Below are 144,179 nucleotides of genomic sequence, written 5' to 3'. Positions count from 1 at the left end.
GTGCAAAATTTGTTCCTAAGCACTTGGGGAGGATACTCCAGGACAGGTTTTGCTGAGACCTTTATAGTCTTAACTGCACTACAGCAGTCTTTCTCCCCTCCTCGATTTTTTTACTTTCTTCTTCATAATATTCTAACCTAGTGGAGGCAACATGGGCCTGGGAGTCAAGGATCTGGGTTCTTAATCCTGGCTCTGCCGCTTGCCTGCTGCATATCGTTGGGCAAGTCTCTTAATTTCTTTGTGCCTCATATCCTCATCCGCAATATTCCTGTTCTCCCTTCTCCTTAGACTGTGAGCCCCAAGTGGGAACAGGACCGTGCTTGACCTGATTATCTTTTATCTATTCCAGCATTTAGAAAGGTCTTGACACAGAGTTAACTCTTCACAAATACTATCATCATTATCATTAACTTGTCACCTTCTAAAATAATCTCACTGTCCTTTCATACCCCACCTCCTCTTCTTCATCTATTTGCTCCTGGCAATCTAGTTTTCTTACTCTTGCCTCTCATGTCCTTCCTCTTTTCAGAACCTCACTCTTCCACTCTCACATCTCAGGTGTTTAGAATCCTAAAGTCTAAGCGCTTTCCTCCTCCTCTCAAGATTCAGCTCATTTTAATGGAAACTATTCTAAGTAATGGTCAACTTTCCAAAGTGTAAGGTGAGGACTGAATGAATGCACTCCTCTCTCCCACTGAAACTAGCATTTAGAAGTCATTTATGACTTCCTGATTTCAAGGACTTTATAGATCATGCTAGCACCAGGGAAAATGCTAAAGTGGTTTCTTCTTTAGTCCTTAATGATTCCATTGACATATCACCCTCTCCTTACTCCTATGGACAAAAGAAATGGATGGTATGAAAATAGAGGATATAACAAAGGAGAGAAAGAGATAAAGAATCTCTGAAACAGGGACAGAACATCTTAAACTCCTTTTATCATTTTTCTGCTGATTCAAATAGATGGGTGTTGTACCAATGTCACTAACTGGAGAGTTCAACTCTTTGTAAAATCATTTCTCCACTGTATTTTCTTTTTTTCTTTTTAAAAGAAATTATTGTGGTTTTCCATCTTATTTTTGTACCATGATCTTTATTCTCCTGAGACCAGTTCTTTGAAGAGAAACCCAGCTCTCCGTTAAGTGACTCTAAATCCACTAGAGACCACCCAGAAGGCTGGATTCTGTCAGCAGCTTTGTGAACAATTAAAATGCCCTGGTACAAATTAAAGAACAAAGATTTTATTGTTTTTAAGTATTTGCAAATGCTTGAACTATTCTATGTTGATATGAAATCTTATAAGATTTAATGTAGGCATCTTTAACATCAAAAGTTGAATTTTGTTTTACATCTTTACTTTCAGGCTTAATTTTATCCCCAGTAGATTTTCTCCATATTAGTGTCTCTCTGGGTGTCCTTTGCAAGTAGCAAGCCCGGTTGGGGATCCAGAACTTCTGATTCCCAGCTTGGTTCTTTCTTGCTTGCTGTGTGACTTTGGGCAAATCACTTAACTCCCCTCTACCTCCTTTTCCTCTTCTGTAAAATGAGGATTCAATACCTATTCTCCCTATAATTTGGTTTGATTATTGGTGGCTTGTCCCTAGTAAAAGACATTATAAGAAAGGATAAGGCCTTATTACGGTTGGTTACACAGTTCTACTGATACCTGAGAAATAGCTTGACCTAGAGGAAAGAGCCCAGAGGTTGGAGTCTGGAGACCTGGGTCCTAATCCTCATTTTAACTATAATAATAGCATAATAATGATAATAATGATAAACAGTGTTTGTTAAGTAAACACTATGTTCCAGGCACTGTACTGAGCACTGGGGTAGATAGAAGGTGATTGGGTCAGACAGAACCTCTGCCTCTTGCTGAGCTTACAACATGAGTAGGAGGGAAAATAGTTTTAATCATGATTTCACAGACAAGTAAACTGAGACACTGAAAAGTTCAATGACTGGCTCAAGGTCACAGAACAGGTAAGCAGCAGAGGTGGGATGGGAATCCAGATTTGACTCCCAGCTCATGGTCTTTCCAGTAGGCCCCACTGCCGTAGTTGCTTGCTGTGTGACCTTGGGCAATTCACTTATCTTCTCTGTGCCTCATTTTCCTCACCTGTAAAGTGAGGATTCAATACCTGTTCTCCCTCTTATATAGACACTGATACCTATGTGAGGCAGGGACTCTGTCTAATCTGTATCCTTTATGCACCCTCCCTCAGCCCCACAGCGCTTAGGTCCCATATCCATAGTTTATTTATATCAATATCTGACTCTACCTCTAGACCGTCATCTCATTGCAGCGGGAAACATATCTACTCTCTTTTGTACTCTCTTAAATGCTCAGTATGGTGTTCTGCACACAGTAAGCACTAAATAAATGACCGATGGATTAACTGATTGATCTGATTGTTGGGTCAGCAACCCAGTACAGTGCTTGACACATAGTATGAGCTTACGAGCTTAAGAAATACCACTTTTTTAAGCAATTTACTTTAGTATTATTGGCTGGGGAGAACAATTTCCTCTTACTTTACATGTGCTCATTTCTTTGGTATGTGGCTATGTGCCGGTTTTCATTTTTATCAGTTATATGTATGGTCTTGTTCTTTTACCCACTGCATATTTGTAATTTATGCTCTTCAATTTTTCCCATAACATTGTAAGCTTCTTGAGGCTGAGATGGGCTTTTTACTTCTTAAGCATCTAATATAATGGTCTTCACCCAGAAGGGGATTAGCAACTACTGAGGATGACATTAGTAATAATAATGACCACCGGCAATTAAATCTGATCATTCATAAATCTCAAAAATTCTTCACCTATCACCTGTCATGGCATACAAAAGTCACAAATATTAGTTGGTAGACAGGAAGCAGTAACAAAAATAAGTAGTTTTCATTGCTATTGGAAAGAACTTGCTTTGAATTAATAAACACTCAAACAGCTTTCACTGGTATCACTACAGCGCCAAAATCTCTGACAGGTTGTGAATTTTCTAACACAATTTGGAATTACTTGTTTCCCAAGTGAATCCTAACAACCCAGGGCTCACTGATGGCTGGAGATTCAGTTGAATGTTGTCAACAGTATTTTCAATCAGGTTCAAATGCAGGACGTGATGATCTAGATGAATTACTTAGGCTACTCGGTTAGATATGGGACATAAATAATCTGCAAAATTACAGCTACCATTTCTCTGCCCGACATGTCAATGTCCAAGGGGGCATCATGCTGAGAAACCCTACCAGACTGGGGGGAACATGTGTGCTGTATCACCGTGCTGCATCCATGGACTTCATGCTATTATTACATCCCATGAAGTTTGACCTCCAACAAAGACAAATCCAGCATTGTTTATGTGAGACAGAAAACATTTTTCCGAGATAATCATCTTGACTTTAATCCCCTTGTTTCCAGTCTTTTAATAAAACTTGTCCCTGACTTTGAAGTGCCATCTCTCCACAGCTTTCCCCCTCCTGGAACACTTATGAACTTATTTTAATAATCTGTTAATTCCACCTACCTGCAATTTATTTTAGTGTTTGTTTCCCCCACTGGATTATAAGGATCTTCAAGGCAGGGATCATGTCTTTTAACTCTATTGTACTTTCTCAAGCACTTACTGCAGTACTCTTCATAGACTAAGCACTCAGTAAATGCTATGATTGATTGATTCCATATTTACCCCAGTCAATGTAAATGAATAAGAACCTGGAATCAAAACCATTTGAAAGCCAGGAGTTTTTGCCATAGAAATACTTTTGGCTTCAGTTTCCATTTATTTATTTTTTTCCAACTCGAGACATAGTGTTTCGCTGTTGCACGCCATGGAAATCCCCTCAGATCAGTGATAGGTGGAATGCAAGGATGTGACTTTATTTAATGCTTAACCTAATCCCCTTGGATAAGTGATCAGAAGGGGACTCTGTCCTTCTGAAGCCTTTAATGTCTCCTATATTCATGACCATCAAAACAACAGAGGGTAGTTATTATTGCTTCCAAAGCTCTTATCAACATCTGTTGAGCTCCTGCTGTGTGCTGAGTACTGTATTGGATAATTTGGGATGCACAGAGGGTGACCTGAAAAGGATGGGAGAGTAACAACTTCTCTTAATGGCTGGAGATGCCAAGAAATTCACCAACTGGGGAAGGAAACCATGTCCCTCTCAAGATAGGTGAAGTGGGAGAATCTCTGGAGATAGGAGTATCTGTTCCCTTCTAAACTATTTCTAAACTATTAAACAGGGAAGTGACTCATCTAGAAGGTTATTATAGTGGAAAGGCACTTAACGTCATATTATGATGCCCAGAGATGAATCGCACTAATAATTCACTGCAGCTTCTCTGAGTGAGATAGTTGTCAGGTGAAAAAAAGGGAAAAGGTTTGAGTGTATCCCACATGCTGTTTCAGAGCTTCAGTGCTAAAACTGATAATAAATTATTCTTCAAGCAGCAAGCTAGCTAGGGAATCATGAGGTCCCTTGATGATGATTATGGAAAGCTGCACGGAGATGAAAGGTAGGGAACTGTAAAACTGGGAGAATTCTTCAGCTCATTCTCCATCGAGAATGACAGTAGAGAAAGCCCCTTACCACAGATGCTTTTCACAAGGCCAAGGTCAGCAGATATGGATGATATTATAGTGAGTCTGTAGGATGGTTATGCTGAACTGACAAACTGGTTGGAAACGCAGCACCAGGATCAGATGGCTTCCAATGAGAATTTCTGAAGAAAGCCATCTCAGAAGGGATTGGGGCTACAGTGGGAAACCACCTACTGTTATGAAAGGCCACTGAACCAGAGAGTCTGCCAACTGCTAATATAACATTCCAATCGTGAAGTGCTCCAGAGTCAAAGCTCAATTCTGGGCCACTTCTCTGTGTGGCAAGTTTCCTCCTGAAATTTCAGTCACTATCTTGTGTAGGTAACACCATGATCTGAGACAACTTCACGGCACGTGAGTGTTTCTCTTTCCAACGAGAGCACATGCATTACTACACCCAATAGCTACTAATCAATCAAAAGTATTTTTGGAGCACCTACTGTATGCTCAGCGCATCAACAAGCACTTAGGAGAGTACTACAGAATTAGTAGACATGAATCCTGCTCTCAAAGCGTTTACAGTGTAGCTAGTGAGACAGTAAAATAAATTACCTGTAGAACAACGTAATAGCTTACTGTGGGTAGGGCATACGTCTACCAACTCTGTTGTATTGCACTCTTCCAAACACTCAGGATAGTGATCTGCACACGGTAAATGCTCAATAACTACCATTGATGATGATGATGACGTATATGAGTGCTTGTCAATGAGTAAGTACTTCAGACCTCAAATGACTCCAAAGAGCTGAAGTACCAGTTGCAGAGGTAGGAAGTGGGGAGATTAGAAATTAATCAGAGACGGTGTCTGCTCAGGGGATGTGTAATACATTCCTACTGACCTACAATATATTAAACTATTTCTTTATTGACTCTTCTTGGCTTTATGTTGAAAAAAAACCACCTCAATTTGTGATTTTTTTTATAGTGCATATTAAGAGTTTACTCTGTGCCAGGCACTGGGGTATACAAAAGATAATCAGGTCAGACACAGTTCCTGTCCCAAATGACTCAAGTCTAAGTAGGGGTCTTCTCATGCAAATCTTCTCCACTACTGAGTATCCATCAGGCTAGACTGTATCCTTAATTTCTTCATCTTCTACACACTCAAACTCCTCAGTGATCTTTTTCCTTTCTCATTCCCCAATCTTGTGCCCATTTTCCTCCTTTTACTTTATACTTGGAAGGTCTGCCTCTTAATTCTCAATATAAATCAATTCTTCAACTTCAAATTTCCTACCAAAATTTACTCTCCTGAGGGATAATTTTAGGTTTTCCACTCTAGACATCCTCCCTCTCATCTTGAATTTTATCTTCTAGACTGTGAGCCCATTGGTGGGTAGGGATTGTCTCTGCTGTCAAATTGTACTTTCCAAGCACTTAGTACACTGCTCTGCACACAGTAAGCGCTCAATAAATGCAGTTCAATCAATTTACCCCACAAGCTCACTAAGAACAGCACCTTGTCTTGGCCTGTAGTTCAGGATCCCTTGTCTGAGGCCAATCAATCAATTAGCTCTAATGAGATATATCTCTGAGTACGTTTTGAAGAAAATCAGATTTCAGAGGGGTACTAGAGAGACCTAATCAATAGTAGCAAAAATAGCCTAGAATAATATAGAAATGAGGGCATGTCAGGATGCAGATAAATGAGTTATGAGGGAGAAGTCAGATCAATGAAAAAGGCATCTTATATTTAACTAGCTCTCTACTCAGGGAGAACACTTCAAAATAATATTTTCCTGTTTAGTCACGAATGTTTTTCTTCATCTTTCAAACCATTTGAATACACTAAGCCTGGGAAGGTGTTACTGGCTACTGACAAGACGTGAGGAGAACCTACCCCTTGCAGATACCAACATGGTTTTGAGAGAGATGGTTGATCATACATCTCCTGCATGCAGTGAAATGCCAACCTATTGACATTCTTTAATGTGAACACAGTCAGAAAGCTCATACAGTTTGCCAGGAACTGAGAAGAATCTCATTATAATTTTCTTCATATCTTTTTACATCACATATTCCTCTAGACTGTAAGCTCGTTGTGGGGAGAGAACATGTCTATCGACTCTGTTATGTATTGAACTCTCCCAAGGGCTTAGTATAGTGCTCTACACATAGTAAGTGCTCAATAAATGTGATTGATTCACCATATATGGAAACAAAATGGTCATCATTTTGATCGTTTGTACTCTGTAATAATAACTAAGATATTGCTTAGGTGGCTTGCTGTGTGCCAAGCACTGTACTAAGACCCGGGGTAGATACAAGGCAAACACAGACAGGGGCTCACTGTCTCAGGGGGAGGAAGAATAAATGTTTAATCTTCATTTTACAGATGAGGAAACTGAGGCACAGAGCGGTTGTATGACTCACCCAAGGTCACACAGCAGACAAGTGGAGTGCCTGGGATTAGAATCAGACCGGTGCTCTTTCTGCTATGCAATATGTTATTTTAGTACCGAATACCAAAATGAGAGCTAGTTGATTCAGGAGGCTGCAAACAATTTTCCAACAATCAATTTCGGTGAAATACTCACCTTCCCTTTAACATCAGCTCATTTATCTTTGCAAATTCCACCTCACTAAGACTCATCTGTTGCTTTAATTATATTTCCCATTATTAAAACAGAACCTTCTGAGAGAAATGTCAGATTTATTAAAATAATTCCATGCTAAGACTTATTTCCAGGGCGAAAGAGAATTATAATACCGGGTCACTGGCAGAGGGAAATATATCTACATTTTTCGGCTCTAGCTTGTGCCGGAACTGGATTCATTACAGCGATTCTTCTGCAGTATATTTTCTTTCTAAAAACAGAATCAAAGTAAAAGTTGCACTTCAGTAATGAAATTAATTTCACAATGGGTCGGGGTACTATCTAGCTGACAGCCATTTCCTCGCTGTGCAACTGTTCTCGCAGATGCTCATTGTAAATGGAATTCTGAGCCACCCACTCCTCACTGTGCAAGTTTTATAAGAGGCCGAGAGAATTTGCGGGCTCCCACTAGACCAGCATTACTGGAATAGCATGGGCTCTTCCTAAATTCAGCAATCTAGATGGGACGTTGTGCTGTTATTTGCCTAAGTCGACTTAGAAAGATCCCGGGGGGCACAATACCATTAACGGAAAAAACTACCGAAAGAATGAGAAGAGAATAATCATGAGCATTTTCCTTTTCAACGGGTCCCAAGGAGATCAACTCTTAGAAGCACTAGAATCCCGACGAAGAAAATCAAGGATTAGCCAACTCTGCAGGCCCGGAGATGAATGCCACCTTCCCCTCCTGCTCCAAGCCCCGATCCAAACTAATCCCAACACTATGGATAATTACGGACTAATAACAAGTGAAACCTCCAAGAGTGAGGGGTTGTTAGAGCCTGAGCTGGAGCAAGCCTCCGTGATTAATGAACCCCAATTTAAACTGAGGATTAAAGTGATGTGTCACAATGGCACTAAGAGCAACTATTTGTTATCAGTAGATTTAATGCAATGAGATTGGGAAATAAAGTCTCAGAGTCTAGACCTGGAAAGAATAAAAGCAACTTTCTATCCTGAGCATCTTCTCCGTGGCAGCGGACATGTCAGTGTGCCATCTGAACCTATGGAGTTGATTATTAATAATAATAATGGTACTCGTTAAGTGCTTGCTATGTGCCAAGCACAGTTCTGATTGCCGGGGTAGAGATAAATTAATCAGGTTGTGTACCCTATCCCACAGGGGGCTCACACGGCTCACACTCTTAATCCCCATTTTACACATGAGGGAACTGAGGCCCAGAGAAGTTGTGAGGTCACACGGAACACACGTGGGAGAGCCGGGATTAGAATCCAGGTCCTCCTGACTCCCAGGCCCATGCTCTACCCTCTAAGCCATGCTGTTACCCACGAAGGAAAGGGTGCACGTGTCTCAAGTGATCAAAATACCCTCCGCTCCACCACACATTTGGACTTTTACTATACATGTTTTGGCTGGAATGGCGTGAACATTTAGGGACAACCCCTGCCTGTCTGAGTAGAATGCACTGAGACAATTTCAATTAAATGACATTATAATGTTCATCTTTCCTTAGAAGACAGAGGAATCAGGACACGTGCCATTGCTAACTCGTTACAAGGGAACAGGGTGCTTGGCAACAATAATAGCAATCCCAGGGATATTTGTTGAAAGCTTATGCTGTGCCAAGCACTGTGCTAAGTGCTGGGCTAGATATAAAATAATCAAGTCAGATCACCCCATGTTGGGTAGGGATTGTCTCTAATTCGTTGCCGAATTGTACTTTCAAAGCGCTCTGCACACACGGTAAGCTCTCAATACATACAACTGAATGACTGAATCAAAGTCCTTGTCCCATACAGAGGCCATAAGTAACTGCCATAATGACAAATACTAGTCAATCTGGCAGCATGGCTCAGGGGAAAGAGCACGGGCTTGGGAGTCAGAAGTAATGGGTTCGAATCCCAGATCGTTCGAATCCCGGATCTGCCACTTGTCAGCTGTGTGACTGTGGGCAAGTCACTTCACTTCTCTGTGCCTCAATTACCTCATCTGTAAAACGGGGATTAAGACTGTGAACCCCACGTGGGACAACCTGATTACCCTGCATCCACCCCAGCGCTTAGAACAGTGCTCTGCACATAGTAGGCGCTTAACAAATACCAACATTATTATTATTATTTTTCAGGTCAATTATTTTTGGTGCCCAAATGAAGCCCCAGGAATGTTCCATTAAAATCACTGTTATATCAGCAAACGCTCAATGTTAGTAGAAGTAGTAACAACATTTATCAAGTACTTTCTGTATGCAGAGCACTGTACTATGCGCAGGGAGAGAATTCACAACTGAAAATTCGACAAGGTCCTTTTCCCTCAGGAGGCTCAAGTTAAGAGAGGGCTCCCAATCCATGGCTTTTGGGCCACTGCCACTGAATGCAGGAAAGGTCAGCTTTCTAATTTCAATTCATCCTGTATTTATCTAAGTCATCAAAGGATCCAAAGGGAATGTGGGCTTTTCTTTGAACTTCAGTTTGAGATTTTTTCACTCATTTTCAAAAATTTTCAAAGCTAGGTTTTTTTGTGCTCACAAACCTATCCAAACATCAAACGGGAGGGATAGTTAGCCCATTTCTGGGTCACAGGACAGAGATCCCACACTGTGTCCCAGATTGTGACCTCCCACATCGGCAAGACTTTCAGAGGGCAGCAGCTCCCAGCAAATAGTAAACACTTGGTTGCATTGTCATCGCAGCCTTTCAGCCTTCTTTTCTTCCTTTCAGCATTTAGGATGCCCAGGGATTCTTCACTCTCCATAAGGTTAGAAACCCAACCATCTTGGAAAAGAGCATTCATGAACATACAACCAACCATCTTTGGTGGTGTGGGTGTGTGTGGTGGAGGGGTGGTGAGTGAGAAAGAGAAACTGAAAAGATGAAAATATCCCCCACACTGACCTCAGAGGTCAATTCCTTTGCTATCATGTTCTGTAATAATAATAATGTTGGCATTTGTTAAGCGCTTACTATGTGCAGAGCACTGTTCTAAGCGCTGGGGGAGATACAGGGTAATCAGGTTGTCCCACGTGAGGCTCACAGTCTTCATCCCCATTTTACAGATGAGGTAACTGAGGCACAGAGAGGTTAAGTGACTTGCCCACAGTCACAAAGCTGCCAAGTGGCAGAGCTGATTTTACCTATTCTATTCACTGATTTATTTGTATAGTCACAGAGCCATTCATATATTTTTTTGACTTTAAGGTATATGTTAAAAACTTACTATGTGCCAGGCACCGTACTAAGCATTGGGGTAGATACACGCTAATAAGGAAGTTGGACACAGCCTATGTCCCACATGGGCCTCACAGTCTTAATCCCCATTTTCCAGATAAGGAAACTGAGACCCAGAGAAATGAAGTGACTTCCCCAAAGTCACCCAGCAGACAATTGGTGGAGCTAGGATTAGGACCTAGGTCCTTCTGACTCCCAGGCCTGTGCTCTATCCAGCGGGCCACCCTACATCTCATAAGGCTTTGGGAGAATTGGACTCATCACATGGATTTAAGTTTAGGGGTTTGTGAGTGATGAGGAGAAAGCTAACAGTAAGTGGGTGGACTTCAATGGAGCCTTTTACCATTCACAGCCCTTCTCAAACTTCAGGGCTCGTAGTGCTGGTCACGATTTACTAGGCAGCGATTTCTGCAAACAGGAGACAACATCATCATGTTCTCTTCTCTAGCCAGCACTGCCGCTAGCCCATTAGCCACTGAGAACAATAGTTTCCATTCAAAAGGCCCCTGCTCTGCTAATAGGCAGGAATCATCATCTCTTTGTTCTTCTTCCTGCTCCTACTATTTGTAAATCTTTTGCATCTGTCAGTATCCTCCATTATATTAGAGGGTAGGGACCACATTTCTTTCCTCCTATTGTACTCTCCCATGTGCTCTGCACACAGTAAGCGCTCAATAAATACGACTGAATGAATGAATCTATCCAGTGGTCTACTCGCAAAGAGTGTCCGATAATTCTCTTCCCATTCATTCATTCATTCATTCAATAGCATTTATTTAACGCTTACTATGTGCAGAGCACTGTATTAAGCGCTTGGAATATATAATTCGGCAACAGATAGAGACAATCCCTGCCCAATGACAGGCTTACAGTCTAATCGGGGGAGACAGATGGACAAAAACAAGACAACATAATCACGATAAATAGAATGAAGGGGATGTACACCTCATTAACAAATTAAATAGGGTGGTAAAAACAAATACAAATGAGGGGAAGAGAGAGGGGGAGGAGCAGAGGTAAAGGGGGTTCAGTTGAGGGGAGGTGAAGGGGGAGCAGAGAGGCAGCAGAGAGAGCAAAGGGAAAACTCAGTCCGGGAAGGCCTCTTGGAGGAGGTGAGCTCTCAGTAGGGCTTTGAAGAGGGGAAGAGACCAAAGACCTTACTGAGGATACCTCACACTATGCCTGCTGTTAAACAATTTGAATAGGGACTTGAATGATGGGGAGAAGTACACAACTTGGAAGGTCATTTCTCCTCCCAGTATTTTATTGCCACCAAGTACAGTGCTTTGCACACAATAAGCACTCAGTAAATGTGACTGAATGAATGAAGCTCTAAATGTAACTGGTATCAATACTTTGAGCCTTGTTCTCTCCTCCAGGACACGTCTCCGTACGAAGTGACCTTTGGTTCTAATACTGGTGCCACTGAGAGTGGATATTGTAGATATAGCCCTTTTTATTGAGCACCTTTGCAGAATACTGCGCTCTGCTTGGGAAAGTATAATGGGGCTAGATGAGAAGCCCTGCTTTTAAAGATCTTGCAGTCTAGCAGCCATGTGAGAATATCTTCCCCTTGAGGGCAAGTTAATTGGCTCTGTCTCCACTACTTGCTGTTTTTCTCTTTCTCCTGTTAGTTCCTTTTCCCCCTCACTGGTTTCCCAGTCTTCCCAAAGCCTCTGTTCCAGTCAACCCCAACTAAACTAGCCAAACTCGACGCTCTTGAAGATTGGATTTGTTAAAATAAGACATTCTCTTCCTTGATTTTCACTTTGCCACCTGCATTTATTCATATACTTATGAAGTCACGATGTGGATCGATGGGGGAGAGCAGGGCCTGTTGGGTATATTTATTAACTTAAACTCAGTGGTTCTGCTCAAAAATGATGACTATCAAAATCCCGGCTCTGCCACTCGGCTGCTGTGTGACCCTGGGCAAGTCACTTAATCTCTCTGAGCCTCAGTTACCTCGTCTGCAAAATGGGGATTGAGACTGGGAGCCCCATGTGGGAAATGGGCTGTGCCCAAACCGATGAGCTTGATTCTATTCCAATGCTTAGTAGAGTGCCTAGCACATAGAAACCACTTAACAAATATAATAATAATAATAATACCAATAATTATAATAATTGTATTTGTTAAACTCTTGCTATGTGGTTGGCACTGTACTAAACACTGACGTTTAGATACTTAGATGTACAGTCCCTGTACATAAGGATCACAGTCTAAGTGGGAAAGAGATGATGAGGAAATGGAGACACAGAGCAGTTAAGTGACTCACCTACGATCACACAGCAGGCGAGAGGCGGAGCCAGAATTAGAACCCAGGTCCTCTGACACCCTGACTTATGCTTTTCCCACTAATCAATATCCTGTGGATTCTTGGAGATAGTTTTGTAGGCTATCTGGATATCTGTACTGCTCTGAAAGGCCAATCAACCACAGAGAATTCTGATAAAATCCCATGTTACCCTGAAGCAGAAATCAGTTCCTCCAGCTACCTTTCGTCCTACAATCCACGACTGAGTGAACTGGGACTCCGGCTCCAATGAAGGAAATGGAGAGATCGTTAAACCTCTCCCGGTAATGCTGATGGATGTCTAGAACCCTCTGAACCCAGCAAGCCCGTCTTCAGTGGTTGCACGGTCTCTTTGAGCAACGGCTTCCTCCAGTGCCTGGGCTCTGGACTGTCATGGACCATTTATTGAATCAGTAAATTATGTCTCTCGGCAACTCTCTGCAGAGACCATGGCTACTGTGTCTGTTCTGCACAGAAACTTGCCTGTGGAGATTTCAGCTCTCTCACCACCTCGGTCGTATCTTGCAGATTGAGAGAACTGCCTTCATAGACTGTGAGGCCTGTGTGTGTCTGCTCTGATTATTTTGCAATCTCCTTCCACATCTAGTCTTCACTGGGTGCTTCAAAAACACTGTCATTAATAAATGTGGTTGGAAAAGTTTTTTTCTTTGTTTTTTAGAATATTTGTTTGTTAAGCTCTTACTATGTGCAGGCACCGGACTAATCTCTGAGGTAAATACATGCTATTTAGTTTGGATACAGCTTTCAGGTTGTATACAGTTGATGTCCATATGGGGCTCACAGTCTTCATCCCCATTTTGCAGATGAGGTAACTGAGGCACAGAGAAGTTAAGTGACCTGTCCACGGTCACAGAGCAGATAAGTGGTATACAAGAGTTGGGAACCTTTGGGCATCTTGGTGCCAAAAAATTGGAGAGCTCATCAAGGATGCAAGTTTAGAAGAGGATTCCTTTGTTCCCTTAGGGTTTTCCACCCCTTCCCTGCCCTGTGCAATCCAGATGTCCTCACCACTCCCTTAACCCAATTTCCCCACCATTTTCTCCCCACTGCACTCGCTCCATGAGAACATAAGACCACGAGCAGCATCATTTCCCACCGAGGAAACAATCAGTGAGTCAATCTTGTTAGTGAGCGCTTACTGTGTGCAGAGCACTTTACTAAGCGCTTGGGAGAGTAAATACAACAATAGACACAGTCTCTGCCTTGGGAGTCAAAGATAGTGGGTTCGAATCCTGGCTCTGCCACTTGTCAGCTGTGTCACTTTGGGCAAGTCACCCAACTTCTCTGTGTCTCAGTTACCTGATCTGTAAAATGGGGACTAAGACTGTGAGCCCCACATGGGACAACCTGATTACCTTGCATCTACCCTAGCGCTTAGAACAGTGCCTGGCACATAGTAAGCACTTAACAAATACCATCATTTTTATTATGAGCTGACAGTCCTGTTGTGAGTCTGATGTGGGTGACTCCCCCCCACCCAACACCATCCAAAAAATCAATCAAGGATGATTTGGATCCCAATATTTTGGGGGGCCAGAGGGCCACCAGCTTTGGGACGGCCACTGGGCTGGGCATCCGGAGACTTTTTCCCAGTTCTGGTTGCTGCTGACTAATTTTCCCACGTGTGGCACCCTGGCCTAATTGCTCATGGCTCTCTGTCCCCTCGGAGGGAACCCAAATAGCAGTGAACTGCCAGTCTAAGTGGCGCTGTGCCAATCCCCGGCACTAGAATCTATTCCTCCACGCAGACTTGTAGCTCTGAAGTCTCAGGACCGAAGCTCGTCCTTTGTTCTCGACGGAGACTTAGTCATCCTGGATTTAGTGCTCACCCCCATTGGTTCCCCACTACCCTTCCTCCTAAGACCCCCCTCTCCACCTCAAATATCTCCTGAAGTGTAACTTGCGTATGGAGATTTCTCTAAGCGGAAGATAACTTCTTTCCTCCCCCAGAGCCAATTTCAGAGAGCACTTTGCACGCTTCGGAGCCCACGAGTCTCCTAATTGGTACATATTTCGTTTATCTTAGCAGTCTGACGTTATTCCGCTGCAGTGTGCGTTTCTCTGCTTTGCAGTGATACCATGGCACCTGTGCCATGGGGAGGCCTGAGTTTTCTAAATATCTGCCTAGACTAGCTGGCACTTTTTCCTAAACTATGTGGAGAATTACCTTAACTCTCTGCACTCCTAAAGCTTTGAAGACTCCCTAACAGTCGGAGCGCTCTGAGATAAACTGTACCACAGATAAGCTAAAAAGCAGGAGCTGAGCCACCAAGGAGGCAAAATGCCGAGGTCTGGGGGGAAGAGGAGCCCGCCGGGCCTTTCCTGACGAGAGGTAAGCTCAGAAACAGATCCGCTTTCAAGCATTCATGGTGGGAAGGGGCCATTGACGGCATAGTGATCTATTCTCTCTCAATAATATTTACTGAGTGTCTACTCTGTCCAGAGCATTACAACCTCAGAGGCTTTTCCAGCCTCACTCCTTTGTACTAGAGGAGCGGATCTCACCATCACCACTGCCACCTTTAAAATGAGAAATATCATGTGTCCCTCTCTTCCTATCTCCCTCTTTATCTTCTACCCTCCTCTTCTTCTCTCCATCTTCCCCTGTCTCTTTTATTTATGGTATTTGTTAAGGACCTCCTATGTGTCAAACATTCTTCTAAGTGCTGGGGTAGATAGAAATTAACCAGGTGGGACACATTCCCTGCCCCACATGGGGTTCACCGTCAAGTAGGAGGGAGAACAGGTATTGAATCCTCATTTTAGGGATGATGCAACTGAGGCACAGGTTAAATGACTTGCCCAGTGTTTGTGAGCCAGGTCTTCTGGCACCCAAGCTTTTCTACCCTCTCTACCCTATCTCTTCCCTTCTATTTAAATATATATACGCATAGTTTCAAAGCAAACTTTTCCTCGATTGATAGCTAGGTTTCTTCCATTTGCATGGGTAAGAAATGTGACCGATGGGGTTTGCTTCGTTTTGAAGCGGGGTTTGGCCTGGCAGATTCAGCCATTCTCTATCCGTGCATGGAAGTGCCTGACTAGCTCATCTGACCTCTGGTAAATTGGGGTGAGCCACAGAGAGTGGCTTTCCTGGCATCGGACCCTGGCAGTGCCCTCGGTCAGACAGGCAGGGCAGGCCATTGGATAAGGCCCAATTGATGGGAGATCTCTGGGCTGAGGATTGAGGGACTTTGCAGAAACAAGTGAGCCTGGCATTCCTGCAGAGAGGTGCAGATTGCTGGGGTCTAGTGGCAACAGCCTGGCTCTGGGAGTCGCGATAGTAGTAACAGTATTCATCAAGTGCTTACTGTGAGCAGAGCACTGGGAAAGCATGCACAGGTAAGCATTAGAGAAGGCCCCCATCCCTTACGGGACTCACAGTCTGCTTCTAGTTCTCTTTGCTGTAGGCCCAACGGAAAGACGGTAGCTCTGGGAATCAGGAGTCTTGGGTTCTAGTCCTGGAAGTGCATGTTGTCACTGAATTGTTACCTCAGTAGCACTCTGGGCGACTGACAAGATGGGGGAAACACAATGAAGGTCAGAGTGGCCTTTGGGAAATTTAAAGGCACTGTGGGCAGGAAATGTATGTGGTTATTGTTGCATCGCATTCTCCCAAGCGCTTGCTACACCGCTTCTCACACAGTAAGCACTCAATAAATGCCACTGAATGAATGAATGACCAACCTAGCCGCCAGGAATCAGTTCAAACTGAAGACACCCAGAGCAATTGTAGACCCCAATTCATTCATTCAATCGTATTCACTGAGCGCTTACCATGTGCAGAGCACTGTACGTTATGTATGTTGTCGAGACCTGAACTCACTACATTCAGCTGTGGAGTGCTTCCACCGATGCTCCTTCCTATAATAATGAAGGGCAATCAAACAGATAATAGCATTTGTTATTGGCTTATGATGTGCCAAGCACCATCCTAAGACGTAGGATTCATACGACATAAGCAGACTGGACCCAGTCCCTAAGCCTCGTGGGGTTCACAGTGTAAGGGGATCACAATCTAAAGGGGAAGAGCCTAGGTATCTTATCCCCATTTTTCCAGATGAGGAAACTGAGGCACGAGAAGTTAAGTGACTTGCCTTAGGTCACACAGCAGGGAGGTGGAGGAGCAAGGATTAGAAGTCAGGTCTCCCAAACTCATGCTCGTTCCACTGGGCCTCTCTGGTTCTAAGTGACCGTCCAGGTTCAGAGTCAATGAGGGACTTTAACTCAGATCATCATCAGCCAAATAATTCTCCTCCACTCACCCCTTTGCTGGCTGTGATACATGAGCCGATGGATACCGCCTCAGGATAGTCAAGTGTCTGCTTTATGGTGAGCTGAAACGGGGTTACAGTAGACAGGGTGGAATTAAGCATTAGGGTAAAAACACCAACAAAAAGGCGCAGCAGTGGAGCGCCGGAAGCAATTGAATGTGGATCAGCCAGGCTTAGAGGATTCAGAAATGAGGTGGTCTTGGAGCATAAACTTGCGAAAGATATGATGTCAAATGAGAGAGAAAAACACTGGCAGCTACTGAGGGTTATAAGCTTGTCTGTGTTGAAGGGGCCAATCTCCATATGCACAGGAGGCAGAAGGGATTGGCAGCTGTTCATTGGTCTATCAGCCTGACCTGCACACACCAATAAACGTCTCACCATGGGCAGCTGTCATAATGAGAGCATTCATCCATCTACATATATTTATAGATAGACAGCCTTCCAAGGTGATTCACTGATGGCCCTCAGTCAACAAGCTCCTTTTGGAAGGGAGATGGCAAGCAATTTCCCTGGGGTCTCTCTCTCTCTCTCTCTCTCTCTCTCAGTGTCTATTTTATATTGCTTTAGGAAAAAAAAGAAGCCTCTTCCCCCTCTGAAATATTGCAGCAGACACTACGGGCAAGAGGTTTTGACATAGTGCAGTCGCCACCGCTGTCATAAAAAGTGAGGGAAGCGGGTTCATCTGGCTAAAAACTGGAAATGGCAGGGTGGGAACTTAGCAGAAACACACAGACATCTTTCAGCAGATAAATACTGCATCGGTAATGAGTTGGTCATGGAGCAGAGCACATCAGCATGAGCACCAATATCATGTTCAGATTGAAACCAGTGCACGTAGGCATAGAGTGTGACTGTCTAGAGGGGATTTGGCATCAGTGTTCACAAGTCTTCCTTCACATAGGGGACATCGGGGTTGTCACTTCTGCATGAAAAGACAACTGAGTGCATAGAAAGAGATTTCTTTTAGGCTTGTTGGGGGGCAGGATTGTATTTACCATCTAGTGTACTCTCTAAGAGCTTAGAGAATAGGAACTTGATAAATGCTATCACTCCGATGCTCAGATCATTTTCCTAAAAATAAAAAAAAAAGATTCAATCCTCATCTTCCCACTGCTCAATAACCTCCAGTGGTTGCCCAACCACTACCACATCAAACAGAAATTTCTTACCATTGGCTTTAAAGTACTCAATTAGCTAATCCCTTCCTACATTATCTCAGTGATACCTCTGCTTCTGTAAAAATAGTATTACATATTCATAATATCTTATTACATATTTTATAATAATGCCATTTATAAAGTGCTTACTATGTACCTAGCATTTTTTAAGCACTGGGGTAGATATAAGATTATAATGAGGTCCCACATAGGGCTTACAATCTGAGTAGGAAGGCAACAGATGTTGAGTCCCCGTTTTGTAGATGAGAGAACTGAGGCACAGAGAAGTTAAGGGACTTGCCCAAGATCACACAGCAGGTAAGTGGCCAGGTTGGAATTATAACCCAGGATTAAGCTCTCCTTTAACTCCAGTTTATTCACTGTACCTCAGTATCGCAGATGTTGCCACCAACCCCTTGCCCGTTTCCTCCCTTTCGCTTGGTATTCCCTCTCCCTTCAGATCCAACAGTCCACTTCACTCCACATCTTCAAAGCCTCATTAAAATCACATCTCCTCCAAGTGGCCTTCCCTGATTAAGACCTGATTTCCCCTACTACCTCTCTCTTCTGCATCATCTTTGCAGCTGGATCTGTATTCTTCAAGCACTTGACATACACCTCACTCCAGCCCCACAGAATTCATGAACACACCCCTAATTCATTTTAATGTCTGTCTTCCGCTCTAGATTGTAAGCTCACTGTGGGCAAGGAGCATGTCTACCAACTCTGTTACACTGTGTTTCTCCCAAGCCATGGCATAGTGGGCCTATCGAGCATGGGCCAGGGAGCCAGAAAGTCATGGGTTCTAACCCCGGCTCTGCCACTTGTCTGCCGTGTGACCTTGGGCAAGGCTCTTCACTTCTTTGTGCCTCAGTTACCTCATCTGTAAAATGGGAATTGAAACCGTGAGCCCCTCATGGGACAGGGACTGTGTCCAACTCGATTTGCTTGTATCCCCCCAGCACTTAGTACAGTGCTTGGCACATAGTAAGTGCTTAACAAATACTTTCATCTTATTATTAAGGGCTTCGAAATAAGCTCTGCACACAGTAAGTCCTCAATAAATACCACTGATCGATCGACTGATTGATTACTGGAAAACAGTTACATTCTAAACCCATCCAAAAGATTGAACAAGGTAGGTTTTTGGCTGGAAGGAAATCCAATTCCACATTCCTTGCCGCCAAAGCAAATCCCCCCGAAGAACCCCGTGTCCATCTTCCACAAGAGTACATGAATATAAAACTAGTTCAAAGCAATTATTTGCCATTTTAAAGAGGAAATAGATTTTTCAAGATGGAACATGTTTGTTCCAACCTGCCCTTTGCGTTAACCATCAGAGAAGGAAGATTAAACAAAAGGGTGGCTCTTAATTAATGCATGCATTTTCAAGAGGAAGAGTGAGAATTGGGAAGCAGGTTCTTCGGTAATCATTTCTTTAAGCAATTCCTCATGGGGGTTTTGCAGCTAAGTGAAAGGTAGAGTGAGAATCACATTTGGTATTGACGATATTTCCAGAGAAAAAACAGAAAAAACAATGTGGATGATGTGGGAGATGTTCTTCCACTTTTATTTGCACAATTTATCCCTTATGAAAATGGAAATGAAAAGTTGGAGGATGAAAAATGTATGTCAGATGGTGACAGATTTAAAGTAGAACCTTTCCATATAATGGCACACAGTAAAAATAATTTGGAGGGTGATGATCTTAGAAGAAAGTCTTTCTCAAGGCATTCGGGACTCTATGTAATTCTATTCAGGATGCCTGTGCTTCGATACTGACAGAGAAAGATGAAAACATATATTTTATTAACATCAACCCTGGGTTTTCTGCAACACTGATACTAAGCCAGCCCTTCCATGCAACCCTCACACTTAGGTGCCATTTCAATGCATGAAGCTTAGTCACTTACTCTCCTTTTTAATTGCCACCTCAGCTACCTCTGCATGCATTTTAAAAGAAATTAAAATAAATACAAAGAACGTTTCATGAGCTGCTAAAAATGAGGCTAATAGTCTCCCATAGGCCTTCATTATGCTTCATATCTGGAGGTAATGCTAACAGGAGCAAAATTAGAAAATGTCAGATTCCTGAAAAGGTGAATCTTTGTTTGGAAAGAGATGGAAATAAATTCCCTAACTAGGGATTAGTAGCAGGCCCCTTTAGCTGCTGTCCAGTGTACAGATGAGTAACCAAGCTACTTGGTAGTTTACGATTCATTATATTTATTATTTTTTCAACACCACAACCTAAAGTCCTTTTAGAACTCTATCTGCAAACGCCACTTCATGTTCCTCTGTGACATTTCTGAAAGAATAGTGAAAGAAATAAATGGCCTCACTCGGGGGAATTGAAGTGGATGTAGAATAACACTACGTGTAGAGAATAATTCTCAGATCTAGCGCTCTAAAGATGGTATAGGGGGATGATGAAATCACCAGGTGAATATACAGAAAGGTAAAATCCTCTTAACAAACTAGATTTTGTACAGTGTCTAAATCAGCCCTCAGGAAGAAAGTTATGGTTTTAGGGAGACACATTCATTCTTCGAGGCCATTTCGGTACCATTTAGTGTTCTGCAGACATAGTCCAATAAATGATAGTTGAAAGAGTTAATGCAACTCCCTAAGCATCTAATTTGCTACACGGGGACTAAGTTAGATCCTGGGAAGGATAGAATCTGATGTATCACCAAAGTCCCTTGCAGACGCTAGAATAAAAATGCATTAGTTAAAACACTGAAAGAGGAATTTATTTATTCACAGACGACTTCCTCTTAGGCACCCAGTACATTTTTGCAAGGGTGACTAATAGATGTAAATGCTGCATCAGAAAAAAAAATATTTAACTGTTGGTATGAAGTTCCAGTGCCTTGTATGTGATAGCTAGGGTTCTATCAGAGCAGAAACTCCCTCACTTCAAATGTAAAAATAAATAAATAACCACCAAAGATATACTGTCTAAACATACAAGAATAATAATGTTTGACTGTTTCAAAATTACTTCTGCCCTTAATAGGTGGAGCAAAGTAGCTTTTAAAATAAGAATGGTAGAGAAGCAGCAAAACATAGTGGATAGAGCATGGGCCTGGGAGTCAGAAGGTCATGGGTTCTAATCCCAGCTCTATCACTTGCTGTGTGACCTTGGGTGAGTCATTACAGTTCTCCGTGTTGCCTCGCGTGTAAAATGGGGATTGAGACTGCGAGCCTTACATAGGACAGGGACTGTGTACAACCTGATTTGCTTCTCTCCACCCCAGTGCTTAAGTACAGTGCTTGGCACAGAGTAAGTGCTTAACAAATACTATTACTATTATTATTATATATCACAGCATGTCAGTTGAATCATTGTTTATGATATTTGTTATACACTGGCTAGGTGCCAGGCACTGTTCAAACTGGTGGGGTAAATACAAGCTAATCAGGTTGATCACAGTCCCTGTCTCACACTGGACTCAAAGTCTTCATCCCCATTTAACACATGAGGTAAGTGAAGCCCAGCACACAGGTCACACAGCAGACAAGTGGAAGAGCTAAGATTAGAACCCAGGTCCTTCTCACTTCCATGCCCGCTCTCTATCCACTAGGAAAGAGCATGGGCCTGGGAGCCAGGAGACTGGCGAGCCAATCCCGGCTCCACCATTTGCCTGCTATGTGACCTTAGGAGAGTCATTTAACTTCTATGAACCTCAATTTCCTCATCTGTAAAAACTGGGATAAAATAATCATTATCCTTCCCCTTTCATTTGTGAACCCCATGTGGGATGAGAAATTCATTCCTTCACTGTGTCCTTCCTGCTCATAGTGTATCTTAGTACCTAGGATAGTGTTAGGCACATAGAATGCCCTTAACAAATACCCCTCATCATTAAAGAAGTTGAGGTTATACCGGGGTTAAACCAGCAACCTCCAAGTCCCATTATTTGGGGATGAATAGGTCACCAACACCAGTGATCAACCTCTTTGCCATTGACGCAAAACAATGACTGTTTTCTGGGCATACTGTTTAGCTATCATACTGTCCTGTTGTTTCCCGTTAGCAGCAGTGACACCTCAGAACACAAGGACACTTGAAAAGCAGCATGACCTAGTGGATAGAGCATGGACCTGGGTGTCAGAAGGAGCTGGGTTCTAATCCTGGCTGTTCCACTTGTCCGATGTGTGACTTTGGGTATGCCACTTTAGTTCTTTAGCTCTCAGTATCTTCATCTGTAAAATGGGGGTTAAAACTGTGCGCCCCAAATGGGATGGCAACAGTGTGCAACCTGAATATCTTATATCTACCTCAGCGCTCAGTACAGTGCCTGGAACACAGTAAGTGCTTAACCACCAAAATCCAGTTTGGGAAAAAAAAAAGACCCTTACGTTTTGCATTTTTGCATCATCCCTTATCCCCGTCTGTGTCTCCAAGCCACTGATTTGCAGTTTGGGACATATACCTCAGGTTACAAGTCCTTTGCGAGCCGGGATTGTTGCACCTATAGAGCCCCCCCTTTCCCTCTGCTCCCCCTCACCTCCCTCCCTCTGCTCTTCCCCCTTCCCCTCCCCTCAGCACTGTGATCATTTGTATAAATTATTTATTACCCTATTTATTTTGTTAATGAGGTGTAGATCTCCTTGATTCTATTTATCTTGATGATGTTGTCTTGTTTTTGTTTTGTTCTGTTTTGCTCTGCTGTCTATCTCTCCCATTTAGACTGTGAGCCCGTCGTTGGGCAGGGATTGTCTCTATCCTTTGCCAAGTTGTACATTCCAAGCACTTAGTACAGTGCTCTGCCCATAGTAAGCGCTCAATAAATACTATTGAATGAATGAATGAACCTTTCGTTTTGTTTCCCACACGTTCGGTTCTCCGCACAAAATACGACTGATCGATCAGCCCCAAAGAATAACTGTGAGGATTCACAACCAGCAGAGATATGCATCCCTGTTTGCTAATCTTAAAGTAAAAAACCTCAACCAGGTTTCATTCCCATTCAAGTGGATGCCGAACCCAAACTGATTTGAATAAACTTTTCAAAACAAGCTGATAAATAGACGGAGGCTGCTGTCAATTGTTTTCACCAGCTCTGCTATTCTAATGAATTTGCAAATTATCAACAATTGAGTTTTCTTGGCAAATCTTGAGTAGTCATCCAATTTCTTTCCTTGACATCTAAATAAATGTACAACTTCAGTGAACATCTTCGTTCCTCGGCTGAGATTGCTGATAGATTGCTAATTATCGCACAGCTTGTGAATGTTCTTTTTATCACCAGCTCATACTCTAACTCGTGGGATAGGTGATAAAAATATTGATCGTTAGTCAGTGGTATGATATTATGAATGACATGATAAAATAGTCCCTTCTCCGGTTATGCCGTTCTCTTACCAGTGTGTGCTTGCAAGAAATCATCTAGATGTGATGTCTCCAAGACAGCATCAAAGGTCAGTGTGAACACAATGAATTTTCCCGAAACACAAATTAGCCTTGGGGAACCTCATGTTCAACCAAGACAACATAGCAGTATTTTCCTTTGAAGGGCAATAAAACTTTCAGTGTAGCTTTTGCACTGAATCTTGAATTCACAGACTAAGAACCCGGTAGGTTTGAAATTCTCCTTGTTCTAACTTTATGTTTAAAGATTAGTCGTAGTTAGTTCTCGTACTTATTAACCATCTCCAAGGGGACAAGCACCGTGCTAGATACTCAGGTAAGCACAGGATAATCATATTGGATTCAGTCCCTGTCCCATACAGGGATCACAGTCTAAGAGGTATCCTTCCCCATTTCACAGCTGAGGAAACTGAGGCATAGAGAGGTTAAATGTCATATAATAGGTCAGTAGTAGATCTGGGGTTAGAGCCTGGTTCTTCTCACTCCTAGTTCCATGAGGCTATCTTAAACATTAAAAGTATTATTTATTATATTGATTGCCTACTTCACTTCTTTTTGGGGGGGGCTATGTGACGTTCTTTTGAATAAGCGCGTTCAAACTGGAGTCATATATCCTGGGTTAATTTTACTATTATGTGGATTGGTGACTTCCAAAGTCATTCATAAATCCACTTGCATGGAGGGGTCTAATTGGTGTTTGTAACATTCAACACTATTTCATCTCTCTCACATTTGGCCCCTGGCTCACATGCTCTCCTACCTGGAATTCCCTCCTATTTCATATTCGACAGACCGATCAATCACTCAAACCACGGCATTTAGTGGGCGCTATGTCCAGAGTCCTGACATCTCTCACATTTCCAAGCCCCGCTAAAATTATATCTTCCCCCAAAAACCTCCCCGACTAACCTCTCATTTCCCCAACGTATTCGCCTTCCGCAACATCAACTATATTTATTGAGCGCTGTGTGAAGAGCACTGTACTATATGCTTGGGAGAGTACAATATAGCCGAGTTGGTAAGACATGTTCCCTGCCCACAGCGAGCTTACGGTTTAGAGGGAACTAGATTACACTCTTGGATCTGAACCCCTTGAGGACTGCCCAGCCCCACAGCACTTACATACTTACCCTCTGCTGCTTCCCCATGCTATAATTTATTTTACTGTCTCCCCCACTAGACTGTAAACTGCTCCAGGACAGGGATAGTGATGCCAATTTTATTGTATTGTATTCCCTCAAGCACTTACTACAGTATTCTGCACACAGCAAGTGCTCAGTAAATATTATTAATTCATTAAATGATTGAACCAAACCCTAGCATAAATGAAGTTGTCTCCTGGTTATTTTGCTGGAGTTATCTGCAGCCCTCTAAGGAGAGCCACACGGTTGGGGATTGGGCTTCAACAGATCTTTAACCCATTTCTTCGGGCTTGCCACTGCCCAACACCAGTTCACCATTCAATCAGTCAATGGGGTAGATGAATTGTATTTATGGAACACTTACTGTGTGCAGAGTACTGTATCAAGCACTTGGGAGAGTACAATATAACAATATGACAGACACATTCCCTGCCCACAATGAGCAGTTGGGTCTACTGCCCACACCCATCCTCTGGACCTCAAGACCTCTAGACTGTAGCTTGTAGTGGCCAGGGAATGTCTCTGTTCATTGCTGTATTGTACTTTCCCAAGAGCTTATTACAGTGTTGTACACAAAGTAAACGCTCAATAAATACAACTGAATAAATGAATGAATCCATCCCATCCAGCAACCACCAAGATACAGGTAGCACAGCCTTGCTACTCCTGGCTGAACATTGCCGGTCCTGCCGACTTCTATTCAATCAATCAGTGGTATTTCTTGAGCACTTACTACATGTGCCGTGCATGTACTAAGCACTTGGGAGAGCATAATACAAATGTGTTCCCTGTTCTCAATGAGTTTATTTACCGAGAATAAGCGAAGCACGTCGTAGTAAGTGCTTCGGAGAAGGAAGATACAAATCCTCTGCCGTCAAGGAGCATACAGGCTGAAGGATGATATCATCTTCAAATAAGGAGGACTATAAGATTTTTTTTATTGGGGATAACTATCAGTGGGATTTTAGTTGGTGAAAGTCAAGTCACCTTAGTGAATCGGATTTGTTTCTGAGTACAATTCGACTGAAGAACAATCAAGCCAGAAGGCCGGTGACACCATGGTTGTTTTCTTTCTCACTTGCATATAGGTCACTCCCATACAATAAGAGTTGAAGAATAACAAATAAACCTTACCACCCATTACCATCAGCTTTAAAGTACTCAATCACCTCAACCTCACCTTTTTTAAAAAATGGTCTTTGTTAAGCACTTACTCTGTGCCAGACTCTATACTAAGCGTTGGGGTAGATACAAACTAATTAGGGTGGACACAGACCATGTTCCACGTGGGGCTCACACTCAATCCCCATTTATAGCTGAGGTAGTTGAAGCACAGACAAGTTAAGTGACTCACCTAAGATCACACAGCAGACAAGTGGTGGATCCAGGATTAGAATCCAGGTCTTTCTGACTCACCTGCCTGTGAACTGTCCACTAGGCCATGCTGCTTCTCTACCTCAATCTCACTACACTCCTACTACAATCCAGCCCACACATTTTCTCTTCTAATGTCAAACTACTCAATGTACCTGTATCTTGTCTATGTCTCCACTGACCTTTCGCCCCATCCTGCCTCTGACCTGGAATGCTGCCCTCCCTCTTCATATCCTACAATTACTCTCCCCTCCTTCAAAGCTCTACTGAAGGCAGATCTCCTCTAAGAAGACTTCCCTCACACTGAGCCCTCTTTTTTTCCACCCCCTTCTGTGTTGCCTTGACTACCTCTCTTCATTCATCCCCGCTTCCAGCCCTACAGCACTTATGGACATAATCCATTATTTATTTATTAATATTAATAATACTTTTAATCATTATCAATAATTTATCAATATCAATGTCTGCCTCCTACGCTAGATCGTAAGCTTGTTGTGGGCAGGGAAGGTGTCCATTATATGGTTATAGTGTACGCTCCCAAGAGCTTAGTGAAGTGCTCTGCAAATAGTAGGGGCTCAATGAATACGACTGAATGATTCACTGAACCCATCAGTGTGCACGAATTATATGCGGAACATTGTTCTAAGCACTTGGGCGACTTTAAAAGAGAGTCTTGCTTCCTTCCCTCAAATAGTTCAAAATCTAATGTGAAACTGCCAACCTATCTGTTCATGCATTGAAATTATTTGAGAATTCTTTGTCCTAGAACTCATTTTTGTGCCCAGCCTGAACTATGTCTTGATCGATATTCCAAATTGCAAAACAAACGTGAAACTTGATACCGGGCTTATGAATGCATCATTCTGATCTTTTTTCATTCCCATAGGAGGTGGCCATTGAAAGACGGAAACGAATGCGAGGAAGGCTTGTTCATCAGAGAGGAGGTTTTCTTGCTGCCTTTAATAATATTGAAGTCTCAAGTCATTGCAAAAAGGTAAGGTATTTGCATATCACAGGAAAGACATCTTTTTATATTACATTTTCCTTTGAGACTTACTTTCAAGTGAGATTTCAGTTCAAAAGCAATGAAGAATAGTGCTTTCATTTTAAGTTCACCAAGTTATCACAATTTGGGAGATATGCTATTATATAGATATAACCTGACAAAGGAGATAATGATTTGGTGTGAGCTTACAAGACTTTCTCGTTCAAGTATTCCTTCCTCTCTTTTTTTGTTGAGACTAGGGATGAAGAGACATAATCTTTCTTGAATGACAATTACAGCAGTGCTTCCTTGAGGCCATAATAATTACTTGGGGATCCTTGCTTGAAAGGTCCTCTTCTACCTTTTCCAATGGCTCTCGAGATTGCCAGCGGGAGGGAGAGATTGACAGTGGGGCCCGAGGTAGTTAGGCTGTGGGGTCAATTCCGCATAGAAATAAGATCAGCAGGAAGAAGACGGAGAAGGGGGATGCTGATTGTGGAAGGGAGCTGGTGATGGTGTCAGATAAGGTCAGATCCAGTGGCCAGAAGCAAGGGCCGGGCCCAGAGACAGTGGGAGCGATCAAATTGCAGTGAGATCTAATTGAAAGTTGGAATCAGTGTGGCCTACAGGAAAAAGCCTAGGCCTGGGAACCAGAAAACCTGGGTTCTAATCCCAGCTCTTCTACCTTCCTGCTCAGTGACCCTGGGCAGTAATAATCACAATATGATTAATTAAGGTATTTGTTAAGCACTTACTATGTGTCAATCACTGTATTAAGCATGGGGTAGATACCAAATAATGCAGCCCCACATGGAACTCATAGTCAAAATAAAATAGGATGGAGAACAGGAATTTATTCTCTGTTTTGCAGATGAGGGAACTGGGGCACAGAGATGATAAGTGACTTGCGAAAGTCCCCAAGTCATTTACCTTCTCTGCGACTTAGTTGCCTCAAAGGTAAAATGACGATTTAATACTTGTTCTCCCTCCCACTCTGACTGTGAGGCTGGAACTGTCTCTGATCTGATTAACTTGTATCTACACAGTGCTTAGAAGAATGCTTGACCCATAGTAAGTACTTAACAAAATACCGCAATCTCGGTGTCATCCTTGACTCGTCTCTCTCGTTCACCCCACACATCCTATCCGTTACCGAGACCTGCCGGTTTCACCTCTACAATATCGCCAAGATCCCCCCTTTCCTCTCCACCCAAACGGCTACCTTACTGTTACAGGCTCTCGTTATATCCCGGCTAGACTACTGTGTCAGCCTTCTCTCTGACCTCCCTTCCTCCTCTCTCGCCCGGCTCCGGTCTATTCTTCACTCCGCTGCCCGGCTCATCTTCCTGCAGAAACGATCTGGGCATGTCACTCCCCTTCTTAAACACCTCCAGTGGTTGCCTATCAACCTCTGCTCCAAACAAAAACTCCTCACTCTAGGCTTCAAGGCTCTCCATCACCTTGCCCCTTCCTACCTCTCCTCCCTTCTCTCTTTCTACCGCCCACCCCGCACGCTCCGCTCCTCCGCCGCCCACCTCCTCGCCGTCCCTCGGTCTCGCCTATCCTGCCGTCGACCCCTGGGTCTCGTCCTCCCGCGGTCCTGGAACGCCCTCCCTCCTCACCTCCGCCAAACTGATTCTCTTTCCCTCTTCAAAACCCTACTTAAAACTCACCTCCTCCAAGAGGTGTTCCCAGACTGAGCTCCTCTTCTCCCTCTACTCCCTCTGCCATCCCTCCTTTACCTCTCCGCAGCTTAACCCTCTTTTTCCCCTTTTCCCTCTGCTCCTCCACCTCTCCCTTCCCACCCCCACAGCACTGTACTCGTCCGCTCAACTGCATATATTTTCGTTACCCTATTTATTTTGTTAATGAATTGTACATCGCCTCGATTCTATTTAGTTGCCATTGTTTTTCGAGATGTTCTTCCCCTTGACTCTATTTATTGCCATTGTTCTCGTCTGTCCGTCTCCCCCGATTAGACTGTAAGCCCGTCAAATGGCAGGGACTGTCTCTATCTGTTGCCGACGTGTTCATCCCAAGCGCTCAGTACAGTGCTCTGCACATAGTAAGCGCTCAATAAATACTATTGAAATAAATACTATTGAATGAACAAAAACCATTCAAAAAAGAAGAAGGTCTGGGGTTTGGAGTCAGAAGGCCTGTGTTCTAAGTCCCATTCACCAGCTATTTGACCTTGGGTGAGTCTCTCAACTTATCTGTGTCTCTGTTTCCTCATCTGTAAAATGTTCTCACTCTTTTTTAGTCTTGGATCCCCATTTAGGACATGGGCTCTATCCGATCTAATTATCCGGATAGATAATTAGCTTGGCAAACAGTGAGCGTTTAATACGTACCAGAATCACATTTTCTGCTATCAGTTTTATAACTAAAAGTCCGCTTTGAGTTTTCTGTAGGATTGTATCCTTGGGTTGATTCATTGGTCTGTGACCAATTAGCATTAAAGATGGTGGGTCCTAGAGTGTGCGGGATGGTCCAATTAGCAGTAAAGCCCATGGGTATTGACCAATCAAGACTAACTGTAGGCCAACTAACACTCAAACTATTCAGCTACTGTGATTTTTCCCTACTCCCATCACTCAACCTAAAAACCTGTCTTCTACCCTGCTAATGTGCCAAAGAGTTCATTTCACTGTATATAAAATGTTCCCTTCCTGTTGTCAGTGGGAGAATAATTTTTATTGGTCTCCAATGACCAGGCATTCAGCAACCCCTTTGACCTCCAGGTTGATAATAATAAAAATAATAATGTTGGCATTTGTTAAGCGCTTACTATGTGCCAAGCATTGTTCTAAGCGCTGGGGTAGATACAAGGTAATCAGGTTGTCCCTCGTGAGCCTTAATCTTAATTAATCCCCATTTTATAGATGAGGTAAGTGAGGCCCAGAGAGGTTTAGTGACTTGCCCAAAGTCACACAGCTGACAGGTGGCGGAGGTGGGATTAGAACCCATGGCCTCTGACTCCTAAATCCGTGTTCCTTCCACTGAGCCACCCTGCAAACCTCTCCCTCTCTCCTGGTTTAATGACAAAAGACAGGACGAACGATATCCATTCTCAAGGATGCTGTGGTTCAGTTGGAAACAAATCTCACTCCTTTTCAGTCTGACTGTAGGAAGCTGCATGGCCTAGTGGGTAGAGCATATCCCTGAGAGTCAGGAGGACCTGGTTTCTAAACCCAGTTCCGCCACTTGTCTCGCCGTGTGACCTCGGGCTAGTCAATTAACTTCTCTGTACTTCAGTTACCTCACCGGTAAAATGGGGATTAATACTGTGAGTCTCATGTGAGACATGGACTGTGTCCAACCCGATCAACTTATATCTTCCCCAAGACTTAATACAGTGCTTGGTACATAGTAAACATTCAAATAACAAAAAGAAACAAAAAAACTCTACCATCGTACACTGTTACCATGTTGATTTCGCATAACTTCCCTGGGGGTAGTAGTCATGGGAGTTAGTGGTATTCGTTATGCTCTTACTATGTACTAAGTGCTGGGATAGAAAAAGAGAATCAGATCAGACAAAGTCCCTGTCCCTCACAGAGGGGATTGGAAAAGCTTGGCTTGCAGTCTACCCGCCTGGCATATTGATGGGCATTGAATCGTTGGCAGGGTAAGCGACATGTGACTCTGAAAACACTCAGCATAATAGCTTGCTGGGTAAGATGCTGGTACGAGGTGTCTGCCAGGTAAAATCTGATTTTAAAAGTACATTTGTTTCTGCTATAATATGGCTGTTGTGTTGTGGAAGAGCAGGGTGATACGGGAATATAACACTATGATAATTTATTCAATGGGAATCAACTGTTTGTGGATATATGGTTTGAAGCTATTGTCATCCCTGACATATTTTTCATTACAGATTCCTATATTACGGTTCCGTCCACCATTAGCAGGATCCTTTACGCCCCTGCCACCCACTGCTGATTTATTACATTAAATACTGCACATTTGCACAAACACAAAGAAACCCAAAGTTCGCTTCAGTTCAGCGAGGCGGAAGCCGAAAAGTGGAGCGGCAACCCTCCTTGACTGACAGGCGCACCACCGTTACTTTCTATTACAATTCTACATGTTCCCTTGCATTATATCCCCAAACAGACCTGTGTTATTCCTGGTAGAATGTTCCCTAATTCCTCCTAGATGTTAAATCCCAATCATGCGCTGAAAACATGTGTTATAAGAAAAAGGACAGTAGTCATTTCCAGTGGAAAAATCCTCCTGAAGATGTATGAACGAGCTCTACTGCTAATGATTTTCCATTATTAAGTCCCTAATCCCCTCCTTAAATTCTAAATGTCACCACCCTCGATGATGCCTGTAAGATTTTTATCCAGGTGTGTGTGTGTGTGCACGCGCGTATACACACAAAACTGCTCTAAAGAAAGCTCGGGAAGGAGGCTTGGCATAAGTCAGCGTAACTAGCTAAATGTCTGAGGAAACCCAAAGGGCCACAGACCCAAGAGGAGACAGCAGTTCACTGACCTAACATCAGACAACAGTCAGCCCAGGCAGAAGAACGTGATGTAGCCTGGAGAACATGAGGACACTTTAAATCACCGCAGCTGTAAAAATGGTTTGGTGTGCCTGGGGAACAGGGGATCTCTGAGACAGAGGGACACAGTACAGTGATCTTGCAAAGACAAATGCTGACCATTGTCTCTGGAAATGTAGTGATAATTGATTTAGAATATCGAACCAGTATGTCTCACAAAATAACACCAGAAAGTAATTTATGTAAAATGTTTTCCTATATATCAGATCTCGGAAAGCAAAGTAGATAATTACATTTTACAAATGAAAAACTTCATTGAAAGCGAGGGTTTAAAACTAAAAGCATCTCTCAAAACAAAGTCATGGACAAATGGCCAGAAACTGATCAAATGACCAGAAACTTGACTAAATTGTTCAAACCAATGGTCGAGTAGTCACGGCCCCTGCCCCACACGAAGCTCACAGTTTCAAGGGTAGAGAGAACAGTTATGGTCTCTCATTTTGGAGCTGGAGAAACTGAGGCCAATAGAGGTTAAGTGATCTGTCCAGTGTCACCCAGCAGGCAAGGGGCAGAGCTGGGACTAAAACTGCATCTCCAAGTATCCACTTCCATCCTCTTTTCATTACGCTACTTTGCTTTCTTGGTGTTTTTGACTGTATATAAGGATCTTACATATATAAAAAAAAATTCTATTACTAATCTCATGCGTTATTATTGTCCGGGGGTCCAGGCCCCTAAAACATTTACTATAAAAGGAGTACCATCTTTAAAACTTAAATCTAATCAGTTATCATCTGAATCGATGACTTTCTGTTGTTAAAGCCCAAATGCAGCCTATGGATTATCGTTTAGTTTGTATGTCGGTTTTGAAATTCCTTGGGGATTAAACAAAACCAAGGATAAAATGGATATTTCTATGGTTGTGAAAGATGGGGGTAAGCAGGACGGTTGCATTGCAAGTAGAGAATACTAAATAGAAAATATGGGCTAATGGAAAGCATTTTAATCACAACAAAGACATTCAAAGTTCAATTTCTGCAAATCAATTCATCATCATCATCATCAACAATGGCATTTATTGAGGACTTACTTTGTCCTGAGTACTGTACTAAGCACTTGGAAAAGAACAATATAACAAAGTGTATAGATAAGTTGCCTACCCACAACCGGGTTGTAGTCTAGACCAGGGAGCAGACATTTATGTAGCTAAAGAAATTATGGTTATCATACATAAGTGCTGTGAAATTAAGGGTGAAGTGAAATCAAATGTTTAATGGGTACAGATCCGGTGCATAGAGGGAGTTAGGGAAAGAGGGCTTCGTAGGGAAGGCCTCTCGGAGGAGATGCGATCCTGATAAAGGGAATAAATGTGATGAAAACGTGTTATAAGAAAAAGGACAGTAGGCCTTGAATAAAGGGAGTATTTCAGGCCAGAGGCATGACATGCGCACTACAACTCCAGTTTTCCTTAATGCGGAGTTTTGAGAGAATACAACCCGGTATTTCAAGAGACCTGTATAGCACTTCAAAATGACATGGATTTCAAACTACGCTGTTGTCTCTACTTGAAATGTAGTCTTCCATTAAAAAATACATCCATATTGTCCGTTCTTTAGCCCTCTACCTAGAGAAAAACATGTTTATGCCCAAATGATATTGTTGGAACATAATTAGCTGCTCTAGAAAACAGACATGTGTCAGTGGTGATCGTTTTCCATTTTTACCAGGCTCTGTTGTACTTACGGTGGTCCCACAGCCAAACGCTACATTGGAGAAGCTGACCTTTCACTGATAAATGCATTCAACAGCTTGTGATTAGGCTAATGCATGGGGAAATCTAGTCACAGAATTCTTTCCTTCCTACGTCTGTTGGGAGTGCATTTCTCCATCTCCCCTCACCCCAGCTGTAGGCATATTTGTGTCACATCTGGTCTTACCCATCAACAAGCTGAACTTGATCTTTTGTGAACTATATTGTATGGCATTCAATCCTAGGATGATTTTGCCCTCTTTAAAATTCATATTCAGTGATTTTTAAATAGAGGGGTTTTTTCCAGAAATACTTGAAAGGAATACACTCCTCTCAACAGTCAACAGATTCGCTAACATCCTTGGATTTTATCTGCGACCGTAGACTCTACTTTCTGCAAAATCATATTTAGAAATTTACACAAATGTAGCAATTTTCCATAATCGATTTAACCTTCATTTGAATTAGAGTAATATCTTTAACTACCCACAATAAGATTACAATCCATCGGTTTGTATTCATTTAGGAAGTTTCTTTTCATAGCCATCCAGGTTCTAAACCCAACTCTGCCACCTGTCTGCTGCGTGACCTTGGGCGAGTCACTTAACTTCTCTGTGCTTCAGTTACCTCAGTTATAAAATGGGGATTGATTGTGAGCCCCACGTGGAACGTGGTGTGTGTCCAACCTAATTAGCTTGTATCTACCCAGACACTTAGTATAGAGTCTAGCACATAGCAAGTGCTTAATAGCTTCCTTTGCTCTTCCCCCAGACGCCCCCGTCCAGCCCCTAATACGTACATAACTGTAATTTGATTTATTTGTATTGGTGTCTTTCTCCCCCGCCACTCGACTGTCAGCTCATTGTGGGCCGGGAATGTGACTGTTTACTGCTGTATTGTACTCTCCCAAGAGTTTAGTACAGTGCTCTGCACTCAGTAAGTGCTCAATAAATAGGATTCAATGAATGAATGAATGAAATGCCACAATTTTATTTTTATTCGACTTCTGTTCATATCAACTTACATGTCCCAGCTATTTAAGCACTCGCTCATGGATTCTGAAATCGCTGATGGATAGGAGGAAGAAGGAGAAGCGGATATGTGTCTCTTCAAATTGGTAACCTCAAAAGGTCAAGGATCATGGCTTCTAATTCTCTTTTACTTTCACATAGTAAGAACAGGGCTCAGTATGTGCTCAGCAAATAATAGCAATCGAGTGGTAACTGATAAATGACCAGATCTATTAATTCTCTTCTACTCATATACTTAGAACAGAGCTCCGCAAGCTATAGGTGCTCAGCAAATAACAGCAGTTGAAGCAACGTGCCCTAGTAGATTAAAAAAAAAACAGGGTTGGGAGTCAGAAGGACCTGGGTTCCAATCCCAGCTCTGCCGCTTCTCTGCTGTGTGACCTTGGGCAAGTCACTTAACTGCTCTGTGCCACAGTTACCTCACCTGTAAAATGGGGATTAAGACTGTGAGCCTTACGTGGGACAGGGACTCTATTCAAACTGATTCACTTGTATCTACCCCACTGCTTAATACAGTGTTTGACACAAAGTAAGCGCTTCACAAATAACACCGTAATTATTTTTCTTATTATTACTGATAACTTTACAGGATCATATCTACTACTTCTCTTGTACTCTCATGTATTAAGAACAGAACTCTTCACCCAGTAGGTGCTCAGCAAATAATAATAATTGGTAACTTACCTGAGAAGCAGCATGGCACGGTGGATAGAGAACCGGTCTGGGAGTCGGAAGGTCGTGGATCCTAATCCTGGTTCCTCCACTTGTCTGCTGTGTGACCTTGGGTAGGTCACTTCACTTCTCTGTGTCTCAGGTACTTCACCTATAAAATGAGGAACGAGACTGTGAGCCCCATGAGGGAGAGAGACTGTGTCTTTGCTTGTACCCACCCTGTTGCTCAGTACAGTGCCTGGCACACAGTAAGCGCCGAACAAGTATCACAGTTAATATTATTATTAACTTCTAAATGATAGATGATTCATCACATTTTCCAAACACATAAAAGCAGCAATTTGCCAGAACCTAGAAAACCTTAGACAAAGAGTGGTAAAATCCATATGGCTTTATGAAAAATGAAACCTCTCAGACAAATCTGATTTCCTGCTCTGGGAGTACAACCCATGAGGCTGGATCATGGATAGCCTTAAGAATCTCTATGTCAGCTTGCTTCCATTATGCCCAAGAGGAGAATCAGGGTTGGATACATTTTGACTTCTGAGAGGCTGCTGATTTGATCCCATGTGACATACAAGTCAAGAAACCAAGAAAATATGGTTCAGATCATATTACTGTGAGATGAGTGCACAACTGGTTATAGGGTCTTTCCTAAATAATAGTTATCAGTAGTTTAATGTCAATATGGGGTTGCTTCTAGGTAGAATAATCCCATTTGAAAGGCATATTTTCTATAGGCTTTCCCATAAACTACAACAGAGTCAGTGCTGAAATCTGGCATGAAATAGACTCTGTTTTCAGTAAATTCCACATTGTGGTATTGAGAAAACTTGAAACTGTTAGAGAAATCCAAGTTGGTAGGATTTATAAATAGTAGTAATACCATTACCACTTTTTTCTTCTCAGAAAATGGCTCGCTTTCTAGCCCATATCTTATTTTAATTTCATGATAGCCCTGTGAGTTTAGGTGGGGGAGATGGATGGGGAAACTGAGGCACAAAGAGCAAGGTCACTTGAACTGAATCAGCCAGGACCTGATCTGAGGCTGGAATACCCTGGCCTGACCTTCTTCCAATAGGCTGCAACCACATTAGTTGAATTAAAATTTTCCATTCGTTTTGAATGAAAGGAAGTAGCAATTCTTAAATTGGGTTGGTAACTGACTAACGTGCACTATCTACACGAGAAGGACATCCTTATTTGTTCACGATGGTATCTATCAAGCATTTCCTACGAGCCTAAGCACTGAGCCGATCACTGGGCTAGGTATACGGTGATTTGATCGGCAACTATTAGGTGGACATGAAGCATTTAGTTGGGGACATTCCACCTAGCAGGGCTCTCAAATACTATTGCTACTATTAAGGGGACAGCGAAGGTCCAGGGTTTCCTGCTCTGAGGAATAATCTCTTTCTAGGAGCCTGGAACTTCCTTCCAGCGTCAACCTCCCAGGATCAGGACAATTGGGTCTAAGAGTCAGCATTGATGAAATAGTCAGAATAGTAATATTATTTACTATTAAGAGCTATTTCTTAAGCTCCTACTGTAGGATCTAGGAAGGATCTAGGATAAAGATTCCACCCAATAATCATCTATACCCCATTATTAGCCACCGGCAGACACGATATACTTCTTTTTGCTGGCAATTACCAAGGAGAGTAAGCTAATGAGGGATACATTTATTCTGATATTTCATTTTAAACAATCACTCTGCTATCCACTTTGTCCTTGTTCTTCCTCCTGCTCCCACTATAGGATAAAGCATCTTTTTGTCCCTCCATTAGGCGTAAGTTCCTTGGAGATGGGAAGAGAGGGTTTTGCTGTTTGTGTACTGTCCCAAGGGTTGAGTAGAGAACTCTGGAGTCAGTACATACTCAATAACTCTCATTTATTGATTGAATGATTAATTGGATAAAGGCATCGTCACAGAACAGACTGAGTGGCATTGCCATCTAGGGAGCTATCAGCAGCAAACTAAACCTCATTGGAGTGTCATTAATGTTGCATCAGTTTTAAGGAAAATCTGTTTCCACAGAAATCTACTTAGTCCAAGAGGGGCATTCTGACTTGGGACACCCATAATTTACAAAAACAACCAAAAAAACTAAAAACCGAAAAACAAACTACTACACTGACTTGGTAGAGTACATTTTTATACAAAATTAGAGAATATCAATATCAAAATATCACTCAGGAGCACTGCTCTAGCCTTCTAGTCTGGGACTGTGGGGATTCACTTTTTTTCTCTTGACATTTTTGTCTTTCCTGTTGTTACTGAGCTACTGTTACTGTTTTCTTTCTCCTACCTCTTCCAGACTGTAAGCTCATTTTGGGCAGGGAATGTGCCTATGTTGCTACACTGTTCTCTCCCAAGTGCTTAGTACAGTGCTATGCGCACAGTAAGTGCTCAATAAATACGAACGAATGAATGAACACAGAAGGAGCTCATAAGGATTTTTTTTTCCCCCTTGAGAATCCCAGGAGAAAAAGCTCTCATTAATCATGAAGGAAAGGCTTTGTGGCTCCAGCTAATTTGGCATCCTGAATTTGCAATGTTTCCATTAAATTGTTCCTTTTGCACAGTCTAGGACAGGTGGGTATGTGTCTGTTGCTAATCGCTCTATTTTTTTCCATAAATCAGGGCAAAGAGAAGGAGGATATTCACCTTGAGCGCTATTCAAAAGAAAATAAAATCTTGATCAGACTGTGAAAAGGGTAATATCTTAAAGGAGCACATCACTTGCAAAATCAACAGGAAATCCTAAACTAAAGATTAAATCAACACGGCCCATAGAGTGTAAGCTCCTTTGGCCCAGTGAATGTGTCTTTCCCTTCTGTCGTACTCTTCCAGGGCTTAATAATGATAATAATAGCATTTGTTAAGCAGCGTGTCTGAGGGAATAGAGCCCAGATCTGGGAGTGAGAAGAAACAGGGTTCTAATCTCAGGTCCACTACTTGCCTGCTGTGTGACCTTGAGCAAGTCACCTAACTTCTCTGTGCCTCAGTTACCTCATCTTTAAAATAGGGATTAAGACTATGAGCCCCATATGGGACAGAGACTGTGTCCAGCGTGTTATCTATTCCAGAGCTCAGAACAGAACCTGACACATAGTAAGCACTTAAGTACTATTATTATTATTATTATCATTAAGCACCATGGACTAAGCAATGTACTAGGTGGTGGCGTATATACAATATGATCAGATCAGACACAATCGCTGTCCCACTTGGGGTTCATGCTGCATCCAGTGATGAATAAATACTGTGACTACTACTAGATTCTGATCGATATTTCTCTACAAAATTAATCCAGCTTTAGAAATCACAGAAAATTCCTAGTTTAGCCATGATCTCCAGAGCTCAGTTAGTCCATCTCTGCTCTCCCACCCAACTTCTGCCCAGGCAGGACTTCTTTCTATTCAAGCTGGGAATGACTCCAACCTTCTGGCCAAACTTCTTTAATGTGACCCAAGAGCTACTTCAATCTACTGTAATAAATCACAGTAACAAGTGATGGGAACTTCAATCTTCCTGGGATGAAGGGAAACACATACCTGCTCTAAATGATTCAGGTAAATACCTTTGAACCTTGACGCGGTCACAGTTTTAGTTAGGGTAAGCAGTGTTGTCTAGTGGAAAGAACACAGGCCTGGGGGTCAGAGGATCTGGGTTCTAATCCCCTATCCATGACTTGTCGGTTTAGTGACTTGAGCAAGTCATTTAATCTCGTTGTGCCACAGTTTCCTCATATGTAAAATGGGCACTCAAAACCTGTTTTCCCTCCCACTTGGCTGTGAGCTGCATGTGGGGCCCGAGTGTGCCCAATCTGATTATCTTCTATCTATCCCACTGCTTAGTACAGGGCTTGGCACAAAGGAAGCACTTAACGAATGACCACAATTTGCATTATAACTGCTGTTAGTCTGGGACTGTATAGGGATTCACTTTTTTTCTCCTGACATTTTTGTCTTTCCTGTTGTTACTGAGCTATTTTTATTTTTTCTCCCACCCCCTCTAGACTGAAAGTTCATTGTGGGTAGGGAATGTGCTTGTTATGTTGCTACATCATTCTCTCCCAAGTGCTCAGTACAGTGCTATGCACACAGTAAGTGCTCAATAAATACAAACGAATGAATGAACACAGAAGGAGCTTATTAAATATTACTGACTTGACTGACTGCCCCGCACTTGGATTCAGACTAAATCCCATCTTTGCATCTTCCTTAATGCTTGGACCATAGAAAGTCCTGAATATGTCCCATAACTAATAAGGTTTTGGCCTCTGAGGAAGTCATTCTACAGTTTAAAATTCATTCATTCACTGATTCAATCATATTTATTGAGCTCTTACTGTCTGCAGAGGACCGTACTGAGAGCTTTTGCTCTGACGAAAACCTCTCTAGCTTGGGAGAGGCGGAAACGAGCTGTGGGCTGTTGGATCCCACAACCTGTCACAGTTCCATCGTTTGGCCCTGGGAGGCAGAGCAGCTACACAGAAAAAGAACGGGCCTGGAAATCAGGAGATCTGGATATTAGTCCCAGCTCTCCCACTGAACTGCTGAATGATATTGGGTAAGTCACCAACCTCTCTGAACCTCAGTTTCTTCATATTTAAAATGGGGATAAAGGATCTCTCTCCTTCCTTAGCTCCCAGATTGTGAGCTTTGTGTGCAGCAGGGTCTGTGTCAGTCTGATTAGCCTGAACTGACTCCAGTGCTTTCCCACAGTGCTTGGCCCAGAGTATCCACTCAATAAATATCATAACCAATCATCTGGACATCAGAATGCACCATTCACAGCATGTAGCCTAACTGTACATTTACCAATCTCCCATCTAAAAGGAAATTTTAATTGCTGGCAGAAAAATGTAAAAATGCCCACTCTTCTGTGGAGCAATACTGACATCCTTTGACTTAATCCGGGTGGGTTTTGCCTTAGTAACCCCCAGAAACGAGCAGGACCTGAGGGTTTATATGCCTCATCGACATCCCCGCAAATAGACCGGGGCTCACGGTACTCAAGTAGGATTGTACTGGGTCCAGTTTGGGTTTAAGAGACATCAACTGTTGCAGACTAAGCCTGTGAAAAGGATTACACCTCCTGAGTGAAAAATTACAAGGCAGAGCTGTGGAGCGTATCAGGAATATAACTAATGCACAAACCGAGGCAAAAAAAACAAAAACCCAACAAAAATAAAACTAGAAAGATGATAACCTGAGATGTCATTTAGTTTCCTGAGTGGCCCTGAGAGACAGAGAGAGCATACCTTTGGGAGAGGTAAAAACTCACTCAGGTAGAGTTCCCAGGAGGTAAGGAAGAGAGGGTGCCGGCAAAAAGGGAATGGCGAGATTCTAAAGAAAGAGACATCTCACCGGAAACCAAAATAAACAAATCAAAACCCACAAAAGAATCTCTTGGGCTATATATCCCAGCTGGCTGTCATCTAACCCAACAGCCTCGGTGTGCATTTTCCAGATGCTTCGCCTAATAGTGCTGCAGTACTCCTGAGCAAAAAAAGTAAATATCTATTAAAAAAAAAATAAGCCAACTGAAAGCAGTCGTGTTTCACGATTTTCAATTCCACCCCAAATGGATTAGCGGAGGCTGATTACCTAGGATTCTGAACACAGAGAAGCATTCTATCCATCACTAGGGGGAGGGGAAATGTTTTTTTTAAAAAAAGTCTGTGTGTGTGTGTGTGTGTGCCCCCTCCTACCGCATTCACTTGCAAATCGCTGTGTGTTGGGCAAAGCTTGCTCTTCCCCAGTCTCTAACCTTCCATTGGCAAGGGCTGCGGTTTAGCAGAACCTCTCCATCTCTCTGTGTGCGGGGAAGGGCTTTTTTTTTTTTATTAATCAGAAGCTCCGCATGAAAGCCAATCAGAGGGAGACATCACCCGTTCGCCTCGCTTCCCCGGCGTCCAGAGTTTAAAGTGATGCTGAGAGGATAAGCCTGAGTTAGCTCCAAGTACAATCGGTCTTAGAAAATAAGGGAGAAAGCAAACAAAACGGGGAGAGAGTGGAAACATCTTCACTGTCGTTGGTGGGGGAAGCTACTTCCATTATCCAGAAGCAGAATAAAAAGGTAGGAGTCTTTCGTATTTTTCTCCTGAGGATTTGTATTTCGCTGCTGCTAGAAAGCATAGTTTGTGTGAGAATTAAGGCAAAAAAATATTCTGAAAGAATCAACTTTCGGCGGGGGGAGATGGGGATTGGGGAGAGGAACTAGCTGGAAAGAGCTCGTGCCGTATGTCAGCTTAGAGAGTCACTGCTTGATTGAACTGTGTGCTTTCTTGCAAATCATGAGGTTAAAATCCATTTGTTTTCTAAAAGGTAGTGATGCTTTGAAGAACGGAGTAGCAGAGTTTCTGTTTTAGTTCCAGTTGAGGTAATTTTAGGAGCGGAAGGTATTTCTTTCATTGGGATGGAAGCTTTCAACTCACCTTTATTTTGAGAACCAGTTATAATGACTATCACCATCTCCCCCTCTGACTCTATTCAGACCACATTTCTTCACATGCCACATTGGCGAATACATTACACTCTTGTATAGCTCTCAGGCATGGTTCATAATCCATGGAAGTGATCTGATCATCTATACAGAGAAAAGGGAAAGCTTAAAGGGATGAGCAAGTGACCTTAGAGCGCACACGACATCTACTTCTATGAAGTAGACAGACATTCATGGAGAAGAGCACCGGCACGGTTCCTCTCTCCCCCTTTCAGAACTGAGACCAGAATTAACGGGAGAGAGAGAAATAGGGAGAAGAGACCTGAACTACATCCCGTCAGCAGTTGCAGCACTTATTGTCGCTGCTGCAATAAAATCCATATTTTATGTGGTATTAAATTAATGCAGCCCATTGCAAGTCTGAAGGCATATTCGCACCAAGTAAGGACTGACAACATTATCAGCCCTAGAAATTGTGATAGATCAGGACTGTTTTCGATCCTAAATGGCAACTGGGCAAACCTCCAATCTTTTTACTGTTATACCAAAAAAAAAAAAGTCTACACGTGCAATCACGGACAAGTAGCAACCAGCATTTTAAAACTGACCTATCATCTTTGGATTCCACACAAATGGAGCTGTTTTCTATAATCTTCATCTTCCATTCCAGTAAAAGCCTCTCTATTATCCCAAACCGAACATCCATTACATCTAAGATGTTTGGAGGCTCATTATTATTTGTCTTTTTTTTTTTTTTTTTGGCTCTGCAGAAGCTATATTGAGAATGAACTACCCATCTTATCTGACAACAGGCTTTATACTTCCTTATGTAAATCACCAGACTTTGCCTTGGGGAAAGAAAAAAAATGTAGAAATAAAGCTTTTTCATGACAGATAAGGCTCCCTGGAAGTATTTTCATGTGAATTGGTAAAGTGAGCATTTCTAATGACAGAACTTTTTTGATGACATCATAACCCTCTCACATAAGGTTGTTTTTCTATGGGTTTAGTAAAGAAGGTGTGTACTTAGGGGGATGGCGGAGCAAAGGGGTTGGCAACTTGCAAAGATAAGCTTTCTCCCCTCCAGAATACAGAAAAGCAGCTCATAGATATTCAATGTGGCATGCCCAGGCTGATAAATAGTTTGGGGACCCAACATAAGCTGCTAATCATGCCTGTGCCAAGGGAACGCTTCCAATTCAAATCCCCAATCCACCCCAATAAGCAAGGATGTCAGGGAGAAACTTGCCTGTGCAGTAATTGTGGTTAAAATTCCCTTGCCAGCCTAGTTTTACAGATATTTTGAAGAACGAAGATGGGCTTGGTGTTCATTACAGATAAAGCTGCTTTGTTTGGAGTGCCTGGTGCTATCAAATTGACCTCTCCGGGGACTGTGCACTGTGTGCTTGCAGCCACTGCTTCTACTTGCATTTGGGCCATTTTAGCAGCCTAGGGAAATGCCAAGTGGCTACTTGGAGACACCAGAATGATCACACATTCTGGCATACACAGGCATTTGCACACAAATGACAGCACTTGTTGACAGAACCAGTCAGCAGGTTTCATACAGTGATGCTTTTAGGAATGACTTCTAAAGATGCATCCTTTAAAAGAAAATATACAGAGCGAGCCAGCGAGAGAGAGAGAGAGAGAGAGACAGAGAGAGAGAGAGAGAGAGAGCACAAATCTTATTCGGTTTTCACTTAGAGCAACATAGTCCTGAAAAAGAAACACTGTAGCTGAAGCAACTTCCTCTACAGTAAAAGAGGTCTGATCTCGTCTTGCCTATTTTCCACAAAATAACCAACTCTAGCGAGAGGTCATGCGAAAACGAATACCGACCTATCCGATTCCCAGGAAGTCATCTTCCCATCCCAACGTGATTTCCCGGGGAAACAACGAGTGTGCCAGGGTATGTCTCATCTGGGAGACGGCTGAGCAGATGACTTATTTCCTAGGTCTCAAGCAGATTTGCAGCTGGGAGGCAGGTGATAATACGCAACGGACGCTTCGAGATCATGTCACCTCATACTTTATGATGCCACTAGGTTGCAGCATTGATGCATAGAGTGATTGTCTTAAATACTGCTGATTCGGCAGCAAAGTGAAGCACAATTATTATCCTTTCACTCACATTACCACCCATAATGATACATAATAAGCAATCAATACCCATTCAGAAATCATTACATCCAGAACTCACTAGACCCTTTCAGGTGCCCTCAATTTAAAGTTGAGACTGGTTGGGGGCAGCAAAATGAAAGAGGAAGAATGTGCTGAGCAGGAGAAATTCTACTTTATATTCAGGGGTAGTAAAAAATAGGAAAAAAAAATAAACACAAAATAGAAAACTTATTTTTCTTCTGGGGTTCGGTGCATTTGAACATGTCATTTTTAGCCCAAACTTCATCTTGAATTAACTGATTAAGCTCATTATATCTACCAGCCATGAATCATAAGCCTTGACCTCGAAAATCATAGAGCATGAAGGATGACCTCGTTCTTTTTAAACTACAGAACTGAGCAAAGGTAATATCGATTAGGCACTTTGATAGATATCCATCAGGCACAATTCAATACAACAGTTATTCAAGAGGAAAAAAAAAAAGCCCAGTTCAGAAGCAATACTGCAGTCCTTTAGTCCATTTTGATGAAGGGCATCAGAGAAAAATTCATTTTTCCAAGCCTAGCCTCATAACTATAAGCAGACCCATAAAAAAATCACACTGAGCTTTTAAAAAAAGAAACAAAGGTATGAATTCTGAAAAATATTTTAGCAAATCAACCATTTCCCCTCCTGTGAAAGATGCATTTTTGATTTTGTGTTGGATGTCTAGCAAGGATTCCATTTTCTTCCCTAAATGTAGCTCTTATCTGACCAGTAAGCAGCACAAGGGCCACAGATTTTTGCTGCCATAAAAATTTAACTTGAATAGTTTAAACCTTTAAAAATAAAATAATATTGTCCAATCAGTGATAGACAGTAACTGGGGCTTTCATCACCTTCCACCCCCTGCTTTCTGCAATGCATTTTATCCTGATTTCTCTCCCATGGCATGTCTCTCTGCAACTGGAATGGGGTCTTTAAAGGCATGTGTAGGTTGGTTCCATTTGGTATTTTGCAAATGCCTTCCTTCGGATCCTGCTCATAAGAAGAGAAGGGCATATAATTCAGAGTGCTTAGCTCTACCTCCCAATCTTCTAAGGCTGCACCTGTGAACATGGGCCCTACCATGGTGGCCAGAATAATGTCTGTTCCTTCTCCCTCAGCCGTCTGCCTCTCCAAACAACTGCAGTGTAGGTGTCCAAATAGCCACCTATTTTGCCTTCTCAAGTGTTCTGGCTTCACAATTGTATTTTTTTTAACTTCATCAATAGTATCTCTTAAACATCTTCTTTATCCAGAGTTCTGAGATTGAGCATCTGGGAGAGAACAGTAGAGGAAAAAAAAAACCACACAATCCCTGCCCTCAAGGAGATTACAGTACAATATGGAAGACAGGGACAAATTATTTATAGACTGGAATAAAGGAGAATGGAAAGGTGGATTGGTGAATTAATTACTGCTTAAACGGTAGAGCTCATAGGCTGGTAAGGATGAAATATTTTAGGTGGCCAGCTGCGAATGCCTCAGAGCTGAAATAGGAGTGGGGAGGATATGACTTTAGGAGAAGAACTTTAACTGGAGAATGTGGAGGCTTGAAACAGTTGCCACCTTACACCTCCTCTTGGTAACTACATCTAAAATAGTTTCCCGTGTCCCTCAGTGTAAAGAGAGCAAGTTGTAAGGCATACAAGCAGGAGTCATTGTCTCCACTACAAAATTTGGGTCATAATAAAAGTGGTCTATACACAGTAAGCATTCAATAAATATCAAAGATTTACTTATATATTATCCATTAATTATTTATATTTATGTCTGTCTAGACATAAATTATTCATATTTATGTCTACCCCTCAATACTATAAGCTTATCTGGGGCTTGCTTGCCAACTCTGTTGCATTGTACTCTCCCAAGCAGTAGTTTAGTGTTCTGAACCTAGTAAGAGCTCACTGAATACCACTGAATGATTGACCGATTTGCTTAAATTCCACGACCTTGCGCTAGGCAATAAAGATCTGGTCTTGAAATAAAGCTTCCATGGATCATGAAGAGGCAGACCAAGAGGGGGCATCGAAGGAATGTAAAAACTTTTAGAGATGTATTGGAAACACTTACTGGCAGTCGTCCTCCTTTCACAGCTCTACCGCAATGTGGAAATTTTCCCTTCATTTTCATATATATATATATATTTAATTCTACGCAGTTCAGAAGTCAAAAATAACTTTGAATCGTGCTTCACCCAGAAGGAAAGGGAGAAAACAATAGTTTCTATGATACCAAAACCTCAAAATAAAGATTTTCGGCATGGGAGAAGAGTCCCAGATTCTTCTGAACTAGGCCTGCGTGGTAGTCAGAAAGAACCACTGCAAGAATGGAGTTCCCTCCCTAAAATACTTTCCCACCTTCCATTCATGACGTCACCCTCTATGAAATCGTGCTTTTTGTAAATTTGGAGATTTTAGTGCTGGCAGTCTATCCTCTGCCATATTACAGATTGGATTTATTGCATTACCCCATTTTAGGGCTTTGATTAGAACATAAAGAGCGTGAGATGGCTCAGTATAGCTTGATAAGATCATGATATGAAATGAAAGCGATCTCTGTAAACCCAGCAAATATTTCGGTGCCTGTACTTTTAAAGAATAAAAGGTTGTTCCCTGTGCAATTGGATTCTCTTATGAGAAATGAAAGCTGAAAATGCAATATTTAGTAGCAGTACTTTTCCTAAGTGAACAGAAGGTAAAATATGTACAGATCAGTATTCTGTCTCAGATGCCCAACTAAGCATTAATAAAGGAAAAGAAACCTATGTTTATGTAGAAGAACAAAATGAACACTGAAATAGTTACGACCTAGCCCTTAATTTTGAAAATTGATAAAGCAAAATCTTTTGCCTATTTCCACGGAAGGAATATATTCCCATGTCATTTGGTACTGCAAAAACAAAATGTCACCTTCATTAAGCTGTTGTAAATGAAAACTGATACACAATTAGTGACACTCCATCACAGAAGAAAGAGGAAGCAAGTTCTGCTTTGTGTGCTTTTCCCAGAGAGTCTGTGAACATGAGAAACCACAGCTGAAAAAGTGAAAAACACAGTTGAATCATTCTGCGGACAGTAAGGAGAAGATTAATAATTGTGGAATTTGTTAATCACTCGCTATGTACCAATCGCTGTTTAAACACTGGAGTAGACAAAACTATTGGATTGGGCACAGTTGTGACCCACAGAGGGCTTACAGTCTAAGGGGGAGGGAGAAGACGTAGTTAATTCTCATTTTATGATCAGGGACATGACCTAGTGGTTAGAGCACAAGTCTGGGAATCAGAAGGACCTGGGTTCTAATCCTCACTCTGCCACTTGCCTGCTGTCTGACCTTGGGCAAGTCACTTGACCTTTCTGGGCCTCAGATCCTTCATCTGTAAAATAGGGATTAATTCTCTGAGGCCCATGTGCGACATGGGCTGTATCCAACCTGCGTCCAACTGTACACCCCAGTGCTCAAGACAGTGTCTGGCACATAGTAAGCACTTACCAAACACCATAAAAAAATACAGAATTGAAGGAGACTAAGTGGTTTTCCCAAAGTTACACATGTAACAAATGGTGGACTCAGAATTAGAACCCAGGGCTCCTGTACCCACTTATATATTCTTCCCACTAGGCCATGCTACTTCTCATGACCGAATCACTCTCTTTCTCTTAATAGTAGTAAATATTTTTTGTTCAGTTACAACAACATCAAACATACATAAATTCTTCCATATCAACAGCACAGACTAAACTCATAAGCATGATGAAACACCTCAAATCTACCGAAAAATATCGGGCAAATTCACAAGTCAAATTTCTAGTGTTAGTTCACTGAAAGTGAGATGACAGAGTTTTCAAAGCCACTTTTCAGAGGCCAATCATTTTGAGTGAAATAGCCACTGTAGCTTGAATAGAAAACTGGAAGTTAAAAAAACCCAACACTAATGAGCTTTCATCTTCATTTAATAACAACTAAATTCTCTACCTTCATTCTCTACCCATCCTTCATCTGAATTTTTCAGTCTATAAGTTAGGACAATGGGAATGAAGTGTTGAAGTATGTGTCTGGTGGACAAAACGCACAGATCAGAATCAGAAAACCCTGTCCTATTCCCAGCAGTTCACTGGTGCATGACCTTGGATGAGTCACTTAACTTCTCTCTGCCTCAGTTCCTCCATCTGTAAAATGGGGATTAGATTAGTTCTCTCTCCCTCTTAGACTGGGAATTCGATGTGAGACAGGGAGACAAGGATTGTGTTTGATTTGATTACCTTGTGTCTCCCCCAGCAAATGGTAAGCAATTAAATACCACAAGTATAAATATAAATAACCAGAAACTCTAAAAATCTGGTAATATGTTGTCCAAAAAGTGCCTAATCAGTCTGTTTCCATTATGTTTCCATTATTCGGCAGAGGTGGGACACGTGTGCTGGTTCCCTATGGGGGTTGAGCACGCTTTCCCAATCCCGCCAGCACTAGGCTTAGGATCTAGGTCTTCTTCCTCCCGGACCTGGGCTCTTTCCATTCACTAAATTACACTGTTCCTTCATTGGTCATGCGCTCCACAAATATCCTGCCTCTTCCCTACATCCCTGCATCATCTACATTTTAATTGGTTTGCTTCTTTGCTAGCTCATTCAAAGCGTAATTATTACATTTTTACAAGACTATCAATTTAGGCAAGCAGGTAGTTTCATCAGATCGCTAAAAACGGGAGAGGAAAATGGTGTAAGTTATCCAATTTCCATCCTTTCTGACAACCTAGTTTCACACACGTTTTCATACTGGGATTTATTCGTGCACTGTAGACTTGGAAAGTGTTTTGGTATTAGGACAGTCTTTCGATATGCGCGCAGTCTAAAAGCAGCACAAACTCCGTGGACAGATTTTTCCCATGTTCACCTGGTATTCTATATCTAAAGGAAGAGTCACTCCCTCTGGATATGAACCAGTAAGGCCTAGAAGATAGAGCATAGGCCTGGGGGGGGTCAGAAGGTCCTGGTTCTAATCCCAGCTCTGCCACTTGTCTGCTGTGTGACCTTGGGCAAGTAGCTTAATTTCTCAGCCTCAGTTACCTCATCTGTAAAATAGGGATTGACTGTGAGCTCCATTTAGGACAAGGAGTGTGTCCAACCTGATTAGTTTGTATCTTCCCCAAAGCTTAATACAGTACTCTGCACATAGTAATAGTTCAACAAATACCATAAAACAAAATGGACAGCTATTTTGCCTAGATGGGATTTTAGACAAGGATTCTTCAATTTATTTCAAGAATGGTGGCCATGCTTCCCTCCACATTAATTTTCCTTGTTTTTTTTAGCTTGACAGAGGCATTTCTGCCCATATATTTAGAAAAACTACCCCAAAATAGCCATATGCCAACATTGATATTAGTCAAGTAATTCATTTGACATACCTACCTCATTTGAAGAATTATTTGCATGTGTGACTTCTTCTCACACTGTCTTGCAATTTTGGCATATTTGCAAAAATTACATATTTTTCCAATTTCATTCATTCATTCATTCATTCAATCATAGTCATTGAGCACTTACTGTGTGCAGAGCACTGTGCTAAGCACTTGAGAGGGTACCATATTTAAGCCATGTAAATGGACTGTTCAAGAAATGATTTTGAATGCTTACAAAAGCTCACTGGATCTATGCATTGAAAAATTAAGGAAAAAAACACTTTATGATATCTTGTGATATGGAGCTTTCAGAGAGAAATATTCTCAGACATTATTACTAGTATCACTGAGCTCTTACTGTGTGTCAAGCCTTGTGCTACGCATGGGGATAAGACTTAGAATACTCAGATCAGACACAGTGCCTGCTCCACAAGGGGCTTACAGTCTAGGAGGAAGGGAGAACAGGATTTTATCTCAATTTTACAAACGTGGAAGTGGAAGCAAAGAAGGATAAATGACTTGCCCAAGGTCACACATCAGGTCAGTGGCAAAGCCAGAATTAGAACGTGGGAGTCCTGTCTCCAAGTCCGATGATCTTCCCACTTGGCCATTATGGCTAGTGCGTATGTTTGGACAGAACCATCAGCACTAGCAATAAGAATGAGACCTTCTTTGGATGGTATCAGGCTCATTATTGAAATTTATTAAATTTTATATTATTATATGTTAAGTGCTTACTAATTATCAAGAACTGTTAAAAGTGCAGGGGTAGATATGCAAGTTAATCAAGTCAGACACAGTCCTTGTTCAACATGGGGCCCACAGTTTAAATAATAGTCACAGGTTCAGAGTTCACCATGAAATTTCTTCCCCAGGCTCTAGGATATCGGAGATGGAGCTCGAGACCCATGCAAAGTCACTATCAGTGGAAAAAAAAAAGCCCTTAAAATCAAAGCACACTAAATTACACATTTCTTTTTTAGAAGAAGCCTTCTACAGCATGAGCACATATCTGTTTATTTCTTCATAAAGGTTGGCAGATAACTGATAACCACTTAACAGCTGGAAAAAGTGAATCTGGGAAGTGAAATCACTTTTTAGAAGCCACAGAGAGCCATTGTATGAGGTAGTGAATGAAAGGCTCTGAATCCCAGAGAGAAGGGTGAGAAAAAAATGCTGTGGAAGGTGGGTGGGAGAGGGGAATCCACAGAATTTTGTTAGCTATAGAAATTCAGGCATGGGCAAAGAGCTAACCATTTTTAAATTTTCTGCAGCAAATGCTCTTCTTTTTAAAGTCAGGAATGACAATTGGAAAAGGAATTTTACACAGAGCAGGGCATTATAGAAATAGTCCCATTAAAATTTGGAACCTTGAAACTCCTGAGAATCATTCAGCAGTTTATATTACAAGCAAAAAAAAAAAGAAAAAAAAAGGTCACACAACTGCCAATATTTTAAACAAGGCACTTTACAGTAAAGTCAGAGAAATTGCAGGTATTAAGTGCCTCTGAGATGCAGAGATTTCCAAAGAAAGAAAACAATTTCAATGTGTTGTAATTTCCAATATAATTTCCAATCTTTACTTTCAGGGTAATAGACACATTTCCTTCTCTAACCGGTGTTTAAACTTTATAGAATCGTTGCAAAATTAGTTGAAATTAGTGTCAATATATGAATTCATCTCTAGGGGATTCATGACTGGGGGTTAGGTGAAGTCAATGGATAGACTGGGGAGAGGAAGCTGGATTTGTTCAACAAGTGAGAGAAGGTACAGAGAGCATTTGGATTTTCACCCTTTATTCACCCCTCCCTTATCCCCGTAGCATTTATATACATATCAGTAATATATTTACTTCTATTAATGTCCGTTTCCTCCTCTAGACTGAAAGCTCACTATGGGCAGAGAATGTGTCTACCAACTCTGTTCTATTGTACTCTTCCAAACGCTTAGTACAATGCTCTGTACACAGAAAATGCTCAATAAACATGATTGATTGATTCATCAGGTAGGGCTTGAGGGGTTGGATAAAAAGGAGGCAGTATAGGAAGCCTCTGTGGGTGAAGGACAGTGAGATCATCAAGGGGCAAACAAAGATTCCTCAGATTGTTTCTTGGGCTATGCAATCTGCTCCATTTAGGCAGGGCTAGGAGTCACCCAAAACTCAGGTAATGGTAGAGAGTTTCAAGAAGGCCTTAAAGAAACAAAAAGCCCAAGCATTTCAAATAATTGGTCAAAACAGTATGGCCCAATAAATCAATCAATCCGTTATATTTATCGAGCACTTTCTCTGTGCTAAGAGTTTTGAAGAGTACAGTATAGCAGAGGTATAATAGACACAGGTCCTGCTCACCTGGGGCTTATAGTCTAGAGTTTTCTTCCCAAGCTTTCACATATTAGGGCTTGGGGATGACCAGGCAATGGGGCCCAGGTTGGGTTCCCACGACATTGGTCCCAGGCTCTTGTTTATATGGACAAGGGCACGGGGCTTTTCTTAGAAAGAGTGGGGAAGCAGGATCTTGTAGGCTCAAAGCAGCTGCATAATCACTATATAATAATAATAATTGTGGTATTTGTTAAGCACTTACTATGAAGCAGCACAGCTCAGTGGATAGAGCATAGGTCTGGGAGTCGGAAAGACTAGGGTCCTAAGCTCTGCCATGGGTCTGCGAGCTTTGGCAAGTCATTTACCTTGGCTGGCCTCAGTCACCTCATCTCTTAATCCCCATTTTAGAGTGTGAATCTCAAGGGGGATAGGGGCTGGGCCCGATTTGATTAATCTGTATCAACCCAGCGCTTAGAAGAGTAGTTGGCACCTAGTAAGTGCTTAAAATGTACCTTGTTATGTGCCAGGCACTGTACTAACTGCTGGGGTGGGTACAAGCATACTGGTAAAGCGAGTGGGAGATCCGGGATTAGAACCCATGACCTTAGGGCGCCCAGGCCCGTGCTCTATCCACTATGCCGTACGAGTTCTGCATGATCCACTTGATCCTATGGGGGCCTAGAAAGAGAAAAGGACAGGACCCCTTGCCCTTCCCTTGCCGATGAACTCCCCAGACCGATTAGTTGAGGACTCCTGCTCAAGAGGGTCGATCGACCCCGAGAGGACCTTCACATGCGACTGGAGGCTGGAGTGGCTGCAGCCGGTCAGAATCGAAGACCGGGTCCAGAGCAATGGGGAGTGCGAGGACTTGCTCCTCCAAGAACTGTGTTTCTCTACTTTGCTGTATATTACTTCCTGCCTTGTTGATTTTGTCATTTATCATTGCTTTTTCTTTCTCTGCAAATAGTCTATGTGTCTGTCTCTCCCTGTTGAGAATTTGAGCCACCTGGGACTGGACCTTGGTCTGTTTTGCTGTAATGTCCCCAAAGCTTAGAGCAGTGGTTCTCACATAATAAGCACTTGGAAAATATCACCGCTACTCATTTTCATTCATTCAAGCATTTTTATTAAGCACTTACTCTGTGCAGAACACCATCCTAAGTGCTTCGGAGAGTACAATACGACACTAAGTAGAAACCTTCCCTGCCTATAGGAAAAGGGGAAATTGAGGTGGCCTACAGTTCTAGTCTCTGGGGGTCTAGCACCTCTAGACTGTAATCTCATTATGGGCAGGAAATAACGTCGACTACCTCTCTCCCAAGTGCTTAGTACAGCCGCACATAGTAAGTGCTCAATAAATAACACCGATCGATTGAGTCTAGCACATATCCTTGTGTCATGAGAAGCAGCTTGGCCTCGTGGAAAGAACACAGCACTGGAAGTCAGGTTCTAGATCAAGCTCGCCTGCTGTGTGACTGTGAATGAGTCCTTAAACTTCTCTGGGCCTCAGTTTCCTCATCTGTAAAATGGAGATTAAGTTCTCATTCTCCCTTGCTCTTAGATGGTAGCCTCGTGTCGGGACAGGAACTGTTTTGGATTTAATTATCCTGTATCTGCTTCAGTCCTAAGTACATTAGTTGGCAAATAGTAAGCACTTAGCAAATATTTCAATTATTATCATGACTATTTACCATTATATTTAAAGACTTTAGGGGATTTAAACAGACCTTTCATCTAAACGTTGGAGCATAGAGCAATTCCATAACTTGGATTATTACAGTAGTCCTACCTAAAGATTAATTAATATGTAACCCAGGAAAATAATTGATACATAAATTACTGAAAGGATTTTGAAAATATCGGATTTCATACCTGCCTTTATAAAAATGTCGCATTTTAATTTAAGGTTGAATAACTACTTTATATGAAGATACCAATAATAAAAATCAAGTGGTTGCAGTATTCATTAATGCTGTATTCACCAAAAAAATTATAGAAATAGCAAGAGCAGCTGCAAAAAAAGGCACTGCTTTTGTCAAATTGAATTCACGATGGGTAATTATGGAAAAGCTATTTGGTAATTTGAGAGGAGAACCTTTGCACCTTTTCTTTTCCAAAGATGGTCCTCAGAAAGCAGACAGGATTGTACCCCCTGCATTAAGGAAGATATACACACACCCCAAATCTACAATGGCAAGAGAGGGTGAAACACTGACACAGAAATCAATTACTTAGGCAGCACATTTACTTTAAATATATATACATATATGTGTAGATGTATATGTATATATATCACAAGTGCCATAATACAGAGATGTATATATTACCTATGAATATTACATATATACAGCCCTATATTATAGTACTTGTTAAGCAATTACTATGTGCCCAGCACTGTTCTAAGCACTGGGGTAGATACAGCTTCATCAGGGTGAACACAGTCCCTGTCCCACATGGGCCTCACACTCTCAATCCCCATTTTACAGAGTAAAGTGAGGCCCAGCAAAGTTAAGTGACTTGCCCAACGTCACTCAGCAGACACGTGACAAGAGTCAGAATTAAAACCCAGTTGTTTCTGACTCCCGGGCCCGTGATCGATCCCCTAAGCCAAGATGCATCTAATAATAATAATTATGTTGGTATTTGTTAAGCGCTGTTCTAAGTGTTGAGGTAGATACAGGGGAATCAGGTTGTCCCACGTGAGGCTCACAGTTAATCCCCATTTTACAGATGAGGTAACTGAGGCACCAAGAAGTTAAGTGACTTGCCTACAGTCACACAGCTGCCCAGTGACAGAGCCAGGATTCAAACCCATGACCTCTGACTCCCAAGCCCGTGCTCTTTCCACTGAGCCACGCTGCTTCTCTAATGCAATAATACAATGGTGGAAAAGGAAGTAGAAGAGCCACTCAAGAAGACCAGCTCATCCTTTGGGATGCTGTCAGAGTAAGGTGGCATTGAGAAATCTGGGTCCGTGGCATTGAGAAATCTGGGTCCAGACCAAACTCAAGGTCCCTAGAGCTACAGTGATGGGCGATCTTCTCTATGACTGCGATTCCAAGCGCTTAGTACAGTGCTCTGCACATAGTAAGTGCTCAATAAATACTACTGAATGAATGAATACCTGTTCCACGCACAAATGCCATGTCCAACTCCTTGGGAAAGTCTGGCAGTATCGTTTAAGGGTTGTGCTCAACATCAAATAACACATCAGCAACCTGGACAACAATCTCCTAGAATGAAGCCAATCTCCTACCAATGAAACTGGACTGAACCTTGCCGTGCTGGATGGGTTATGTGAGAATGATGCCCGATCAACTGTTGGCTCTGGGTGGGCGGGGAACCCATGTTTGCCAACTCTACTGTTTTATACTCTCCCAAGTGCTTTATACAGTGCTCAGCACACACTAAGCACTCGATAAACACCACTGTTCGACTGACTTTTAAGGTGGGCTGAAATCTGAAACAGAAAGCAACGAGAGCAGAGGACATTTGAAGGATACAGTAAAAACAAAGCTGCAGGCAATGGAGAACCCTAGCTGAAAACTGGAAGTCAATTGCTGAGGAGAGAGCAGAATGGCACATTATAATCAAGGATGGAGGGTGGCCTAGTTGCAAGAGCTGGGGCTTGGGAGTCAGAGGCCGTGGGTTCTGATCCAAGCTCTGCCACTTGTCTTCTGTGTGACCTTGGGCGAGACACTTCATTTCTCTGTGCCTCTTACAGACGGGGATTAAGAGTGTGAGCCCCATGAGGGACAGGGGCTGTGTCCAACGTGATTACCTCGTACCTACTCCAGCGCTGAGAACAGTGCTTAGCATACAGTAAACACTTAACAAATACCACTACTGTTATTATTATTTTGGAGCAAAAGTTTTATAAAGATTGTGAGTTTAAAAAGCAAAAGCAAAAATGACTTCAAGTGCAGGCAGAAACAAACATGACAACTCAACAACCGACAGCTTTTGTGGGTGCGTAAACATTGCTGTGATTGTGGGCCCCGCTCTAACAACCATTTCGGTCACCCTTCCACTCCCAAAGCTGACTTTCATCATCATCAACAGCAGCAATTTTGAGTTTGTCATAGTAGGAGGCGGAGGAGTCATAGCAGCAGTAGATTTGGAATTTAAAGAGCACTACTGAGTGTAATCACTGTTGCAAACACTTGCAAATAAAATCAAGAGAAGGAAATGGCAAGACACTTTTCCTGCCCTCAAGGATCTTACACGTTGACAAGGGAGAAGAAAATATTCCCTTGTATTCAGTTAAGAATGAGTATAATGGAATGACAAATATCATATAGCTGCAAAAGGCAGACAAGCATTGCTAAAATTTGGAAAGCAGATGATTGGCTGGGCAAGGTTTGTTAGGAGGACGCAGGGTTTTAGGAGGGCTTGGAAGGCAAGGGTCTGGAGGATTTATGGATGAAAGAAGCTCCAGGCTCTCAGGACAACATGAGTCTGGGTGGGAGGTGGCTAGGATTTTTAATGAATGAAACAGTGAACAAATATTGTTGAAAAAAAGAGATGGGGAAGTTGGGAGGAGGGGAGATTTTAGGAAGTAAAAGGACAACTATATATCTATTCCTCTATTTAGATGCATTTGCTTATTATCTGTATATATTGCTTTCAAAGCCTTGAAAATAAGAATTTCTGACATTTAGTTCTTAACCCCATAAGATTTGGTTTTGCTTTCTACTCATGACCTTCCTTCATACAGAAACCCAAATCAGAGGTGTTTCACTAAATTTCAAGTTTACCCAGACTTTATTTCTGTTTGATTTCAGCACTACAGTCATGTCTTAAAATGGATCTTACCCTCTTGAATGCACTTTTCCACCAAACAGAAAAAAGTGTATGTTTTTGAATGAAACATTTCCCTACCTAAGATGTTCAGGGGTTCATGGGATAACAAACATTTCAAATTGGGCACTGAAGTGCCCAGAACTTAAGAATTTAATATTTTACCTCAAATTTCACCCCTTAACTTTGCAATTCGAATAAATCGTATATATTTGAGTGCCTACTCTGTGAACTCTAAGTGTCTAAGGGAGTCCAAAGGAATTAGTAAATATAATCCCTCTGCTCAAGGAGCTTACACTTGTGTAGAGGAGAAAGACAGCAAAATAAACTATAAGTAGGGCAGGGGAAAATAAAAGTTTAAAGATATAGAAACCTGCTGCAAGGGTCAGGAGTGAACACCCATGGGCTTGGCCCATGCAGAAACTTCTGGCTAAGCACTACTGGGGGGAAATAGGGTGAAAAGATGAAATATTGTTCAGGGATGGCCACCTAGAAGAGATGTTATTTCAGAAGGGGTTTGAAGATGGAGGGGGCAGTGCTCTGTCAGATAAGAAGCATCAGCGAGATATCGATGGAGAGAAAGATGGGAACCAGGAACGGGGGTAACTTGGCTTGAAAAAAGCTGAGTTTGTGAGCTGGGGTGTAGTGGGAGACAAGTTAGATGGCGGTGGAAGAGCTGATTAAGTGTCTTAAAGCCAAGGATCAGGAGTTTCCACTCCTTAATGAACTTTGAAAACTGGGCAGGGAACACACCTACCAAGTCTGTGGTACTCTACCAAACACTTAGGACAGTGCCGTACACGCGATAGGCGCCCCCAAAATAGTACTGATAGACTGACTGAGAAAAGAACGGATTCCCTGAGAACGAGAAAGGAGTCGAGCGTTTTAGAGGACCTCTGTGGGAAGCCATATATGCAATGGATGGACTATGCTTAGCCCAGTAGGGTAGTTGGTAGGTTACAGGACATCAAATAAATGAACAAAATTAACTTCCAGCACTTACTCCCAGGTACAGGTAGCCTGTGACAGTATTGGAATGACCCATTCGAAGGCTCACCGCATAATAGCTAGACCCTGGGGCCGGGAGTCGGACGGCCCTGGGTTCTAATAATGACTCTGCCACTTGTCTGCTGGGTGACCTTGGTCAAGTCACTTCGCTTCACCCGGGCCTCAGCTCCCTCATCTGTAAAATGGAGATTGAGACTTGTGGGCCTCGTGTGGAACGGGGACTACGTCCACGTCAATTTTCTGGCATCCACCCCAGCAGGCAGTAGAGTGTCTGGAACGTAAGAAGCGCTTACCAAATACGAAATTAGTATTATTATTATGACCTTGAGTGGGAATTCTCAACCCGAGCTCGGCTTTCAAGTTAAGTTCTTTTAATGCTTCGTCGCCACCTCGTGGAGATCACCTGGCATTTCTAAGAGTCCTCCGTTTCAGGTTTTCTCCCCGCTTCAATGAACTCTACCAGTTTTGCAAAACTCAACAGATGCGGTTTTTAACAGATCTATGAATGACATTAAAAACGAATCGTGTTGGGATTAATGTTATTTTCCTTTCGCATCTCGAAATAAATTATATCAAATGTTGTTTAACAAAAATCTCAATGAAAAATAAAAACTTTCGAGCTAGGACCTGATTGCTAAACTGGAATGATTTTTTTTTCAGTGCAGCTGCAGGAACCCTTTACTGAATCCTTAAATGCTTATATCGCTTGAGGCAAAATTCATTTCAGCAGCCCCTTGTGCATCTCCAAAAGAAAACAAGGACTTGTCTCATTATCCTTTTGGCATTTTAGATACAGGAATGTAAATATTCAGCCCCTGTGAAAAACCAGAAGCTAATAGTACCATCACCTTTGGTAGTTTCCCTTATTTCTCAACAATCTACGTGGATGTTCAGATAGGTCCTTTGGACACTTTGATATCAGATGCTGCATTCAATCTTAACTGAAGTGCACAAAATCTTTTCGTGCCTTTCGCTGTTCATTTAAATGGTGAACTACACGGAAGAGGAAGGGCCCACTAATATCACTATTAATCAAATTTCACTTTTTCCAGGATTTAAATTCATTCCTCCATCGGAAGATCGGTTAAATCTGAAGAGTGCACATTTCTCCAAAGAAATATTTTTCCAGGTTTTGGGGTTTTTTTTTTCTCCTGGGGTCAGTTTCCTTCATTTGGATACTGCCTTGATGAAAATGTATTACCTTCTAACTGTGAAACCATGTATATTTACAGATCAAGGTAGCATGTTCAAGGCAAATCAGCAGAGTGATAGTATTGGGCAGATAGGAAGTATTGATCAGTTCAAAAACTGATTGGGAAGTAGCTTTGCTCAGTGGAAAGAGCCTGGGCTTGGGAGTCAGAGGTCATGGGTTCAAATCCCACTCTGCCACTTGTCAGCTATGTGACCGTGGGCAAGTCACTTCGCTTCTCTGGGCCTCATCTGTAAAATTGGGATTAATACTGTAAGCCTCACATGGGGCAACCTGATTACCCTGTATCTACCCCAGTGCTTAGAACAGTGCTCTGCACATAGGAAGCGCTTAACAGACACCAACATTGTTATTATTATTATTTGCAAAGAAGTTTATTATTGATGATGGAGGAACTATTATTCATATTAGACTGTTAAATCCTAAGCATGAGGATGGCTTGAAGCTTCTGATAGGGAAGCAGACTGAGTGAGTGAGCTAGCGTTGACGGAATAAGACACGGAGACATAAAATGCCAGAGGGGGGTGGTCGTGAGAGAAAGAGGGAGTCAGAGATTGCCAACACTATACTGTGAGATCCTTAAGGGAAGGCATCATGCCTACGAACGCTATCGCACCCTCCCAAGTGCTTAGGAGAGTGTGCTGCTCACATGCGGCAGCTAATAAATATAACTGAATGATTGTTTGTTGGAAGAGGAGAAGCGGAATACATGGAGAGAGACATTTTTCCATGCTTGAAGAGCAGAGTGGCTTAGTGGAAAGAGCACAGCCTGGGAGTGAGGGCACCTGGGTTCGAAACCCAGGTCTTCCACTTTTTTGTAATGTGACCTTGGGCAAGTCACATAACTTCTCTGTGCCTCATTTACTTCATCTGTAAAATGGGGATAAAATGTAAGCCCCATGTAGGATATGGTCTTTGTCCAACTTGCATCTACCCCAGTGCTTAGTACAATGCTGGGGACATAGTAAGCATTTAACAAATGCTATGTGAAAGAAAAAACAAAATACAAAAAAAAAAACTTCCCACTCTGCTCATTTTCCCTGAACCTTTTGTCACTTGGTATGGAGTCAACCAAAGTTTAGGCATAATTTGGTAGCAATTTCTGATAATCAATAATCCTTCTGTATTAAATGGTCACTGCAAAAATCCACGTTCCATAACTAATTTAAATCTTGGCATTTTGCTAAGCTTTTCTAGGACTTTTCTAGGCTCATAATGAGAATAGAAGCTATCATTTGAAAACTTTTAAAAGTGACAAATCACAATGATTTTTCAGGTCTTAAATGATGCAATAAAACCATGGAAATAATGAATTTTAATGTTTGATTGAAACTATGCACAATCTACTCCATATGCTATCATTAAGACTGAGTGAAACAACAACAACAACAATTATAATAATAATATTTGTGTAGTGATTATTATGTACCAGGCCTATACTACCTTTCTCCTCATTGCTGAGAGTTTATACTACCTTCCTCCTCATTGCTGAGAGTTTTATACACAAGGGATTTTGCACTTATATATGCTGTATTATTCATCTATGACGTGAATATCTAAAATAAAAATAGTTTTAAAAGTTATGTCAGAAAACCACATTTCAAAAAAGGGTAGCTATGACTATGATACCAAACTACATAGCAGACTCCTTAATTGTCTAGAAGCCTAGAGGAAGATAATAGAACTGAATTTAACTAATTAGAAAATCCCTCAGGGGACACTGGCCCTCATTAAGACAACGTTGTTATCCTTCTTATTACCCAATGCATTTGTTGAGCACTTATTTCATTCAAAGCACGCACATGGGGCTGGGGAATGATGAAAGTGGAGTGGAGATGAGGAAAAGTCAAGGTGAGGAAAAGGAGGAGAGAGGAAGGGAAGGATCTAAGAGGGAGGTGAATGAGGAAGAGAGATGAGGGGTTCTTACACCCACTACCCTCTGCAACCCTGTGAGGTTCTAGACGGGGCCATGTCCCCCCTGGGCTTCTTTCATTGTGCCACTGAGGCCCTTATGGAACACTTTATTCCCTCATCTCCTGTTTTAAGAACATTTTTCTTCAGTATTTTTACTATGGACTTAGTACCTCTTTTGTAGTTTCTTTTCCTTGTTTGGTTTCACCGGATAAAAAGAAAAATCTAAAGAAGGTGGTATTAAAAATATACAACAAATTACCGTAGACTTTCGAGGCATGAAGGTAATCTTTAAAAATAATACTAACCTCAGAAACATGCAATTTTTAGAGCCTAGAGCTCTGGTGGGATAAAAACTGAGGAGAAAACAAAACATTTTAAGAAAAAAATCACACGATTATTTAATATCTTTAAATTTAAAAGGTGTTCTAGTAGAGTGGCTTTCTTGTTTCATTGGCCTTTGGTACCTGAATATCTCCATTTGTATCCAGGCAGCCCTTATTGCATGCACATAGACTAACATACACACACTCACACTGCCCTAATTGGACACACAAACACATGCACACACATAGGCTGACGTCATTGGGCGTGCGCACACGTACACACCACAACACACATACAGGGAGCCTTTATCAGCCACATCAACATGTGCACACACACCTAACATAACTCCCCAGTAAATGGGGAGGTGAAACTCTTGGACGTCCTAACTCCTATCAGAGTCAGGGAGGCAAACCATCAACACTATGGATCTAATAATAATAATGTTGGTATTTGTTAAGCGCTTACTATGTGCAGAGCACTGTTCTAAGTGCTGGGGTAAACACAGGGGAATCAGGTTGTCCCACGTGGGGCTCACAGTCTTAATCCCCATTTTACAGATGAGGGAACTGAGGCCCAGAGAAGTGAAGTGACTTGCCCACAGTCACACAGCTGACAAGTGGCAGAGCTGGGATTCGAACTCATGAGCCCTGACTCCAAAGCCCGTGCTCTTTCACTGCGCCACGCTGCTTCTCATGCCATCCATGGGGCATTATACCTGAGAGCTTCCAGGGCAGGCTGAAAAGGCTCAAAATGGCAGCTTTCTCACCTGCTGATTCATTAAAGTTTTGGTTTTTTTTAGGTTTCTGGTGTTTACTATGTGCCAAGTGTGATCAGACACAGTCCCACACGGGACTCACAATCTAAATAGGAAGGAGAATAGGTATCAAAGCCCCATTTTACAGATGAGGAAACTGAGGTCTAGGACACTTTAGTGACGCAATTAAGGTGATAGATACAGCAGGTATATGACAGAACCATGATTAGAATTAAGATCCTCTGAGTCCCACCCCATTTCCTCATCACCCTCTAACTGAGTGTCTCTTTTCTGCTCCCTCACTCACAATGGTCCGTTGGCTCCCGTGATAATAGGAAGAGTGTTAATTGCTAAGGATTTACTGTGACAAGCACTGCACTGAGTGATTAGAGAGATGTAATGCAGTCTAAAGAGGAGGGAATGCAGACATTTTAATCCTCAATTCACAGCTGTGGAAACTGAGGAACAGAGACTGGACCAGAGTCAGGATTAGAACCCAAGTGTCCTGATTCCCAGGCCCACGGCCTTTCCACTTGGCCACACGGCTTCTCTTTGACAATGAGACCATACTGAGCATAACCACAGCTGCAGATCACCAAAACCCTAATAAGAAAGCATCATTCCTTTTTGGTGTTTTGTCAGGTCACACTTGGGTTTCTGCCATTGCCTAGTCAAGGACTCTTTTCCAGATGGCCATTTTACAGATGAGGCACTGAGTCACAGAGAAATCAAGGGACTTTGCCCAAAGTCACACAGGAGGCAAATGGCAGAGCTGGGATTAGAATCCAGATCCTCCTGACTCCCAGACCCATGCTCTATCCACTAGGCCATGCTGCTTCTCCAGGTAAGACTATTAATGTTAGAAAACAGGGAAAACCTATATGCTTAGTGGTCATGACATTTGTTTAGTTTTATTTAATACATTACTTATGCGTGTGTGTGTGTAGGTACTTGTGTGTACTCTAGACTGAAAGCTCGTTATGGGCAGGGAATATGCCCGTTAATTCTGTTGTATTGGAGTCTCCAAAGTGCTTATTAGAATGCTCTGCACCTAAAAGGCACTCAATAAATGTGATTGATTGATCGAATGATCGTGTGCTATACGAAACCCCCCCCAATTACTTTTCTAAAGCCTTTAGAAGTTGAAACCAATTATCTAGGGTCAGTCAGTCAGATAAGATTTATTACTACTTCATAGGACTGATATTTTAAGTGTATGTTTCTAACAGTAGCAGTTATTTTCATCTCAAGTGAATACTGACTAATAATGATTACCACTCATTCACTTATGCAGTGGTTCTGAAAGAGGGAGGAAAAAAAGTTATTTTCTTCTGTACAAGCATGAAAACACAAAACCGACATGCTTTGGAGTTTGAATGCCTGAAATAATTCTAAACAAGATGTGCAGTGGGCCAAATCTCACGTTTCAAAAATGACACGTCCTGTTAGTTCACGTGAAGCAGGATGGCCCTTTCTTTTTGAAAGCTTTAATACTTACCTTAAGGAGACAACAGGAATCAAAAACTACACATTCTCTAACAGAAACAGAGATTATTGCCTAGACTGCGAGCTCCCTATGGGTAGGGAACATTGCTACCAATTCCACTGTATTGGTCTCTCTCAAGCTCCCGGTACAGTGCTTAGCACATAGGAAGCACTCAATATATGCCATGGGTTGTTCTGGGTCATATTCACTTCAAATGGAAATCAAAGGTTCAGCCTTCCCCACTCTCCCCAATCCCTCTCTCAGGACCTTTACAAGACAGGCAGCTTCTAAGGGAGATGATTACCTCTTCAAAAGTTCTGTCCTTCTTTTGAATTACAATTCTCTACCCACCTCCTTGCTTTCCTGAATAAAGGCTAATGACAGGTTACTGAATTAAGGTGAACAATGAGCTGAAATCGTTTGAACTTTTAAAGACAAAGCAGGTCCCCTATAATATGACGTGAAATTCCTTGACATTTTCGTACAAGACAATGTTACAGCAAAGAAAATGATGCCTTATCATTCCAAAACATACAAGGCATATTGAGAAAAGAGAGATGAGCCTGGTTGAGGATAAAACCAAAGGGTATACTCTCAATGCATACTCAAAATCTGCAAAAAAATCACAAATACAAATTAATCAGCCCTATTTTTAATTTGATGTTTGTATTATTTGCAATCCTGGGAAAATTAGATGATAAATTTAAACATTATCCATGTCACCTTTCATTAGGCCATCAAAAAGCTCTAAACGTAAAGTATATACTTACATATAAGAGTTAGACAAGGTGGCCTAGTAGAAAGAGCAGGGGACTGGAAATCAGGAGACCTGAGTATGAATCTCAGTTCTTCAACTGGCCGTCTCGGTCAAACCCGGCAAGCCACAACCTCTCTGGTCAGTTTCCTTATCTGTAAAATAGAGATAAGCTAGTATGTGACCCGATGTAGGGTGAGATCTGGAACCCAAACGAGTAACTTGTAGTAGTAGTGATGCTAATTATTAAGCACTTATGGTGTGCCGCGCACCGTATTAAGCACTGGGAGAGAATACACATTTGGGAATTAAACATAGTTCAGCACTGCTTTGGGACAGAGTAAATACTTATAAAAACCAAACCCACAAATGTAGGAAAACCTCAAAGAGAAAAGGGAGACAAAAAGGGAGGTTGGGAAGCTACATGGCCTTGTGGAAAGAGCATGGGATTGCGAGTCAGGAGACAAAAGAGTTTTAGCCCCAGAAGTGTCATCTGTCAGCTGTGAAAACTTGGCAAGACCACTGGGCCTTGCTGGGCCTGTTTCCATATCTATAAACTGGGGTTAAGTAAGACACTGAGCCTCCGTGGAGCAGGGACTGTGGCCAACCAATTTACCTGATCTATTAATCTATTCCAATGCTTAGCAAGGAGTAAGCACTTCATAAATACCAGAATAAGAAGGACGATAAAAATAATACAAGAAACAAATCAATCGATCAAACACTGGTACTTACTGAGCAATTACTATGAGCGGACTACAGCACGAAGCGATCTTTGAGTACAACACAACAGAATTAGCAGACACGTTCTCTTCCCATAACGAGTGTACAGTCTAGAAGATTAAGAGAAGGAGTAAGCGGAAAAGAGACGGGGGCAAAGAGGGAGACCGACATGTAGACCTACCCTGATTCATTCAATCGTATTTACTGAGTGCCTATCGTGGGTAGAGCACTGCGCTGAAGTGCTTGGGAGAGTACAAAATAACACTAAACAGACACATTCCCTGATCACACCTGGACATCGACACACGGACACACAAGAACACGGACTCGCTATCGGCTCTCTTGCCTCCATCCTACCACCTGGCCCATGCCCAAGGAGTTCTTACCCCTGCAGGAATTATCTCTGAGCCCGCTGGCATAGGGGGTTTCTGGCCAAATGCTCGGAGAAGCAGTCATTATCTCGGGGGTGCTGACAGAAATGGAAGTATTGGCAGTGACAGCTACCGCCACTGCTGAAGAAAGGAGAGAAATAAAGGAAGAAAACTCCCCACTGAGATCGTCACTTCCCCTCCTCCCACCTGGCTGAAACACAGGCATAGGCATTTAAATAATAATACTTCTAATGATAAAACTATTAATAATATTATTTGTTGAGGGCTATGTGCCAAGTACTGATGCAGAAAAATGTCATCCCTAAGTCCCTGCACAACCAGGCTCACAGTTGTTGTTTTATAGGATTTGTTAAGAGCTTACTATGTGCCAGGCACTGTACTAAGCACTGGGAAAGATACAAGCTACAGCGTGGCTCAGTGGCAAGAGCAGGGGCTTGGGAGTTAGAGGTCATGAGTTCGAATCCCCGCTCTGCCACTTGTCAGCTGTGTGACTGTGGGCAAGTCACTTAACTTTTCTGTGCCTCATTTACCTCACCTGTAAAATGGGGATTAACTGTGAGCCTCACGTGGGACAACCTGATTACCCTGTATCTACCCCAGCGCTTAGAACAGTGCTCGGCACATAGTAAGCACTTAACAAATACCAACATTATTAGGTCGGACACAGTCAAACTCGCACACGAGGCTCACAGTCCTTATTCCCCATTTTACAGATGAAGTAGCTGAGACACGGAGAAGTTAAGTGACTTGACGAAGGCCATAGAGCAGACGAGTGGCAGAGTAGGGATTAGAACTCGGGTCCTCTCAATCCCTGGTCTGTGCTCTTTCCTCTCCATGCTCCTTCTCAGTGTGCGGAATAGAATGCTAAAATCCCTAACAATCCTAACTCTTGGGGGGCAGTGCATCACGGGAGAATAATAATAACGGCATTGATTAAGCACTTACTATATGTGAAGATAGGGGGCTGACAATCTAGTAATCTAGGAATCTGCTCATAGTAATTACAGAAGCAGCATGGCTCAGTGGAAAGGGCCGGGCTTGGGAGTCAGAGCTCATGGGTTCGAATCCCAACTCTGCCACTTGTCAGCTCTGTGACTGTGAGCAAGTCACTTAACTTCTCTGTGCCTCAGTTACCTCATCTGCAACATGGGGATGAAGACTGTGAGCCTCATGTGGGACAACGTGATTACCCTGTATCTACCCCAGGGCTTAGAACAGTGCTCTGCACATAGTAAGCACTTAACAAATGCCAACAATATTATTATTATTATCTATCTTATCCCCCAACTTAATGAGGAGGAAATAGAGATCCAGAGAGGTTAAATAACTTGTCCAAAGTCACAGAGCAGGGCAGCGGCGGAGCTGAGACTCAGACCCATTTCTCTTGACTCCCAGTTCTTGTTTCTTCGGTCTACGTTCCTCTATGACTCACCTCCCAATTTAGGGTCGTGAATGACACTGAGGCATCCTGTAATACCAATGATGATGAAAAAGTAATTTTCTTTACTGCCCTCCCCATCATTTCTCAGAACCTACTACTTTACAGCATGATCTTTTAATGATCTCATATAGATATTTGAAAACTAATTAATTCATGTAATTAATTTAAAATAATTTATTTACACTGAAACCCTTCAGGTTGAATATCTTATTTTCCTAATTAATGCGCCGAGTCGATAGGTGAATTAAATTGGTTCTATGGACTTGCATATGTTAACAAAGTCAAGACTAGAAACAGTTCTAAACAAGTTAGTACTCTGCAAGTGTGCATAAAATTGAATCAATTAACATTAATGAGAAGAGCAAACCAGCTTTTGTACAAATGTGAGCAGGTGCAGAAGAAAAGCTTGGTGGTTATTGTGGCCACAGTGAGAGACAACTCTGGGTTTTGAATGAGATAGTTGAAGAGGAGAGAAAAAATCTTAAAATTTGTCATAGAGCAGAAGGCAAAGGCATCGGTCTTTCCACAACCTTTCAACAGAAAATTGAGAGAGAAACCCTATGGAGAATAAAATCACCATCTGAAGCATGAAATGGCGATGCTTGACAACATTCATCATGCCAGCCTGTACAGGTTGTTCTCAAAATAATGACCCTTACTTACAATCTTGGCTATTTCACCAATCAATAGTACTTATTGAGTGCTTACTGTGTTCAGAACACGGTACTAAGCCCTTGGGAAGGTACAATCAAGAAATTAATGGTATTTATTGAGCATTTACCATGTACTCAACAATACAATAGAGTTGGGAGATGCAATCACTGCCCTCAAGAAGTTTACAATGGAGCAGAGTTTTTAACATAAAAATGTATTCTTCAAAATGTTTGTATTTTGGTGCATTTATAAAAAAAACCCCACAAACTTCTGAATTGAAGAAATGCTGGAAGAGGTCGTTAATAAACTCATCCATCTCAGATTGCACTGACTTACTAAAATGTCTTGGAGTCCACCCCAATGGATGCCAGGTTTCATAGGGGACAGCACCCTCCTCAGAAGGCATGGGATGTTAGCCCCTTTGACAGAGAATGTCTTAGGTTTCTGTTGTATTTCCAAGTGTATGGCATCCACATCTCCGGCCCTGATTTTTCTCCTCCTCTGCAGTCTCACATTTCTTGCTGCCTTCAGGACACCTCTGCGTGGTTGTCCCGCTGACACCTCAAACTTAGCACATCTAAAAGAGAACTCCTTATCTTCCCCTCTTTGTAGAAAGCACTACCCTCCTTCCAAGTCTCACAAGCCCTTAATCTTGGTGTCATTTTTGACTCATCTCTCTCATTCAACAACCAGTGTATTCAATCGGTCACTAAAACCTGTCGGTTCAACCTTCACAACACTGCTATAATCTGCCCTTTCTTCTCCATCCAAACAGCTATTACATTAATCCAAGCAATTATCCTATCCCATCTTGATTACTCTAACAGCCTCCTTGCTGACCACCCTGCCTCCCGACCATACTTCATTCTGCTGCCCGGATAATTTTTCTTTAAAAATGTTGAGTCCGTGGTTCCCCACTCCTCAAAACTCTCCAGAGGTTTCCTATCCACCGCTGCATCAAGCGGAAACTCCTTCCTATCGGCTTTAAAGCATTCAGTCACCTTGGCCTCTCTTCCTTTACCTCTCTGCTCCCCTTTTTTTAAAAATCATATTTGTTGAGCACTTACTGCATACAAATACTTAGCACTCCTATTGCAACCCAGCCCCACACTTCGCTCCTCTAATGCCAACTGTACCTAGATCTCATCTATCCCACCGTTGACTTCCCGCCCACATCCTGATTCTGTTCTGGAACTCCCTCCCTCTTCATATCCAGCAATCACTCTCCCCACCTCAAAGCCTTATTGAAGGCACTTCTCCTCCTGGAGGCTTTCCTTAAGCCCGTGTTTCCTCTCCTCCCATTCCCTTCTGCATCACCCTTTCATTTGGATTTGCTCCTCCTATTCTCCCCATCCAGACTGTAAGCTCATTGCGGGAAGGGAACACATCTACCAACTCTGTTATACTGTACTCTCCCCAACACTTAGCACAGTGCTCTGCATTTACTAAGTATTCAAATATATCACTGGTTGAATGGCACCACTAGGTGCAAAATAAATACCATCACTACTCGCCTTCTCAACATACCCCATCTTTCACAGATCCCACCTCCCATCTTTGCCGCTACTGAAATGCACTTGTTTACCAAAACATAACTTATCTATCAGGCTGTTACTTTTCTCACTGATTTCTATGGAAAATGGTTTTCTATATTCCCACTTCTCATTCTTGCTGCTGGCAAATAGGCACTTACTGCCTTAAACTGAAGATTTATTGAAATTAAATCCATCTATTGAATTGAATTATTGACATAGTGTGCCTGGTTATGCCTTCCCTTTTTCACTTACAGCTGCCACTGATTCTTAGACATTAAAAGCAGCATCAGGATCACTGGGATCTATTTTAATTTTATGGAAATTATGTTCCACAGAGGAAATATTACGGTAGCAACTTCAGTTACTTCTAAATGCAATCTCTCTTTAAAGCAGCACACTCTTAAATGGTATTTATTGAGCACTTGCTATTCATTCAATCGTATTTATTGAACGCTTACTTTGTGGAGAGCACTGTGGTCGGTGCTTGGGAGAGTACAATACAACAATAGGCACATTCTCTGCCAACAACAGAGTCTGGGTGGGCGTGAGGGAGAGAAGACAGACATTAATACAAATCAATAATATGACAGATATGTACAAAAGTGCTGTGGGGCTGGTTGGGGCCTGGGGGGTGAACAAAGGGTGCAGGTCAGGCGATGCAGAAGGGAATGGCAGAAGAGGAAATGGGGACTTAGGGAAGGCCACTTGGAGGATGGTTTGAATATGGGGAGAGTAATTGTATGTACCAGGCACTGTACTAAGCACTGAGGTAGATGTAAGCTTACCAGGTTGGACACAGACCATGTCCCACATGGGGCTCACAGTTTTAATCCCCATTTCACAGATGAGGGAAATCAGGTACAAAGAAGTTAAGTGATTTGCCCAGGATCACACATCAGACAAGTGGCAGAACCCAGGATATGAATCCATCCCCTTAAGAATCCCAGGTCCGTGTCCCATACATTAGGCCACGCTGCTTACTGCACCTGCAGCTCTGCTAGTTACATGACCTCAAGGGATGAGAGAGAGAGAGCAGGGAGTAGAACCCAGGTCTTCTGACTCCCAGGTCCCTACTCTTCCCGTTAGGACCAGCTACCTCTCACACCGACTTCTCACACCTTGACCAGTGACCCCACGGACCCCAGTATTTATTCTGACACATCACATTCCATCCAGACGGACATGCAGAGTGGGAAAAACATGTTCTACGTCTTCAATAGTGTTATAGCAATCATTCATTCTGTGGTGTTTATTAAACTGTATTAAGAGCTTGGGAAAGTTCAACAGAGTTGGGAGAAATGTTTCCTGCCCACAACTAGCTTAAAGTCTACGGGCGGGGAGAGGCATTAAAATAGATTGCAGTTAGGAGATATAGTGGAGCATACAGATATTTAACATAAGCACTGTGGGGCTGGGATGAATATCAAACTGCTTAAGGGGTTCACAGCCAAGTACGATTAGACAGTAAGCCCGTCAAATGGCAGGGACTGTATCTGTTGCCGATTTGTACATTCCAAGCGCTTAGTACAGTGCTCTGCACATAGTAAGCACTCAATAAATACTATTGAATGAAGTAGGTAGTCAGTGCAGAGGGGAAAGAGGACGGGGAAATAAAGTGCAGGTTGGGAAGGCTTTGGGGAAGAGGTGTGATTTTTGGAAGCTTCTGAAGGTGGAGACAGTGGTGGACTGTGGGATGGGAAGGGGTTGAGTATTTCAGGCCTGAGGGAGAATTTCAGCAAGGAGTAGGTGGTAGAATAGACATGAATGAGGTAGAGGGAATATTTGATGCTGGTATTAAAGCAGCTGGGTGTGCAGACTGGGCTGTAGTACAAGATCAGAAAAGTGCAGTAAAACCAGGCATTATAGAAGAACTGACTTTAAGGAGAACCTTCTAAATCTATTGTACAGCTCTAAATGACAGTCGGTGCTCAATAAATACTACTGATTGTTTTATTGATTAAAAGGGCATCTTCCCATCCCTTTGAGATGCGCCAAGACTAGAGTAATATATTTCTCTTTAGAACTGACAGCATCTCTACTTTGCAGAGTGCAATTCTGGATTCATGCATTACCACCACTGACTTTTTTTTTTAAATCATTATGCTGATTACTCAGGTAATAAGGAATGAAAAGTTTTGATTCTGAAGCAGAGAAAGGAAAAAAAAAAGAAATATCGCACAAAGATGAAGTGTGGTTTCTTATCTCTTTTCCAGAGAAGATAAAAGCTATTGATACTGCTGATGAAACCGGCTTCATCCAGCTCACAGTTATGCTCCCTCACAGACAAATTAGCATTGTCTTACAGAGCTCTCTGATTAAAACAGTTGCCAGCTACAGCTGTAGTCAAACAAAAACACCAACAACAATATGGGAACTTTGGAGCTTGGGCCTCTCTCCAAATCCACCTCATCTCCGATTTTCAATCATTCATATTTGAATCTGATAAAACGAAGGCTCTGGTAATGGTAAAATGAAAAACCTTTTGGCCTCCTGTTGCGTATTTCTTCAACGTGGATGTGTCCTTGGATTATGTGAAATGAACAATGAGGCTTTAAAATCAATTACCCACAGTCTCACAAGAAAAAACAAACAGAGGCCTATTTCGTCTCTGAGCAATGGGTGATCAGTGTGCACCAAAACTGGATCACTCAGATCTGGGAGAGGTTCTCAGCATGATAAAGGAAAACCTCTGAAAGCACCACTATTGCCCGGATAGTCAGACAGGAGGGAGGGAGCTACCCTATAATTCTTCGTGAAGGAGGCTGAATCACCTTGAAATGGCATTTCAAATCAGCTCCATCATCATCATCATTTTAAAAGGCGCTTGTCAGCAAATTCTCCTGGAAAAAGAATGACTGAACTAATGATTTTTTTTTCTAGCAGCTCAACTCCAAAGACTGTATATTGACCATGCATCATGAGCAAACTCTCATTACTGAGAACGAAAATGTGCGACTATGCCTGCAGACAAACTCGTGCATCAGGCCCTCGCTGGTCTAACTAAGGCCTAACCTATTAGTTCTAATTTTTATTCCGATACCCAAATCGGTGGCAGAATTCATAATTGTAGTTTTCAGATCCAAAGAGATTAAACCATTAATGAATTAATTAGCTAATTAGGAAAGGAATAAAACAAAACAATCTCTACGACTCTTTTCATTTTCTTTATGAGATTTCTTATGAAAACTGGAACCATCTTAAGTCTATAATGACACATTTGTAGTCCCAAGAGGATCTAATTACTAATGTTATTATGTAGGAACTGAACTAAAGCAGCAGAAAGGAAAAATCCAGTAACAAATACAGATAATTGTTGAAATGGTTCAGCTCATTTTCTTTTCACGATGATTTTTTTTTTTTTAATTTCCGGTGGTGATGCTAGTACATCCTGAGGAGAATGATGGAGGCCTCGGCCTTGTGATTTCAGGATCTAGAACCCGAGTGAAGGGATGATTGATGTAAGAGCTGGTGGTTTGCAAACCGATATTAGCACTCTCTCTTGTCCTAACCAGTTATTTTTCCAGTGAATTTCTCAGGGAGAAATGGAGTATGCAGGCAGAGGTGCAGGTATATTGTGAAATGCACACAAAGGTAATTTGACGTGCAGGACCCACTAATGGCCAGAGTGACCCCAGCAAACTGCCGACCCTGCAACACCACCACCCTCTGCAATACCACCACCCGTGGATGACTGACTTGGTAGCCCCTGTAGCCTTTAATGTCCTTCAAACACCCCCCCAGCCCCAAGGCACTTACATATCTGTCATTTATTGATTTCTATTAATGTCTGTCTCCCCCTTTATGTGAGCTCCTTTGTGGGCAGGGAACGTGTCTGTTTATTGTAGTACTGTCCTCTCCCCAGCGCTTAGTACAGTGCTCTGTTGAGTGCTTACTGTGACTGAATGTTAGCAAGTGATGCTTCAGAACTCCTTAACTTAAGAAGTCACTTAACTTCTCTTTGCCTCACCACCTCATCCGTAAAATGGAGATTAAGTCAGTGAGCCTCACATGGGACGTGGACTATGTCCAACCTGATTAGCTTGCATCTACCTCTTCATTTAGTACAGTGTACACACTAAGCGCTTAATAAATGCCATTTTTAAAAAATGGTTGAGTCCTCTTCCTGGAATATTCTTGGTGACTTTTCCCTGGCACTGTCCCAGTAGACTGCCCCTACTATCAGAACTGAACTTGAACCCCAGGTTCTCGATCTCCAGAATGCTGCTCGTTCCACTGGACCCCCAGGCTCAGCTCTCTGACTGAAAACATTCGCTAGGAATCAAATTAAAGCTATGCAAAGCAAAAAGGGGACAGTGCAAAGCACTCTTTTTATTTTAAGGGATTTGCTAAGCAGTTACTATGTGCCTGGCAGTGTACTAAGCGCTGGGAAGAATAATAATAGTAACGTTGGTATTTGTTAAGCGCTTACTATGTGCCAAGCACCGTTCTAAGCACTGGGATAGATACATGGTAATCAAGCTGTCCCACTTGTGGCTCACAGTCTTAATCCCCATTTTACAGATGAGGTAACTGAGGCACAGAGAAGTTAAGTGGCTTGCCCAAGGTCACACAGCAGATAAGTGGCTGGGATTAGAACCCACAGCCTCTGACTCCCAAGCCCGGGGTCTTTACATTGAGCCACGCTGCTACTCAAGCTTCTCAAGGGAAGATACAAGTTAATCAGGTTGGACACAGTTCATGCCCCAAATGGGCCTCACAGTCCCAAGGTCACACAGTAGACAAGAGACAGAGATGGGAAAAGAATACAGGTTTTTCTGACTCCTAGGCCAGTGCTCTATCCGTTAGGCCACAGTGCTTCTCATTACAGTGCTCTGCCTGAGAAGCAATCAATAAATACCACTGATTGACTGATTACTACACTGTAAGTATCTTGAAGGCACGGATCATGTGCACTAATTCTACTATTCGCTCCAAGTATTTAGCACAGTGCATATGGAAGGCACTCAATAAATGGTATTTACTGACCGATTGGATCATTCTTGATAACAGATAATGAGTGTCTAGCACGGTGTATGGAATCACTGACTGTTATTGATGCTGGCCATCTTATCCTGATTTCTAGTTTCCAGCCTTGCTCTTCTCATTTCGTAAGGGAACAGCAGAAGGTGTTAATCACTAATGTGGATGAAGTAAGGCAGCTTCTCTGCCCACCAAGATGGGGGTGTGCAAGGTGGCTGAAACAAGATTCTCTATTCATGTGTAATCATCAGAAAATGAAATGGTAGCTGAAACTGTGGCATTTCAACCTATAATCTCTGTACTCAGAGATCATAATCTCATTTGGAACAGCTGCCTAAGATCATCAACACTGCCAGCCTCCTGCAAGCTGATGCTTTACTCATATTTGTCTTTTGAATTGGAAGGGAGAGAGTCCATATTTGAGATATAAATTAAGAAAAGTACATATATTGAAAATTTAAATTTACAAGTCTCAGTCAAAATGATACCGGCCAGATATTGCATTCACAAGCAGATGAGAAAGAACTAAAACATTATTTGGGAAGGACGAGATGTTTTCGATTTGAATCGGTATTTGAATAATTCTTTAGAGTACAATTGTTATTCCTATTTCTCATGCTCTTCCTGCAAAAATGATCCGTACTTTTGGATTACATTTTCATTCTCAGCCTTCGACGTTTCTATTAATCCCAGCATTTTTACTGGTATTAAAAAGGCAGGAAGGATTTTTCTTTAGAAAATAATTATTACCTAAATCTTTCTTCAAGAACTCACACTATGGCAATATCAGATCTTTTTTTTTTTTTTTTGAGCAAAGCCCTAAGAAATTCATAACTGGAGTTGGACTCAGAGTCCATCCAGATCGGTAATCTGTCTCAGAGTGGCACCGAGACATTCATAACAAATGGAATGGTCTCTCTCTTTGACATCCACCTAAATGAGAGCTGGCTTCAGATGTCTGATAACCTGTGGTGGGGAAAAAAATTGCTGCCGCATGCAGGTAAGATCTCCAGAGTTGATAATGTTTCAAACTTTCAATCATTGCCACCTACTACCCTCATAAGGATGGACCCTGAGGCAGCTGCCTCCCTTCCTTACTGCCTGGAGCTGGCTCTTTTCCTAATGGCTAGAAACAATCTCTCTAGTAAACCTACCTCTACTCTCGGCATCATTTTTTTTAAAATGGCATTTATTAAGCACTTAGTGTGCACATTGTACATTGTAAATGAAGGGCTGTATGCAATCTAATCAGGTTGGACATAGTCCACGTCCCACTTGGGGGTCACTGTCTTAATCTCCATTTTACGGATGAGGTGATGAGGCACAGAGAAGTTAAGTGACTTGCCCAAGGTAACACAACAGACAAGTGACAGAACTCCGGTCCTCTGACTCCCAGATCCATGTTCTATACTCTAGGCCACAATAAATCTCTAGTACCACCAGGAAGCCCTACCAACCTTTATCCATTATTTAAATTCAACCCAATGACTTGTCCAGTAACAGTTTTGAGAGGTTCACCACCACCAAACCTAGGTACTGGGGTTTTGCATCTACGACCTGAGAATCGACTGGACCCATAAAATACCACATACCTGTTTCCAGGAAGCAAGGAGACAGGATTATGTTTCCATCAATCTGTAGCACTTACCGAGTGCCTTCCTGTGTGCAGAATACTGGATTAAGTGCTTCAGAGACTACAAATGACTACAAGTCTTCGCCCCTGTCTCCAAGGAGCTTGAAGTCTAGTGAGGGACATATAAATTTATTGTAATGAAGTGTTTACCAACTCCATTGTACTTTCCCAAGCACTTAGTATAGTGCTCTAGACCCAATTGGTGCTCAGTAAATACCACACCGGCCAACTGACAGGGGTGTTAATACAGTATGGAAGATACGCACATAAATGATATGGGGGGCTTTGGTAACATAAGTGATTAAATCATGAGGAAGGGCCAAAATGGCAGTTGGGGCATACAAGGTGGGGGGAGTAAGACCTTTTGGTCCAGTCGTTATCTGAGAAGGACTTGCAAGATTGGGAGATCTTAGTGACTCCTTCTCCCAACTCTGAGGGGAATCCACTATTTCTTCCCAAGCCTTTCCTTCCCTCTCCTCTCCTGCCTGCAACATTCTCAAAACCTAATCAAATTCCAATGTGTAACCCTGATTATTCCTAAAAATCACAGGAACTCAGTATGCTACGGTACTGATGACTTTAGTATGTCTCCAGTCAATTAAAACTCAGTAAAATGTATTTGAAAATTACTTTGGGTAATAAGTTGAACGAAAGATGTTGAACAGATGTCACTTCTGGGACAAGAAGTGATTCACAGAATGCTGCTGCAGTATGCCCTAGGAAGCTGAAAGAGCCCAAGTACTTCCCTAAGCCTCTATTCACCCTGCAGGGGGTTACTTTGACATTGGAGAGAGGAGAGCAAAGTAGGAATCAATATTTAAAGGAAGTCTGCCATTTCCCCAGCGATGAGCAGAAGCAATCCAGCAATCATTGGTATTTGTCCAGAGCTTACTGATGAGCTGAACCAAATTCTTGGGAGGGTAAAACAGAAGACACAGATTCCCCACCCTCCCAAAGCAAACAATTCAAGAGGGAAGACAGAGAAAAATGCTTTACAAAGAATGGAGGCAGCCAAAAGAACAAAGTTACCCAGGAAATAATGTAAATAGATCATATAAAGTAGCAGAACAAATACTTACACAAACAAATTTAAATAAGCGTGCTTACAGCAGTGTTTGGAGTAGCAATTAAACACACAAGTGCTAGGGATGGGGGTCAGACAGGACTGTTGCAAGAAGGATACTGGGAATCACTGGTGGACAATGGAGAAGCTGCAACAAATTCATCTGGAGAGCCTCTACAAATCTACCCTAAAGGTGATATTAATTGGGAACTCAGATTTGTAGGTCAATCATTATGGATTCTTCAAAGGAGACATTTTTAGAGAATAGGTGATTAGTATCGTTATCAATCAGTGGTATTTATTCTGTGCTTACTGTATGCAGAGTAATGTAGGAAGTGCTTGGGAGAGTAAACAGTGCAATAGTCTTGCTGATCACAGACCCTGCCTACAAGGAGGCAAGGAGCTTACATGATGGAGGAGGGATATATCTCCGATTGATTCATCCTCAATAAGACACTAGAGACAATGGCCCACTTGTGGTGAGTCCGGTCTCTCTTTTCCGCCTCCTCCCTCCACACACTAAGGCCAGAGAGAGACGAGAGAGACAGTAGGCTGAAGGCAGGCCAGTCTATCCTTGAGCAGCTCAGGCCTCTGAGTGGCTGTCCAGCCTCTCCTCCCTCAGCTCTGGCTACTTGAGGCAGCTTTCCCTAAGTGCCCCCATCATCAATCAGTCAATGAATCAATGGTATTTATCAAGCATTCACTGTGCGCTTGAGATAATCCAATGCACCAGAGTTGGCAGAATCATTCCCTGCCCACAAGGATAGGGTGGGAGACAGACATTACTATGAATAAACTACGGATATGTACATAAGTGCTGTGGGTGTTCTGGTGGTCATCGTGGCACCTGACACAGCCCCGCTTCTTGCCAACAGAACCATTCAGCTCTGCTATGGAGAGCTATGGAACCCAGTATAGTAGCACTTTACTAATCTAATAACCCTGCTTTGAAACACTGGCTCCAACACGAGTTTGCTAGCTTTCTAGAAATGAATTTTACCTTTCCCAAACAAGTTCTTTAAGCTTTAAATCCTGGAGGAAGAAATCTGTCTCCTCATGTATCTGCCTCCGCCAGAAAATGTAATCCTCTTCCATCATCCAATTAGGAGGAATAAGACTCTCCATGCTTGCAGGCAGAGGCAGTAACACAAGTTTGATGAGCCAGTGACCACATCAATGAACCTTTTATTAAATTACACACTTGCCCAAGCAAGCCCAGTCTCTCAATATCCAAATAATTCATGGTCCACGGACCAGGCTTTCTGATTTCTGAAGCTCTAAGGGTCCAGACCGAGTTGCAGATATCAAGTCCTGATGAAATTATAGTGGGTTTCTAGCTAATCGGCATGTTGCTTTATTTACTCTCTTGGTTTGGATAACATAGATAGTTGGCTGGAAGACAGAAAGAATTGAAAACACAGCCAGATTATACTACTTAGTACCTTTATCTATGTCCCTCAGACCATCTATTGACTCCTGACTGCAAGTGCAAGGATCAGACTTTCCCATGAGCTATCTCATATAGTAGGACTAAAAGTAATGATGACCTCCGGCTCCCGCTGAACTCCCAGCCTGGAATGTCTTCTCCCATCAAATTTGTCGACCTGGGCTTTCTCCCATCTTCAAAAGCTTCCAGAAATCCCACCTCATGCAGGACTTCTTCCCCGGTTCATTTTCCACCATGCTAAATTACATCTTTTCAGCCACTGTTAACCCATATATTTGCACTCTTCATCACAACATAGAAATATATCAACCTACACAGCTCAGTGGCTATATTATTATATTATTATAAAATCAGTCTGTGTACATTTCCTATTAATTCATCCATTTTATCTCTCCATATTCATATCTACTGCTAGCTGTATCCTGTTGGTTGACTGCTGCTCGCATTTGTGTTTTCCCCATTCAAATTCAAGCTTCTTGAGGGTGTGAATTTGGTTTCTGTTCTAGCCTCCCTAATTGTTTCCTGTTCTGCATATAGACACTCAAAATATATTATTGGAAGTTGGATTTTTTTCTCACATATCCTGCGGGCAAGTTGCTCCTTCAGCTCAAGGGAGTGCTGTCAAAATCTTTTCCCTTCTTCTCTCTCTCTTTCTCTGTTTCTTACTCACACATATGTAGGTGAGGGGGAGAGAAGTCTTCTTAGTACTTCCAGTGAAGAGTTCAAAGGTGTTCAGAGAGTTGACTAGCTTGGCACTGTAGCTACCTGTGTTTAGGAGAGGGTCCCTGATTAACCTTTCACTTTTTCACTCTGTTTTCCCCCTCTAAACTGCTTCAACACTTCCATGTTACCTATGCATGGGTCCACACCCAACTAAGAAATTAGGTGTCCGCTTAAGCCCCACTGGATTTAAGTACATGTCTTTCAACTCTGTCACTTCCTCCACCTATGATGTATTTTAGTTTCTGTCTTCTCTGCAAGATTGTAGATTCCTTGAGGGCAGGGATCATGTCTCCTCACCCTTCTAAACACTTAGTACACAAAGTAGGCACTCAATAAAGACTGACTGGTAGATATTCAGGGCGGCAAGGATTATCTCTGGTGAAGTGATGGGTTTTAACTGTGATATTTGTTAAGCGCTTACTACGTGCCAGGCACCGTCTTAAGCACTGGGGTGGATATCAGCAAATTGGGTTGGACACAGTTCCTGTCCCACATGGGGCTCACAGTCCCAATCCCCATTTTACAGATGAGGGAACTGAGGCACAGAGGAAGTGAAGTGACTAGCCCAAGGCACAGAGCAGACAAGTGGCAGAGACAGGATTAGAGCCCGTGACCTTCCGACTCTACGCCCCGTGTTCTATCCACTATGCCGTGCTGCTTCTCATGCTGTCATTCATCTTTGAAGTGACAGAGACAAATCTTCTGCAGAATAATAATAATAATAATGTTGGTATTTGTTAAGCGCTTACTATGTGCCGAGCACTGTTCTAAGCGCTGGGGTAGACATAGGGGAATCAGGTTGTCCCACGTGGGGCTCACAATCTTAATCCCCATTTTACAGATGAGGGAACTGAGGCCCAGAGAAGTTAAGTGACTTGCCCACAGTCACACAGCCGACAAGTGGCAGAGCTGGGATTCGAACTCATGAGCCCTGACTCCAAAGCCCGTGCTCTTTCCACTGAGCCACGCTGCTTCTCAGTGCTCCTGGGTAAGAAAGTTTCCGTGGCAGGCTTCTTCCCCCACCCAGTGCATGGCATCACCTGGGTCATATTATTCTTGATACTAGGACTTCTCAGGTGTCCCAAATGCAGGTAATCCATGCATGAAGGGAGATTGTTAAATCGCTGATCCCTGGGGGTTATCCCCCTCCCCTCTTAGGCTGTGAGCCTCATGTGGGTAAAGGATTGGGTGCCTCTGATCATCATGTTTCTACCTCAGTGTTGTCTACAGTGCTTGTCACAATAAAAGTCATAATCGTAATGATAATGATAATAGTAATAATAATAATAACAACATTTTCTAAGTGTTTACTATTTACTAAGTGATATATGTAGCACTGGGGTAGATCAGGTCAGATACAGTCTGAGTCCCACACGGGTCTAGCAGTATAATTAGAAGGAGAACAGGTATTTAATCCATAATTTACAGGTGAAGAAACTGAGACTTAGAAAAGTGAAGTAACTTGTCCAAGGCCAACCAGCATGCAAACAGTGGAGCTGGGATTAGAACCCAGGTCTTCTGACTGCCAATAAATACCATAACCCATTAAAGAAAATCCTCAAAAACATTTCCTGCATGTCATTTCCTTTCCCCATGCCTCCGTTGTTCACTGTGTTTACAATATTTCAATACGCTCACTGCCAGCATTACCCTACCACAACACTGATGGTGTCCTAGTAATATATTTCCAGTCTGTCAGGTTTCTCCTTTCCACAGACTGAGCTTGGAAAACCGAGTTCCAAAGCCAAGCAAATGAGAAGTTTGTCCTGTGGAGACCCCTTAGTGCTAGAGCAGGGTTTTCAGCCAGAGTGGGCTCCACCAAAGCTAATATCAGTCAGGATGTTGCTCTGACTTCCATCCTACCAAAATGCTCAGCCCTTTCACAGAAATTCCATCTCTGGTCTAGTCCTTCTAAATCCTCCTTTCCTTTATGTCTATATCTTTATACTCTACTAAATTTCCCCTATCTGGAATTTATTTTCAAGTCTGTCTCCCCCATATTCTTTCAGCTCCTTGTTGACAGGGATCAGAGTCAATACCAACTCTATTGTATTGTACTTTCCCAAGATCTTAGTCCACTTCTCTGCACACGGTGAGTGTTCAGTGAACACCACTGACTGATGGATTTTTTTTGTGTGTTTATTTTAAAGATCTGAAAAAGATGCACGAAAAGCAGATGAACTGTTGGAAGCCCCTGGGCTGTTCTGCCTAGTAGAGAGCGGCGTTCATCCGTCCAGAACCACCGTGTTGCATTCCCTGCCTCCTGGTTGGCTCCGCCTGCGGCCAGAAAACCATGACAACACCTCGGGTTCCCCTGTTGTTGCTGCTGTGGATAGGGCTGCCTCACCTTTGCTCTACAGAAATGTTCTTCAGAAGGGTCTCTGAACACCAGGCAAAAGTCTTAATGGCCCATTCGCCGGCGAGCGATGGAAAAGTGCTGCACCGTCAAAAGCGAGGCTGGATGTGGAACCAGTTCTTTTTGCTGGAAGAATATACCGGATCCGATTATCAGTATGTGGGCAAGGTAGGTGTGCAATCAGGGGCCGGAGCTCCTCGCTTTTGTTTTCCTTCTCTATTTGAAGAATTCTTTCAAACCTCTCATCCAAGACATTTACTCATTGATTCAATATTATACCTAATCTTGACCTGTATTTAATTTCAATGGTCTGAAACAATTTAATAATAATAATGTTGGTATTTGTTAAGCGCTTACTATGTGCAAAGCACTGTTCTAAGCGCTGGGGGGATACAAGGTGATCAGGATGTCCCTCATGGGGCTCACAGTCTTCATCCCCATTTTACAGATGAGGTAACTGAGGCCCAGAGAAGTGAAGTGACTTGCCCAAAGTCACACAGCTGACAAGTGTCAGAGCTGGGATTAGAACCCATGACTTCTGACTTCCAAGCCCGGGCTCTTTCCACTGAGCCACGCTGCAAAAAATCATGCATGCAAAATAGAACGTTGGTCAAACATCTCCTCCAAGACTGTAAACTCCTTGTAGGCAGGCAACATGCTTAGCAACCTATTGTACTCTCCCAAGCACTTAATACGGTGCTCTGTGAGCAGTAAGTGGTGCTCAATAAATACCATTGACGGATTGCTAGGGAGCGAGTTCCAGACTTCCCATCTTTCTAAGGGTTGAGAATGTTTTGCAGTTGCAGCTGCTTTTTCCTGTCATGGGGGAGCAGGGCACAGGCTTATGGATGTATGGCACGGGATCGCAGAGCATGAAATAAACCTATTACAATTTTTATTAATTCAAAAAGCACCCAAATGAATCTGTCTGATCACTTCCATAAATTAGAGCTTCTCTGTTGCAAGAGCCCAGTAGAAATCAATTTTATTGAGCACGTCCGATAAAGTGCAAAGAGGATGTGAAACCTGGACTAAAATAGTAACTTACAACATGAAGTCTTTTATCCTATATGTCCTAAAGCTAACAGAAATGAATATACATGGAAAAGAGCAAAAATAAATTGTGGATGGTCGATTTGAGAACAAGAAATCTGAGGAGAGGGAAGCAGGGTTGCCTAGTTGACAGAGTATGAAGGACCTGGGCTCTAATCCCAGCTCTGTCGTATGTCCTGCTGTGTGAGACTGGGGAAGTATCTTAACATCACTGTGCCTCAGCTAGGTCATCTCTAAAATGGAGATTAAGATTGTGAGTCCCCTATGGGACATGGATTATGTCCGGCCTGATGATCTAATATCTATCCTAGTCCTTATTAGGGTGCCTGGCACATATTAAGTGCTTAACAAATATCTTTAAAAAAATGAAATCATATATGACATACACACACACATATGTGTGTGTATATATATATATATATATATATATATATATATATATATATATACATATACATGCATACATGTATATATGTATGTATATGTTATGTATATATATGTGTGTGTGTGGAGATATATATAATTTTGCAACTTATTCACAAGGAATAGTCACAGAGTATTTATTCTAAATATATATGTGTACCATGTACCATTTTATTCATATTAGTCCACCTCTGAAAAATAAATTGTTGTACTAAAACAGGGGTGGGAATATTTCATGGGTCATATAATAATTACATCTGGCAGTAAGGGAGGATTGAAACAAAAGGACCAAAAGGAAGAGGAAAGTAAAGAAGAATTAAGAGGAAGAAGGTAAGAGGATATTTGAGACTGCGTCTCTTTTATTGCTGTCCCCCAAGTACTACATACAACAGGTCCTCAACTCCCCACACCCTACTATCGTGCTGTGTTCTTACTATTTTGCTCCTTCTCCTCCCTGGGTGCATGCAGCTATCAACACTGACAATTATGTGCTAAGAAAAATATTTGAATTCCTGTCAAAAATCAAGGTGACACAATTTTGCAGAGAAATTCAGCACCTCCCCCCTTACTGAACTGTAAACCTCTTAAGGGTAGGTACTCTCGCCAGTGCTTAGTACAGTACTCTGCACACAGTAAGCACTCAATATGAATGAATGAATGAATGTTTGCAACTGTACTCCCCCCCAAGCAGTTTGCAGAGTGCTTCGCACAGAATTAATGCTCCATGAATACTATGGACGGACTGAATTGCCTAACACCAATCCCTATAGTCACAACGGCTTCAGGACTGAGGACCTACTCAGATGACTCGATTAGAGTGCTTGTGGTTTTCACAATACCATTCACGCACTCATCCTCCTGCCAGCTATGTTCGATCAACTGCAATGAGGCAAGCAGGAGTGAACATTAAATTTTACATACAAAGTGCTCAGTTGCTCCAAAGTGCTGATTTTGTGCCTGACCGTCACAGTCCTGGAAGAGAGGGCTTTACTCTGGTCCGCATTCCTGAATTAAACCAATCCAAGGGGTTCTGGGGCTAAATATCCAGTCTTTCATAGATGTAATGTGGACATCATCAAAATAGTCATTTCCTTGATTTCTGTGCTTGCCGCAATTTTGCCCCATTATTTAAGGCACACAATTGTTACTCAGAAAAGAATGGCTTTGTTCCACATGCTGAGATTTAAAAAAGTGTAAAAGTTTCAAAGAAAAAGTAAATCCAGCTCTCCTTCAAAATCAGTAAGCTTTACAAATACCATTACTCACTCTGAATATTCAAAAATACTCTCCTTGCTGTATCACTTCTATTTTTCTTCCTTTCATTTTTATTGTGTTCTCAAGATAGAAATATTCCATATCCCAGCGAGCCTGCGACAACCTACCTACCAAAATTTGACCAAGAAATCTTTCAAAATATGGATGATTACAGGTGAAGAATATTGAAAATATGTTCGTATAATTTTGCAACTTATTCACAAGGAATAGTCACAGAGTATTTATTCTAAATAATTACCAATCAAAAAATGAAAGGCATTTTTTGGACCGCTTTTTCTCCTTGCTAAGTGCAAGGGTAAATACAAGATACACAGTTCAAAGACAGAATCTATAGCTCACACAGTTTACAATCTAAGACCTAATACCTTAGGAGATATTTGTTTTGGGGAAAGGAAGTGATTACATTCATTCATTCATTCAATAGTATTTATTGAGTGCTTACTATGTGCAGAGCACTGTACTAAGCGCTTCGAATGTACAAATCGGTAACAGAGACAGTCCCTGCCCTTTGACAGGCTTACAGTCTAATCGATTACAGCCATTTTCAAATGTCCACATTATTTTTAAAAAATCATAATTAATCACCTATTTGGGATATTTGATGCTTTCTCAAGTCTTTAGTGTCAAAATCCATAAGTTGTTTGGGTTTTTTTCCTCAACATCACTAAAATCGGTCTTTTTCTCTCTATCAAAACTGCTTCCAAATTAAGACAACCACTCATCCTATCCTGCCTGAGTGACTGCATGGGCCTCCTTGCTGACCTCCCAGCCTCCTGTCTCTCCCCACTCCCGTCCCCACTTCTCTCTGCTGCCAGGATCATTTTTCTACAAGAACCTTTAGAATGTGTCCACCTAATCCTCAAAAAACTCCAGTGGTCGCCCATCTACCTCCACACCAAACAGAAACTCCTCACTACTAGCTTTAAAGCCCTCAGTCACCTTGCCCGCTCTTACCCCACCTTGCAGCTCTTCTCTTACAACCAGGCCTCACAACTGATCCTCTAATACTAATCTTCTCACTGTGCCTCAATCTTGTCTATCTCACCGCCGACCTCTCGCCCACATCCTGACTCTGACTCGGAACGCCCTCCCTCTTCCAGTGTGACAGACAATTACTCTCCCCCCATCTTACTGAAGGCACATCTCTTCCAAGAGCTTTTCCCTGACTAAGCCCCTCTTTCCGCTTTGCCCATTCCCTTCTGCATCACCCTCTCCCTTCTGCATCACCCTGATTTGCTCCTTTTGTTCTTACCCGATCCCAGGCCCATAGCACTTTCTTCAATCCTATTTATTTAGCACTTTATATGTGCAAAGCATGTACTAAGCTCTTGAGGAAATACAATATAACATCGAACAAACACATTCCTTCCCACAAGGAACTCACAGTCTGGAGGGGGGCAGATCTATAATGTATTTATTTAATGTCTGCCTTCCCCACTTTAGGCTGTGAGATCACCGTAGTCAGCAAATATGTCCATTTATTGTTGTATTGTCCTCTCCCAAGCGCTTAATACAGCACTCTGAACAGAAAATAAGTGCTCAATAAATATAGCTGAATAAATTGAATCAATAAGTTTCTCCCTTAGCTTGTATACACTATGTCCACTGAATCATAAACTCCTTCAAGGCATAGAATGTGTCTTTTGATTGTTGTACCCTTGACCACTTAGTATAGTGCTGTGTAAATGGAAGATGCTCGATAAATATCGCTTACTTGACCTGATAGTGTAAACTCCTGGAAGGTAGGGATCATTTCTCTCAGTTGGAATCTTCCAAAGGCCTAGTCTAGGACTCTGTCCAAAGAAAATGCTCAGTAAATACTATTGATAGATCCATTGCTATTCTGATTCTGCAGGATAATTAATATGTCTTTTGGCAGTTTTTTAAAAGGAAAATTACATTTATTATCAGGGTGCCAAGAGGTTTAATTAAATATTCCGTTAAAAAAAAACCTTAAAAATCCCAATCATAATTTTCCCGATGCACTCTACTAACCTTCATCAGTAAATCTAATAATAGTAGTAATTGTGTTACATGTTAAGCACTTATTATGTGTCAGAAACTCTTCTAAATGCGGGGGTAGATACAAGATGATCAGGTTTGACACAGTCCCTGTCCCACATAGGGCTCACAGACTTAATCCCCATTTTACAGATGAGGGAACTGAGGCAAGGAGAAGTTGTGACTTTCCTAAGGTCACACAGCAGATGAGTAGGAGCTGAGATTAGAACTCAGGTCCTTCTGACTCCCAGGCCCATGCTCTAGCCATTAGGCAACATTGCCTCATTTCTATTTAAGCGCTTACTATATGCCAAGCACAGTATTAAGTACTGGTGTATACACGAGATAATCAGGCCCTGCATGAGGCTCAGAGTATAAGAAAGGTATACAATTTATAAAGTTCAATGAAATTCATGTGAAAATCCCAGAAACCTTTTTTTTTTCTAAATAAACCCCAAACTTAATGTCTTTTCCTCAGTCTTCAACCAAATATGACTTTTCTCAGTGCTTCATTTTCCTTTGCTACATCCAATCTACTTTAATCACTGAAACACTATCGTTTCTACGTGGGGATAATTAAGTTTATCATGGAGTTCTCCAATTCTGAACTTGCCCGAATAAGAGCGGCCCCACAAATCACTGTTAAAACGAGAACTTCATGTACGAAGTGCAATACCAAGATAGGAGTAAAACATTGTTGGTTTTTTTTTTCGTTTTTTTTCTCAACACAAGCGAAACATGGAAAACATTCCATTGAATTGCAGCACAAGGATAAAGGAGATTGGATTGGGTCTCTATGAAATAAGGTCTTGTGTAATAAGACTGTCAATGCAAATATATGCCTGCTGGGAGCAATAACCACATTTGCTGGCATCTGCCCTGCTCTGATGCTCCTGCTGTTTTCCAGCTCGGACTTGTATAAAAGGGGGAAGGAGAACTGTGGGGTTTTTGTGGTACTGGCTGTTGTTACTTTTTAAGATTTTTTTTGTTTGTCATTTGCCCTGGTTTTCACAAAGAAATAGAACAGACCTCCCTCCCCTTCCCTTGCCAAGCCAGCTGGAGTATAAACTACTCAATGATGGCAAAAAACGGGTGAAGGCAAAGTAATGTCCGTCGCTGGCAAAGTCTTCCCTCTAGACTGTAGGCTCATTGTCAGTCCGTGGTATTTACTGAGTGCCTACTATGTGTAAAGCATTGTCCTAAGCACTTGGGAGTGTATAATATAACAATAAACAGACACATTCACATTCCCTGTCCACAGTGAGTTTACAGTCTAGGGGAGGAGACAGACATTAATATAATTACAGATATGTACATGTGGGCAGGGAAGGTGTCTACCAACTCTGTATAGTATGCTCTCCCAAGCGATTAGTACAGTGCTCTATGCAAAGTAAGCACTCAATGAATAGGATTGCTTTGATGGATCTCCTAACCACAGTTCTATGTGACCGACCTAATTAACTTAGACTTAGGTGGGTGCTTAGAACAGTGTTTAATACATCAACCAGGGGTATTTATTAAGTGCTCAAAGTGTACAGAGCACTTCACTAAGTACCTGAGAGAGTAGCAGACACATTTCCTGTTTATTAGAAGCTTACAACCCAGATATTAAAATAAATGATGGCTTTGTACATGACTGCTACGGGGCCGAGAGTGGGGTGAATATCAAGTGCTTAAAAGATACAGATTCATTCATTCATTCAATAGTATTTATTGAGCACTTACTGTGTGCACAGCACTGTACTAGGCGCTTGGAATGTACAATTCGGCAACAGATAGAGACAATCCCTGTCCATTGACGGGCTTACAGTCAAATCAGGGGAGTCAGACGGACAAAAAAACAAAAACTGAATCACAATAAATAGAATCAAGGGGATGTACAGATCACATGCACAGATTACACAGAAAAGAGAGGGAGTGGGAAGCTCAACAAATAATAATAATAAAAATAATAGAGTAATAATAACAACAGCAATAACAACTCCACCAGTAATTCCATTCTGTCACTACAGGCAACACTGTTCTCCTAACCAGGTTTCTGGAGAGATATTGTGGATCCCTTCAGGCAAACCATCACCATTACTGAAAAAACAACTCAAGTTCATGTCCTGCTGCCAGGATGTGCCTTTTCTTGTGAACCCTTGATGCCTCCCAAGGGACAGTGTCTAATTCTCACTTGTATATTCTTTCCCGGTTCTTACTTAGTACAGTGCTCTATAAACCAGTCAACTCTTAATTAATAATACTAGTAGTATAACGCTCACCCCAGGGGTGGTGGGGGGTGGGAGGGCAGGGCAGAATAAAGCAGCACTTTCATAGATAAAGCATAAAAGAATAAGAAATGCAGTCTACCCCTTGGCAGTGTCATCTTTGAATTAAAGGATGACTCAATCGCTTTACTTCTTCAAACTATTTTATCCTTTTCATCATTTTCTCTATCAGCCACATGGATTGTTTAACAACCAGTAAAGGTCTTTGAATTAGGCAAGGGTATACAAACAGTCACCAGGCAGGCCTTGAGGAAAACCAAGCACGATTATTATCAATACCTATTTTCTAACCTCCAGGCATTCTCTAGGCACACATAAAATCTAATTTAAAAGACATGTTCTTGATATAGGAGCTAACAGTCTGGCTAGAGATAGCACTGGCTAGACAAGACAAGGGCAATAGGTAAAAGGGGAAAATGTTAACAGAGACTGACCTGCCTTTGGTTGCTCCCAGAAGACACATGTGATCCCCCTAGGAAATTTCCAACTCAAATTATGATCACTGCATTTACCAGTAGGTTGTTTCCATTTTGTCTTTTTTTTTTTTTAAGTTTTTCTTCATTTGCAATTACCTCTTACTTGAAATATCACTCACCTTTCCAATCAGTATCTAAGTGGATTTGGTCCTTTTTACCCGGTTTTCTGTAGGAGTACTTCTTCTTCTTCTTATTATGACCAATTATTATTAACAATATGCTTGTTAAGTGCTTACTGTGTGCCAAGCAATGTTCTAAACCCTGAGGTAGATTCAAGTTAATCAGGTTATACACAGACCCCCTTTCATATGAGGCTCCCAATCTAAATAAGAGGGAGAATAAGCAGTTTGTGGAGATGGTGATCCCTTCAACTAGAAATATGGGGAGATTCATTACTATGGTAAGGAAGGGAAATGGTGGCACTGGTTAATATGGGGAAGCCATCTGCCAATTTTGCCAATCAAATGGTATTTGTGAAGTCTTGAGAAATTTTCAATATTAATAATGATGACTCTGCTGTTTTATTTAAAAAATATTTGCTGTTTGCAGCATAAGAAGCTCCCATTCTAAGAGGTAGTACTGGAAGGTACCTCATTTCCATTTTGTGGATGAGCAAACTAAGGCTCAGAGAGCTTAAGTCACTTGTCCCAGGTCACACAGCAGGCCAGGGGAGGGATATGGACAATTATCTCCTGGCTCCCAGTCCCACATTGGAAGGATAGACCCTCTCACTGAAAAAAGTTACATTTCTAAGAGCAATTTAAATTCAAAAGCTTAAGGGCAGTTCCTTGCTTAAGTGGAAAATAGCTGAGGAAAATGTTGCAGTTGCAGATATCCAAAAGGGGCACCTGGCAGCACAGAAGGATTACAGCAAAAAAGAAAATATCTAGAGAGATTCAATACAGAAAAAGTAGCTTTTAATCTTTCACAAACATCTCCCATTATTATTCACCCATAAGTGTTCCATGTAAAATAGCTAAAAAAAAAAAAAGAAATTGTATTACTGAATTTGTATTACTACCAGAGCTCTCGTGTTTTCAATTTGAGGCACCATGTAATTATATATTCAATTATATTTTGTTACTGCTGGATGGAATATTATTGTTCTTTTAGCAAATAAAAGGAGAGAAAAGTAAGATGTGATAATGCCTGGCTCATCACTGTTGGGACTCAATATCCCCAGGTAAAGGGGAAGACTGAAGAATTATTCAGGTAATTTTCTCCAAAGTATATTCACTCATTCAATTGTATTTATTGAGCTCTTTCTGTGTGCAGAGCACTGTGCTAAGTGCTTGGGAGAGTACAATATAACAGTAAGTGACACATTCCCTGCCCACAATGAGCTTACAGTTTAGAGGGAGATACGGTGTCCAAAATGACCGACATCAACGGGTTAACTGTTCAATTCTCCACTTTGCTGAAGTTGTGCAGACTCAAACGAAGGCTCGCACACCAATCAATGGCATTGAACGGTTTCTGTGTGCAGAGCCCTGATAAGGTAACAGATGTGATATGCACATATATTACTAGGGGAAGAAGGATGTTGAGACTATCTAGATCCAAAATGAATCCTCAAGTTTACCCTCCCCACTTGCAGCTAGGTCTCTTGCGGGCCAAACCCCGGGGGACTCAGGAGTCTGACTTCCAGTCTGGGCATCCGGCACGCAGTTCTGAATCCCTTTTGGGGCCTCACAGAGGAGTGGTGAGATTGCCTGGCCAGAACAACGGATATTTGGGCCAGTGAGGCCTGAGGTCAGAAGCTGAGTGTTCTGCCTATGAGTCCACTGCTCCAAGATGGCTCTCCATGCTCTCTGACTGGGGACAATATCATGAGCCCCGGGGGGAAGCTCCACGAGGCCTGAGGATGTTGGAGGAAGTCTCAAGAGGCCTGCTCCAAGAAGAATCAGGAAACCCAAGCCAGGATTGTTTCCTACTTGGGGATCCCAGTGAGGACTCTCTCTAACCATGGCCCAAGGACACCTTCAGACAGGTTAAACACACATCCTACCCAAGGTTTCTCAAAGCTCTGTTAGGTCCAGGTGTAGAGAGTCAGGGTGGATGTGGGAGTAACCTATGCACTGTCAAAATAATAATAATAATAACAACTAATCCCTTACTAGGTATCAAGCACTTTTCTAAGCACATGAGTGGATACAAGTTAATCAGGTTGGACACAGTCCCTGCCTCACATGGGGTTCACAGTATAAGGAGGAGTGTATGCATGTATTGAATCCCCATTTTATAAAGGAGGAAACCCAGGTTTAGAATCCAGATCATCTGACTCGAAAGGCTGAGCTCTTTCAATTATGCCAAGCTGCTTTTCTTGTACACCTGTCTGTGCCTGCAGTACTAGAAGTTTCAGAGAAGAAGATGGGGTTAGGGGTTAGTTTGTTAAGAAGCAGCATGGTTTACTGGAAAGAGAATGGGCCTGGGAGTCAGAGGAGTTGGGTTCTAATCGCAGCTCTGCCACGTGTCTGTCTGCTGGGTGACCTTGGGTAAATCACAACTTCTCTGGGCCACACTGATCTCACCTGTAAAATGAAGATTAAATCCTATCCCCTCCTACTTAGACTGTGAGCCCCGTGTGGCCCAGGGTCTATCGTCCAACCTGATTAACTTGTACCTACTCCGTTGCTGTTGTACTCGCTCATTCAACTGATCGATTCATGGCATCTACTGAGCACCTATTGAGTGCTAGGCACTGTAATCATCACTTGCGAGAGTCACACAGTTGCCAGAAACCTGTTCCCTGTCCTCAAGGAAATTACAAAGCCAATGGAGGAGTCAGACAAAAAAAAAAAATTTGCAGCTAGTGACAACTGGAGGAAGAGCAATAATAAAGCATCGCACAAACATTAGGATGAAACCGATGAATAGTTGCATGCACGGATTAATACAAATATATATGTATACATTCTACATATACACATATGTTCACAAGTTCTGAGGACAGGATCAAAGTAAATCAGTGCTACGGGTGGGAATTTTTCTGACATGTCTGCGATGTGAATTAATCAGGACTCCTGGAGGAGGGAGACTTTAAAGAGCTACAAAGCTGTGCTTTGGCAAATTTTAAGGAAAAGGGAGGTCCAGGCTGGGGAAACAGCATGAGTCATGAATCAGAAGTGGGAAGATTGGAGTGTGGTACATTTAGAAGGTGACCTTGGGAAGAACAAAGAGTCCAAGTTAGAGCAAAGTGAAGAAAGTTGCTATGTAAGACGGAAAGGGCATCTGGAAAGCATTTAAGCCAAGTGTTTTAATAGGACTAGTCACTTAGTAGTGAGCCACGACTTACCTTCTGAACGATTCCTTCATTTCAGTCAATCAGTCATATTTATTGAGTACTACGTGCAGACCACTGTAGTCATCTTGGGAGATTATAACAGAGTGGCTAGGTGTATTCCCTGCCAATGGTGAGTTTACAGTCAATGGCTAAAACACCATTTCCTTTTTTTATTGTATTTAACTTCTCTAGTTTCTCCAGGTTTTCTTGGGTAGCATGGGTCTGGGAGTCAGAGGACCTGGATTATAAACCCAGATCTGCCACTTCTCTGCTGTGTGACTCTGGGCAAGTTACTGAACTTCTCTGTGCCTCAGTTCCCTCATTTACAAAATGGGGGTTCAACACCTGTTCTCTCTCCTGCTTAGACTATGAACCCCTTGGGGGACTTGATTATGTTGCATCTACCCCAGTGCTTAATACAGTGATTAAGCACTAAAAACACATACTACAATTATTATATCCTATGATTTTTGTGGCTCTCCAGTTCTCAAATTGTGTGCTACAGTTCTGTGCTCTCAAGCCTTTGCGATTTAAATGAGTGAGATTTCAGAAAATTAAGAGGGAGACTTTAATATCTCATTGAAACACCTAGTGAAATTCTTCATCACAGGAGTGAGCTGTAAACCTGCTTAAGATTAAGCCCAAGTGAGAGAGAATTGGAAGGTATCAGAAGTGACTCATCTTACCAAGATAACAGTTCTGTTGTTATGGAGGTAAATATATATAAGAATTGAAATTGATTTTTTTTTGTTTACCTAAGCCAGAATTCAATAGCCTCTAGGTCTTCTTAATGTCTTACACCTTTATTACTTTGTTTCTTGCCTTGCTTCCTACATCCACCACATCGCTGCATGCAACTCCTGGATTGTAGCTGTGGGATTATTGTCAGTCTCATCTCAATGACTCCCATAGGCACAATGTCAATCAACTGTACTTACTGAACACTTTCTGTGTGCACAGTACAGTATTAAGAGCTTGGGAGAGTATAACAACAGGTATTTGGTGGACATATTCCCTGCCACAACAAGTTCAGGTCGTCGGTAAACAAGGAAATCTGGTCCAAAATGAAGTAAAACTAATGGGTCCATTTGGGTCTTAGTTGGGTCAGGTCTTTAGTTACAGGATCTCTGAGGGTCTGTCATTATTATCACTATATCCACTATATTGGTTGAGGTCACCGGTGCCATCCAGACAAGGTGACTTACATACTCAGAGCTACCCAAAAGAGGATTCACAGGCAATCATATTACTGCAAAATAATGCCCTTCTTCCTATTCCAACTACTTGCCAATAATTCTTATCTGCCTGCTTGCCCCATTAGAGTGAAAGCCCCTCAAAGGTGGGGAACATGTGCCTTGTTTCTGCTCTATTCTCCCACGCATTTTGTAATTATTAAATTTATTCATGATATTTTAAGTGCTATGTGGCAGGCATAGTACTAAGCCTTGGGGTAGACACCAAATAATCAAGCTGTACACAGTCCCTGTTCCACATGAGGATAAGAGTTAAGATAGAGTAAAAGCAATCCCTATTTTAGAGATAAGGAAACTGAGGCACAGAGAAGTTAAGTGAGTTACCCAAGATCACTCAGTAAACAAGGGGCAGAGCTGGGACTAGAACCCAGGTCCTCTGACTCCTAGGCCCAGGCTCCTTCCATTAGGCCTTGCTGCTTCACTATAGGACAGATGCCTGCTTACTTGTATTTATGTCTTAATGTCTGTTTACTTGCACTGATATCTCTCTCCCCGCCTCTAGACTGGGAGCTGGTTGGAGCTTGTCTCTCTTTTATTGCTGTATTGTCCTTTCCCAAGCCAGTAGTACAGTATGGGCTCAATAAATATGATTGAATGAATGAAAGAACAGTGATTAGCCTTCAGCAATTACTCAATAGATAGCACTGGTGAATAGATAGGAAATAGGGTCCAAATTCCACTCATTTAGAATGGCATATTCAGAAGAAACTTTAAAATATTGACCAGGGACAGAAGCCACATTCTGACTCGGCAAAATTGCTGCATGAAAGTGCACATATTCAGCTGCCTCGGGTTTCCCCAATGTATTTTTAATTTATAAATTTGTAATGTTAATGTGTAAATGTAATCAACAGTTGCCTGCTCGCGCTTAAAAAAAGCAACAATTTTGTAGCATTATGTTGCTTTCTTATCTCAAATAGTTGCGGCAACAATCATAATATTAATCTGGGTTTAGGAATTCGTGTTTTCTGTTTATGACCTTCAGCCAAACATTCAGCTTTGTGCCTCAGTTTTCCAGTCTCTAAAATTAGTGGAAGATTTAGAAGGACAATCTATATGGAGAGGATTAAAAGGTCCCACTAATATGGAGAGGAAAATGTGTTCAAATGATAGATTTTAATATAGTCATAAGGATGTGAAATACTATCATCTGTAATCATTCCTCCATTCAATCGTATTTTTTGAGTGCTTACTATGTGTAAAGCACTGTATTAAGTGCTTATAATCAGCCTTCATCCACTGTCCTTCTGACTCCCAGCCCTGCGCTCCAGCCACTCGGCCAAGTTGCTTCTCTAGAGTTCGTGGGATGCCCAGCAGGCCTTACTAGCAGTTACTGGCAACAAAGGGAAAGATAATGACAAAATGATAGTAATGGGAAGGGGTAAAAAATCGTCTGAGTAGAGAGTATTCTATGATGCTTCAGGAAGTCTGATTCATCAGAGTATGCTAAATGTGAGATATGGACAATGCTCAAGGCAGGGATGGTATTCAACATTTTCCCTGCAAGACTAAGTGAACACAAAGCAGGAGGGAGCCAGACACAAGTCTAACTAGCTGACTAACAAAAGTAATCCTTCACTCCAGACAGGGCTGGTCCTGGGACCCCGTTTTAAAATGTTTTTCCTTGGGGTCAGAATACATCTTTCATTCATTTATTTTATTTTTTAATGGTATTTGTTAAAAACATACTGTGTGTCAGGCACGGTATTAGGCTTTAGGGTAGAGATAAGCTAATCAGGTTGCCCACGCTCCCTGTCCCACAAGGGGCTCACAGTAATAATAATAATAATAATAATGTTGGTATTTGTTAAGCGCTTACTATGTGCCGAGCACTGTTCTAAGCGCTAGGGTAGACATAGAGGAATCAGGTTGTCCCACGTGGGGCTCACAGTCTTAATCCCCATTTTACAGATGAGGGAACTGAGGCACAGAGAAGTTAAGTGACTTGCCCACAGTCACACAGCCGACAAGTGGCAGAGCTGGGATTCGAACTCATGAGCCCTGACTCCAAAGCCCGTGCTCTTTCCACTGAGCCACGCTGCACAGTGATAATCCCTATTTTACTGATGAAGTAAGTGAGGCATAGAGAAGTGAGGTGACTTAACCAAGGTCACACAGAAGACATGGCAGATCTGGAACTAGAATCCAGGGCCTTCTGACTCCTAGTCCTGTGCTCTATCATTCATTCATTCAATAGTATTTATTGAGCGCTTACTATGTGCAGAGCACCTTAGTAAGCGCTTGGAATGTACAATTCGGCAACGGATAGAGACAATCCCTGTCCAGTGACGGGTTTACAGTCTAATCGGGGGAGACTGGACTATCTCTACTATCCACTAGGCCATGCTGCTTCCCACTGCTTATTCTTGTCCTTGTCTTATATGCTGTTATTTTTTCATTTTCCTTATACATCCCCTTACCGCCTTTATTCCTTGATTATGTGCCCCTTGAAGCCTAGAGACCATTTCTAATCCACACAACATAGAATGGGGGGGGGGAGAGGTGGAATTAGAACCCAGGTCCTCTGATGCCCAGGCCCAATGACCTTTCCACTGGTCACACTACTTGTCTCAGTACAGGACTACTATTAAGTAATACGAAGGGCAGAGCTTAGAATACTGCTCTAAACACAGAAAGCACTCAAGGAATATTAATCAATCATTTTTTGAGCACTTACTGGGTGCAGAGCACTGTACTCAACACTTGGGAGAGTACAATACAACAGCAGAACAGACACACTCGCTGCCTACAATTATTGATTGATCAACCATTATCTTACCTACTTTCTCCAACAGAAACTTGTCAAGGATATGAAATCCCAAGTTGCTTCTCATCTGTGTACTATCAGGAAACATTGGACATTTTGGTAATAAATGCTATTTTCCATGGATTCACATTGGAAATCAATTTGCCATATGTACACCACTAGGAGAGGATAAGCTGCATTTGCAATTTGGAAATTATGATTTTCAGCAACACATGTTAAGTCCACACAAAAGAGTCACTCAACAGTGACACGATTTCACGAAAGCTGATCCCAGCCAACTGGAACCGCACCGTGGCGACTTGGGAAAGAGGCGAAGCTCAAATGCCTAGTGGCATATGTAATTCCGGTTTCGGTTTTCATCTCCATTATTGTCTCATTTTATCATTCTCTCTTTAAGCTACATGCACGTAGGGTTGAGGTTTGATCTGTTTGGCACCACAAGAATCCGGGCTCGGAGCTTTGGTCTTTCAGTATTATTTCTAAGAGTGTCTTTTTCACAGAATGAAAATGTCTGGGAGTTAGAGGTTTAATCTCAAGTGTTACATTGCTTGAATCATTTACCCAAAGGAGTTGAGAATCATCCAAAGCACATCTTGCGTGAGTGAATTTAAATTAAGGGCTGCTACCCATATCTATGTTATAGTACATATACATACAACAAACCATATAGATTTGTTATAATATCTACCTATCAATAGAAGCATTTCCTTCTACTCCACCTCTTGTTATCTTGCTGAGGGGTGCACAACATTTTAAGCAACTGTGCAACTGAAACAAGAGTTTTCTGTCCGATGTCCATCCTCGGTTACTGAAGTCTGAGTTCTTCTTCCTCAGTTCAGCTGTACGCACGTGAATAGATAGGCTCTCAAGGCAAGAGCCGATTTTGGAATATGAAAACTAGCTATGTAATATAGTAGCTAGACAACTGAATCGCAAAAGGAACCCACTGGATTTTAGTTGTCAAAATACTGACAATTGTAATCTGCCTCCCTCTAATTCATGATAAAGACTGCTAGCTCAACAGCTTCACAAACACTCTTGTTCTATTAATTGGAGAGTGATATGAATTTCATTTTGACATTAAAAAAATGATTTATTTTACCACGCACGGCTATGGTCAGAAAAAAGCCAGGGCAAGGAAGTGATACAGTTCTCAAGAAACATAAAAGGCTACAGAAGAGTATTACTTAAATACATCAGCAGAGAAGAGAGGGAAATGTCATTCCTTTATTAAGAGAGAAGCCCAAGCTAATAACAGAAGCTTGTAATGTGTGTTCTCACCAACTCTTTCAAAAAGGTCAGCTGTGATCTGATAAGAAGTGCAGACATCTAGAATGGGAGGGCAGGAAGTGGAAATGAAATAAGAAAGGGATTGAGGAGAGATTACTTTCATAAATTGGGGGTAGTCAAATCTTCAGATCCTGAGGACTTCAATGCTAGGATATTAGTCTGATGAATTAGCCATCAGTGAAGTCATAAGAGAGCTAGATTTCATCGAAGGCAGGAAAAATGCTCTTTTTCTGATGTATCTCTTCTAAAAATTGACAAAGAGCCGGGCTTGAGAATTACTCATCCAATGTGGATGTCTCCCCAAAATAGAACAAATTAATGAATGGTCAATTGGTAGTCATCTAAAATATTACCGAATGGTAATCAACCAATAGAGTTAATAAACCTGGGTTCTAATCCCAGCTGCACCACTTTCCTGCTTTATGACAACAGGCAAGACACATGACCTCTCTATACCTCAGTTTCTTATTTATAAAATAGGGATCGAATATGTGTTCTCCCTTCTGTTTAAACTGGGAGCCCCATGTGGGACAGGAACTGTCCGATTTGATTATCATTTTTCTGTCCCAGCACTTTTTAGACTGCTTGGAAAGTAGCACATGCTAATACTGCTATTATTATTATTATTATTGTTGTCCATTACTCCTACTGTAGTAGACACTATCCCTACTCTCAAGGAGCAAACGCTATAACGATTATAATAATTCATTCATTCCGTGGTAATTATTGAGTGCTTGCTTAGTACAGTGCTTAGTACTACGCACTTGGGAGAGTACAATACAACAATAAACAGCCACATTTCCTGAAAACAACATATGAAGCTGTAAAGTATTTTGAAGAACCAACTCAGCTATTCTAATTACCTTCTACAGCTGAAGAACAGTTCTGGTAGATCAGGGAGAAGTTGAGAGGGTCATACATTTTCAATTCCAAACAACCTAATAGGCTAATTATGAACCTGAGGAGGTGAGTCTTAGCTGCTGTGTGACCTTGGGCAAGACACTTCACTTCTCTGTGCCTCAGTTACTTCACCTGTAAAATGGGGACTAAGATTACGAGCTCCAAGAGGACAGGGGCTGTGTCCAACCTGATTAGCTTGTATCTATCCCAGCAGTCAGTACAGTTCCTGGCACACAGTAAGCCCTTAAATACCATTATTATTATTAGTAGTAGTGGTAGTAATAGTAGCAGTAGTATCCCAAACACACTTGAGTGATTGGAGGTTCCTCTAAAAGGATTATGGTGTTCCCCTAGAGAATGTGAACTTGTTGTGGGCAGGGAATTTGTCTCTACCAACTCAGCTATATTACACTCTCCCTCGGACTTAACTACAGTGCTGTGCAAACAATAAGAACTCAATAAACACCACTGATTGTTTGATTGATTATTTTCACTGGTGCAATGCTGCCCTGATATCCAAAGCACATCCCTCCAGGGTGACGTTCTAAAATTGATGTTTTTTCAGTGATCAGATGGTGGGGCTACAGAGGGCAATGTAAATTTACAAATGGGTTGGACTGCAAAGACAACATACTGCTGAAGAGGTAAACTGGCACTGGAGAGCACAGGATGGAAATTCTAAATAACCTTTAAAATCCAACCACAATAACTTAAAATGAATAAATAACCTCAACCACAATAAAGATGGATAAATATCTGGCTACATACCAGAGCCCACAAACATAGAAAAAGGTTATTTGTGGTCATAATGGATGGTAAGATATTATGCTTTTACAACAAGTACACTATTCAGGAGTATACATTTTTCCACTCATATGTTGGAATTTTTTTTTCCAATATCATCTAGTTATGCATTTGGAAATTTGTGAGTCTTCCTAACTTTTGCTTCAAAGGTTATGAGATTGGCTTTGGAAAGTAGAAAGACAATTCTAGAGGGAAGGTATCGATCGCCAAGTGAAAATATTAAATTTATTTCAAATAAATGAAGGAAACTGATTTCTTCTCTAAAGTGGGCTTTCATTAGGCAATTTGTATGAGGGAGCATAATTACCATAACATGGCTGAGAATTGGTTTGGAACCAGTTATAATGAGTTAGGGCATCGCCCCCACTCCCTTCCTCTGCTGTGCTCCCTCCCCCCCCCCCCCAACATCACTTGTATGTATATATATATATATATATATATATGTACATGTTTATAATTCTATTTATTTTATTAATTACGTGTACATGTCTATAATTCTATTTATTTATATTGATGCTACTGGTGCCTGTTTACGTATTTTGATGTCTGTTTCTCCCCTTCTAGACTGTGAGCCTGGGGTGGGCAGGGATTGTCTCGATTCGTTAATGAATTTTACTTTCCAGGCGCCTAGTACAGTGCTCTGCACACAGTAAGTGCTCAATAAATCCAGCTGAGTTAATGAATGAATGAAAGATTGTTGTTTCTCTCAGATGACAGGATTGTGTGGAAATCCCACCCACTGGGTGCATTGCTACTAAGTACTTTGGAAAGTCCCAGAAGCAGAAGACAGGTTACCAGCTCACATGTAGCTGACATTCCAGTGGGGAATATAGACATGGGAATGTTTACAGTATTCAGAATAAATAATTGAATGTAGCGTTGAATGCATATACATCCGCACACAAGAACTGAGAAGAACATAAAGTTGCACATGAAAGATGTGACCTATGGGGGATATGCCTGGGGGTTTGGGAACGGTGGAGGAGATGGAATTTGAGAAGGTCTTTGACATGGCAAAAGTGGGGCTTGGCCACCTTTTCCAAGAGAAAAATTCAATCAACCAGTCACATCCAATGAGAGCTTACTGTGTGCAGAGCACTGTATTAAGCACTTGGGAGGGTTAAATAAAGCAGAGTTGGTAGGTATGTTCCCTATCCACAATGAGCTTGCAGTATAGAGGGGTAAGTCTAGTCTAGTCAATGGTCTTCTGTCCCATTTGGGTTTTAGAAGGACACACTGTGGGTGAGGGGGATAGGACATAAAAGCAAAACACAACAGCAGAGCAGATTCTAGAGGAAACCATTTCCACAATGAAAAGGCAGCTTACAGTGATGATTATGTCATTTATTAAGCCCTCGCTCGCTATGTGTCTGCACTGTTCTAAGTAGTGGCTGGGGTACATACAATTTCATCAGGTCAGATATAGTCCCTGCCCCACATGTGGCTCATAGTCTAAGTGGGAAGACAGCAGGTACTGAATTCCCCCTTTTACAGTTGAGGAACTTGAGGCACAGAAAAGTTAAGTGACCTGCCCAAGGTCACACAGCAAGAAAGCGCCAAATCCGACTTTAAAAGAGAGGTTCTCTGATTCCCAGGGCCATGGTCTTTCCACGAGGCCAAGTTGTTTCCCATTTAATGTGGAGATAAAAAAAAAACACAAAAAACTACAGTTATTCTAATCTGGAATCCATCCATACACCTGGTTCTCACTGAAGAATCATTTTTGCTGCTAATATTGCCGGTTGAACCTCTGTTTACCTTATTAGCCACTCATTTACCCACAGAGTATAAGCTCCTTGAGGGCAGGGAATGTGTCTTGTGCTTCTCATGTATTTCCCAAGCACCTAGTTCAGTGTATTGCAAACAGGGAGCACTCAATAAATAACATTTCTATTATTCTTAAAGAGTTTATTTTACTCTCTGTTTCCCTGGCTAGATTTAAGGTCTTTGAAGGCAGGGACTGAATCTACTAACTCTGCTGTATTCTCCCAACCACTTATTACAGTACGTTACACAGAATGTGATCAATACATACTACTGACTTAGTAGTAGTTAAAGAAGACAGAGTAAACCTAAACTTTCTTTAGAATTTTTTTCTGTAAACTAGAGTATGCATTCAAATAAGTTTGGGGTAGAAATTCGAGGTCTTACCAACCAATCAATCCATCAATGGTATTTACTGACTACTAATTATTTGCCAAATACTGTACTGAGTGCTTTGGTAAGTGCAATAGAATATATATGACCTCTGTCCTTAAGAAGTTTACAATTAAATGAGCGGGGAAAAATAACAGGAAGCAAGTACCACAGACATTTGTTATTCAAATTGTTGAGAGCTGGGATTGTGTCTACAAATTGTAGGATTCTCCCCCAAGTATTGAGTAGGGTGTGATGTGCAAACTTAGCACTCAGTATCATTAATTGATTGGTCAAATTGGACCTTCTCTCCTCCTACAGCCCAGCCCACACACTCCGCTCCTCTGCCCCTAACCTCCTCACTGTGACCGGTTCCCGCCTGTCCCGCCGTCGACCCCTGGCCCATGTCCTAACTCTGGCCTGGAATGCCCTCCCTCCTCACATCTGCCAAACTAACTCTCTTCCCCTCTTCAAAGCCCTGCTGAGAGCTCACCTCCTCCAGGTCTTCCCAGACTAAGTCCTCCCTTTCCCTCTGCTCCTCCTCCTCTCCCCATCGCCCCTACTGCTTCCCTCTGCTCTACCCCCTTCCCCTCCCCACAGCACTTGGATATATTTGTACATGTTGATTTCTCTATTTATTTTATTAATGATGTGCATTTATCTATGGTTCTATTCATCTATTTTGATGGTATTGATGCCTTTATATGGTTCTATTCAACTATTTTGATGGTATTGATGCCCGTCTACTTGTTTTGTTTTGTTGTCTGTCTCCCCCTTCTAGACTGTGAACCGGTTGTTGGGTAGGGATCGTCTCTATCTGTTGCCGAATTATACTTTCCAAGCGCTTAGTACGGTGCTCTGCACACAGTAAGCGCTCAATAAATACGACTGAATGATTGGATGAATGGACACTTCTGAATGGCTGCTAAAATCACTGAGGGTACCATGTTTATATCACAGGCTTAGTCTATGGTTTTGAGAGATGAACTGAACATTAAAAAAGATTCAGGGCTTTCATACCACCTTAACTTGAAAGGAGGCCCCGCATTTGCCCGGAGGAGGCCCAGAAGGGATAACGGACTCTTGTAGACACCACCAGGTGCTGGCAGGTTTGCCCTCTACCTGACTCTTCTCTTTATGGTAGCTGCTAGGCATCTTTTGCACCTTCATATCTTAGCATCATGGGCTTCTGGAACATAAAATGACCCCAGCTAAAAAGAAAAAAAAAAAGGTCTCTGGCAAGCTTTGAGTTTCTGTAGCGCACCTGAAGGGAAGAACGCACAACCACACTATATCATTCTCCATATCTTCAAAAGCCTCATTAAAGGTCACCTTCCCAGGGGTCCCTTTCCAAATAGTGCCCATCAGCTCAGGTAATTTCATCCAACATGGACACTTAACACTTACATGTATCTGCTAGATTATAAGATCCTTGGGGGTAAGGGATTGTGTCTACTAACTCTCTTATACTCTCCCAAGCATTTAGGACAGTGGTCAGCACCGGTTAAGTGCCCAGTAAATGCCAGCGATTGATTGACTGATACAGCTATGATTACTTATGTTTCTATAGATTTATGCTCTCCATTTGTTAACATTTGTTCATTTTTCCACACACTGGTATTTATGAGTTGCAAACTATGTTTTTCCTCTTCCTCCAATTACTGGTAAACAATTTTTGGTTGTCTATTAGTCTCTATGAAACTAAAGGGTTTTTTCTAACCTGTTACACTTTCCCAAGTGCATAGCACAGAGTAAGTACTCAACAGAATATATTACTTGATCATGTATCCCTTTTCTAAAGGCATCTGTAGATGTGTACATGACTTTAATCTAATCATTGATCCCCATAGTGGGTTAGCTATGAGTAATTATTCACTGCAGCGCATTATACATAAATACTTTACACCAATATCACCCTCTTTTATATTTCTGCTATTCTTTAATTCAAATATAATTAACTTCATTTTTTATACAATTCCCTGATGTACAGATAAAACACCAGGAGTTCAATAATCAGACACTAATGGCAATATGCATATATATGACAAAATATTTCAAAATATTAGAACTTTTTTTTCAGAGACAAAAGTATTTTAAGATGAACACAATATAATTTGAATAACAACAGCTATTGAATATATTACTTGAGCCGTTTAAATTCCTTGATGAAGAGAAAGTTGAAAAGGATGACAAAATACATCTATTCTGGTTTAGAAGAAATGACAGGAGTATTATTGTGAAATTTACAAAAAAAAAAATCCAATATGGAACCAGTTGCTCTATTTTCCTAAATGGCCACAAGTCTTGGCATGTCCTTTATCTGCTTAGTGAATTTACAACCAACACAGCAGGATGTGAATTTTTAATAGGTTCTCTTCAAGGAAAGAAAAGGTCAGCATTAACATAAAATTCTTCTTAAGGATTTGTGGCACAAATGTTTCACAGCAAAGAACAGGTGCATCCAAAAAACGAGTCAGCCACAATGCCTAGCAAAAATTATATGCATTAAATAAAAGGAAAGTGAACACTTCCATGTCGCACCATAACTCTTTCTGGCCGAATCAACGTTAATCAAAAACGACTTTGTTTTATCAACGGGCATCTCAGTTACTGTACTGAGGTGCAATTGCATATCTCTAGATTGATGTACCCTCTCCCTCAAGTTTGCGTTTGAATAAAAAGTTGTTTAAATGAAAGAGACTATGTTAAACCCATCATCCAAGGCAACCCAAAAAGACAACTGACTTTTAACCTTATTCTAGGAAGGACAGGAAGGGAACCAAACCAAAGAATCAAAGGGCAGTAATTTAGGAATAACCAAGTAAAATGAGAAAGAATCAAGTGCATTGGGAAGATAAAGGAAGAGAACGGAAGGGTGGAGGTGTCTGTGAATGCAGAGACCAGATGGGCTTTGCCTTCCTCTTAAAAAAAAGGAGGACGGTCTAGTGGATAAAGCACGGGCCTGGGAGTCAGAGGACCTGGGTTCTAATCTTAGCTCTGCCACTTTCCTGCTGTGAGACCTTGGGCAAATCACAACTTCTCTGTATCTCATCTGGAAGATGGGGATTAAGACTGTGAACCCCATGAGGAACGGTGTCTAACCTGATCAGCCTTTTTCTATCACAGTGCTTTGTACAGCGCCATTATAAACACTTCACAAACATCAGAAAAATAATACTAGCAAAGCAAACTTTGTTCTTTTGTTTCTCACAGCTCCACTCAGACCAGGACAAAGGAGATGGGTCTCTCAAATACATTCTGTCAGGAGATGGAGCTGGGACACTCTTCATTATTGACGAGAAGACCGGAGATATACACGCCACCAGAAGAATCGACAGGGAAGAGAAAGCATTCTACACACTGCGAGCTCAAGCTATCAACAGGAGGACACTGAGGCCTGTGGAGCCCGAGTCAGAATTTGTCATCAAAATCCATGATATCAACGACAACGAACCTACATTCCCTGAAGAAATCTATGCCGCTAGTGTTCCCGAAATGTCAGTTGTTGGTTAGTACGCTTTCCAAATCTACGATCAGTGATATTGGAAAATGTTTTTCAAGCTCGTCATTTCTCCGAGCATTTTCAGATCCAGGCAATGCTATTTATTTACTAGAAGAGAGTTCTTCCCGCATAATATAGTGGTTGTTGATTTTTTTTCCTTGTATATGTACTTGGGTAATTGGCCTTTAATGGAGGGGTTGAAGAATCACATGTTTAAGAAACGCCGGGTTGTAGGTGTCAAAACATGAGTTCAATTCTTTCTTCCAATACTGCATCATGCTGCATCCAGACATACTGTGTTGTCATATGAACTTTCCCTAATTCTGCCATCGCATTAAAACACAAATGTCCTAGTGAAAACACTCGTTCTGACAGAACTGACTGTATTTGAAAGTTGTACCAAAGAAAGGAGAGGTATCTGAACAACTCAAATGCACTATCGCTGTCCTCTAGAATGTAAATTCAGTGTGGGAGGGGACCACGTCTACTAATTCTATACTTGCCTTGTCCTCTCCCAACCACCTAGTTCAGTGCTCTGAACACAGTAAACACTGAATAAATACCACTGATTCACTGATCATCAATATATTCACTAAATACCTTTTGGTGCCGAGCACTGTCCTAAGCACTTAGGAGCGTATGCTAATTATTTCAGTAGTATTTTATCTGGTTTCTGTAGAATTATTGGTATCTTCAGTTGTTCTGACTTCTCTAGCTGTAAATGTTTTTATGTCTGTTTCCCCAGTCAGTGTTAGTTCCTTGTACCTGGGGAATGGGTCACTTCTATGTTTTGTTTTTTTTTCCAACTGTAGTTAGTATAGTGGCCTGCACCAAGTTTCCGTTCAATAAATACAATTCACGCTATTACTACCACCATTGGCTACCCACAATTGCAATTATCTAAGCTGGGCAAGTCTCTTCACTTCTCTGGGCCTCAGCTACCTCATCTGCAAAATGGCGATTGAGACTGTGAGCCCCACATGGGACAGGGGCTGTGTCCAACCTGATTTAGTCGTATCCACCCCAGCGCTTAACACAGTGCCTGGCACGTAGTAAGTGCTTAACAAGTACCACACATCATTATTATCATTATTCATCTTGAGATGATGTGTAAAATCTGAATAACCTGAATATCTGAAAGCAGTAAATTGCAGAATAGGGAAGCAATGCGACCTAGTGGAAAGAAAATGGGCCAGAAGTCAGAGGACCAGGGCTCTAATCCAAGCTCTACCTCTTGTCTGCTGTGTGTCCTTGAACAAGTCCCTTAACTTCTCTGTGCCTGCTTCCTCATCTGTACAATGGGGATTAAATCTTATTCCCTCCTAGCTAGATGGTGAGCCCCACATGGGACAGGGACTGTGTCCAGCCTGTTAATCTTAAATCTACCGCATCACTTACCACAATGTCTGGCACAATAGTGTTTTTTAAAAAAAGATTAATTGCAAATCATTTCCTAAGCCTGTGCACTGTTTGTACATGGGTGTAGTTTTTGGGCCTTTTAGATGGTGGACAATTTTATTTTTTATTGGTAGGTGCAGAAAAGAAGGGGGTGTTAAGGCCCGGATTTAATTGGACCGGTGAATTCAATTTACAAACTCATAGTACAAAAACACTCATCATTTTTATGGTAAAGAAACAGAGAAGCAAGGAGAGGATGTTTCTTTTTCACTGAATGACAGATAAACCGTATTCACTTGGGATTTAAAATATTCTCGAGAGAATTTTGAATTGGAAGATCAACAAAGTTAAATCCTATTAGGCTAACTGCTAAAGTCTGGTAAGAAAAATAAGATTGGACCCTGCTGCTTTATCGAGTTACTAGTTCTGCATGACAAGCAGAAAGCGTTCAAGTCTCGAATGGAATTTAGTGCTTGTGCTCCTCCTCCTGGTACTCTGCAGAACTAAGCTGAATTTTGATACTCTAGGTACTTCCGTGGTGCAAGTCACAGCTACAGACGCTGACGACCCTTCCTACGGGAACAGTGCCAGAATCATTTACAGCATCCTGCAAGGACAGCCGTACTTCTCTGTGGAGCCGGAAACAGGTCAGGAAAAGGACTCTAGTGCTCGCTGACTTTGCTTTCCATTGCTTTTGTGGGAAAAGAGCGGAAGGACCAACTGGTTAAAACAGAAAAGTTAAAGAGGAAAGTACAGTGCCATAGTGCCATGTTCTAAAGAGATGGTTAAACCAGATGAGTACAGAAAGTTAACTTGGATGCACTTAGAAACGTGCCTTTTCAAGGAAATGTTAAAAAGAGAAGACGGTACCAACTTGAAAGGGCTGCTATAGAGAGGCTAAATTCAATATTTTGATATTTAAGCTTATTAAAAGTATTTAAGGAGCCAGAACATTGTCTTTAAGGGGACCTATGAAAGAAGGTACTTGGTCAACTCTGAGTGAAGGGATCATGGCTTTGTCACCACTGGTGACATCATCTGGTTATCCACTGGAGGTGAGGCCACAACTCTGCCTCCCCAGAAACAGAGGCGTATGTATGGGTCAGAAGGGTAAAGCACTCGAGCAATTAATTCCTCCTAGCTTACTTGGCTGATTTCCTACTAAAGCCCAGTTTACACACTTTCCTCCTCTAAAGGCAAAGAATTCACCGTACCTAGATCTTGTCTATTTCACTGCCGGCTCTATGCTCCCTCTGGCAGGAACTCCCGTACCCTCCATAAACAATACCACCGTTCCCTCCCCACCTTCAAAGCCTTATTAAAAATCTCATCTCCTCCAAGAAGCCTTCCCCAACACAGCTCTTTTTTTCCTACTCTCTTTCGCTTCTGCATCTCCTATGCTCTTGGATCCTTAACCTATCCTGATATCCACCCCACTCTCATTCCCCCAGCCCTTTTGCGTATAGCCAAAATTTATTTACTCATTTCAATGTCAGTCTCCTCCTTGAGACTGTAAACTGCTTATTGGCAGGAAATATGTCTACCAACTCTATTATATTGTACGTTCCCAAGCACTTCCTCCCCTCCCCTTTCCCTCTGCTTCTCCTCCCCTCCCCATCGCTGCTACTCCCTCCCTCTGCTCTACCCCCTCCCCTCCCCACAGCACTTGTGTCTCTATGTACATATTTATTCTTCTCTTTATTTTATTAATGTGTATCTATCTATAATTCGATTTATTTATACTGACGCTATTGATGCCTGTCTACTTGTTTTGTTGTCTGTGCCCCCCCCCCCATCTTGACTGTGAGTCCATTGTTGGGTAGGGATTGTCTCTGTTGTTGCCGAACTGTACTTTCCAAGCGCTTAGTACAGCACTCTGCATACAAAAACCGCTCAATAAATACAACTGATTAAATAAATTAATTCTCTGCTCACAGTATGTGCTCAATAAATACCATTGACTGATTGAAAGGCAGACTTAGCTAAACAATGGCTCTGTGTTTCCTCAAAGGCATCATCAGGACTGCTTTGCCAAACATGAACAGAGAAAACAGGGAACAGTACCAAGTGGTCATCCAGGCCAAAGACATGGGTGGCCAGATGGGTGGATTATCGGGAACCACTACGGTGAACATCACGCTGACTGACGTCAATGACAACCCACCTCGCTTCCCCCAGAGTAAGTTGCCTTTACCAGTCTCCCTGCCCTACCAAAGCTTTAGAGTAAAGGAATTAAGCAATCACCATCTGGTTTAATTTAAAACAAATCTAGATTACGGGGAGCCCGTGAACAAAAGGCTTATGTACTGATCTCTTTGCCGTTATTCAGCTAGAAATTAAATGTTACAGCAGGATTTCATTCAGGAAGCTGTTTCATCTCATAGCCCAACACAACTGAAAAAAAACACAAAAAACCTCTAAAATCATCTGCAGAGTCCGAATGTCTTTGAGTCCCGGTTCTTGTGGTGAGCAAAGGGAAATACATTTCTTAGTAGTAACAACAACAACAACAAAAAAAAGCTTTGTGATTTTCCAGGGAAGAAAACAGTCACTTGAGCATCTGCTTAAAGTTTAATTAAGAAGACCCAACATTGTGGAGAAATTACATGACAAAAGCTGTGGTGGCCTGATAAAAAAAAAAACCAGGCTAGAAAGAATAGAAAGAAAGAACTTTACAAAGTAAAATGGAATGGCATCAAGCATCAGTAAACTCGGCAGTTTTAACTAATCGAAGCACTTCTTGCCAGTTGTTAAAGCTACTCTTTTGTGTATAATACAGCTTCCCATTTACCACGAGGTTAGAAGAGCTAGCTGAACAGGGAAGGAATGAAAACCATTAAGTTAAAGTGGGGCTGAGATACATTTCCCACTCAGCCTACGCCTTCTATTGATATAGAACCTGCTATATTGGCTGGCAGAGAATGAACTCGTGAATTGGGAAAGAGAAAAGTGATGCAGGTAATTAGGAAGCAGTCAGTTGGTGCAGGACTTTGAGATCCACCCTAAAATAAATTAGGTTGGAAATAGATTCACCATTTGGCACCGACATTATTGATATATTATTAATTAGGACACGCATGCCAAGAATTCAATAGAGTAGCGAGTTGCCGGGGCGGCGGAGTGGGAGTAGGTGAAAAGTTCCTTAAATGATCCACTGAACAGAGAATGGAGGGGTCCAGTATGAGGAGCAAGGCCCCTGAGTCCAGTCTAGCTTGGGAGCTAGAATCAATCAGTTCAATTTTCTCCGTCTTACTTTGCATCAAGCCCCCTCCGGCCCACCGACCTTTCCCGCTCCCTTTAGTCATCTACTTCTGCCTTTTCCACCCAGGATCCTGAATGACTGGCCTCCTGATGCAGTGGCTAGGTCACCTCCCAGTTAGAAGTCGTCGAAACAAGGTCAATCTATGTAGTTTGGGTAAATTGCTTGTATGGGGAAAGATAGTAGGATCATCTGATCCCTCCAGACACACTCTACTAATCCAGCTGGAAGCAGGGTGGCTCAGTGGAAAGAGCCTGGGCTTCGGAGTCAGAGGTCATGGGTTCGACTCCCGGCTCTGTCACTTGTCAGCTGTGTGACTGTGGGCAAGTCACTTCACTTCTCTGTGCCTCAGTTACCTCATCTGTAATATGGGGGATTAACTGTGAGCCTCACATGGGATGACCTGGTTACCCTGTATCTCCCCCAGCGCTCAGAACAGTGCTCTACACATAGTAAGTGCTTAACAAATACCAACATTATTATTATTATTATTAGATGAACCCTTGCTGGGCATAGGAACCATTTCGTTGGAAGAAACCTAACTTTATTTTCCCAGAAGGACATTTTTCTGCACTTTGGGCCTACAGACCAAATTCCTAACCTTTCATTTTTAGGTCATGAAAACTTGATACCTGACTCATGGACCCAACCCTCATGCATCTGTTGGCATACACACAAAAACACTCACAACCACTAGAGAACCAGTGTGTCTTAGTGGATAGAGCATGAGCCTGGGAATCAGAGAGTCTGGTGTCTAATCCCAGCCCCGCCACTCGTCTGCTGTGTGACCTTGAGCATGTCACTTCATTTCATCTGTGCCTCGGTCACCTCATCTTTAAAATGGAGATTAAGGCTGTAAGTCCCATGTGGGATATAGATTAATCTGATCGATTACCTTGTAGCTACTCCAGTGCTTAGAACAGTGCCTGGCACATAGTAAGGGCATAATAAATACCATTAATAACAATTACTGCATTACCATTAACAATACTATTTACAATTACAGTGAAGTTTCCCTCTATGAGACTGATTTTATTTTTCTTTTATTAGAATCTGAATCTCAAAATGTACTGCAAAATTTCCCTATTTAGTTTGTTTTATTCAAGCGATTAAAATGTATTTACTTAGAAGACTAAATGGATTTTCCCTTGCCTGTTGGTTTTGGAGGTAGTTATAGCTAAAACTGATGCTATAGATGCAATTTTACAAAATATACAGCTTTCTAGCTTTTCCTAAAATGATGAGTGCACATGCAGTAATTGCAAAAAGTAATTAGATAGCAATATATCATTTCCTGGAAAAGTCACACAGATATTCATTAAGTGTGAAATTAAAAGCCCAGAACCAGCAGGTGAAATAGGCCTAGAATAAGGTTAGCAAATGTTGCCCAAAATGGCTTCCTTGAGTCAATAAAAAGTCCTCCCGTATTTCCTCTTAGAAGCCTTCTTGGCTTAAACCAATAAGCCACTTAAGTACTTTTGTGTTTTACTGAATTTATCCATTTTCTCTATTTTCTTTTTATCATTTAAACATACCCCTGAACCCTAACTCAGTGTTATAATAGTTCATAATTCAATCATAATAATCACTCATAATTTCTTATGTCATAAGTTCTTCAGAACCTGGAGCAATGTTTTGCACATATATTATATGATCCCAATACCCTCATCCTGTCATCTACAGACAGTAGGTGCTCCACAAATAGATACATTTAATAATAATGATAATAATGGGAATAAAAGTATTTTAAGCACTTACTATGTGCCAAGCACTTTACTAAGCAATGGGGAAAAATACAAGATAAGCAGATAGGACTGTGTGGGACACAGTCCCTCTCCCACATGGGGCTCACAGTCTAAGGAGGACGGAGGACATGTGTTCGATGATGATAGGCATGAGCAATATAAAAAGAAATGCAGTTAGAATGGCCATTCTACTAAAATATGTCACCGATGGTAGTGCTCACCCATAGGAGCAATACTCTCCTGTTTCTAACTTCTCTTCTGTGTCTTGTCTCCCCCTGGGAATGACAGTACACAATTCTCATCTAAGTTCTCTGATATCCTGGTTCTGATGGAGAAGAAGAACTTCTCTCTCTCGATCTTGGGCTCTTGACTGGGCCCTCATTCTGTTCAACCTCAATTTGCAGGTGCATGGACTGAAATGATGGCAGGCGACAGAGTTGCACTATGCAAGGAGTGACTCACGGGTGACGCAGGATGCCCAAGTGGACAGAGCCTGGGCCTGGGAGCCAGAGGACCTGAGTACTAATCCCGGCTCTGCCTCGTGCCTGCTGTGTGACCTTGGACAAGTCACTTCCCTACCTTTCCTTTCAGTTTCCTCAAATGCAAAATGGGGATTCAGTACCTGCTATTCCCTCCTTCTTGATGTGAGCCTTATGTGGGTCAGGGACCGTGTCCAGGCTGATTAACATGTATCTACCCCGGCACTCGGAACAACGCTTGACACAAATAAGTGCTTAACAAATACAGTAAAAAGAGGGTTCACCTCATTAGCCAATGATGCCTGGCACATTCAGAGCTTACCTGAGGGGTAATTGGCTGCTCCTACACATAGAGAAGTGATTTGACATCGCCACCAGACTAAGGCCTCCTCGCTAACCAACAGTTATGTTTTTCCATGACAGATACCGTACACCTTCGGGTGCCCGAATCTTCCTCCGTGGGCACTGCCGTCGGCAGCGTCAAAGCCACCGACGCTGACACGGGCAAAAATGCCGAGGTCCAGTACAGGATCGTTGACGGGGATGGAACTGATATGTTTGACATTATGACCCAGAAGGAAACCCAGGAAGGCATCCTGACGGTCAGAAAGGTGTGAGCATCTGCACTCTCAACCCCTTCATGGCTTCCATGCAGATTCATGCACTCCATACTCTACGGAGCTCACCGAAGCTCTGCAAATTCAAAGGAATGGTTGGGGTCTGAATTCTTTGGGGCTCAATGTTTTCAGGGACACAAGACTCAAACGGCTCCTCCAAAATCAACTCGGTTTTGGAAAAGTAACGTTTTCACCAATTCATGAGTTCAGTGAAAATGAAGCTGAAACTCAAATCAACAGTACGGCACATTGCACGAACTGGGTTTAATCAGCTATCTCTTACCATCCCTGTTTTGTGAGTGCTCTAACTGAAGTCAGAATAAAACGCTGTTTACAATAATAATGAAAATTAATTCAGGATCCCGTTAGCTCTGTAGAATCACAGGGGGTTTCAGCTCAGGACTGCCCTGTGGCATAGATCAGTCAATTACTCAACAGTATTTACTGAGCTCCTACTGTAGTACACTGTACTAGAGGCTTGGGAGAGTACACCTGCAGGTCACACACCGAATGAAAAATAAGTCGAAACATGTAATTAGTTCACAGGGAAACCTTTCGTGCAAACAAATATATTTTGGAATTAAGGAAAAATATTCATATCAGATGAGAAACCAGAAGATACCAATTACTAGTTACCCTCTACTCTGATGGAGGGGACAAACATTAAACTTCAGTTAGGAGGAAACAGGGTATGGAAAGATGGATTTGGGAATAGGTAGGTGCTCAAATCGTTCATCGATGTAAGTCCTTGTGAGCAGAAATCATGCCTACCAACACTACTGACCTCTCAATCAATAGTATTTATTGTATTTATTATCCCTCAAGCTCTTAGGGCAATATTCTGCACACAGTAAGTGCTCAATGAGGATCATTGACTGACTGGGGGACATAGGGAAAATTAGGACTAAAATTTAATTTGTTTTTGTTTTTTCCTAGTGGATTTGAACTATGCTAAATATCTTGTTCCTCCAATATACACTCCCTTTTAAAAATATTTTACTGAGTAGTAAATTTGTTTTCTAATTATATTCTGCGATATGATCTACACCTCAAATTCATGGGAAATGTGAGAAAATGACCTTTAAAAATTCAAATTTCTTGTTTCAAATGTTACATATTTTTTTCCTGGCAACATTTTGCGTAATCATTGAGAAAATGAGCTGGTACACATAACCTCTTATCCCATTTCTTTCTACTGCTAATGTATTTCCATTCTGATCCAAAAAACTCTAACAGAGATCTGTGCATCTTTGGGAGCTTTGCATCAACGGGGAAAATGAATACTATCTTCCAAAATGCAAATCTTAAAACATTCTCCTAAGAGCTGGGCTTTCTCTGTATACAACATCTTTCTGGCTCTGAACTATGAAAGACTGAAAAATGGTTTTCACAACTTTTCCCCCCAGTCTTAACTAATCCATGTGATATTTTGCTCTTTAAAATGAAATAACTGTTACATACACAATACATTTTTGTCTAAGCCAAAAGCAGTTCCTTAGAAACCTATACCAGTCTAATGCAAATGCAACACAGGTTTTGAAAATGATATTATGTTTCGGGAGGCTACAACAATTCTCTCTGTCCTTTCCAACCTAAAAGGTATGTTTTCCTCTTCAGCCCCTAGATTACGAGAGCAGACGGCTTTACACTCTAAAAATTGAGGCAGAAAACACGCATGTGGATCCCAGGTTTTATTACCTTGGACCTTTCAAGGACACTACTATTGTAAAAATATCCATAGAAGATGTGGATGAGCCCCCTGTTTTCAGCAGATCTTCCTATCTGTTTGAGGTTCATGAAGACATTGAAGTGGGCACCATAATCGGAACTGTGATGGCGAGAGATCCCGATTCTGCATCCAGCCCCATAAGGTAATGCTAGAATCTGTGAATCTACCTTGTATGAAAAGAATCAATCAACGGTACTTATTGTACTAAGCTCTTGGGAAAGTCTAAGAGAGGCTGGGTTAATTAGCACGATCCATAACCACAAATAGCTTAGCATCTAGAGGGAAAAGGGAAAGAGGAAAAATTCATGTATAGGCAGGGTTTATAAGCCTCCCGAAGGTGCATTAGAGAAGTAGCATGGCGGAGTGGAAAGATCATGGACCTAAACAGTCAGAGGACCTGGGTTCTAATCCCCCCTCCTCCACGTGCCTGCTGTATGACCTTGGACAAGTCACTTAACTTCTCTGTACTTCAGTTGCCTCAACTGTAAAATGTGGACTCGATACTTAGACTGTGAGCCCCATATGGAGTAGGGACTGTGCCTGATCTAATTACCTAATGAAGTAATTAGGGCAGAGCTTGATACATCGTAAGCATGCAAAAAATATCTTTTTTGTTTATAAAGAGCATATCTATCAATTCACATGTTCTACTTTAATCAATCCATACATGGCATTTTTGAAGGTCTACTGCACTTAAAACACTGTAATAAGTCCTTGGGAGAATATACCAGACAAAAAGTCCGGGTTCCTGCTCTCAAGAGGCCGACAATCCAAGAGCAGACACTTAACTATGCATAAATAGTGTGTGTCTTTACTAATAGTACTAATTACTAATACTAATACTATGAATAAAATGCTTAACTAACCCAGAAGTGGAAGATCTACAAAAGGCAACTAGCAGATCTTAAAAATAAGTTATTAAAAATAATAATAATAATGCCGGTATTTGTTGAGTGCTTACTATGTGCAGAGCACTGTTCTATGCCCTGGGGTAGATACAGGGTAATCAGGTTGTCCCACGTGAGGCTCACAGTTAATCCCCATTTTGCAGATGAGGTAATTGAGGCCCAGAGAAGCCAGAGAAGCCACGCTCCTTCTCTAAAATGATTGATTCAGGCTCTGGGGTGTTCTTTTGGTTAGAACTCTGTGCCACGGGGGCCCAAGCTTTCCAAAGATGCAATGGCAGCATGGCAAATAATAATGATAATGATGGCATTTCCTAAGTGCTTACTCTGTGCAAAGCACTGTTCTAAGCGCTGGAGAGGATACAAGGTGAACAGGTTATCCCACCTGGGGCTCACCGTCTTAATGCCCATTTTTACCTATGAGGTAACTGTGGCACAGAGAAGTTAAGCAACTTGTCCAAAGTCACACAGTTGACAAGCGGCGGAGCCGGGATTTGAGCCCACGATCTCTGACTCCCCAGCCCTTGCTCTTTCCACTGAGCCACGCTGCTTCTCTAAGATCTTTAAAATAAGTCGGTGATTGACAAGAACAATTATAGTGCATTTATGGTGTAAGAATGCCAGTTAATTTTAGGCTTCTCTGAATTATTTTTGTAAAAATAAATCTACAGACGATTAAAATATGTGTACTTTACCCATCTTTCACATTCAAAGATGAAGCTGTAAAGATTCTTATTTCTGAGTGTGAGTTGTTAAAATGCCACTGTATGATGATCCTCACAACCTGCAAACTGGTAAAGATTGATTTGGGGTAAGTAGCTGGTGATGCTTCGTGAGGGGAGTCCACTTCCTTTGAAGGCCTCTTAAGTGTTGTAATAATAATAATGATAATAATGATATTGAAGTGCTAACTATGTGCCAAGCCCTGTTCTAAGCGATGGGGCAAAGTATAAGGAAGAGTATCTTAAAACCCCCACCAAGAACTGCAGGGGACATCTGTTTCTGCAGCCTGTGGTCTGTGTTTTATTCAGACCAGTAAGCACTACCCAAGGATGATTCGGGGAACTGGACCTGAACCCCCAACATCTGCAAGCCCAGAAATAATTCAGGGGCACAAATACATGAGTACTTGGACACATAAAGCTTTTGAGAGCAAGAACCTTAGGAAAAGAAATCGGAATATATCTTACCGTCGGAATGCACCCCCATGGATAAACCTGTTGTTAGGAAATATGGTGATATTGCAGTAATCTCATTAATCAGCTCAAAATTTGTTTTTATTTATATCCTGACATCCCACTGATGACTGGTCTATCAAAAGCTATTTTTCTTTCAAATATCTTTACTCTGGCCCTTTAAAGCCAGTTGACCTAAATATCCTTGAATTCCTTCCAATAGCTCAGGAGACACTATGGGGAGGCATATGGGCAAAACTAGGTTAATACTGTTTAGGGAGCCAGGTTTCAGCCCATGGGCCCTGGTACACCAACACAGTGAAGAGTTCCCCGGTGAAATGGCAGGAGTTGGGATAATGATACATTTTCCAGCCATCTAGCGCTAAAGAATAAGCTTTCACTGATTAGATATTCATAGATGACTTGCACGTTTCTTGGCTGGGAAATGGGGAGAGGGAGAGACCAGCTGAGAAGAAAGAAATGAATCTACTACACGTTTTGCCTGAGGAGAATGAGTAGCTTGTGAGATTTAAATATATGAATGTTTCCGCCCCAGATACCAGAGGTGTGAAGGCATAGACTGTGAGCCCGTCATTGGGCAGGGATTGTCTTTATCTGTTGCCGAATTGTACATTCCAAGCGCTCAGTACAGTGCTCTCCACATAGTAAGCACTCAATAAATATTATTGAATGAATGAATATATGCAATTTCATTAAAATTACCTAACGTACAGCTGGGATCCTGGGGAAAGTGAAACCAAGCTACTTTTGGCCAAAGAAAAAAACATGCATTTCTCACCTCAAAAGACAACAATGAAGGCTGATATCAGCAGAGAACAACTAGGCTAATATGGCCAAGGGTATGAATCCTAGGAGGGTAGCAAACTTTAGTGAAGCTGCCCCAGGGATCCTGGCCGACACTGTTGCTTAGTATGATCACTGTATTTGTTAAGTGCTTAGTATAGCACATGCACTGTTCTACGTCTCGGGGTAGATACAAATTAAGCAGGTTAGACACAGTCTCTATACCATTTGGGGCTCACAAGGCTAAGTAGGACACTGCATATACTAGAATTTTCCACCCTAAATTCTACTGGTCCATCTCATAGTTTCGCCTCTCCTCCCTCCTTCCTGAGACAAGGCTTTGGGAAAGGATGCTGGGACAGGGCTAGTCAGAAGCAGCAAACTCTGAGCCTGCTGCTGAAATAAAGTGAATTCTGACACAACTAATGACCACCAAAAGGTGGCCCAAATGAAAAGTTCTAATAGAAAAGTTTTCAGTAAACTTTTTTTTAATCATGGTCAGGGAAGACATTGTGCTTAGATGGAAAGAGAACCAGATCGGGAGTCAGGAATCCTAAATTCTAATCCCAGCTCCCAGCTCTGACAAGTGACAAGTCACTTAACTTGTCTGGGCCTCGGTTTTCTCTTCTGTAAAATGTTAAAATATCCTTTCTCCCATCCTCTTCGACTTGAGCCCCATGTAATGCCGGGACTGTGTCTGATTAGCTCATTCTGCATCTACCCCAGCACTTGATCCAATACTGGTCACATAGGAGGATCAGCGTGATCTAATGGTTAGAGCACAAACTTGGGAATCAGAAGAACCTGGGTTCTAGTCATGGCTCCATCACTGATCTGCTGTATGACCACGGACAAGTCACTTAAGTAATCTGTGCCTCATTTGTCTTATTCGTAAAATGAGGATTAAGACTGTGGGTCCCATGTGGGACATTGACTGTGTCCAACCTGAATACCTTGTATCTACCTCAGCACTTAAAAGAGAGCCTGGCAGGTAGTAAGCACTTAAAATATAACATAAAAAAATAAGCACCTAACATATACCATCACTGTTAAGTTAGGGTATAGGTGTTTCACTTTATCATGGAAGTTTAACGTTGGACTGATAGATCTTGCATCACTGCTCCTCCTTCATTAACATGTTTTTCTTTTGTCCGCCATGCATAGGTTTTCTTTGGACCGCCACACAGACCTGGACAGAATCTTTAATATACACGCTGGGAACGGCTCCATTTACACATCCAAATCCCTCGACCGTGAGCTTTCCCAGTGGCACAATCTTAGTGTTATAGCAGCTGAGATAAGTAAGACCCTTCTTGTATGTGATTTTATGGGCAAAGCAATGACAGGTTAGGACGGGAACCGGCTAATTTCAGTAAGCGAGGGATTCCTGCTGGATCTGGGCTCATAGATCTATTAAAAGCTTGGAGGACTACAGTAAATTAAAAGATATAGTCCCTATTCTCAAGGAGTTTATAGTCATTTTACCTGTTACATAATGGTGCGACTAAAAGCACTCTCTGAATTCAGAGTTTCCATGCAATATTTTACTCATGTTTAACACTCTATCGGTTAACCTGGCCCTAGAAAGGATGATATCGGAAAGAGAATATTTGAATTGCCAAGATAAAATGGCTACCCCAGATAAAGGAAATGAACAAATGGGCATCATTACATTTTTCATGGGTTCTCAATCAATCGGTGGTATTTACTGAGCACTTACTGTGTGCAGAGCGCTGATCTAAGCACTTGGAGAAGTGCAGTACAATAGCCTTGGGAGGCATGATCTCTGCCCTCAAGGGCGTTACAGTCTACAGTACTTTCCCAAGCGCTTAGTACAGTGCTCTGCACACAGTAAGTGGTTAATAAATACAACTGAATGGATGAAAAAATGAGTCTCAAAACAATTATGCTAATGAAGGCATATGCAAAATATTAGAAACTGAAATGCACATGCATTAGAGGTACAAACTTGTAACGTGCCTTTTGAGATTGTGCATTAGCCAGGAAAACAAGCAAAAACACTAATTGCTCTTCAGTGTAAAATGATTTCAATTACATTCACTGTTTTTCTTAAATAATAAAAAAAAAATTCTCCCAGAATAACACTCCTGAGCCCAGCATTAATCAAAACTGGTGCTATTTAATTATGCTCAAATAGTACTTGTTAATTATTGTACTGTTATTATATGGACAGAAAAGTGGTTATCTGACTAATGCAAAAAAAAAAATTTATCTGTGGAACAAATCGGACGTTTTTTTCCCTTGCGGTGTTTGCCGCATAACATGAAAGAACATTCACTGGCTGAAAAGGAATCACTTTTTTGCTTCTCTTTTCCCTCGACAGATAACCCCAAGGAAACCACGCGGGTATCAGTTTTTGTAAGGATTCTGGATGTCAATGACAATGCACCACAATTTGCTGTTTTCTATGACACCTTCGTGTGTGAAAATGCAAGACCTGGACAGGTGAGTTTACATCACCTTTCCAAAGGTCTGGCTGCCAATTTAGCTGCTCACCTTGCCTGTACTCCCTGCAGATTTCACTGAAATGGAGAACGAAGGAGCAAAATGGCAGAGCCAAAATCTGTCGTCAAGCTGGGTCACCTCTTGTTTAGTTACCCAGGTGCATTTCTCTTCTCTCCGATTCATGTCTTCTTCTCCTTAAATCTTAACCCCAACATATCACCACAGCAGTGTGCACCAAGTACACACCTGTGTGCTCACAACCCTCTGTGAATCACAATATCATAACTAATAGTGGTATTTGAGTGCTGACTACGTGTCAAGCCGTGTACTCAGCACAGACATACAAACTAGATAATTAGGTCAGAAACGGTCCCTGATTAGAGCTCACAGTCAAAGGAAAAGAGAGAACAGACATTTAATCCCCAAATGACGGGATTAAATGAAGAAACTGAAGACAGCAAAATTAAGTGATTTTCCCATGGTCATACAACACAGAAATGGCAAAGCCAGGATCAGAGCCCAGGTCCTCTGATTCTACTAAGTCAGACTGCTTCTCACCTCTCAGTGCCTGCACATATAGACTCACATGTCCGGTATTTAGGTACTCAGTCATGTACAAAGCCACTTTTCCCTTCATCTTCACATCTGTGTCCCCCTTGCTATACTAAGTCCGTAGAGGACAGAGACTGTTTCTTCTAACGCTATGGTACCTTCCAAGTACTTCCTACATTCACACCGTAGGTGCTTGATGAAATTATTGATTGCTTGATGAATATAGGCTTTTCCGATGATTGAAATCATTAGATTTTAAACTCTGAGGGCAGGAAACGTATTTGGCTCCTATTGTTATTCCCTAAGAGCTTAATACAGTACTCTGAACCCAGAAAGCACTCATCATATAAATCACTGATTGAAAGCCCAGTGAAGTTTCAGCTGATGGAATCTTCGAAAATTGAGTTGCCAAGTTCAAATGGTTTTCCAACCATTTAAAAAAAAAAACAGACAGAAAGACTGATTTAATGTCGGGATGTAAAAGCGTAAGGAAATATGATATGGTAGGAAAAAAGACAGGGAAAGATTTTATGCATTCACTTTACGAACTACCTTGTCATTTGCATGATTTAATGATTTTCGTCGCATTCAAAAGAAAGCACTTTCTCAATCAGTTCTTATTTCTCTTAAGACCTTTGATTCCTTTGAACTCTTCTGTATGCATTTTCACTGAAAGCCTTTGTTTGTATAAGCTCTTTTTTTTTATTTAAAAAACTAAGTTTTGAAGTCTGAAAGGAAAGTTCTTAATTGGTTTCAGTGCTATCTTCTGAGAAGAAAGCAGCATGTTATAAATAATAATTGCAATTCACATTTTATTTGTTAAAGAAAGCAGAGTCATTCCAGTACCCCGTTGTCTTTGGCACTGTTTGATGGTCTTTATAAACATCATCTTCACGGTTAAATTCTTATGCAAATTACACTCCAGATTATCTCCATTTTTTGAAGAATCAAAAGAAAATTCAGAAGTGTTCTCTTATTATTTTAAATGTAAAACAGAGTCCAACTGGATTTTATGTTCCTTTCGAAGGGCATGAAAAACCATTAACTGACTGATTGTAATGACTTTGCTGGTAGCAACTCAATTGCAAATAAAAGGGCCTAGCAGAATTAGCACCCCAAGAGGCTCTCTTTTTAGGGCTCCGGGACGGAAGTAAGCACCTTACCCGAATACGCAGTAAGGACGCGCTAAATGCTCAGGGAACACCACTGACTGATTGATATTCCTCGTTAGTCAGAGTGGGAACTCACTTGCCATTTAGTGCTTTTACTTCCACTGCACTGCCCATCCAATTTCCAGATTTTATTTTCCAGAACAGCCACCAAGGAACATCACATCCACATAGGGGCAGGGAACTATACCTTCCGCTGAAAATGGGATAGCTGAAGGTCTAGTCTTGAAGAATTAAATGGCTGTTCATAAAATAAAAATAAAGGCATGCTCTTCAGCCCAGTAAATACCCACAACAAATTAAGCTGATACACATTACTAGTTGTGTTCAAAAACCCAATGGAAAAACATAAGACACCTCTCAAACAAAAACATTCGATTCCATAGGAGACTCTAGTCGTTTCTGGATTATAAAATGGTGGGACTCATCAGTCTGAACTCCAACTAGTCCATGAGCTCTGCTAGACTATACACTCCTTGTGGGCAGGGACCGTGTCTACTAAGTCTGTTGTATTGTACTCTCCCAAGAACTGAGTACAGTACTCCGAACACAGTAAGCCCTCAATAAATACCACTGACTGATCGCAGAAGTTCTGATGTGTATGCATGCCTGTTTTCTCTCTCCTGCAGCTGATACAGACTATAAGTGCAGTTGACAAAGATGATCCATTAGGTGGACAAAAGTTTTTCTTCAGCTTAGCGGCTGTCAACCCAAACTTCACGGTCCAAGACAACGAAGGTACATTTTAGAACTGACCCACGACGTGGAATGCACTGTTGGCCTTCTCCTTCGCTGGCTGGTTACAGCTGTCATGATAAATCGTGGTTAGAAACGATTGCGAATTCCCACTAGTCTCGAGTTGAAATTGTCTAAATATTCCCCCTCCTTGCCCTCTAGAAGTACTATAAAGATAAATCACTAGTGAATGATTCCCCTGTATTGCTTAGTAAATGTAGATTGAGTGTGATTAAAGTAGAATTTGACTATGTTTATTACCTTGTATGTGAAGCGCGGCCTAGTGGAAAGAGCATGGGCCTAGGAGTCAGGTGACCTGAGTTCGAATCTTGACTCCCTCTGCTTGTCTGCTGCATGACCCTGGGCAAGTCCCCTAACTTTTTTGTCCTTAAGTTACCTCGTCTGTAAAATGGGGATTAAGATTGTAAGACCCATGTTGGACATGGGCTGTGTCCAATATGATTAGCTTCTATCTACCCCATTGCTTGCTTAGTACCCTGTCTCGCACATAGCAAGTGCTTAGCAAATATCATAAAAAGATGACAAAAACCATGTGTTTGACTGCCCCTTGTTTCATTTGAAAAAATATTTGACAACTTAAACTGGAAAATAAATTTAACAAACGTAATTATAAATTAATTGTAAAATAAAGGTAGGCTTCTCTCATGGAGTTCACCAATTAAACAGAAAGCAGCAGCATGGCCTGGTGGATAGAACACAGACCTGGGAGTCAGAAAGTCCTGGGTTCTAATCCTGGCTCTGCCCTTCTCTGCTGTGTGAACCTAGATAAGTCCTTTCATTTCTCTGGACCTCGGTGATGTCATCTGTAAAATGGGGATTACGATGCGGGACACGGACCGTGTCCAACCTGAGTGCTTAGTAGAGTGTCTGGATCATAGAAAGTGCTTAGCAAACACCATTAAAAAAAAAGTGCTGCTCCATTTCTATTTAAGTTGTAGGTTTAAAATTGATTTTTGCATCGATGGCAGTATTGGTGAACGTAACTGTTACTGTATCTCCAAAACATTCACATTTCACATTTTTTATAATTCTCTTGAGGTGGGCTTACTTGAAATAATCTTGAGAGTGGGTAAAATGGTTGGACCCCTTATTAAATAAGGTAGGTTACACATCATGAATTAACAGGAGGCAGATTACAAGTTGAAACAAAACTAGGTTGAAAGTTTTGCTAAACCCATCTCTAAACTGCAAACTACAGTGTTGCATCCCATGTGGGAATTTATCTTCCTGGGTCATGGTAATAGAAACCAACACATAATATTAATAATACTGATTCCGACATGTGTTAAGCACTTACTGTGTGCCAAGTGCTATTACTAACGATGATGATGATGATGTGACTAAGTATTTGTTAAGCACTGACTATATTTGTAAAGCACCGAGATAGATTCAAGACAGTTCGGTCCCACATGGCATTCACAGTCCAAGTAGGAAGGTGAACAGACATTGAATCCCCATTTTGCAGATGAGAGAACTGAGGGACAGAGAAATTAAGTAACTTGCCCAAGATGACACAGCAGGTCAGTGGCAGAACAGGGATTAGAACCAAGGTCCTCTGCCTCCCAGACTTGTGTTCTTTCTGGTAATAATATCAATGTTGGTAATTGTTAAGCGCTTACTATGTGCCAAGCACTGTTCTAAGTGCTGGGATAGATACAAGGTAATCAGGTTGTCCGACGTGGGGCTCACAGTCTTCATCTACATTTACAATTGAGATAACTGAGGCAGAGAGAAGTTAAGTGACTTGCCCGAGGTCGCACAGCTGACAAGTGGCAGAGCCAGGATTAGGACCCATGACCTCTGACACCCAAGCCCAAGTTCTTGTAGGCCCCGCTGCTCCCCATCCTTCTAAGCACTGGGGTAGATGCAAGTCAATCAAGTCAGGCATAATCCCTGTCCCACATGGGACTCATAGTCTAAGTATAAGGAAGTTCAGGTATTGAATCTCCATTTTAAAGTTTTGGAAACTGAGGCACCTTCAAGTTAAGTGACATAACGAAGATCCTATCAAAGACAAGTGACAGAACTGGGATTAGGTCCCAGATCCTCTGACTCCCAGGCTCATGCTGTCTCCTCAAGGCCACACTGCTTCACATGTAGCACAGATTATCACTTGGCTTTTTTGTTCATCTATGTTGCAAGATGTGTCAATAGACAAAGACATAATCTGGGCAATAAGGTATTCTCAGTTCTGCCGTATGTCTGATTTCCCTATGTGGGAGACTAGAATGTTGTTAAAGAATGAAAGAATGTTCATCCAATAATGCCACCCTGCTTGGCTTCTGGTTTCGGTGCTCAAAGAAACATACGTGTAGTGTTGAGGCGGGCAAGTCTGACAGTAGGAGTTTGCCTTAGCATGAGGTTCTGCATCTGTTAAATTATCACAATACAATCCTCTTTTTTTCGGGACCATTATCTGATATTGAGTGGAGTGCTCAATCTGTCTTCCCGCCCTTTATTTTTCTACAATTTCCAAAATTGGACGCTCACAGTTTACTTTAAAGACTAAATGACTTGTTTCTGAATTCCAATTTCTTTATTTTGGGTAAAATGATTATCTTTCTCAGGGTTTCCTCCCAAGCAAGTTCTAAACTCTATTTTTGGATACCTGGCTGTCATATACACTTGGCTGAAGAAGAGGATTCTGGACCCAGTTTAAGCCAGGTTTTTCAATCTGTACTTCCCCATTTTCACAATGGGTACAGCTTCTTCGAAAATGACTGAAAGTGTTCCTATAAATAGAACTTTCATTAAAAACTGAAGTAGTTTAAAGAAATTCAGTTCTAAGACTATGCCCATCTCTGCCAAATGGATTTCTATTAAGTCATTTTAAAAAATGAAATGATTTAGAATAGTGGCTTGTGCTCAGGATTCTGGATTTGCTTTTTGCTGGATCTCTGAGAAGACGTTATGAGGGGTGGTGATTTAACGGATAATTCAGTCCTGAACACAAGCTTCTAGCTGAATTGGCAGATAGCTGCTTCCATTTTTTTTTTTTAACTTGGGTGTGGGAACGTACCGGGTTTTCACTGAGGCTAGTCAGAAAGCAGACCTTCCTAACTTACCTAATGGAGGTTGGCTGATACCTGGGCAAGGAGACTTCTAATCAACACTCACTGTAGAAAAAATAGACACAACTAAGGGCCCCCAAAGAATGTGCACAGACTGGAAACTCATTGTGGACAGGGAACGTGTCTACCAACTCTGTTATATTATACTTTCCCAAGAGCTTAGTGAAGTGCTCTGCACACAGTAAGTGCTCAATAAATGCCACTGATGATGATAATTTTTCTGATGATTATTTTAAGGGGGGTCAGGAAGAAAAAAACGGCAAAAAAAGGGCAAACTTAAACTTGAATCATGCCCTAAGTGATAATAATGACTGTATTCACTGTGAGCCCCTCATGGGACAGGATTTTATGCATCCCAGTAGTCAGCACAGCGCATAGCCCACAGGAAGGCTTGATAAATGCCAGTAATGATCAATCAATGAAACCGCCAGTGACACCGGGCTGCTAATGAAGAAGACTTTAACTCATTTCAGATAACACGGCCCGAATTCTAACGAGAAAAAATGGGTTCAGTCGACATGAAATAAGCTCCTATCTGCTGCCGGTGGTGATTTCGGACAACGACTATCCTATCCAGAGCAGCACCGGCACTTTGACAATCCGGGTGTGTGCCTGCGACAACCAAGGGAACATGCAGTCGTGCAGCGCAGAGGCTCTGCTCCTTCCTGCTGGTCTCAGCACCGGAGCTCTGATTGCTATTCTTCTCTGCATTATTATACTGCTCGGTAAGTTGCAACGTTATAGCTCTAATTTTTTTTCTTCTTCTTCTTCTTTTTTCAGTACATTGGTGATAAACCAGATGAAACTTTGGTTGGCGCTAAAGACCCAAAGAGATTATGCCCCAGGCCACAAACACAAAGTGGTGCCATCGTGCCATTATATGAAATTGTTTTTTGGTTTTTTAATGGTATTTGTTCAGTGCTTACTATGTGCTAGGCGCTGTATTCAGCACTGGGATAGATACCAGATCATCAAGTTGGACACAGTCCATGTCCCACTTTGGCTAACACATGAGGCGGCTGAGGCACGTAGAAGTGTCTTGCCCAAGGTCACAGAGCAGACATTTGGTGAAGCCGAAATTAGAACTCAGGTCCTTATGACTCCCAGATGCTCGCTCTATCCATTAGGCCACATTGCATATGGTGCAATGGATTGGTATCAATGTTTCCTATGGCAACTTCTTACCAAGAGTTGTTGCTTCCAGCAGCAGTAATGGGAAAAGAAAGGAGAAGTAAAGAGCGGGTAAAAGGGAGACATGAGCTGGGAGATGGGAGGGGAGGAGAGATGGAAGGGCTGGGACAGGGAAGAAGGACAGGAGGAAGAGATAAGAGGAAATAGACTAGGGAAGGGGAGAACAGAGGTAAATGGGGGTGGAAAGACAGTGCTAGAGATCTCTCTCTTAAGAGTCACATTTGTCCCCAATAGGAAGCTGATATGACTTTGCAGCTATTGTTTGCAGGCACCTGGTACAAGGTGATAAAAAAAAAAATATGTGTGAACATATTCTTTGATAACTCCCTGTAACGTATTTTTTTTTTTAATGGAATGTGTTAAGCACTTACTATGTATCAGGCATTGTACTAAACACTGGGGTAGAGACACGGTAATCAGGTTAGACACAGTCCCTGTACCGCAATGAATGCACAGTTTTAATCTCCATTTTACAAGTGAGATAACTGAGGCATAGAAAAGTGAAGTGTCTTGCCCAAGGTCATACAGCAGATACGTAGCGGAGCCGGTACTAGAAGCCAGGTTCTCCCGACTCCCAGGCCCATGCTCTATCCACTAGGCCATGCTGCTTCTCTATTTAGCAAATGCTCTACTTTCCAAGAGCCAGATCACCACAGGGAGAAAATGACGGTGACAGTTTAGACATGTTTTCTCTCTCTGGTCTACATTCTACACATACCCTCAGTCTGTAAAGTTAATTGATTTTATTTTATTCTGCATTCTCGGTAGAGAAGAGCGAGCTGTCCTTCAGAAAACATTGCATCAATAACAAAACTAGGCTGCAGTCTCAAATTGTTAATTAGGCAAGGCTAATTAATGAAAATACCTTCATAATGAGCCTCTGAATTGTAGTCTGAGGCTACACAGGACAAGCATAATTATTGAAAAAGGAAAATCTGAAATTGCTCAGAGAGACCTAAAGATCAATCCCAGCCTCAGGCTCAGAACTTTTGAGTCCCAAGCCTAAACAAGTCTGTGGGAACAGGGATAGAAGTATGAAAATTCCTGAAGAGCTTTTGGGCCCCTTGGCTAAGTATGAAGAGTTGCTTGCTAGTGTTGGGAGTCAACATTTCTTTGCAAAATCTTCCTCCTTCGGCCCAGTTTCCAAGTCTAAGTGTTGACGCTCTTGCTGCGACCACTGATATTCATGGAGGACCCCTAATCACTCAATCATATTTATTGAGCACTTACTGTGTGCAGAGCACTGTTCTGAGTACTTGGGAGAGGACAGCGTGGCTCAGTGGAAAGAGCCTGGGCTTCGGAGTCAGAGATCATGGGTTCGACTCCCGGCTCTGCCACTTGTCAGCTGTGAGACTGTGGGCGAGTCACTTAACTTCTCTGTGCCTCAGTTCCCTCATCTGTAAAATGGGGATTAAGTGTGAGCCTCATGTGGGGTGACCTGATTACCCTGTATCTCCCCCAGCGCTTAGAACAGTGCTCTGAACATAGTAAGCGCTTAACAAATACCAACATGATTATTACAACGTATGGAGTTGGTAGACACCTTTCCTGTCCCCAACTAGCACTTTTCACCTCCCCTCTCAGGCCAGATATTGCCACATCATACTGGTCTATGCTAGTTTGATTTGGCTACATTGAGCAGATGGGGCTGACAAAACGTTTACTGCAACAATCTCATAGTTCCTCCTGCTCCCACTATTTATAAGTCACTTGTATTTGCTAGTCTCCTGGGCTAGACTGTAAGAAATTTGAGGGCAGGGAAGGAAAATCTTATGTCAGCTGTACTCTTCCAAGTACAGACCTTAGCACTGGATAAATGTCATCCATTGATTACTAATTGACCAATGTCAATAGAGTCTCAAATCCGGCCTGGAAAACTCAGCTGATCTCATCTGACCGGCCGATCTGTTTACAGAGAGGCTACTGCGAGCAGACCCTGAGCTAGGTCTTTGAGACATTGAGCCACCAAAGCTAGAGACACAGTCCCTGACCTCCAGGAATTTACCATCATTCAATCACAGGTAGAGTTCCACACTTGTTCAATTCCCAGCCCTTCTTCCTGACATCCAAGGACTCAACCCAATCTCGAGTGTTTAAGAAGGCAGGAGTTGAGGTGAGCAGATAAGCCGAATCAGGGGCGGGGCTAGATCAGCATAGGCGACAGCAGTCACTTACACTCATCCATTCGATCATATTTACTCAGCGACTACTGTATGCAGAGCACTGTACGAAGAACTCGGGTGTACAATACAACCAACAGTAAACAGACACATACCCTGCCCACAACAAGCCTATGCAGAATCACGTGCCCAATCACTGCATGGCATAATGGCTAAAGCCCGGGACTGGTAGTCAGAGGTGATTATTAATCATATTTATTGAAAGCTTATTGTGTGCAGAGCACTATAGTAAGCACTTAAGAGAGTATACGATATAACATCAGACACATTCCCTGCCCAGAGCCAACTCACAGTCTAGAGGGCGTGGGTTCTAATCCCAGCCCCGCCATTCACCTGCTGTGTGACCTCGGGTGAGCCACTGTACTTCTTCATGCCTCAGTTATCTCATCTGCAAAATGGGGATTGAGACTGTGGGCTCCACATGGGACAGGGACTGTGTCCAACCCGATCTGCTTGCATCTACCCCGGCACTTAGTACAGCGTTTTGCATAGAAGCGCTTAAGCCTTAATCATGATTATTCCCAGACTGCGAAAATGCAGAGTGATTTAGGTGGGGCACTGAGTCTCTTTTTGCTTTTACCAGGATGAATAAGTGCAAGAATTATGGGTAGAAAATTCTTTAATCATTAGCATCAAAAAGACAAAGGTGGATTCTATGATCATATTTGTTTTTTCAATCTGTAGTAGTTTGGTATTACGAGCTGAGGACATTTTTCATTAAGAACTGCTTTCCCCATGTCACCAGCCTCCAAGGGCAGATATGTAAAACTCTATCAGGCCAGACTGTGACTCGAAGTTAAGCTGCTGTGGCACAGCTTAATAATATGAAAACTGCACAAGAGATACCAACCAACCTCCCTTTTCTTTGGTGTGCTGTTTAGTACATGTCCCTACACTCTGTTAAACACAGGGGTAGAAGTAAAATAATCCGATTAGTGACAGTCCCTGTCCCATAGAGGGCTCACAGTTTAAGCATGAGTGAGAATGGGTTTCCAATCCCAATTTTACACATGAGCCAAGTGACTTGTCCAAGGTCATTCAATAGGACAGTGGCGAAGCTGGGATTAGAACCTAAATTTCCTGAGTCTCAGTTTCACGCTGCTTTTTACTAAGGCACACTGCCTCCATTGCGTCCGTACCTGCAACTTTAACTTCTTTCACAAATCCCAAGACTAACGACCCCTTTCGATTAAGACTAACATCACCTTTCGATTACCTCCTGAAGACAGAAGGCTGCATTATTCGGTGATACGCCAGCAATCGGGAATCCAGAATGGTCCCGCAGCAATCCATAGTGGGAAAAGAGATCCACATCATGTGCCAAATCTCAAGTAGGATTAGGGATAATGGTCCTGCTTGGACTTTCTTCGGCTACATAAAGAAAAATCGGTTTGTAGTGGGGGAATTATATGAGACAAATCTCCAAGCAAATAGGAAATACGCAAGTATTTCTTCTTAAAACTCTTCCCCCCATTAGTCTAGATTTAATTTTAATTATGACTACTCTAAGCTATAGCAGAAAAAAAAACCAAACACCTTGCTGGTTTGACACATATCATAGCTCACATACAAACCCCCATTCAGGGTCCAGATAATGAAGGTGGAATTACTCATCCTGGAAACGGTATGGCAGAAACTATAAAAAGAATGAGATGATCAATTCTAATTGGGATTTTCAATGGCTGAAGAAATGGAAATATCCTACATTGAAACCTGTGCTTTTCTATATGCTGTAGTGCCTGGGAAAATGCAAGGACTTTGTAAGATAAAATGAAAAGAGAAAAAAAAAGAAGAAACCTGGAACCCAATTCTGCCTCCTGGAGAGAGAGAGAATAGCTGTTCAAATTGCACAGTGCACTTACATGGGCTCAAGGGAATGGGGAGGGGAAGGGAGGTTGACTTCCTTTCCTGCCTTATTTGCTGCACAAAGAGAGAAAGCAGAGGCATGAGAGTGCCAACCTTAGAGGCAGTGTCCAGGTGGAAATGGGCAGGGGCAGATGGGCTGGTGATTCTAATATTCCCCAGGTGATTCTGAAAATAGCCCTTCCATGTTGCTGCCATTTGGAAGACCTCTCCAGTTAGTTCCCTGAAGGAAACCTGTCTTGGAGAATCAGAAAGCACAGCAGTGCAGACTACGGAGACGGGTCTCCTAAGCGGGTCTATGGGTCTCTGAAGTTGGTCTACGGACATGCGTCTCTGAAGCAGATTCTGGGTCATTTCAAGTGGAAAAGTGAGGGACAGAGTGGAGAAGGGTTGGAGCTGTTCTTCAAAACTAGCAATGAGCACCTCACCATCCTCAGATGTACACTCTGCAGGTTGCAACTCAATGCCAGTTAATGATAATGACGGTCTTAATAATAATGGCTTTTAAGCATTTTCTGTGGCCCAAACACTATACTGGGCACTGAGATAAATACGAGATAATCAAGTCAGACACAGTTCCAGATGGGTCTCACAGTGTAAGTAGGAGGGAGAATAGGTATCCATTCATTAATTCAATCATATTTATTGAGCACTTACTCGTGCTAAGTACTAAGCACTTGCACTGCACTAAGCACTTAATAGGTATTGAATCCGACTTTTAAGATGAGAAAAATGAGGCCCAAAGTACTTAAATGACTAACCCGGGGTCATTCCCCAGGCAAGGGGCAGAGCTGGCTTTAGAACCCAGGTTCTCTTCCTCCCAGGACTGTGCTATTTCTATGAGGCCATGGTCATGGCAGTGTTTAACATTTGAGCCACTTTATTCGCCAACAGGGAATACATGTTTTTAAGTAAGAAAACAACACATATACAACTCTTAAAATGGAATGACTCTCCTTAGAGCCAAGCCTTGCGAAAACTTGACTAGGTTCAACAGTAAATGTTGTGTTTCCTGCCACACTTTATTAAAATACCAATTCAATATTCAAACTTTTCAGGTGAGAATGTAGATTCCTATTGCAACTATTCAGATTTAAACATCAGTCATGTACATTTATACAGATTGTTTCTCTTATTAAGGGGCTCTAGGGTAGTGGAAGGAAGATCTGGAGAGTCATCCCTCGGTTTGAAGATGACATAGCCGATGGTGAGACTGCATCCACGGGTGTGTCTTGCAGAGAGCATCTCCGGGTTATAAAAGTTTGTCCTTAACTGTCCAAATGAGGCAGATGGAGAGGAAAGTTTTGTGCCAAGACTACAATGCAGTTTTCTTACTGGCCCATTGGCTTGAGATGGTTTAGCTAAGTACTATAGCTTCATGATCCCAACAGGAGCAGCCGAGTGTCATACAGAAATTCTGCCTCAATCTATCAGTCATTGCAAGACATTTTCTAAATGGTTAGTAAACATCTAAGTGTGTGAGATTCTTTCCAAGGAACTACAGCATGGCCAAGTGGAAAAAGCATGGCAATGGAAATCAAAGATCCAGGTTCGAGCCCCAGCTCTATCACTGGCTTACCATGTGACCTGGGGCAAGTGGACTAATCTCTCTGGGCCTCAATCTCCTAATCTATAAAATGGGAATAACCTGCCCCTTGTCTACACCTATTAAATTGTAAGTCCTGTCTCAGTCAGGTTCAGTATCTAAACTGTCAAATGTTGCACAAAGCCCAGGGCTCTGACTCAACCACTTAAAAAATAATGTAATATTATAGCTCATTTACAAAAAAAAACCAAACACAAGGACATATCTAAAGATGGCATTAAGATTCATTGACATGAATCAATATCCTTTATCATGCGCAATGAAAAGAGCAGAGGTTTGGGAATCAGAGTACCTGGTTTATCCTGGCTCCACCACACATGTGCTACGTGGCCTTGGGAAAGTTACTTCATTTTTCTGGTCCTTAGTACAATGAGTATTAAGACTGTGAAACCCATGTGGGACATGCACTGCGTCCAACCTAATTATCATGTATCCATAATGATCTTTGTTAAGCACTTCCTATGTGCCCAGGCACCTTACTACGTGCCGGGTAGCCCAGCGTTTAGTTCGGTTCCTGGCACATAGGAAGCGCTTAACCAATAACACTAAAAAAAAAAAAAAAAAGTCTAGCCTATTAACCACTATTATGCTGTTTAGAGTTTGTTGGCATATCCATGTGCACAGTTTGAAAACTGCCTTAATTTAAGGCAGATTCACTCTCTGTGTAGCTGAAATTTTTATGCCAGGAGTAGTTAGAAAAATAGAACAAAAAACGACCCAGCCGTTGGAATTAGACAGGTATTTCCACAGCTTTCTATAGTACTTCTAAATCATAGTCAATCAAACCTATTTCCCAAAAAGCTTTTTGGTGAGGTGTTGAGGTGTCTGCAATTTCCGTAGGTTTCTATCATATCCTTTCTGAGACACACCGATGTGCACTGACACGGAACAATGGAAAAAAGGACAGTGTGAAAAGAAAATCCATCTTCTGTTCTAAGTAGGATAGAGAGACATGAGGTAGCAGGAAACCTCTGACCTACCCCTTCCGCCCACCGCTCTCCTAGGTTATTAAATTGCACCTACGCTTATCACCTTTTTTTTTTTCAAGTTATAGTAGTACTGTTTGCAGCTCTGAAAAGGCAGCGGAAGAAAGAGCCTCTGATCCTGTCCAAAGAGGACATCAGAGACAACATCGTGAGTTATAACGATGAGGGCGGGGGAGAGGAAGACACCCAGGCCTTTGATATCGGCACGCTGAGGAATCCCGCCGCCATCGAGGACAAGAAGCTCCGGCGAGACATTATCCCCGAAACCTTGTTTATACCGCGGAGGACTCCTTCGGCTCCCGATAACACAGATGTCCGAGATTTCATTAACGAAAGGCTGAAGGAGCATGACGTCGACCCGACCGCTCCCCCCTACGACTCTCTGGCCACCTACGCCTACGAGGGCAACGACTCCATTGCCGAATCTTTGAGCTCGCTGGGCTCGGGCACCACCGAAGGAGACCAAAACTATGATTTCCTCAGAGAATGGGGCCCTCGGTTCAATAAGCTTGCCGAAATGTACGGAGGCGGGGAGAGCGACAAGGACTCCTAGCCTACGATACAGTTTGTGTTTATCCAAGAACAAGTCACCACTCAGATACCACCTCCACTTGACGTTTTTTTGACACTGGGGAGAATTTTCCTGCCACTCTGCACAATTTGTTCTGTCTTTTCCTCTTTTAATTTGTTCATTAATTTCATTAATTCTTTCTTGTAGGATATCACATGGAGTATATATGACATCTTATTCAATCCCTTCCAAGAGCCAAAGCTATGGAAATTCAGTGTTGTCCATTTTAATAGATAAATGCTCCTTTCAGAAACTGGAACAGGATATCTTTCCCTTAAGCAACCTCATGTATAAGCCGCTTCTGTTAGGTCCATGTCCTGCCCTTGCAAGTGCAGCTTTTTAAGAAGGTGAAGAATTTAAAAAATAAAAGTATATCCTGTTCTGTACATTACAATTCCAAAAATGTACACGTGATGTTAGTAAGTGTGATATGCAGCTGGTATACAAAAGTTTGTGCAACTTCATTTCATCAAATTCTATCTGCTAATGTTTTATATTTATATTTTTGTATTTATTTTTAAGAAATAAAACCAGTTTTTACAACTAAATTTGATGTGGCTTATATCTTGTTTCAGGAAGGAACTGCGTTTGCATTTTGCGAAGCCTACTTGAGGATTAAATACGTTACGTAATCACAGGGACTCTGGGGTCTGAGAGGAGCCACTAGGCTTGCCAAACTCACTATAGCAAGGCAATTACCGGAAAAATTATTCTCCCTCACTCCTCTAGTATCCAACAATATGAGCAGAACAGTTCAGAGACTGTTGAGAGATTCAGAACAGTTCAGAGATTCAGTTGCTGGGTGTCATCCTGACTGGGGAAATATCCTGTCTCTCAATCATATTAACCCAGATCCTTCTGACTTCCAGGCTCGTGCTCTATCCACTAGGACACACGGCTTCAGACGCAGATGAGCCGGAGAGTTTGCTGCGAAGATGTTACTTCAGAATCTAACTGGGAATTTCAAAAGTTTAAAATGACCTGGATTAGAGCACAAGATCTGGCCAAGTTGCTGAGTAGAGCAATTCCTCTATTCTAGATCATATGTCACGAGAACGATGGGATCCTGGGACCCCATCAGCTCACTGGCCCTGATGTGAGTCTCAGAGCAACATGGACTGCACTAGATGGGACGTGTGAGGAGAATCGTTGACAGTGGGGCATCCACATAATCACCCAGCAATCACTAGGTGAGGAGCATGGATGACAGGAGGGCACTCAGACTACATGCCATAGTGGATAGAGCACGGGCCTGGGTGTCAGAAGGTCCTGGGTTCTAATCCCGCTTCGGCCACTTGTTTGCTGTGTGACCCGGGGCAAGTTACTTCATTTCTCTGGGGCTCAGTTACAGCATCTGTAAAATGGGGGTTAAGGCTGTGAGCTCCACATGGGGCTAACCCCAGCATCTAGTACAGTGCCTGACACATAGTTAAGCCCTTAACAAATACCACAATTATTATTATTATACAACACCCCCAACAATAATTTCATCACTCAGATTTGGCAAACTGAAAGGGATCACGCACACCGGGAAGGACAGAATAAATGGTTTGCCGATTGGGTGACACCAAGTCTCAAACACAAAGAAACAGCAGTGGGCTGTCGGTACACCCTCAGGTACACTGAGCGTCTGTTGGGGTGGGAATAAGGACAGAAAGCGCTGAGTGCAGGTACTGTAAATTTGGGGATAGCAAGTGACAGGCTAGAAAAAAAGAGGGAGGTTCTGTGGATAGCCGATTTATCAGTGGAGCAAGAAATTACCACTGTGCACACAGTGGAAAGGACAGTCTCCCATTTCAGTCTTTTGACCACATCCACAGACAGTAACCTGGCTCTGCCACCCGTCTGCAGTGTAAGCTTGAGCAAGCCACATCACCTCTTTGTGCCTCAGTTATTTCATCTGTAAAATGAGGATTATGATTGTGAGCCCCACGGGAGATACGGACATTGTCCAACCAGATTAACTTGCATTTACCCCAGGGCTTAGTATAGTACTTGGCACATAGTAAGCACTTAACAAATACCACTGAAGCGTATATATGTGTATATACATATATAGGTCACCTTCCAAAGAACAAGAGAAGGGGGAAAAGAGAGAGAGGGAGAGAGAAGGGGAAGTGAAAATGGCTCAATATAATTCTTAGGCAGCCTTAGACAATCCTCTGCTGTTTCAAATTTGGTTCAACTCTATTAAGAAGCAAATTGAAACTGAATTATTGTATTATATTGAATGACTCACCTGAAAAGCACTAAAGGATAATGAGGACTTGGGAAGATATTTGCAGATAGTTTGAGAAACTCTAAAATGTGGAATCTCTAATCTGGAAAGAAATAGAACCTCCTACAAAATTCCTCCCATGCAGTTTGAATTTTTGAAATGATCCTTAGAGAATTACAGAAATCTATGTTTCTCTAAGTAATAATGATGGAAGGAAAGAGGGATGGAGTGAGGGAAATAGAGGGAGCAGGAGAGAGCGAGAGGGAGGAGGAGAAAGGGAGAGGAACCGCAGAGAGGGAGAGAGAAAGACGGTTTAGATATGCTTTCTCATTTACCTTGTACCCTAAATTCATTTAACGTTACCTTTAGGGTTGGCTATATTTTCAACAAATCTTCTATGACAGTGGAAGACTAAATTCCTTGGCAAGCTGTATTTCCCATACATTGGTTATAAAATCGAGAAATGGCAAGTCCGATTGGAAAAGCTTACTGAACAACCAGACCAGTAAACTTGCCTCTGACTTCAGAATACATCTTAGGATACAGCAAGTCGTCTTTCTTTCTCCAAGTCAAAGCCTTGAGGGTTAGGATAATCAAGCAATTAAGAGCCTGTCTTTCTTTTGCACTCTCCTGTTGTGGCATCTGATTTCCATCTGATTCTTTGCTTACATTTTTTCCCACTGTATCTTGATTACAGTTGCTGGGTGTCATTTTTTGACTGGAAAAATATCCTCTCTCTCTCAACCATATTAACCCAGGCGTCTATGGCGCTTTCCACTGAATCATGGGGAGATTAATTAATCCTTCATTCTTTCCATATATCCTGCTGGTGGGAGGATGGCTAATCAGTCAGTCAGTCATCAATCATATTTATTGAGCACTTATTTGTGCAGAGCACTGTACTAAGCACTTGGGAGTGTACAATATAAAAATAACAAAATTCCTACTCCTTATGCACTATATCAGCAAGAAGGCCCGAATACCACATATTAAATAAGCCAAACAAATGCAACGGAAAAGTTAATTGTGCATTCCCCTTAGCATTTGGGATCGACCATATTATCCAAATGAAACTGTTAGAAAATCTAGAAAATGTGTTGCAAAGGTTCTTCCCTTTGGAATATTTTTATGTGGCTATAATGAAGCTTGGTTAACAGAGTGGTTATTTTCTACCTTGGGATCTGTGAAAAATGTCATTTTCTATTTTTCCTTACTTCCATGCACTCCCTCCCTCCATGCTCTCCCTCCCTCCCCCAGCCTCTTCTCCACAAGAAACACGTTTCATTCATATCTGGAATATGAAATGCTGGAAATGTCACCGTAACCTTTTAAGATGACAGCCTGGGAAGAGGAATTTTTGACAGAAACCTTGCCCAATTATACCACCTTCCCAATTATATCACTTTCTCAAAGTGATGGTTGGAAGAGGCTGCATGCACTAGTGAGGTGGAAGGCAGATGTTTGGGTTCCATTCCTAGCACTGCTGGTTAGCCGAATAAGCTAAGATACAGTAACCCACCTTAAAATCATCAAGACACAGCAGTAACACTACAGCATCCGGGTCTTAGCACTCCCTAGTTTTACATACAAGTTTTTCATTTGTTGAGGATGAACAGAAAAGTAGATTGCAAATCTAGAGGGCAAGTGCCTATTTTCATTTCATTCTCTCAAGTTCTCAGTATAGGACTCAACAAATGGTAGGCACTAAATAAATATATCACTTACTGGTTCATACGTGCCTCTTGAAATCGACCTTGTCCACTGCCCACACCAGCAATATTAGACTTTTAAGTCCCTCTTCAAACCCCCTGTCCTTCCATCCCAACCCCACCTCTTGCCTCTAACTACCTGGAAATATTATTTAATGGATCAGATGTGATCTCCCTAAAATCACCCCTCCTCCTCTCAAGTTTCTCCATCCTCCTGCCTCCTCTTCAACGCTCCATCAATCAAATATCACTATCTGTTGAACACTTACTCTGGGCAGAGCACAGGTGAACTAATGGGAGAGAACAACAGAGTTGCTGGACACTTTCGCTGTCCACAAGGAGCTAACAGTCTAAAGGGGGAGAGAAACCTTCATATAGATTATGGTTATGTAACTAAAAGTGCTGTGGGGCTGAGAGTGGGTGAATACCAAGTGCTTAAAGGATACAGATCCAAGTGCATAGATAACCTAGACAGGAGAGGGAGTAGGGGACAAGAGGGGTTAATTGGGAAAGACCTCTTTTAATGCGATTTTAATCAGGTTTGGGAAGTTGGGGAGTGTGGTGGTCTATAATACATAATAATAATAATAATAATGTTGGTATTTGTTAAGCGCTTACTATGTGCCGAGCACTGTTCTAAGCGCTGGGGTAGACATAGGGGAATCAGGTTGTCCCACGTGGGGCTCACAGTCTTAATCCCCATTTTACAGATGAGGGAACTGAGGCACAGAGAAGTTAAGTGACTTGCCCACAGTCACACAGCCGACAAGTGGCAGAGCTGGGATTCGAACTCATGAGCCCTGACTCCAAAGCCCGTGCTCTTTCCACTGAGCCACGCTGCTTGTGTTTCACACCAGAGGGAAGGTGTGGGCAAGGGTCAGCAGTGAGGTGGATAAGACTGGGGGCCACTGGCCTTGTGGAGCACACGACAAACCCAGAAGCCCAGTGGAAAAATGAGAAGATGTCCTCAGCATTTCCGGAAAGTGAGTTTGCAAACTTTACTTCTGGGTTTTGGAAAGACCTTTCCGAGAGTCGGTGGAACTTCTGCGGCTGATTTTTGCAGGTCTAGGTCAGGGTGTCGGAAGCTAGAAAACACGTCTGTTGAAAGGCAACATGACCTTACTCTTCTTAATGTGTGTGATGCAATCAGGTTTGCTAATAATGTATTAATTCAGTGACATATGCATCATCTTTGTTCCTGTGTGTTTGGGAGAGATTTATTTCAAGCAAATAAGAGCTTGGACTTTTTGGTTTTTAATAATTAGATTTGCAGGGGTGGATTGAGGATTTCAAAGTGATAACCCTATCATAAAATAGCATAATTCCTGTAAACAGCTGATGGGTTCAAATAGACTGAATTTTTTTTTGACCATTAATGCAGTTATAACCTTTAGGCATAAGCTAAATTCAGACAAATCTTCCATTCCAATGCTGACAATTTTTGAACCCCAAATAACGTTTGATAATGACAGCTATTTTCCAATATCTGTAACACAGCTCTGAAAATTAAAATAACAATGTCATTTTTATAATTGTACTGCTTTAATCTGAGTGATACCCAAAACAGGCACAACTTGGACTTAAAAGATGGTATTTAGGAATGTTATGCTGCATCTATAGGAAAAAGGATAAATCACTTTCTAGTCAAAGTAACATTTCAGAAATTAGGTGATTGTGCAATTGAAAATCAGAAATGTAAATAGACTATAATTAAAGGTTATATATTTTATTCTCAAGAAACATCTAGGATAGCACATGATACATTTCATTTCCACTAATATTGTCAGCACTTTCTTGGTTTTATGCTACTGAAGAGTTTAACTTTTTCTTTATAAAATGAATGCCCAAATTATTTAATAATTAAAGGTTTTAATCAACAACTTTAAAAAAAACTGCTGAACATCAAAAAGTGAATTCATTTAAGGGTATGGATTCTCTAGGGACTGAATTGGTTTCTGAGCATTATCATCACACTATTATTTTGTTTTATTGAGAAGTAGCAAGTTCTAGTGGAAATTGCACAGGGCTGGGAATCAGGGGACCTGGGTTCTAATCCTGGCTTTGTTAATTACTTTCTGTGTGATCTTAACTTCTCTATATCTGTTTTCTCACCTGTAAAATCAGGATTAAATCATACTCCTACTTAGTCTATGAGCCCATGTGGGACAGGGACTACATCCCATCTGATTAACTTGCATCTACCCCAGTGCCTACAGTAATGCTTGATAGATATATAAGAAGTGCATAATAAATGCCATCCTAATTTTTATGGGATCTGTTTAGTTCTAACTCTGTGCAGGCCCTGCACTGGGCAGTGGGGTAGATACAAACTGATCATTTTGGACACAGTCCATGTCCCATATGAGTCTCACAGTGTCTCATTTTACAAATGAGCAGAGATGCAGAGAAGTGAAGTGATTTGCCCGAGATCATGTGGCAGAGGAGTGGCAGAGCCAGGATTAGAACTCAGGTCCTTCTGAATCCCAGGCCGGGGCTCTATCCAGTAGGTCACGCTGGTTCTCAAAAATTCTATTCATTCTAATAATAATTTCATATGTACAAAATTCAGGTCTAATGAAAGGAGCCAGCTCCCAATGTAAACTAAAGCCGGCCCTCTGGCTGCAGAGCCCCAGCCCTAGGGGCTGGGGAAGAGCAGAACAGACTTTGACCCATTGGGGAACATGTTTAGTTTCTGAAAAGTCAAACCCCACCATATAATCCAATGTCTGAATCACCCCCTAGTTCAATTATTTCTTCCTCACTGGGCAGTCCTGGGAGTAGGTGGTATTACTGATGAAGAGGTGAAAGGGACGAGAACCAGGCCTAACATTAGAAAACAAAATGTGTTTGAAAAGCAGCGTGACCTAGTTGATAGACCACGTGCCTGGGAGTGAGAAGAACCTGGGTTCTAATTCTGGCTCTGCTACTCGTCGGATGTGACCTCGGACAAATCACATACCTCTCTGTGCCTCAGTTGCCTCATCTGTAAAATTGGGATTAAGACTGTGAGCCCCGTGTGGGAAAGGAGTTGTGTCACCTTATTAGCTTGTATTTACCGCAGCTCTCAGTACAGTTCCTGGCAAATTTGGGGCTCATGGATACCTGAGTTCATTGCAAGAGTGTACGCTCATTGTTCGCAATCATTCCTCTCCACAAAGCCACCTAGATATTGTTAAGATAGTAGTAGTAGAGAAGAAGCGGGACTAGTGGATAGAGCATGGGTCTGGGAGTCAGCGGATCTGGGTTCCAATCCTGACTGCATCAAGAATCTGCTGCGTGACCTTGGACAAATCACTTCACTTCTCTGGGCCTCAGTTACCTCATCTGTACAATGGGATTGGGAGCCCCATATGGAGGACAGGAAATGTGTCCACCCCGATTGGCTTGTATCCATCCTAGCACTCAGGATAGTGCCTGGCACATGCTAAGTGCTTAAATACTATAATTATTATTATTATTATTTTTAGACCTGGCATTCTTATTTACTGAGTGCTGGCTGAGTGCAATGAACCTCAGGTACTAAGTGACTGTGAGGCCCAAAAGAAGGAAAACTGGGTCTTCAGGGAGACACAGATAGGATCTGTCCTTATTATCTATATCTTCCACAGTGCTTAACACAGCGATTGTGAGCCTCCTGAGGCCCAGAACCCTGCCTACTGCTCAACCGTGTATTCTTTCCTGACATTTAGCAAAGGGCTTTGCATATACAATAAACATTTGGTTAATCCTATGATTACTGTTGTTGTGAACACAGCACATATCCAATACCATTATCGTTCTAATCTTCAACAATTAGAAAAAAGCGTAAAATAGGTTTTACATGGGATTTATCTCACGGATATATGAAAGTCCAAAGCTTAAAGAAAAAAGGGATGACCTAATGACGGAAAGAAAGTACCAGGCTCGATTAGAGAATCATAATTTCCAAAAAAAGCTTAGAGAATGTGATGGATTAGTACTTAAGGGACAGAAATGCATTGTGCCAACCACTATAAGAAATGAAATGCTGCAAATTCTCCATCAGGACTCACTAGGGAATGGAAGAAAAAAAAGTCTGAAGCCAGAGACATTAGTCTTTGGATTGAACTGTCAGTTCCAATAGAGAATGTTATTTCAAAATGCTCTATATGTAGGAAAAACAGGGACATGAATCAAAAGGAAGTTTCAATTAGTTATGAGCTGCCTGATAGCACTAGGCAGATAGTGGCAATGGATTTGTTTCACTTTAGGGATATACTATTTGGTCAGAGTGGATTACTATTTGAGATACAGTGCACTCCACCAACTCCAATATACCAAGACTAGCACTGGTGTAAATTTTACAAAATCTATTTTTATGAGCCACAGAACACTAGCCTAGAGAGGGGTGATAACTCCAAAGATAGAATGCTGAATGGGGCATACTTCACTCCCATTGAACAGAGAGCCTATCCATGCAAAATTCTACCAATTTGGCCATCACTGAAACAAAACGATTTATAAAAAATAATCTGCTTTCCAGCTTTCTTTCTTCTGGGCTCCTATCATCCACTTGACAAATTGAATAAAGATGTGAATTCCCGGAATAAAAGCCCGTGTTCAACTTCAGGTGAAAAGGGCTCTGGCAGTTGCCAGGGAAATCTCTTTGTCCCATGAAATTAACAAATACATTCAGGCTATTACAGGGGACTGCTAGGTGGAGTCAGAGTTGAAGGTATCTTGCCTGACTCATCCCTCACTATTTTGGTAGTGAAGCGCCTCTGTATGGTTAACTCTACATATTCTATGCCACCGTATATGAGGGTTCAACAAGGGATTGGGAAGTTGGAGATAATATAGCCTTCAACCCACTGGGAACTCTTCCAGCTCGACAGACTACTGGCATCATCAAAGGTCTTAAAGACAGTTGTCCAGGAACTATATACAGCATGTAGTCTTAAGGCACATCCCCGAGGAGGCCAGGAAACAAATATGAATCGCTTCACTGGATTCTGCACAGAGATATGGCCTGAAATAAATCTCAAGAAAATTGACATGACACTTGCCCAAGAAATATGATACAGTTATAACATAAGGTCTTTACAAGAATAAAAGCCAAGGATAAACTTTTTTTTTTTCTCCAACCAGCTTTATATTTGACCAGGGATCCCACCTGAAAGGGTCCTTCTTCTTCCCTAATCAAAATGACTCCAAGAGCAGTTTGACCTCAGCTTTGAAGTCACTTGGGTCAAAAAATACCTATTTCAGCCACATTTTTTCCCCTATAAACTACCTAGAATCTAGAAGGCACCTTCAATACCTTTTAAATAAAACGACATCCAGGTATGGAGCCCGAAACTCTTGGTAGGTGATCCCTAAGAGTCTCTGTCTACACAAGAATATTCTTGAAGCGTAATGCATGGCTTTCAATTTCAGTAACTCTGAGTCCAATGTTTAACTATGTCCAATCTACAACCACGTGACTTAAGAAAGCCTGCCTTGCTCATTTCAAAGTGCTTTTCATCCCCCAAGAAAAGTCTAGGAATTAGTTTCTGGCAACTTGTGAAAGACAGTCCTAACCTAGGCAGGAAAGACAGACCTGAGATTTGGAGATAAAAATGAAGAAATTAACATTACTAACAGTATTTTCCATAGTTGAATGATGCGAGCTCAAATCTTGACTGGCTTTAAGATGACTATTCCTTGCCTATTGTTGGTATATATTGAATGGCCAAATGAAAGACTATGAATATTTTTCCAGGCTATATATTGAAAAAATAAAAACAGAACAACAACATAAACAACTTCTTAGCCTCCCACTTGCTTCTCTCTCTCACTCCCATTGTAAAATAGATAAATAAAACTATTTTTCACATGGCAGATATCTATTTTCCCACAAACGTGCTTGTTGGGGGCAATGTGATGCAAGACTTGGGGCACAGAAGGGGTTAACCGGTTGTCTGCCACAAGGTCAGACAGGATGGAGGGCTATGGAAAAAGTCAGTCAGCAGCTAGAAGCAGGAGGTTATCTTCATTCAACAGGAAGAACACAACTACAAAGGACAGAAATCACAGAAAGAAGAGGTTGGGTAAGGACAATCCTTGACCACAAAGACCGCGTCATATGACCAAATATAACCACTGGGAGGACTATAAAGCATTCACTCAGAGAAGGTGGGGAAAACTGAAATCGTGCTTACTTCCTCGACACCTAACCCAAGGACATCCAGGAGACCCAACAGAGGTCTTCTGCCCTGGAGAGGAACCATTTAGAAACAAGGGATGGTGGGGCAGGACTCAAAAAGGATTTTAGCACTGTAACCTGCATTCAGATTTATGCTTTTCTGGTCAGTCACATTTATTGAGTGCTTACTGTGTGAAGAGCACTGTACGAAGCACTTGGGAGAGTACAATACAACTACACAGACACATCCCCTGCCCACACGAAGTTTACAATCTTGGCTGGAATGTCAGTATAGAAAGGACACACATAACTAAGAAGTAGCATGGTGTAGTGGATAGAGCATGGGCCTGGGAGTCAGAGGATGTGGGTTCTAATCCCAGTTCCACCACTTGTCTGCTCTGTGAATTTGGGCCTGTCATTTCACTTCGCCTGGAACCTCATCTGGAAAAGGGGATGGGACACTGTGAGCCCCACATAGGACAGCAACTAGGTCCAACCCAATTTGCTTGGATCCACCTCAGCACCGGGGCTGTACCGCACAATAGAGTCGGTAGACACGTTCCCTGCCAACAATAATAATTATAGATTAAGCGCTTACTATGTATCAGGCACTGTATTAAGCACTGCAGTGGACACAAGCCAACTGGGTTGGACATAGTCCCTGTCCCACATGGGGCTCACTTTTAGTACAGTGCCTGGCACATAGTAAACACTTACAAGTACTATTATCATCATTACTATATCCAGTAAACCACACCCTGGACCTCCAGGTGTGTTGGCCTACTCTTTGGGTGGTTTTATTGGGGGTGGAGCTTGTGGATATTTTCAGGGACTCACAGATGGGTAACTTGTCAGTAGCAAGGCTGAAATATCCTGTGTTATTAGGGGATGTGAAATGGCTCCCTTGCAATTACTCCTTTGATGGCATCTTTCTTGGTCTCAAAATCTGTTAGGCTAAAGGCCACTTGCAGCTATTACACGTGCAACTGAGTGATACATCCAGCTATAGCACTGCCAAGCCATTAATGTCATATTCCAATCCACGCTGGCCACTTCCCCAATTGAAAGGGAATGTTCGAAGAGCATAAAGTGTCTTTTTTCTCTAATCTACTTTGATTTCAGTAGTGAAAAGATAGCCCCGTGAATCTCTGTTGGGTCTATGCCCAGGAACTGTCCCTAAATCCCCGTGGTCTATAATCTACTTGTGGACTTAAAATTGCACTTCTCGCCCTCTGGACTGTGGCCACAGATTCTGTGATTTAGCGGGCATCTGTCGGTCGGGTCTGCGGTCTGCAATTGGTTCAAAAGCTGGTGTACATCTGTCCTAAAGTAAAGGACCTTGGGAGAGATCTGGCCCTAGAAGAATCTCAAAGCACTCTATCTGTTCTTTCCCACTTATTTATACACTTTCTGCCACTCCTAGACTCAGCTCCTCACTCACTGTGTTGGTTCTCGACTCTCCCGGGATCACAGCTTTCGTCTTGCCTGGAATCCCCTCCCTCTTCAATCTGCCAGACCATCTCACAACTTCAAAACCATCCTGAAATCCACCTTATACAGGGGATTTACTCTAATTCATTTTTCTTCTCCCCAGGCCACGTACTCCCTAATATCATCTGAACACTTTCAGCATGCCGACCACTTTT

At 42.0% G+C, this 144,179-nt stretch overlaps 1 protein-coding gene across 4 annotated transcripts; it reads left to right on the top strand.

The window, feature by feature from the left end:
* Nucleotides 1-39,509: 39,509 nt before the first annotated feature.
* Nucleotides 39,510-133,012, top strand: CDH10 (cadherin 10). Of its 4 annotated transcripts, none has more exons than XM_029054084.2 (12): nt 39,510-39,560; nt 80,304-80,677; nt 103,654-103,948; nt 105,868-105,987; nt 107,352-107,519; nt 111,247-111,434; nt 113,058-113,311; nt 117,218-117,354; nt 118,398-118,519; nt 120,870-120,978; nt 124,541-124,792; nt 131,956-132,446. In XM_029054084.2, the coding sequence occupies exons 2-12, from the start codon at nt 80,447-80,449 to the stop codon at nt 132,444-132,446; spliced, it is 2,367 nt and encodes a 788-aa protein (XP_028909917.1). In that variant the 5' UTR covers nt 39,510-39,560; nt 80,304-80,446. The 4 variants fall into 4 exon arrangements, with proteins under 4 accessions (XP_028909917.1, XP_001508274.2, XP_028909918.1 ...); XM_001508224.6 differs by lacking the exon at nt 39,510-39,560 and adding an exon at nt 40,757-41,072; XM_029054085.2 differs by lacking the exon at nt 39,510-39,560 and having other exon boundaries at nt 80,447-80,677; nt 131,956-133,012.
* Nucleotides 133,013-144,179: the final 11,167 nt, after the last annotated feature.

This window comes from Ornithorhynchus anatinus, chromosome X3 (genome assembly GCF_004115215.2).
Source record: "Ornithorhynchus anatinus isolate Pmale09 chromosome X3, mOrnAna1.pri.v4, whole genome shotgun sequence".
Classification (NCBI taxonomy): domain Eukaryota; kingdom Metazoa; phylum Chordata; class Mammalia; order Monotremata; family Ornithorhynchidae; genus Ornithorhynchus; species Ornithorhynchus anatinus.
This window is presented reverse-complemented; position numbering and strand designations above follow the sequence as displayed.

What these genes read in the sequence shown, in the direction of transcription:
- CDH10 (XM_029054085.2), top strand. Translation starts at nt 80,447, where the DNA reads ATGACAACACCTCGGGTTCCCCTGTTGTTGCTGCTGTGGATAGGGCTG. An exon ending in TCCCGAAATGTCAGTTGTTG is followed by an intron (nt 103,949 to 105,867) that starts GTTAGTACGCTT and finishes TTGATACTCTAG; the next exon opens with GTACTTCCGTGGTGCAAGTC. An exon ending in CTGCATTATTATACTGCTCG is followed by an intron (nt 124,793 to 131,955) that starts GTAAGTTGCAAC and finishes TTTTTTTTCAAG; the next exon opens with TTATAGTAGTACTGTTTGCA.